Source organism: Poromitra crassiceps (assembly GCF_964638095.1).
Source record: "Poromitra crassiceps genome assembly, contig: HAP1_SCAFFOLD_72, whole genome shotgun sequence".
In the NCBI taxonomy this organism is placed as follows: domain Eukaryota; kingdom Metazoa; phylum Chordata; class Actinopteri; order Beryciformes; family Melamphaidae; genus Poromitra; species Poromitra crassiceps.
The window spans coordinates 1,126,751-1,258,546 of NW_028152252.1; the positions used below are offsets into that span (position 1 = coordinate 1,126,751).

Below are 131,796 nucleotides of genomic sequence, written 5' to 3' on the forward strand. Positions count from 1 at the left end.
TTCAATTCCCCTATGGCACGCAGAATCGCGGCTACGTACACCTTAAATGCATAGTGCATCCCACATTATCAGGCTAGCAACTGGTCCGGTTCAGGAGCCAGACCGCTAGCTTCCACCTGCCTGGGGAGGGGTGGCACACCTCCCCCTCCGCCTGGGATAGGAGATCGGCCCGTACCGGCAATGCCCAGGGCGGATCTTGCGCCAGGGAGACCAGGTCCGCAAACCATGTCTGCCTGTGCCAAACAGACTAAAACGAGCCGGAGGCGCTGTTCCCTCACCCTGTCCCACACCTGACGGATCAGGGGGGGTCGGGGGAAACGCATAGAGCCCCTCCCTCGGCCACGCGTGCGCTTTTAGCGCGTCATGACCTAACGGGGGCTGTCCTCCTGGATCGAGAACCACAGTGGGCAGTGTGTCGCGCGCCGCGATGCGAGAGATCGACGCAGGCGCGACCAACCCTGGCCCAAACCTGTTCCATCACCCGAGGGTGGAGGCACCACTCCGTATAACGGGGATTGCCTCGAGACAGCAGGCCGGTCGACACTGAAAGGAGACGGGGAAACACCCACAGGTGAATCCCCGCTATGGTTCAGCGCCCCCGACCGCACACCGCCCTGTTTGTTCAGGTGGGCGATCGCTGCCCTATTGTCCGAGCGAATCAGCACATGGTGCCCATGTGTGAGCCGCTGGAAGTGTTACCTCCGCAGGCCGGGGGGACTGCGGAGGCAACGTTCTCTTTCGAGTCTGGCCGCACGCGGACTTGTCCGGCAGTGCGGTCCCCAAGAGAGCTCCCAACCAACAATGGGCCCACGGCGCCATTGATGGTGGGCTTGTCCTGAGGCAGAGCCCGGCGAATCGCCTTCAGCTCTAGCACGTTTATGTGGCGAAGCTCCTGAGCCTCCCACCGGCCGTTCGCCGAAAAATGCCCGCAAATCGCACCCCCTCCCCAGAGGGAGGCGTCTGTGCGAATTACCATCCTGAGCGGGACAGGGCCCCACCGAGTACCTCTCGAGAGGTAACGGGGGTCCGCCCATATAGCCAGCGCCTGCCAGGCCTGACCTGTCAGAGGAACCCTGCGATGACGGTCCCCGGCCGAGTCCAGGCGAAGCCTGAGAACCATATTTGGACCACGAGAGCATGTGTAGCCTCCCTAGCGGGAGCACATGCAGTGCTGAGGCCATCAGGCCCAACATTACTGTGCACTGATGCACTGACACCGAGGGCACAGACCTAACGTCCTTGGCTTGCTGTCCGAACCGTGCGCGCCTGTCGCTCTGGCGAAAGGCTCGCAGGAAGTATAGCTCGAGCCCCAGGAAGGTCGCCGCCTGCGCTGGGACGAGGCAACTCTTCTGCCAGTTCACCAAAAACCCTAAGGTTTGCCGGTGATCGGTCACCACCTTGGTATGTTCCGCGGCACAGACCCTCGAGTCGGCCGCTAAGAGAACGTCGTTGAGATATAGGAAGGCGCGGAGGGGAGCCACGGCTGCCTCCACGCACACCGTGAGGGTTCGCGGGCTCAAAGACATGCCGAATGGCAAGCCACAGAACTCGTAAGCCTTCCCCCGGAAGGAGAACCTCAGGTATTTCCTGTGTCTCCTGACCATGTGGACATGGAAGACCGCACCTTCCAGATCCCTGGAAGTAAGAAATCCCCCTGTCTCAACTTGAACAGGTGGGGAAGAGAGCATTCGGGATGGGACTTCCTCAGCGTCTTGTTGAGACGCCGAAGGTCCAATTTTGGACGCATGTATCCGTCCATGGCCTCCTCCTCCACGGCCAGATCGGGGGTCCCGTCGAACGTGGGTGGGCAAACTGTAGCGCGTATCCCCTCTGGAGGGTGCGCCGTAATGGGGACGGGGGAACATAGATGCTCCCAGGCATCGAGCCTGTTGGACAAGATGGTCTCTTGTGGCCAACGGAGCGGAACCCGTTCCACCACTCGGATCATACTCTCTCCCTCAATGTCCCCATAGGAGACAGTGAACGGTCATCAAAAGCAGAGAGCATATGAACTGAATCAAGTCTCTCTGCCCGCTTCGCGCTCAGAAGAGAGTATCACCGTCTCATCATCGTGGATAGCGAGACTGAACATTTTAGAAACACATTTCTCAAGTTAGAAACTATAGAAATGATCCCTGAAATATAGTCATGAGCATATTGCTGGGCACCGGGACCTTTCGATCCGGTGCCCTGATGGGGGGCGGGACGTGAGAGGCTACGCCCCCCCGCCGCATGGACAGTTCCGTAGAAGCTGTGCATGCTGGGGGAGAACTTCTTACGCAAGCTCCGCCTACTGACGCGCTGTTGTATCGAACCCTGACCTTCCCTGCTCAGTAGCAAGAGGACGCAGGAAGCTAACCACTAATAGCAAGCTCCCGCAGGGCGCACCCTAATAGCGGGAGTAATGCTTAAGCAAGCTAGCAAGAAGCACAGGCTAGACAGTAAGCAACCCGGAGGCTAGCGAACGTGCGCGTGCAATGGTAACGTAAGCGGCAATAGCCCATCCCGAAGGGGGGGCCCCATTACCCACAACCTGTTAACCCGAGAGAACAGACGTGGAAGCCACTAGCTAAGCTAGCATAGCACTGAGAGACAAGCGTGCGCTAACACAAACCTGCGCACAGGCCGGTGCAGCGCGTCTCTACCCTGAGTAACACGGGGAAGCAAGCGTGACCGCAAGCAAAGGCCAGCGGCCCGCGAAGCTAGTCAATCTCAGAAGAAACTCCTCAGCGGGAGTTGCTCTAATCTAGTAGATGCTAATTGCACGAGGCAAGCAACACTTAGCAGACAAGCAAGCTGGCTAAGATGGCGTAAGTACTGAGAGAAGCGGCCCACACATAGGTGCGGGGCGAGCTCACCTAGCTAGCGAATCGCCCAGCTAAAATCTCAGACGCCAGTAAAAGCAACACTACATTTATGTAGGTCCCAGCAACGCCTGTGCGGCGTGCTCCTGCCCTTAGGCATGCACACATCAAATTAATTGTGCCGGTCGTAACCGGTAGCCTCACAGCTAATACAGCACCTAGCTGTTCCCCCCTCTCTCTGTCTAACAGGAAAACGGGGTTACACATCGCTAGATACTGGCTGCACGGGAGCAAGCTAGCTAACTAGCTATTTCACTGAAGAGCATGGCTACTAGCTACTACTCTCGCTTAAGGCGCGCCCTACACAGAGGTAGCTGGCGCGAAGAACTTAGCACACAGACACTAACTGCACGTGTGCACGTTAGCTATCTGCCACAATAACCGGGTGCGTTACCCTGTCTGGGGACGCAGCCAGATATGGAGTGCTACAAGGTAGTCCAAGCTAGCTGCACTGAGCAAACTAGCTAACTATCTAACGCGCGCGCTCTAAAGCCGGCGTTCCTAAAGTACCTAGCAACAGAAACAACCGCACGGATGCAGCTAGCTATCTGTGACAACTGTGCTATTTAGCCTGTTGTTCTAGTGCTAACGGTACAAGCTATTCTGCATGTATGCAAACCTAGCTAGAGTTATGAGTGCAGACCTGAGTCATGCGCTCAAGCCTAACAACGTTACCCCGTTTCCGGGGAAACGTTTCACATCGACTGCACGGCGGCAGTCTGACAACAGTTAACTAAGGAAGATACTCTTAGCTTTTTAGATGACTTGTTCCGACGCCGCAGGGTGAAGGGTACAGGGTCGGTCTCCGAAGCCTGCTTTATCCCGTCCACGCGACCCTCTTGAGGTGGGCAAGTCAGCCGGAACGAGCCTAGTATCTAAAGCTATATAATATAACTCCTCGTTAACCGCGGAGCTTTCACAAAACACGTCTTCACAGCGGGTGGAAGAAAGCGGAAGTGATTATTCCCTGGGCTGGCAGGACGTGACGTAGTCACGTGGATCCGTGTCAGTCCCAGGGGGTACCACGCCACCTACGGGTGGGTGGTCAGGTTTTAATGAAAAGTAATTTTGGAGCAAAATAACAGTCTTCCATAGGGCTGCGTTGCAGCGTTTAAGGCACTAGTGAGAGCTTGAGTTCGAAACGAAGTAAAACAGCGGGGAAATGTTTACTACTCTCGTCTTAATCATGACCACGTTCACATAGTTACCTGATGAGGTAGACTGGGTAACACAACCGTGGCATCATTGACAGGAGATGATGGAGGGCCAGCTAGCTTGTCAAAAACTGCATTTCTCCATTTGAATGTGATGCACTTTCGCTAAGTGTTTAGACAAATTGCTCGTGTTTCCACCTTTTACTAGCGAAGGTTTTATTGCACTTGTGACAACGTGAATTGTCACCATCGACTCGAGTGAAGTACAACCACACTTTGCTTCGTTCTTTCAGCCATTCTTAACGTGTGCTGTGCTGCTCAGTTGCATGTCTAGTCTATCTGCCTGCTTGCCGGTTCCCTGTTCCCTGTGCTGTGCATGTGTGTGGTGGGTGCTCTCAGGCACGCCCCCAGCCCCTCCCCTCTCCTCTCTCAGTCCTACTCCTCTCGTCTTGGCTGGCAGTGCAGCAGCTGTGTCTCTCTCGTCTGACGGAGAGCAACGCGGAAAAGATGATCCCTTTTCTTGTTTGGAAATCGCAAAAAACACATCATAGGCCTGTCTTACAGAGTTGGTGAGATAAAATGTGCAAGATAATGTAAGGTTTATTTAGCAATTATATAGCCTAGCCTATAGGACATCTACCGTAAATTCCGGACTATAAGCCGCACCTTTTTTCCCGTTTTTTGGCCTTTTTTGGCCCCTGCGGCTTATATAACGGTGCGGCTTATCTATGGATTTAAAAAAATAATAATAATAATAAATCTCTCTTTTTTAGCACTCTTTCTAACTATAAATCCTATATAACTATAATAAGTTTTAATTTCCTCTCTTGCCCTCTTTTCACCACACTGTATGACACTGTATGACACTGTGTGCACTGTAAAAAACAACACAGGTGGTGTTGTGTTATGTTGTTTTGTTGAAATGTTAATAAATGGGAGCTTCCTCTACAATCCCCTCTGTGCATGAACCCTTACATATGGTAATTAAACATTAAAACACAAAAAAAAAAAAAAATACCATTAAAACACCCGCGGCTTATAGTCCGGTGCGGCTTATATAAGAAAAAAATAGTCAACTTTGAAGGTGCGGCTTATACACCGGTGCGGCTTATAGTCCGGAATTTACGGTATTTTCTTAATTTCTCCACTCCAGACAGTACCGATAAGAGAACCGTTAACGTGAAAGCTTATTGATCCTCCGGTATCCCGAAATCCGGCCCCGGGGCCCGTTTGGTACCGGGTCTCGGTACCCATCCCTACTCAGCGTCATTCCTGCTTGTTCATTCGCGCTCCCCTCCCCCTTTTTTTCTCCCCCCCCCCCCCCCCAGTATACATGACTTCCTGCAGCTATGGGCCAACTACATCCAGCGGGTCCAGGAGCTGGTCCAGCTCAGCTGGAGAGTGAGAGGTCCTCCATGCTCCTGGTGCAGCTGGAGGAGAAAGAGGAGTGGAAGAGCGGGGAGATGGGCAACGTGCGGCGGCTGTAAGGTAAAGGTAAAGTCCAACTGATTGTCACACAATGTGTGAAATTTGTTCTCCGCATTTGACCCATCCCCTCATATGGTGATCTAACCCCCCAATTCCAACCCTTTGATGCTGAGTGCCAAGCAGGGAGGCAAATGGTACGAGGTGAAGCTGACCGACGTCAGGAAGTCTCTGGACAGCATGGCCGGGGAGAGGGCCCGCCTACAGATCCATTATGGGGGTCTCAGCAGGAGCACAGGAAGCTTCAGACCAGGTAGGTCTGACTTTTTATTTAATTTATTTGAATCAATCAACACACAGAACATCCACAAAGAAAATGACAAAACTAAGGGGCACTTTACACGAGGACGGTTTCCTATGGAAACGGGGAATTGTTGTATCGTTAGTGCCTCCCGGTAAGACGGCGACGGCAAATTCGCGCTTAGGAAACGACACATTTTAAAACCACCCTCCAGAGTGAAATTCTTGGTGACGCTCCCCGCTGAGCGCTCCATGTAATCACTTTGGAACGGCACATTTCAGAAACTCTGACGTGCCTGCACAGGCGACACACGCGATGCTGTGCGCGAGTTGGCAACCAAATACAACGTCAGTATGAATGAAGTTTGGCAACACTCAGAATTAAGCTACACTGCGGCCAACTTCAGTTACATGTTCATAGCGTTACTGCTGCGAGGAGCCGATGGCTGTACCCGGTCGGCATTTAACGTTAGTTACAAAAGCAGTCGACAGTGTTTTCTCACTGCCAGTAGCAGTAGGGTGACAGATCACAGTCAGCGCTCCCGGTCCTCGCTGCTCGTTAAAGATTTCCAATAGGCGTTATTCTGATAAACTGGTCACATATATGTTACATTCTCACCCGACAAATATTAAAACTTTAACAGTTTGGGGGTTTTTTTTAGCTTGAAAAAAGCTTTTTGGCAAGTCTAAATGACTGCGGAAAGTGTACTCTACTTCCGCGTTTAAAGCGAAATTACGTCATGCAGTAAGCGTCCTTGTATGGGCAAAGAATAAGGTGATCACACTGCCACCTAGCGACCTGGCATGTACATTACGGCGTTTTAAAAATTCAACAGCGCTCATGTAAACAGGGAGAAGGTGTGAAGGAAAAGGTGTGAAGGAAAAGGTGTGAAGGAAACGCTATTGTGTCGTTTCTTTCAGAAACTGTCCTCGTGTAAAGGGCCCCTAAAATAAAACCCTCTTTCCCATCCCCAAATAACATGTTTAAATCAGCCCCCCAGTGAATGTAAAGCCAGACAGTTCAAACAAATAGTTTGCTACTGCTGACAAGCAATGGCAACATTAGATGACCAGTTTTGTATTCTCTTCATACTGCCGGGATAAGATCAGTTTACTTCAAGACAGCCACTTTACATATTAAGGTATTCCTGACCTGCAACACTTGAGTCCTTTTTTGAACACAAGAGTATCTTGACTTATACCCAAGTGCAAGGGCAAATCTTTGCAGTGACTACAGCACATTTAAAAGCTGTAAAAGATCAATATGTTGAGTGTTGACCCCGTTACTGTCTGTAATTGCATACATGCATATCTACTGTACCTACACTACCTAGTACTACAATCTGAATTGTTGGCATGAAAGTGAGCCACTATGCTGCCTGCTCATCACTTAGTATTTGGGTGGGAAAAGATTTAAAGTCGAGCTGAACCCATTCGTCACGTGTGTCTGAGTCCGTTTCAGACTGAAAACATAATTTGTCTAACAAAACAAACGTGATGACGAAAGAAAAAAAACGTTGCATGGATGCAACTGGGACGTATCCTCAGTGATGTACCCTGGGGTCATAGGATGTTTCGGGTCTCGCAACATCATACACCCTCGCCCAGGTGACCCAGCCGGGGCTGGCCAAGCCCCAACTTACGTCCCAGTAGCTACCCACGGTCAGCCCTCTAGGAAGGGTCGAAGGTGGTCACGTGGTCAGGGCCACTCAATCCGCTGCTCCGGAACTACCCTGCCGGGACCGGGGGAGGGGGAGGGCTCTGGTACGTAGAGGGACCAGGCTCTGTGGGTTGCCACCCGGCCGGGCTCCTCCCTCGTCTCACCAGGTCTAGGACCTGTGCGCTGCACCAGACTCCCCCGCTCCAAACATCTCATTCCGAGGTGATGGTATCTTGGTGGACACCATGCAGTACCAGTACTTGGTGGCACTGCAGTCTCCACTTGCGGCTTGAATGGCCCTCCTAAAAGGCCTCTCGTGGGTTGTTGGGCTTCTTCCTCACGGAAGACGCAGGCTGGGGAGCTAACCCATACTGCTACCCGGGTGCCGTCCCTGTTCCGGCTGTCAACTGTCTCTCCAGTAGTCACTAGTCTTTCCTGGTTGTCACGTAGTCTATTCCTGTGAGTCACTGGCTAAGTCAGGCTAACAAGTTGAGAGGCGGGTCATAGTATCATGTCGATGATTTTATTTGACAATTCTGGGGACTGGATTGGGCTTTGGCCAATCCTGGCGTGTTCCGCCTCCAAATCGAGTGGGATTCAGCGTGTTGTGGCGCTCCCCTCGGGAAGAGCCTGCTGACTGACGCGAGGTTAGTGGCTGAGTGGAGCTCAGCGAGCTGCAGGCAGCCAGCTGCCTTCGTGTTGCCGAGCGGAGAGTGCAGCACGTCCGCCTGGAATCTCCGAGGGACTCTCTGGCTCTCTGTGAGGCGGCGAGGCGCGCGCCAATATCGCCATTGCATTAAATAATATTCCTGGAATGCGACTTTTAACTCATTCAGGGCCAATGACGTCTTTGACGTGTTATCAGGAATAGCCCAGAGGGCCAATGACGTGTTTGACGTGTTTTTGTTTTTATTACTGCAGGGCGTAGTTAAAACACTTCCCCAGCCTGTCACATGGTATCAGGTCCCTATCATCTAAGACAACACGTGAACAAACACATACCGCAGCTGTTGTTTTGAAATTGAGCAGGAGGAAAAGCAAACGGATAAGGAGCTTGCCTTGTGCTGACAGGAGAAACGCCATTGAAACGCCCCTCGCGCGCTGCAGGAGCTGGTCGCTTTCCTGTGTGCCAGCCTTCCTGTGTGCCAGCCGGAGAAAACCGGAGAAAGTAATCCACAGATGCGTTTGATCATCGGAGGAATGAGGAAATGATCGATCAGCAGTGATCAGAGGGCGGTGAGGACGTGTTGAATAGCCGAGGGGAAAACGGGAACGATAGCAGGGAGGATAGGGGAGGGAGATATGGACGAGCAGCACACGAACAGCTAGGCAGGCAGAAGCCCGCTGTCCGTTCAAGAGCTTCATGAAATCGCTGGGCTGCGTGCCCTCCAGTGCACTACTCCAGTGTTGCTCCTGGCCAATCCCGGCGCCACAGGGCGTGGTTATTGCTTATCCTATGTGGGGTTAGAAATCACGCAACGAAGGGGGATCGTGTGTGTGTGTGTGTGTGTGTGTGTGTGTGTGTGTCTGTGTGTCTGTGTGTGTGTGTGTCTGTCTGTCTGTCTGTCTGTCTGTCTGTCTGTCTGTCGGTGTGTCTGTCTGTCTGTCTCTCTGTCTGTCTGTCTGTGTGTCTGTCTGCACACTCACTCACACTGCTGTATTGTTGAATGTAAAAAAAAAGCACTTCATGTGTATATATATATATATATTATTTTTTTTCATTTGTGTCATAACGAATAGTATTTACATGTCTGATGTCAATACAGTTCAAAATAAAAGAATTGAGAGCGAGTTCTGCTTGAGAATGTGTATTTTACAGAAATTGCATTTGCTCCTGTTTGTCATCTCAGAGAGACAATTTGGGTGAAAACAGGGTGTATATAAATGGATATAAGTAGAGTACAGAACATGCTAAAAGCTCACCTTTTTTTTCCTGGTGAACCCAGAGACGTACATCTTCATTTTGAGGTATTGCAAATCACTCTGGTGCTAATAGATAATTTACTGTGGGTCTTGAAAGATGACCAACAATTATGAAAATCTTTGGCCTGTGCTAAATATTGGCAGTCCTAAACTGGCCCTGAATGAGTTAATGAGCCAGTTACATTTCTTTGCATTCTTAGACATTACCGTTTGATTTAGTTTGCATAATTGCTCAAATTAATAGTTAGTTTATGGGCTAGAAATTCTGCCAGATGACAGGCACTAGGCACCATTTTCCCCTTCATTTGGAAGAGAAAATTATCCTGAAATGAAGATTTGATTGACAGCTGCCATGTCATGATATGATTGGTTGAAATGGGGTAGAAATTTGATAGTACTGGGTGACGTCCGCAAACTGTAAATTACTGTTATCAATGAAATCTTGAAAAATTAACTTTTGATGTGAAAAAGTGTGAAAAACTAAAGAAATTAGATTTTTGTGATTATTTTTGCCATACATTATTAAATAGGTGCACTGCATACCCAGGTATTTGAACTAAAAGAAAAAAGTCATTTTTGGGTTCAGCTCAACTTTAAAGTTTAAATGACAATGAAATAAGTGCTAATTAGTGGATTCCATGTGTGCTGAATTGAGGAGTGGTTCCTAACAGATCATAATAAAGGTCTGAAGTGATGTTCTACCATGTATGTTACCTTGTTGCTGAGCAAGTGCAGCTTTAAACTGCCAGATTTTTGAATGGAGTTTGGTGCAATGCAAGAGAGAACAGCTTATATTGGGGCGGTCAAGTTGTAGTGAATCCTATTTGTTGATGGTGGTTTCCCCCCTCACTAGGAGCCAGAAGAAGGAGGCTGACCTGGCTTGTGTGTGTGTGTGTGTGTGTGTGTGTGTGTGTGTGTGTGTGTGTGTGTGTGGTGTGTGTGTGTGTGTGTGTGTGTGTGGTCCCCACATCTCTAAATCATTACAATAAATAGTAGTTTGTTTTAAGTCACAATTTCACTTCAGTTATTTATGTACCATATACAGAGGGGGGGGGCAGTTAATTCAGTGGCATACAGTATTTTAAACCTTAGCATTTTTGTAGACTAGTTTTAATGTAATTGTTGTAATCAAATTTCCATTGGACTATAACTTTCTTTGTTTTAATGTGAAACACTTTGTAAGCTCTGATTTCAGATAAGGGTTCTATAATTAATGATTTATATAGGACTTATCTCAAACAGATTATTATTAACACGTTCACTGCCAATGACGAGTTGAGTCGTCAAAAAAAATCCAACGGTTGACTGCCAATGACGAGTTGAGTCGTCAAAAAAAAAAAAAAAAAAATTTGACGGTGGGACGTGGATCAACGCCCCCCACGTCTCCTATAAAAATATTGGAGCCACCGAACGTGTACAACCCATTCCACCGACCCACTAAGTGGCGACAGTGCTCTCCAGACTAGAAAAAGCCAGCCAAAACTGCAGGGGAACGCGCGAGGAAACCATTCTCTCATACTGTAAAATGGATTGGCGAAAACGCTTTCGCTTTCGCGCATTATCGCGCTGGGAGCTGGCGGTGGGGGATTGCAAATTTGCATAATAGATTATGGGTGAAACACACTTTGAAACACCAGCATAAAGCGCAGAATCGCAAGCAGCTTCATTCCAGCTGAGCTCAACCTCAAACCCAGAAACGAACGAGCCTCATTCTCATACTGTAGGCGAAAACGCTTTCACGCTGGTGCACACGGGCGCACAACGGTGGGGGGTTCCAAAAATAGACTGGGTGGAAAACACACTTTGAAACACGCAGCATAAAGCCTAGAATCGCACAAAGCTTCATCAAAGCTCTCAAACCCAAGAAACGAGTGAGCCCCATCCACACTGCCGCCAGGGAGGGAGGCTGCTCACTGCTCAGACAGGCAGTAGAAACTCGCTTGTGACAAACGCTGTTGAAAGCCACCAGACACGCCCACGGAGGGAGGAGTTTGAAGGAGAGGGCGTTCAGAACTATATTGTTTAGATGTCTGATCTCTCACTGATGCCAAAAATAAATGGTTAAAGTGACTGTTCTGCCTGTTTGATTGAATTTCACAAAACTGCGATTATCTCAGCTTTCAGTCTCAGACGCTGAAACCAGGCTGTACTCAACGGCTAATATCTACATAACTACTAACTCTACAAACTAACTCTTTTAGACAGAGAAAGCACACATTCTATTAGTACTTTTGTGAACTTTGTGTTCACAAAGTCCAAGCAGAAAATAATCCTCGGGTCTTGTAAAATGAGCCAGAATCCTCAAAAAAACCCTCTGGCAGAAGCTACCTACAGTAAAAAAAAAATGGCTGGCAGTGAATGTGTTAACATTAATGATTAATTCTACTCTGCATTATCTTATTGAAACATCTCTGGATGCCTGTTTGACCCATCGACCTATATATGCCTACCACAATGAAGACCTGGGTTCGATTCCCGGCAGCGGTGCTTCCGGCTTGGTCAGACGCTCCTACAGACACAATTGGCTGTGTCTGTGGGGGGGATGCCGGTGGGGTATGAGTCCTGGCCGCTGCACTAGCGCCTCCTCTGGTCAGTCGGGGTGCCTGTCTGAGGGGAGGGGGGGGGGGGGGGGGTAGCGTGATCCTCCCACGCGCTACCCCCTGCTGGTGAAACCCCTCGCTGTCAGGTGACAAGAAGCGGCTGGTGACTGCACATGTATCGGAGGAAGCATGTGCTAGTCTACAACTCTCTCCAGATCAGCAGAGGGGGTGGAGCAACGCCCGGGACAGCAGAGGGAATTGGCCGAGTACAATTGGGGAGACAAAGGGTGAAAAATCGGCGAAAAAATACTTGATCAAAAAAGTAAATTACAACACTTCATCCTAAAATAAATGGGGGAATGTATTGAACACACTAAATTGTAGGAATGTATTGAACACACTAAATTGTAATGATATCTGAATGTATTGAACACACTAAATTGTAATGATATAGTAGTAGTAGTAGTAGTAGTAGTAGTAGTAGTAGTAGTGTAGGTTCTCTCTTTACAACATCCGCAAAATCCGTCCCTTTCTCACAAGAGAAGCGACTCAACTCCTGGTCCAGTCTCTTGTCTCCTCCCGCCTGGACTACTGCAACATGCTTCTGGCCGGCTTACCTGCCACCGACATCCGACCGCTTCAGCTCATTCAGAACGCTGCAGCCCGTCTGATATTCAACCAACCCAAATTCTCTCACGTCACTCCCCTCTTCCAGCAGCTCCACTGGCTTCCCATCTTGGCCCGCATCAAATTCAAGACACTGGTACTGGCCTACAGGGCAGTACACCAGTCAGCTCCCCGGTACCTGCAATCCATGGTCAGGTTCCAAACCTCTCACCGCTCCCTTCGCTCCTCCACCAGTGCAGGTCGCCTCGCCCCTCCTTCGCTACGGGGGCTCAAAAGTCGCTCATCCCGATCTCGACTCTTCTCGTCCCTGGCACCTCAATGGTGGAACGAGCTTCCACCTTCGGTCAGGACTGCTGAATCACTGCCGATCTTTCGGAAAAGACTAAAGACACACCTTTTCAGGCTCCACCTGGGCCCTCCTTGATCTAACTTCGTCTCTCTCTTTCCTTATATTAAAAAAAAAAAAAAAAAAAACCTAACCAACCTTGTACCACTAACCTAAACTTGTACCACTGTTCCTTCAGAAGTTGTAGTTGTCACAGACTGTGCTCCATAGTTGATTGTTCTATTGCTGACAAAAAATGTGTTATTGTAAGTCGCTTTGGATAAAAGCGTCTGCCAAATGACGTAATGTAATGTAATGTAATGTAGTAGTAGTAGTAGTAGTAGTAGTAGTAGTAGTAGTAGTAGTAGTAGTTGATATCTGACAGTTTCAAATGGTTTTCTGTAACGATCATTACATTATTTCACAGGCCTCATAGGACAGACAGTTAGACAAACTCCAGTAGTGCTGCAACACTAATCCCATCCAGACTCCAGACAGGTTTTCATTTGGATTGAGTTCTGCTTGAAAGTCTTTTGGAAATTAACTCCTATGTTCTTTTTTTATGACACAATGCTGGCCAAATGTATTTGTTTAGCAAATGACAAACAAAGAAATCACCTTCGTATCACAAATTCACACAGTTATATCTGTGAATTTGACTGCAGGTTCCTACAGCATTTCACAGAGGACATGAAGTTCAGCGTTGAGAACCGTTTGACCATGCGTATCCAGCACAGAGCAGCAGAGCTGGAAGAGGTGCTGTTCCCTGCTGGAGCCACTCCCTCCAGCCACCAACCACTCAGGTCAGACTCTAGGGCAAGAATCTAGCAGAGCTTCTTCTCCTGTGGAACAATACAAATGTATTGAACATGTGATTAGAGACAGCCATACTACAGTCAGTCCCTCTAGGATTTTGTGAAACTGTTGCGATCAAAGTGCTTGATTTTGCAGCGGTATTTCTCAAAAATTGCAATGCAATTTGCAAAGTTGTATTTGATTATTTTGTTGTAAAATTGTGGAAAATGGCAACAAAGAGATCGTGATCCCCCCCCCCCCCCCCCCCCCCATAGTACCTAATGGCAGCTTTTCTCTGCAGTTTTTGTGGAGAAATTGCAGGCCCCGCCTACATTGCAGTGATTGGTTGAATTTGGATTCATTATTGCAATCGCAAAATGGTGGAGGGACTCGACACCGTAGCTTTCATCCTAACCCTGAAACTGAATCCCTGAAATGTTTGTGTGTACAGTAGCTTGATTAACAGTCAACTGGAGAACAACCCAGAGCAGCGTAAAGGCTTTTGCACACCAAGTCCGTATAGTCCGGGAGCCATGGGGTTGAACCTCGCTTCGTCGGATAAAGTTTTTTTCTCTGCTGATTCTTGTAGTTTGGGGGTACCTATTCAAAATATAGGAGGGTGCCCGGTGAGTACCCTTGAGCATTTTCAGATATTAACCCCTTAACACTGCCATTGACGAGTTATCTCTTTTTTTTTGACGGTGGGACGTGGATCAACGCTCCCCACGTCTCCTATAAAAATATTGGAGTCAGCGAACGTGTACAACCCATTCCACGGACCCACTAAGTGGCGACAGTGCTCTCCACACTAGGAAAAGCAGAGCCAAAACTGTAGGGTAACGCGCGAGGAAACCATTCTCTACTGTAAAATGGATTGGCGAAAACGCTTTCACTTTCGCGCATTATCGCGCTGGGAGCTGGCGGTGGGGGATTCCAAAAATAGACTGGGTGGAAAACACACTTTGAAACACGCAGCATAAAGCCTAGAATCGCACAAAGCTTCATCAAAGCTCTCAAACCCAAGAAACAAGTGAGCCCTATCCACACTCGCTGCCAGGGAGGGAGGCTGCTCAAACTCGCAGCAGCAGCAGAACACTCGCTTGTGACAAACGCAGGCTGAAAGCCACCAGACACGCCCACGGAGGGAGGAGTTTGAAGGAGAGGGCGTTCAGAACTATATTGTTTAGATGTCTGATCTCTCACTGATGCCAAAAATAAATGGTTAAAGTGACTGTTCTGCCTGTTTGATTGAATTTCACAAAACTGCGATTATCTCAGCTTTCACTCTCAGACGCTGAAACCATGCTGTACTCAACGGCTAATATCTACATAACTACTAACTCTACAAACTAACTCTTTTAGACAGAGAAAGCACACATTCTATTAGTACTTTTGTGAACTTTGTGTTCACAAAGTCCAAGCAGAAAATAATCCTCGGCTCTTGTAAAATGAGCCAGAATCCTCAAAAAAAACCTCTGGCAGAACCTACCTACAGTAAAAAAAAAAAGGCTGGCAGTGAATGTGTTAATTGCCAAAATTCCAGAAAAATAGGGATTTATGGGATTTCATGCAAAATACTCAAATCAAATGCATCCAATTTGTTTTCTCCAATGTCTATTCATAAAGGAGGTCATGTACAATGTATTTCATTCCACATTACATAATATTAACCCTTTTAGGCCGTGCCAGCAAAACAAATGTTTTATGACAATAGGGGTTGTGCTGGATGAGAACATCCATTGAGCCTTGGCAGGTGGCAGGTGCAGTGCACAATTGCTCCACTTTGCATCACTGATGACAGCCTACAGTTCGTAGCAAAAGTTAATTGAATTGTGTGTGTGTGTGTGTGTGTGTGTTGCGTCCATGCGAGCGCGGGATGTGTGTTTCTCACAAAATGTTATTGCACTTCAGTTTACATCAGTGCCTATGACTTCATCAGTCATGTCATACGATGATATGCTCTTATGACATCACTGATGACATCGTCAGTCTTATAACATCACTGATGACATCATCAGTGGTCTTATGACATCACTATGACATCATAAGTTGGACAAAAATGTAAACAGAGAACAGAGCAACATGCTCCCTTTTATATGGATTTTATAGGAATAGCCAAGCGAATGTGATTGGAACAACAACGTTTGACGCTAGGCCAATCAGATGCGGAGAAGGGCGGGTCATGCCTTTGCCATCCTGGGAAAAAATAAATAAAGACGATTACTTAACTTCCGGTTGAAAGGTCAGCATGTGTAAACTGTCCGGACATTTTATTTATTGCCCAATTGTTATTTATTGTTAAAAGTTCTTCTTGAAGGGTGCTGGGCATCATGCCTTCACTGTAAAAAAAAAAAAAAAAAAAGGAGGAGGAGAAAAAAATGGCACTTTGGGCATCAGGGGAAAACGGGCAGGTGCTCGGGCACCCCTAGCACCCACCTCTGCACATGCCTGATTAAGAGAGTGTGGACATTGCATTTGATGTAAACCAGAGCAATTTAGAGAGAGACTGGCGTCAGCGGAGGACCAAAATGTGTGACTCATTAGCTAATGAACAGCCAGGAAGGGTCTCGCGCTACTTTTGAATGCTAAAATAAAGCTGATAATGTACAATTTAATTAAAAAAACAAAAACAAAAAAAACGTTCAAAGTACAACACAAACTGTCCATTTTACTGCAACTCGATAGTGTTGCTTAATCCAGGACCTTACTTCCTGGAACTCTTGAGAGTAAAAAACTGGTCCATTGGAGTGAATGGAGATGTCGTGACTCTTCTATATACACGGCTCTGATGTAAACTCATGACTTTGTCCTTGTCTCATACTAGGTAGCAGGGCTGGACTGCAATGTATTCTTACCGGTGCGATGGCCGCTGGGCCGCTGGGTAAGTGGGCCGGTCAGGTTGGTGAAAAAGTATGTATTATGTATTTGATTGGGCCGGTAGCGGCCCATTCAGGCGTCAATAATGAATGATTCTGGTCTCTGGAGTGGCCCTCTAACCAATGCTAATGTATAGCTTTGTAATTTAGGATGTTACCTGAAGGCAACACAGGTGGTGACAGCCAATGACATGCACGGAAAACGTATGTATGTCTGTGTGTGTCTCTGACCACAGAGAGAGAAAGAGAAACTGTTCCTCGTGTTATATTTATTTCCTCCGTCTTGCTGCTGCTCTGGGAGTGCACGCGAGAACTGCTGCATTAACCCACTCTGCTAACAGACGTGTTGTTCAAAGATGTTGTTGGTGCTCCCTCTAACTCCACAATGTGCAAGATAGTAATAGGCTATGTGTCTCTGTATAGGCGGGTGCACAACGCACACACCCTGCTGAGAGCAGCGCACACACATGCTGACATGCTGCGCTGCTGAGACGCACAGTGTGCGACTGAAATGTCTGCACTTTAAAAAAATCAGTGTTATGTTTAGTACTTGTTCAAAAGGCCGTCTATCAACGCCGTTTGCTGAGGATGCAGATCAGGTACGCGCTGGGGATTGGAACGGACTCGTGCTGTAGCGGGCACGCGCTGTAGTGTAGCGGGCACGCGCTGGAGAGGTGAAGTGCGAGCGGACAGAGAGAAGAAAGCGAGTGAGGAGCATGGTTCATGTCCGCGGTTCAGAGACTGATCTCAGTTAGTACTGTGTGCGTGCGTCCCTGAGACCTGTAAGTCATGTCACTGTTTAAGTTATCAGTTAATTGCAGTTAATGTAAAGCATAAGTTTATATTCATGTTGGAGATTTGGTTACCCTAGAAGGATGCGTGATGGATTCCGCTCCTAGTACACGTGGCTGTTAATTGAATAATTGATGGAATGCCATACTCCGTGCCTGTCGGGTGCATTGTGGAGACTATGCTATGACTAAGATTATATTAGAAATAGATGTTTGCCCTGCATTAGTATTGTATAATTCATAGTGGTTTGTGGTTTGGTGCACATTTAAATAGTTTTATTGTATCAAGCTTAGGCAAGTAATAGTAATTATTAGTGATTGTTATTTCCACGATATATGTACATGTATGTTGATATGGAGGCTGATATGCTGGCTATGTATGTAGTGAACATACAATAGTTTATGTCAGTATATAGTGTATATACTGTGTGTATGTATGCATAGATGGATATAACTGATGCTATAGGCTTTGTGGTGGACTAGTTTATTACTGTAATTATAATAATGTATATATATATTTTATTATGCCTCCGCCGGCGAAGCCAGGCCGAAGGCATTATGGATCCGGGTTGTCCGTCCGTACGTACGGATGTCCGTCCGTCCGTCCGTCCGTCCGTCCATACGGATGGTTGTTAACGCCATATCTGAGGAACGCCTTGATGGAATTTCATCAGATTCGCCTTAAACATTCACTTAGGCCCAAGGATGATCTGATTAGATTTTGGTGGTCCAAGGTCAAAGGTCAAGGTCACTGTGACCTCTCGAACGCCATTTTCAAGCTTGTTAACGCGATATCTGAGGAACGCCTTGATGGAATTTCATCAGATTCGCCTTAAACATTCACTTAGGCCCAAGGATGATCTGATTAGATTTTGGTGGTCCAAGGTCAAAGGTCAAGGTCACTGTGACCTCTCGAACGCCATTTTCAAGCTTGTTAACGCGATATCTGAGGAACAACTTGACAAAATTTAATCAGATTCGCCTAAACATTCACTTAGGCCCAAGGATGATCTGATTAGATTTTGGTGGTCCAAGGTCAAAGGTCAAGGTCACTGTGACCTCTCGAACGCCATTTTCAAGCTTGTTAACGCGATATCTGAGGAACGCCTGGACGGAATTTCATCAAATTTGCCTCAAACATCGACTTAGACTCAAGGATGATCTGATTAGATTTTGGCGGTCAAAGGTCAAAGGTCAAGGTCACTGTGACCTCTCGAACGCCATTTTCAAGCTTGTTAACCCGATATCTCAGGAATGCCTTGACGGAATTTAATCAAACTTGTCTCAAACATCGACTTGGACTCAAGGATGAACTGATTAGATTTTGGTGGTCAAAAGTCAAAGGTCAAGGTCACTGTGACCTCTCAAACGCCATTTTCCAGCTTGTTAACGCGATATCTCATGAATACCTTGACGGAATTTCATCAAATTTGCCTCAAACATCTACTTAGACTCAAGGATGAACCGATTAGATTTTGGTGGTCAAAAGTCAAAGGTCAAGGTCACTGACCTCTCAAACGCCATTTTCAAGCTTGTTAACGTGATATCTCAGGAATGCCTTGACGGAATTTTATCAAACTTGTCTCAAACATCGACTTGGACTCAAGGATGAACTGATTAGATTTTGCTGGTCAAAGGTCAAGGTCACTGTGACCTCTCAAACGCCATTTTCCAGCTTGTTAACACGATATCTCACGAATGCCTTGACGGAATTTCATCAAATTTGCCTCAAACATCGCCTTGGACTCAAGGATGATCTGATTAGATTTTGGTGGTCAAAGGTCAAAGGTCAAGGTGAGCTCTCGAACGCCATTTTCAAGCTTGTTAACGTGATATCTCAGGAATGCCTTGACGGAATTTAATCAAACTTGTCTCAAACATCGACTTGGACTCAAGGATGAACTGATTACATTTTGGTGGTCAAAGTTCAAGGTCACTGTGACCTCTCACACACCCAATTTCCAAGCTCTGTAACGCAACATCACAGGAGCGCCTTGACCGAATCTCTTCCAATTTGCCTCAAATGGCGATTTGGACTCCAGAATGAACTAATGGCGGAGGCATAAGTCCGCGTTGCGGTCGTTCTAGTTTCTTTACAGAACCACATACACATGTAAACCACGCCCATGTCTGACCATTGCTCAGTCAAGTAAAAGTCTTGAAAGAAGATAAGTTGTCTGCTTCCGTGTTTTAACAGACACACCTGGAGCGAAGTTTAAATCCAATCAGAACCAGCAAGTTATAGTATCATACAGTCCTTTATTATAGCCTCAACAACAGTACTGTACTTATGTCTATTTAATAAGTAAACGTTGAGTTCTCACTGGGCACGTTTATTCAATGCTGCAACATCATTACACCTAAAACCCCTAGACCGGGTCATAACATGTGGCTTTATAAGTAAATCCCCAACCCATGCGAGCGCGAGCGAGAAAAATTGGGCCGATTCGAAATTGTGGGCCTGTCTGACACATGGCAGGTAGCTTTTTTGGTCCCAGTCCAGCCCTGCTAGGTAGGTAGGTGCTTCATACTAATGATGTGATTCATGACCAGAGACTTTGACAATCCATCAGTTCCTACATGGTCACTGAAATACCAATACCCTTCAAGGTGGCAAGTGGGCGGGGCACATGAGGTTTATCGCTCTATAAACTAGCAAAGAAACACACAAACACACATGCGTGCGCACACTCACACACCCGCACACCCACAGCACAGAATACTACAACAGTTACAGAGAAGTGTAATTACCGTAAATTCCGGACTATAAGGCGCACCGGTATATAAGCCGCAGCACCAAAATTGACTATTTTTTTCTTATATAAGCCGCACCGGTCTATAAGCCGCGGGTGTTTTGATGTTTAATTACCATATGAAAGGGTTCGTGCACAGAGAGGAATGTCGGGAAAGAGATGGCTGTTTGGGGAAGCTCCCATTTATTAACATTTCAACAAAACAAAACAAAAGTCAGGTCACTAATCCCCAGACAAAATCACACAACAATAGGCTATATGTGCAGCAAACGGCTGTAACCAGAGAAGTCAAGTCACTAATCCTCGTCTTCCTCTTCTTCCTGCGTACTGAAACCACCAAAGTCCTCATCTTCAGTGTCGGAAACGAACAGGTTCTGGGTGGCTTCGTCAACCACTCTCCTCTCTCCTTCATTGTCACTCAAAACCAACGAACTCCTCTTCGTCACTGTCGGCATCGAACAGCCTCTGAAGCCTCTGACGGCCCTCAGCGCCAGCTGTGGCGGCGTCATCCTCTTCATCCCGCAGCAGTCCAGCGTTTTGGAACCCGTTGGTGATTGTGGATGTTTTCACACTCCTATAATATTCCGTGATCTTCCTTTGTGTGAATTCGCCGAAGTTTGTGATTTTCTCCTGGTAGTCGGGAGGGAGTTGTTCAGTAGTTCTCGCCCGGACGGACAGTCCCTTTCGTCTCATGAATCGGAAGCACCAAGATGGGCCACCTATGAAATGTTCAATTTTCATTTCGGTGGCGACTGTTTTGGCCTTCAAGTTCGGGCCATCTGCTTTTATGACCTCTGAAGGACTTTTTGGTCTTCTTGCACTGAGACAGTTCCTCCTGCTGCACCGTCCAACGCCTCACCATTGACTCATCGATGCCCAGGTTACGCGCTGCTGCTCTGTTTCCCTCTTTTAATGCGAGATTGACTGCTTTCAACTTGAAAGCTGCGTCGTGTGAATTTCTGCGTACCTTCCCCATGGTAAGTGAGAGTGTTGCTTCTACTGCTCGTCTTGTTGTGAATATTCCTTGATCTTCCTTTGTGTGAATTCGCCGAAGTTTGTGATTTTCTCCTGGTAGTCGGGGGAGGGAGTTGTTGGCCGAGTGGCCGTTTGCTTACCGTAATTACCATATGTAAGTGGTCACGCACAGAGGGGATTGTCGGGAAAGAGATGGCTGTTTGAGGAAGCTCCCATTTACCGTATTACCGTAACATTTCAACAAAACAACATAACACAACACCACCGTTGTTTATTTTTACAGTGCACACAGTGTCCGCGGTGTGGTGAAAAGAGGGCAAGAGAGGAAATTAAAACAGAAGTGGATTTATAGTTAGAAAGAGTGCTAAAAAAGAGAGATTTTATTTGTATTTTTTTTTTTTTTTCTGAAAAAATCCATAGATAAGCCGCACCGTTATATAAGCCGCAGGGGCCAAAAAACGGGAAAAAAGCCGCGGCTTATAGTCCGGAATTTACGGTAGTGAGTTAGAGGCCGAGGCCCAAATCCACTCAAGATTGTTGCTAGCGTAAATCCGAAATCAGTCAACCATTGTTTTCATTTCCACCCATATTATTTGCAGAAACTGTCCAATTTCATTTTCATGATGGTGTTTTGGCGGGGCTCCAGTCTGCAAAACCATTTCATCACATTTTTTGCAATCATTGTTCTTGGCAGTGCTACCCAAAACTATAACTGGTCACACCAGTCAGTGCAAGTGGTATAATGTGTCAGATAATAGGAATCGTTGTAAACTTCCCTTTAGGAGAATCCAAATTCATTTTCATTTGTGAGCATTTGCATACAGTTTGCCAAACACAACAGTCAATGAATGATCAGTGTCAGGCACTTGTGTGCCTTGAGGCAAGTCCAGGTGTGCTTTGGGATGTTGTGACAACCATACATTATTATTGCAAATAGTCTACATGTACAAAAAGTCACGAGTTAATTTTGAATTGGACTACCGTATATCAGTTATTTGTATGCACTCATAGGCAGATTCTATAGCCTAAATAAATTATTTCAAGGATAACAGAGAAATAATGATGGGGAAACACACATAGAGGCTATTTTGCACAGGTATTAGGTGTGCCTTGAGATTTTGTCTTGCACTTTGGTGTGCCTCAGACACACACAAGTTTAAACACCACTGGTCAAGGTAGTTCAGATGTCACCTGCACATACTGTCTGTACACACACTCTTCCCCCATAAGCGACCCAGACATGTTCAGGCCAAAGTGACAAGTTATTAAGACACAAGTTGACCCTGGTGCCTCTCTATCTCAGATCTTCTACATTCGATCGTCAAATAGGTCTAATTATTTATTTTTTATAAATACTTGATTCTAATCGGTCCCATTTCCAATTGATTGTAAATATGTAAAGATCAAAAAGTCTTTGATCAACAAAAACAAACATCTAAAGCCTTTAGAAAAGAAAGAAACAAACACTGATTCAACTTGTTTAATCAAGTAAAAAATTAAAAATACAGACTCTGAAATTTAATCTCATGGCTGTTCCTGTGCAATGCTAACTGAACCTCACGTCATATTAAGATAAACAGAATTTCTGGCGTGAGGACTCTGGAGACGATGAACCAAGCACACACGGATACACTCCAATTATCGCTCTCCAATGATAGAAGTAGAATTGGCTACAGCCCAGGTGGTGTATGATGGTATATAATCTCTGGTCCTGGATTTGTTTGAAACACAGTCACTGAAGAACTAAATGTAGGAAGTGAAATAAATTAACTGACAGTCCTTAAGTCAGTTTTGGTGGAGCACAAAGTCCTTCATCGCTTGTGGTAGTGGTAGGGAGTGGACTTGGTTCAGCCGATGTGTGCCCAGCACTGACCAGACTGTGAGGACATCTCTTGGCCTCCAGAAAGACCCTGAGAGCCTCAGTTTCTTCCCCCAGGCTGTCCGCATGATAAATGCAAGACAGTAGTAACTGTAGGACGTTGCCATGTTTTTTATTATTTTTTCTAACAATTATTTATGGTTCGATTATGGTATTTTATGCAGGCCGTGTTAGGCTACTGCTTTTTAAATTATTTGGTCTTTTTACTTAGGATACTGTACAATACTGTACAGCAGGGGTGCCCACACTTTTTCAGCTTGCGAGCTACTTTTAAATGACCAAGTCAAAGTGAGCTACCAAGCATATTTATTTATATATATATACACTGAGTATACAGTGGAAAACAGTGGAACAGTGGAAAAACAGTGGAAAAACAGTGGAAACAGTGGAAAAACAGTGGAAAAACAGTGAAAAAACAGTGGAAACAGTGGAAAAACAGTAAAAAAAAAAAAAAAAAAAATTTTTCTTCCTCAATGCCATGCGATCGACCACACTACCTTCGCGATCGACCGGTCGATCGCGATCGACGTATTGGGCACCCCTGCTGTACAGCACTAAATGGTTAGCACTTTATGACTCTTATGTCCTGTGTCTTTTATTGTTATTATTGTTGTTTTCTTTCTTCTTTGACATAGTGTAAAGGCAGAGACCTAATCCTATTTCATTTCACTGCATGTTTTACCTTGTATGACATTGTATGTGACAAATAAACTACCCTTGACCCTTGACCCTTGAGGATCCGCCCTCACATCCAGCTCTGCCTGCTCTCTGGTCACCAGGGCCGGGTCAGCACCGTGGTCCAGCAGCAGCTGGACGAAGGCCGTGTTGCACCTGTTATTCAGCACCACCTCCAGCAGGAAAGAAGCCACATCACGGGTCAGAACGCCAGCGGCCTGGAGCAGCAGGCGGAAGCAGTCCAGGTGGTTGTGTACAGCACTGATGTAGAGAGGGGTCAGGGTGTCTGAGCCGTGTATGATTCTGTTCGGGTCGGCCCCGGCTTCCAGGAGGATCCGGACACAGTCCAGGTGACCAAAGCTCACGGCCAAGTAGAGAGGCGTCCAGTAATACTCATCAGCTAGGTCTACCTGTGCTCCCTGTGTGATCAGGTAGTCCACACAGGCAGCATGACCCCACAAGGCTGTGTATGCCAGAGGGGTCCCACACCCATAAAAACACTTCTCATTGATCTGCCTTCTGAAGTGGTCTTCCTGCAGCAGGCTCCTCAGTGTGTCCAGGTCTCCTTCACAGACGGCATCATAGAGCTGCGTGTCATCATGCCCTGCTTGAACAGCCATTCCTTCAGATGTGTCACTGTACCACACTGACTTGTATGCTGTGTCTCAAACAGAAGGTATTATTTGGCCGCAGCTCGGCTGCTGTGTGGCCAATGAGACCAGCATCACTGATGATATCAGATTTATGACATCACTGATGATGTCACAGTGGGATTTATGACATCGCCAATGATGTCACAGTGAGATTCATGACATCACTGGGATTTATGACATCACTGGGATTTATGACATCACTGATTAGGTCACAGTGGGATTTATGACATCACGGATGATGTCACAGTGGGATTTATGACATCCCAGTGGGAAAATCACGGTGCAGAGAAACAGACATCTTACAGACATACTTCCCATCTCTGATTCATTTAAACTTTTTACAACACCAGCAACAGAATTAACTAATGTGAGCCCAGCCTAAAACCCATTAGCCATGATTATGGCGCTACAATCCACAACATTTTGATAGTATTAGTCTCATTATTAATGTTGAATATATTATTGCATATTATTTTAGTAAGCTATCAATTAATAATTATCCAGTCACTGTAATAGCTACTACTGAGACTACTGAATGTGCCACATGATTCAGAGGATGAGGAGCGCAATCTAAGAAAAATCGCAAAAACGTAAACTTTAAAGTTTGATTTATTCAAATGACTCAAATGTACAAAAAGTGTCAAACTCATCATCACCACCAGACACTTGCTATTATGCGTTGATTGTGCACACTATATAAAAAACTAGGGAAAACCATCTCTGTGATGGTAGAAACTATGTGACTGCCAAAAAGTGGCACAAGGCGATTTAACCCTTGAAAAGCTGGTCTGAAAAACGGCATAGGTTGAGGCCACGTCTCATCATAGACAGTCCGCATGTCTGGGAACGCCCACAAAATGTTAAACGGCTGGCGCGCGAGTGGGGTAAAACCGCCGATATATCTCATGGGCTGACTCACCAAAAGACGTGCTGCGGCTCTAAACTACAGGTTCGGGGGTTCTAGAGCAGAACACAAGACGTCTGCTCAGATGTGCGTTTACTGCGGTGGTTAAATCCCCGATCGTGTCTGCCTGGGCTGGGCTATCAGCTAAATTCTAACTTTGCTGAATGGATAGAACAGGGGAATTTACCCCACCCTGACCCTGCCCCCAGGCTAACCCAGCGTCTATTGTGGGCGTTCCTAGAGCCTGTATGGGCGTTCCCAGACATGCAGACTGTCTCTATAGAGCCATTTTGGGGATACTGTAGGTTGTGAATTTGAAGTAACTGGTTTTTAACCCTTGAAAAGCTGGTCTGAAAAAGGCCATATAGAGCCATTTTTTTGTATATATGGGTAGGTGGACAGTATTTGTGAACATTGATATTTGATACCTTTTTCCTCCCCAAAGTGAAGTACAGTAGCTGGTTTTTCATGCATTTCACAGGTCTATTAGACCATGAGAACCAGTTTTGGCCAAACTGTACTCCACATATTCAGACAGTCTATTATGCCCCTGTTAGTAGCATTAATTGATAACTTCAACATCCTGCATGCTCACCTTTTGATATTTAATTATTAAAATGATGGGTGCTTCTTCCGCTTCCGGTGTAATAGACTGTTTTAACTTGACAAAAAGAACGTCTATGAGGATTTTACAGCAGAGCCATTCTGCTCTCCAGCCGTGTCGTTCGGGTGCTGGGATAACGTAATGCATTGTGGGTAGTCGGCTACTGTGGCTAATGCTAGCGGCTAGCGTAATAGTTACTTTACATGGCAGTAAAACGCCACTAAATGACCAAATTGATTCAACTTTTAACCATTTCGAGTAACACTGTTTCCATACGGACCCCCAGCGTTGGTTAGTTGTTTATAACGTGACTAAGGAAATGGCAAGCTGCAACAATAAGTCATGTTAAACCGGACCTTGTACCCACAATTATTTTTTTACAGTGGGGCATTCAACAATAAGGTGGATAGGCTAGTGATCATCTCTGACAATCTCAATGAGACTCATGATGGCTGGGCATATTGTAGCAGCAAAGCCACATCAAACCAAGCATCGCAGAGAAAGCTATCCGGCACCGCCGAGGGAAACAAACCGCTATAGCGCTTTGAGGGATTCATCATTAAAAGCTTTGTTGTTTAATTCAATGCTGAGTCCTGGAATGAAATGAATGAAGTCTGCAATACCAAGCTCTTGAACATAATCATTTATTCAAGTACAGCAAATGGCATTTAACACAGGAGCCTGCAGTTCTCCTGGAGAAGGACCAGTCATGATGTCGTTCTCCCTGTCAGAGCAAAGAGACAGAGGCTTTATACCCCCGCATGATGACCTTGCATTCCACTTCAGATGGGCTCCTTGAAACCTTTCCTTAACTAATATTAACTTTACCAGCTGTCAATAAATGGTCACCCTCCTTTTGTCTGGAGGATGCCTCGGCGCCAGCTCTGACAGCTGGATCTTCATCAATCACCAGTATCTAACTTAGAGATAACAAACCACCATCTGGAAATTGTCCTGACCGTGCAGTGGGCTCCCATCCTGGCTGACCTCTCAGATTACTGAGAGCAGAGGTCACTAACATCAAACCCACTCCATCTAAATGGCATGGCCATGTGGCTCTGCTCAGTTTACTGAGAGCCAATGGCACAGAATAGGACACATTCCTGTATGGTCTGCAGTGGTAAAGAGTGCTTTCTGGCCTTCCAGTCAAATGAGAATAGTAACTATATTTCACATATAGTCATACTTTAAGATATTACAATTAGTATGGAATTTACCGCATTCCCCCCTCTGTGACTTCCTAAAGTCACAGAAAGAATAACCAATCTTCTCGTCCCACAGCAGCGTACCATCTGTTGTCATCAAAAAATCTGTTGTCACCCAACCTATTCTAAATTCCTAATTAGTCTTATTTAGCTCCTTTAATTTGGGCAGCCAATGTATGTCCATCTGCCAATCCAGTCAGTCTATTTTAAATCAGAGTTAAACAAAACAATAACAATCTATGTTAATATTGTCATTAACAAGTAACATCTTTCTCATTGGTATAAGACAAAGTACAATTGAAAGGATGTATCTTACATCAACCTATAATCACAAATGACCAGGTCAGACTCATATTAACTCAACCCATGTGATTCACTATTAAAGCATCACTAGATATAATCCTCTTTAAGACATCCAATCCATGTTTTCATACAGACTACAAAAGAGTAACAGTAGACTACTTAAAGGCAACAAATCTTAGACAACATATCCTTATCATCCTATTAAACACTTTGAGACACTTGGAAATCACAAAGTCTAAACAGAAGTTCCTTCTTATTGTCTCTGTGAAATAAATATTATGATGAGCATAACTGTCAAAATAAAATAAAAACACTGGGCCCATCAAATTTTATTAAATCAGCCGATGAATCCATGTGTCCATTCGCAGGCGTTCGACTGGTTAGCTGGGACACGACTGAAGGCAACGCGCAACAGTCCTCTCTGTTGCTATTCGAGTGTATTCTTGAAAGGGTATCAACCATGGTGGTTCCTGCAGCAGATCAGCACCCTTCATGGCTCATTCTGGTATGGCTCCTCTCTGGTCCTTGTCCCCAAGGATGAATAATGGCCCGTCTAGAGCCTCCATCTCCTCAGTATGCATCTCCTCAGTATGCCAGGTCTGGAACTGGCATCAACTCCTTGTCACGGCCCGTCCGATTTTCTCTGAGGAGACATTAGCAAGAGGATAGAATAGAGGGTAATAGGACAGTAGGAAAATGGAGATGGCAATTAGTATTCTCATAAACTCAACCGTTTACGCCCTAAGATGCACGATACTTAGACAATATATGTTTCCACAATTTGTACTTTTCCTTATTAGGAAAAGACATCACAAGTCTCCAAGCAGACTTTGGCTTAACAGAGGTCTGTGGTTTGATTCCTGCCTCCTTCAATCTGCATGTCAACGTCCTTGGGTAAGACACTGTGCCCCAAAATTGCTCCTGATAATGTCGGCACCCTTCATGGTAGCCTGGCGCCATCAGTGTATGAATGAATGAATGTACTACTGATTGTACAGCGCTTTGGATAAAGGTGCTATATAAATGCAGGCCAGTTATCATGTCATCTGACCTTTCAGATCCAAATTCAGTCAAAAGGTTTTGACAATCTGTCAAACCAAACAGTGTATCGTGCATCCATTATTAAATGAATATCCTAAACTAAGAATTTCTGTTTCTATTTTTGAAGGTATTTAAATACCATACTTACCTTGGTAAGCACTTCAATCAATAATATTATTATGACCCGGTCCTGTGCATCTCACCATATCCAGGACTGTTGTCTCTTTCTTTTCTCCAGTCCAGTCAATGCCCTTCTCTGACCCAATTTGAACCTGGAACGAATTACTTTACAGAAAACAACATTTCTGGACGCCCAGACTGGACTTAGGCGTACAGTATCGATAGAAACTATTGTAGTGGAAGGCTAAAGTTCAAAGATTTAACTGAGATCCAGTGACACTATTTTCCAGATTAAATTATTTCAATTTGCATTTCAATCCTCTTAAATCTGACATCAGTAGGACAGATTAAAAACACATAAAGTCAAACATTCAATATGCAATTATGATTACAAGTTCAGTCTATAATATAACTTTTACAATACCAGTCCAGGATCTCCTCTAATCGCAGAGCTTCCTGTGTATCACAAGCTGCAAATTCAACTTTCACCACGTCAGACTGATGACATCACCTAATCTGGACAAGAATGAAAAACAGACACACAAAGACAACACAAACAACCCAGTACGAACACAACTTGACCTATATATGCATAATTAACTTATGATCACTACTAGAATGATTATATTAACTAATATTGATGATCGACATATTACCAGAATCGTATCAACAGACTCTCATCTTCTCCTCATGGTTGTTGTGGTGGCTCTGACAGCTGTTTCCTATGAATTGAAACAAACGCTTCCCACGACCACAAAACTAACAGCTCAAAGGGAACTGAATCTTTATAACATAAATGATAACTGATTAACTAAATAATAATAATTGAGTATCCCAATTTTAATATAACTACATCAACTAATCGATTGATGTGTCATATCTTCCCATCATAGCAGACTCTTCACATCAAACGCAATCATTGTGTGCACTTCAATGAGAGCTTTTAACGGAATGTACTGCTAATCTTATAATTTGAAGGTTGTCAAAACACTCAAATCTGTGAATCAAATCAACCAACTATATAAACACCCTTGTTACCATGCCTTTAACCCCCTATTTGTGTTCTGTAGTCATATACCCACCTTGATGTCCCTTAGGGCCCAAAAACAAACATAATTTGATACTATACATATTTACCAAACACAACAATAGTATTATTATCTTCTATACCTACCTCCCCCCTTGTCCCTTACTCACAAAGGGACAAATGTCATACTCTGTTTCTATGGGGAGGTTCAAGGGACAGCTGAACACCCTCTTCTCCAGACAGGTGTTTGGACTCCTGCAGATTGAACCGCTGATTTTGTACTCAGAACTCTCAGTCAACCCATACGCTATTATCTTTAGATCCGTTTTGCCAAATTTTATATGTTGTTGGATTTTATTTTTGACTTCAAACCACTATGTAACACTGCATCCATGCTGAAAAAAGGTGCTTACACAAATAAAATAGTACTTATTTACGCTACTCATTACATAGTAGGACGGAAGAACAACCCCATCTCAAATGCTTCCTGTCACCCAAACACACACACACAGGAACCTAGTTGAAAAACTCAACCACACCCACAACTCATCAAAACACCAACTTTCAATTCTCTCCAACACATGATCGTCCAATGTGGTATCATTATAATGTAATTGCTACTATTGCCAGCTAGACGTATAAACACATTTCCTGTGAAACCACCTAAAACACGCTCGTGAACCAGGACTTAACCTGACTCGTCAATATGTCAGTAGGCTATGTCCTACAACTGTGACCTAAACACCAAATAGAAAACAAAGAAAACCTTGATATTAGCCTGTCCTAAACGTACACCATGTTGTGCCCTCAAACTTCAACCCATACTGAGCACTATTTTCCAGGGCTAAATGCGTCTGTATGTATCAGTGACATCATGCTCTTGTTAAACCCTGAAATAACCATGCAGTGTGACGTTCCATAATATTATCCCTAGTAAAGCATTGCACTCAAACCAGCAATCATACTGGAATTATAGGATGCCAAGTTAACAGTTTTACAGCTCTACCGCTATATGATGATAATCAATCAATTTCTTAACATATCATGCTACTGTATCATACTCCAGTTACCAAATTCACCCCCCTTGTTAAAACAAACTCTTACATCCTACACAAAGGACCAGCCTGAGCAACATCTTGGTAACCAAACCACATCACCAGGTGGCAACAGCAATGGGACCCTATGGAGCGTGAACCTCGCGAGGCTTGAGTGTCCGACTCTAGCCGGCTGACTGTCCATTTTCTATTTTTAAACTGTAAAAAGTTCACGCAACGTTAACACGACATGCATATGCTATGCATCAAACTCCTAAGCTACAGTTGTTCTCAACCAGAATGTTAACATGATAAGCTACATAACATAGCCTATAACCTAGTTTTCCGAGATATCAGGTTTGTTTGTTCACCACTCACACAATCTGCTACGGGGTCAGGATCATAAGAGGCAAATGACCCCACGCTGGTTCGTCTGTAATGAGATGTAAAAAATTAACAGAACACATCTCAGAGCCTTATGGCAAACAGACTCATGGGAGGCATCTCTGCCCCCCTCTGTAATTATATAACTGTATTTTACTTCACTAAACAACTTTTGAAAACTATGTCAATACCGCAGCAGTTGTGAGATTACAATGGCACTGATCTTTAAATGGACAATTGAAAAGTTTGCTTACATGCCACAATGCAAAAGAAGAGACACCCCACAATAAGTTAAGTTATCCCTTATTCATCCCCATTGGGAAATTCATACCCACAAACTATTAAAACTGACATGATAACTTACTAAACCATAATGTAGCCTACATGTATCCTGTGTCGTCATTCAAATGTTTTGCTTATAACGCAGTACAGCTCAGTCAGTAAACCATATGTGCATGAGAAGGTGCGGTGGACTTTCAACGTATTATTTCCCCAATTCTGTCCCCATTCACGTTTTCCCTTTTTACTTTTGTTGTTGCAATAAAGCCACACAACAATGCGGATTTCACAAGACCACGTTCACCAGTTTACAACAAGCCTAATCAGCAGCTAACCCTTTGTACATTTCAACCCTTGGTTCATTATGCTGGGTGCCAAAGCCAGTCATTTAGTCACTTAAGTCAGGAAGTGAGTATTGGGGAGGGACCCAATGTCAAACATTCAAATCCAACTGAGAGAGGAGCTGTGTGCAGCCTTAAACCAACATCATTCCAACAGTAGTATTTGGTGGAGCCAGTATTGTAACATTTGTATCATCATAACACGATTTCTGCTGAAGGCAAATACTTTCAAACGTGGCTCGGATGACGCATGTCCTATTGGCTGTTATTGACTTGAACATTTATTATCCACCGCTCCTATGCAATGCTAATGTGATCTAAACATTATGTGTTTGTTTACTGGTGTCAGTCAGAGATCCATACAGAACGTGTAGTGACTCCTACATCCTACTTATGTCCAAAAGTAACCATATAGGTCCACCCCACCTATAAAAATCCATCACCCTGGGCTAGTGCTATAGATTTCCTATAAAAGTACAAAAAAAATGTGTATTTAACTATCAAAGCCCCCATTTTGCAAAGCAGTCTAATGAGCAAACACCTCGTATGTCCGTTATAACCTGAAAACAGAGCCTCGGTTAGTAAGCTAGTGAAACTGCACAATGCCAAATATTGATCTAAAACCCTTAATCAAATCATTATCGCAACCATAACCAATAATAACGATCATAATTAACTTAGCTGTCACACCCACATACTTTATTCCTATGTAATCTAATTCTCTCATCCCTTAACGCACAATTATTATGTCCCATTGTTGTTCCTACCGGCAGCCTTTGTACTGTACGCTGTTTTGATGTTGTCTCTTATTTTGCATGTTTATATTATGTCCTGAAGAATGCAGGTGCAAATTAGCCCTTAGCTAAAAACGACATATTTACTGTTATCATATAAATGATCCATTATATCTCCTCATCTAAATCCATGGCGTAACGTAGGCTATTTGTTCCACCTTTCAGCTCCCTTCTATGAGAGATTAATGGAACAGAGATATTATCTAATTTTTTCTGCACCAATCAGAAGTCCACTACCTAGTCAACTGGACAACTAACGTCAATTCAATTACGTTATCAATAACCACATCGCAATCCGCCATCCACAAAATAACCCATGATCAGTATTCAATCAACAATCACTAGATCAATTGACACAAGCACAAGCAATGATCAATTAAAGCCTATCCCATCAATGCTTTCCCAACCAATCTATACTGAGGCCCTTGTATACTACTTAAAAATGATTGAACTTAAATGAACAGACTAAGAGTTAATCCACTCCTTTAATTTATACAGGCTACTAATTATCAAACTTCAGATAGTGTTACAACCAGCCTAAATAACTTCATCAAATGTCAAATGAATTTCTTTATTTCTCCAATGTTACCTAAACAACCAATTACCTCAACAAACAGCACTCTCTGCCCATTTAGTTCAAGCAATAAATCGACTCATCCAACAATTACTCAACACTGATAGACTTCAATCACACCAATATCCACTTAATCCATAAACCTCACTAATCAATCATGAATCCATTAATAACAACCAACTAATCAACTTGTTAATGCAAAGCAAAACAATAGTCTAAATGAATCAAATCAACAGGTCAACCAAGGTCAGTCACAGCCTCATATTGTGATGTAAACAGTGACTCACTCATCGCACCGAGTGCAGGTAATGAGCGTCAAGTGTGACTGACTATCCAGCCATGGGTCACTCTCCTGACAAAAGGAGAGAGCCAGTATTGTGTGACTCTGGCCTGGGGAGCATACAGACATTCGCAGTGGCTTGCAGTGATCAATCATCTCCTCACCTAGCAACCCCAAGCACATTCTAAACTGTTACTTAAAATAGAATAAAGATTGTCATTTTATACATGTTCTCCTGGTGATTGCGTGTGTGTTCTCTGGTTCGACACTTTATCCCACAAAATAAACTTGATTCTACTAGTAGCCCTTTGTTGGCTCAAAGCTAAACCAAACAAATATGACAATATGATAAGCTTATTTATGATTACAGCAACCTGTACTCAACAGAACTTCCTTAATTCAACGCTATCACAAGCCAACATCATCCAACCTACATCATATTACACTCGCAGCTGATTTGCAGTCAGAATGAATAGTCTAGTTCCTGCAGCCAAGCCTGCTGCATCGCAAGGTCTTCTGGGAACTGTAGTTACTTCTAGCCATACGTCAATGGCTATACGCCAGATCGACACTACGTCACTCTGTAGGCGCCTCATAGAGGCACATGTCCGGGAACACCCACAAAATATCAAATGACTTGACTGACTCACCGCAGACGATGCTGCGGCTCCATGTTTGGTGTTCCAGAGCAGAACACAAAGACGTCTGCTCAGATGCGCGTTCACTGCAATGGTTATTCAACAAATCATAAAAAATAGCCGAATCAATCTCGTCTGTCTATGACACAAACTCAACCGTGACACGACAATATTCCCCAATTCGGCTAAGAACAGAATGCGCAAATCACACCGGAAACGATTACTCTAACCTGTTTTGCGAATGTAAAAATATAGGCCTATATAATTTGCAAACAAAAAATGTAATATCCGCTCAAATCTCCCTGTTTTCATGTCGTCCAATCGTGGCCATTGAAGGATCAGATCACCATAATATATCAATTAGCCATCACTTTAATTATTATTAATATTATTTTGATAGAGACCTAGCCTACCCCAATTTAATGGTATCACAGCTTCGTGGGGGAAAACAATACATCGTAATATATTATTGAATGCAACCTTAATAATAATTATAAACGTAAATTATGCATTCTAAATGAGCAGAAAAACTCAGGACTGACCCCATGCATTCTTCTTGCAGTCCATTCTGCCATGTCCTTTATGCATAATGCATATTTTAACCCCAGCTGTAAAGCACAGCAAACAACTGTTGTATTCTAATGTCTTCATAAAGAACCATGAAATAGGAGAAAAGTCAAACCAAGCTTGCGTCACCCAACGCATGCAAACATCACAACCACTTCCGTTTCCAGCTCCAAAAAATAAAAACACACAACACAGAACAAACCCAAATAACCTCAACCATAATATAAAAAACTCTCGTAATGGGACATGCCCCGTTGTAGAACCTCCACGAAACAGCCCATGCATCCACAACACTGTAATGTAGCACGGTCACATGCAGAGCGAATCTCTAGGCCGTAGCCTCGCTCAAAATTCATACCATTGTTAAGTAAAAGCCTGCGGCGGAAGACATGTCTTTTCTTTTTCTTTTTTCTTTTCCATTTCGGCTAACTTGACGATGTCACAACTTTGTATAGAGCTCCCGCCTATCGAGTGGACTACAACGTACACACACACTTCTTGATTAGACAACTAATTCAACACCAATCAGACACCCAATCGTCTTTATAAATGAATATTCACGGATCATTACACACATACAAATCATCATATAGGCTACCACTTCAGCCTAACGTTCCCATATAGGCTACTCCAAACAATACACAAACCAGCCATTATCTCTCACACGCACGCTATAGTCTACCTGTAAAAACCATCTTTGACCAATATTTATTCAGCTTGATGACTGTTCGCAGACATCCTCATTCACACACTAAAGTCATTCTTTTTCACTACAACAAAATACGAATGAAACTAATCGGAGTAGCCTAATGCATCTCACACCCGCTCAACTCAGACTCCGCACAGTCCCATATCCTGCCCCAGCCTTTCCTGACAATGAATCAAACAAACAAACACACACACAAAGTCCTATAAGTCCCCCGCGTAACTCATCATTTAATAGATTACTCCCATATGCCTATTTTATTCCAATCCACTCTTATTCTTACTTAGATTTCCCCACAAACACAGAGCTCCTTCGATCACACAATCGCGCACACCAGCACAGCTGTTCCATCCAGAAATCACAGACGTTCATTGCCCCACGTCTCCACGCTCCACACTTCAATCACACACCAGTCAGTCCACGTCTACATATGCGTAAATATATATATATAGCCTCTATTCTCCCATAGGCCTATAAGAATGACAAATATAGCGCTATTCTATGCGCTGATCAATTATATAGGCTATTCATTATCTAGCCGTTTCATAATCAGTTTCCTATCAATCCGGTCACCACATTATAAAACCTATTTATTCATATATTCTAGCAAGATCCCACGCTAAACTTATAGGCTACTCTGCTTATTTTGAAATTCTCAAAGGAAATACACGCTCTTACTCTCGCCAACTTGCAACCAGCTACAACCAACCAATATTCCCTAATCCCTTTAGCGCTATTCCATCGCTGATCAAATAGCAACATTATACCCTCTGATCTGATCGCGCTGACATTATAATATTAAACCCATTTTAAACACACATTGCTCTCACTCATTCCACCCTCTTTTCCTCCGACTTGCATTCACAGTGAAGCCGTCTCCATTTCCGCGTCGCAGATTATCTCTTAACAAATCAATCGTTTACTATCATTACTACAATATTGCCGTGATGATATTCAGACTCGCTTTTATGCATAGCGTGACATAGGCTATCTCATGCAATAATAATCCCGGATTCACGGTCGGCGTTTTACTGTAAGTGTGAGCTGATTTTACAACCTATTGACGCCCGTCTCGCAGGACGGCACAGCCGCAAATTTAGGGTGCGGGCGTAGGCCAGACCGAGGGAAAAGATCCCACGTTTTGGCCAAAAAAAAAAAAAAAAAAAACATGTTATTCACGCAGTTTGATCAAATATCGATTCCTCAGAATTTGCTTGCCAAAGCCTCTCATTTTAAAATAACATTACCTCAGTAATCACGCGCACGCAGCCAATTGCACCCAGCCAGATATAATGTGATAGGCTATAATAGGCTACAGTAACAGCAAGCTGAGTGAAATAGCCACACCATCGCTATAACATATTTCATTTCAGTCAATATTGACAAATATCACATCACTCCTAATACAGAGATGCACTAATGATCATTTAGGCGTTTTAGGTAACAATTGCCTTTTGATCCCCAGCGTGAATTATGCTGCACGCTCTGCCTCAGCTGAGCAGCTGAGCTGTTTTATCATTCGGCTATATATATTCATTCCACTATTACTATCTTGTCAAACTAGTCGTCATATTTATATACAAAGTTTATTTATTTATATATTTATATATATATTTGTAAAATCTTACCATAATACATTTTATTTAAACATATCACTCTTGTTTTAGAAAAATCTCCGGGGATCCCCATTTTCCTCTAACTTGGCCATCTAATAAGCAAAACTCATTTTAACACTTTAACTTCTAATTTCCTGCCTGGCCCCGGCTACTTTACTCGAGTATTCACTATTCAACCAAAAATGCTTCAATTTAACGTGGGCTTATTACCTTCCTTTAAACAAACTTCTCATACATCAAAGCAGTATTGATCAGTGCAAATCCATTTCATCTGCCTAGACTTGAGAAACACTCAAAAGCCCTCGCATTGTGTATAATGAAAAAACAACGTAATCATCAGACTACTTCGTGCATTAAACCACTAATTAACTATATCTATTACTTTGCTATGGTAGTGATTAGTGCGTCTCTACACAATCTGTCTTACGGGACACGAGAATAATTCTCAAAGAGCCAACGCATTGTTGATAATAAAGACACAGACCTATCACACTAGCCTATTAAACCACTAACCAATTATATCTATAAATTTGCATCCCACTCTGTTCTCAACTTAAACCTTTAACTACTTTTTACACACATGACAATTATGTCATTCCCTCTCTTTTTCATCTGGGCCAATTAAGCCTCTAAACCACTTCCCCTGGGGGGCTCCCCCCTCTTTAAAAAAATCATTTTTTAACATCGCCATGGCACAATTCGACAGTGTCAGATTTGTCATCATCCCCAGACTGACGCTACCCGCAGTATCGTTCAGAATGTTGTTGTTATTACGCAATGTCAATAATCCGTCTTTACAACCACAGACTGGACTCTCCACTTGAGAGACCGCAGTGGCTATTAATAATCAGTCAGTCCTGTGCCAGCCATTTCCTAAAAAAAAATACCCCCATCTATCCCAAATTTAAAGCAGAGCCCATCACACCATCCCCAAACTCAGCTCGCCCCGCAAAAGGCACTTTTCAGGTGCGGACCAGCACAGCGGGAGAAACTCAGACACACAGCGCTCCGTTCAAAATGAGGATAACTCACCCCTGGGCCCTTTGAAGTGGGCGCAGTGCCAGTAGATCCTTCCGCTGCCGTATCGCGCATTTTCTGTCCAAATCGTGATGCCAAATGTTGTTTAATTCAATGCTGAGTCCTGGAATGAAATGAATGAAGTCTGCAATACCAAGCTCTTGAACATAATCATTTATTCAAGTACAGCAAATGGCATTTAACACAGGAGCCTGCAGTTCTCCTGGAGAAGGACCAGTCATGATGTCGTTCTCCCTGTCAGAGCAAAGAGACAGAGGCTTTATACCCCCGCATGATGACCTTGCATTCCACTTCAGATGGGCTCCTTGAAACCTTTCCTTAACTAATATTAACTTTACCAGCTGTCAATAAATGGTCACCCTCCTTTTGTCTGGAGGATGCCTCGGCGCCAGCTCTGACAGCTGGATCTTCATCAATCACCAGTATCTAACTTAGAGATAACAAACCACCATCTGGAAATTGTCCTGACCGTGCAGTGGGCTCCCATCCTGGCTGACCTCTCAGATTACTGAGAGCAGAGGTCACTAACATCAAACCCACTCCATCTAAATGGCATGGCCATGTGGCTCTGCTCAGTTTACTGAGAGCCAATGGCACAGAATAGGACACATTCCTGTATGGTCTGCAGTGGTAAAGAGTGCTTTCTGGCCTTCCAGTCAAATGAGAATAGTAACTATATTTCACATATAGTCATACTTTAAGATATTACAATTAGTATGGAATTTACCGCAGCTTCCTTTGCAATGCTGACGTTAAAGTTGAAATGATCTTACAAAGTAATTATTTCGTTTGTGATTCAACTCCGAAATTGTTTTAGTGCTTCAGTACAGAGATTTGACTAATCTTGTCAAGGTATTGAGGGAGTCCATATAGCTCTCTTGTTTTGATGAAAGAGTTTTAGCTGATTCCTATTAGGGATGGGCATCGAATTTCGAATTTTCGAATAATCGTTGTTATTATCAAGGTCGACTTTTATTATTGAAATTCGAAATTAAAAAAAAAAAAAAAAAAAAATTGAGTGAAATGTTGCATTGTCTCCCCTGATTCTAAGTATAGTCAAATTGCTTGGTTTGAGCAAGTAAAACAATTTTTATAAGCATTTTAAGCAAGGTTTATGGAAAAAGGAATGGCGGATGAAATCCCATGAAGAGGGAGAGGGGGTGACTTTGGCACCCCTTTGGCACTCAGACCTGAGCCTACTAAATATTTAATGAACCACTCATGATTGTCAAAACTGTTTTTTATTTTCGAAAATGTCAATGTCATGTAACATGTTCTTTACTTCAGTGGTGCAATGCTTGTTTGAGCTAAAAATCCACAGCAGAAGCTTTTTATATTAATTAATAAAGCCGTAGACTTAGAATCAGGGGAGACAATGCAACATTTCACTCACAATTTTTTTTTTTTTTTTTTTTTTTTTTCTTACATTTTTTTTTTTTTTTTCGAATTAAATTCGAATTTGGCCAGCGAATTTCGAATAGTGTTTTTGCTAGAAATGCCCATCCCTAATTCCTATCAAGGCGAGAAAAAGATTTCTGTGTTTTTATCTGTGTGTGTGTGTGTGTGTGTGTGTGTCCGTGTGTGCGTGTGTGTGTGTGTGTGTGTGCGTGTGTGTGTGCGTGTGCATGTGCAGGCTGCTATGTGTTCCCGCTGTGGGTGTATGACTGGAATGAATGTGATGAAAGGGTGTTGCGAGTTATCTCTAGACCTGTTACACTCTCTGGCACACTTTGTAGAGGAGAGAGCCTCTGCAGCCTGGTCACATGACGCTGGTCACATGACGCTCATACTGGGGCCTTAGAGGAGGGGATGGATGGTGGACATTGCCGCTGTAGGATTGGCCCGTGTCAGAAGCAGACATTGATTTGTCAGGAGGGGGAGGGGCATAGAAGAAGAAGGCAGAGTCAACTTCAACTTTTTTCTTCTTTTTGTCTGTCGACTGTTGCGACAATAAATTAGGTTTTTTATCAGAACTAGGCATCTCGCGCGCTCGATTCGCCCTGCAACCGCCCTGCAACTTGCATACGTAGCTCAGCCGCAGCGCGGCCTCGCCCACGGCTCGGCTGCTGCATGGCCTCGCCTGCCCTATTGGCAGGTAGGGATGCAACGGTGTGAGTTTTTGACGGTATGATAACCTTGGACAAAAATAGACAAAATATTACCATACAGCCGACGTCGTCTTTTTAGATGGGGGAAAGTTCAGGGGGGTCCTTGCGGCTCCTCTCTACTGTGATCTAGTCTAGGTAGGCATGCAGCAAGGGGGAGAGGCCACGTAAGCTGCACTCTGCAAGAGACCTGGGCACTTTGTTTTGGGGAAACAGCTGATACCGTGGGGAAGGTATGACGGCAAATCTTAGTGGTTTTGATACCGTGACGTTTTCAAACCGCGGTATACCTTCAAACGGTATACCGCTGCATCCCTAATTGGCATGTAGAGATTCAGAGTAGATGATACACACTGGGAGGTGTGAAGGGCAGATTTGGCTGCTGATGGTCTGATGGTGTAGTTAAGCCTATTTGGGTATTGTGCATCCTACCCTGAAACATGCACAGAACATTGTGCATGGCAAACCAGGCACTTCACAGTTGCACTTATTTTTTTTTGTTATCAATTTTTTTATTCATGATTTTGTTACATAAAACAGTACAATGTCAAGTACATTTTGAGATGTCCCCGGAGGGATCAGGGAGAATAGGAATAAAGACAAAAATACAAAAACACAAAAACAACCCCCCCCCCCCCCCCTCCCTTTCCCACCCCTGTGGCGATCCGGACCCACCCCACCCACCCCACATTGGTTTTAGAAGAAACAGAGAACACTGTTAACATTCAACAAAGAAAGTAAAGAAAATGAGTATTTAAACAAAAATGATCAGGTCAACAGCTGTCTGTTTGACTTTAGTTGCTGTAGAGGTCCATGTTAATAAAGTTTTTTCACAAGCTCCGTGCATTCGAGCTATTGATAGTTCCATATGCACAATGTTCAGGAAGGACATAATCCATGATTTATGGTTGAGAATGTGTGGAGGACTCCATCTTAGAGCGAGCATTTTCTTGGCAGCTGTTAGACCTGTAAATAATACCTGAGATTTATAAAACGGTAAAGCAAAAGGTGATGTGTCATTCAAAATGAATAGTTTAGGACAGCAGGGGACAGGCATGTCCAACAGATCCGATAATGTGGAGGAAATCTTTTGCCAGAATATTACAACTCCAGGACACTCCCAGAACATATGGATGAATGATCCGACAAGGTTGAGATTACACATTTGGCAGACAGGGGTGGAGATGATTTTCATGAGGTTGCGTTTTCTTGGTGTGAGATAAAGTCTATGTACGAAATTAAAGTGAATTAGTTTATGGTTTGGATTTTTGGACGTGCTGTCTATATTGTCCCATACGGTGGACCAGTTCACCTCTCCTTCATTGAGACCCAGGTCTCTCTCCCACACTTTTTGGACAGCAAGATGACCAGAAGAGGAAGTCAGTAACAAGTTATACAGTCTGGATACCAAACCAGTAGTGTGTACACCTATATTAAATATAGTATGAAGATTATGTGATCGTAAGGGACTGGTCCAGGGGACGCCATATGCACGCATGGAAGATCTGAGTTGCAGATATAAAAAGAACGAAAAGCCGGGTAAATCATAAGTTACTCGAAGATCGTTAAATGATCTGAGACCCTCATCACTACAGACATCAGCCAATACATGGATGCCTACTACTCCACTGAGGAAAAGTAAACGAGACACCTCCAGAAAGTAAAGCAGAGTTATGAAAAATAGGACTATTTTCATGCCATTTTACATGAGAATGGGTGGCTTTCTCTACCTTATGCCAAGTGGATAAAAGAAAAGACATTATGGGGCCCATTGATTTGTAGCGTTTAACACATTCACTGCCAGCCGTTTTTTCAATACTGTAGGTAGGTTCTGCCAAGGTTTTTTTTTGAGGATTCTGGCTCATCTTTCAAGAGCTGAGGATTATTTTCTGCTAAGATTTTGTGAACACAAATGATCTCAAAAGAACTAATAGAATGTGTGCTTTCTCTGTCTAAAAGAGTTAGTTTGTAGAGTTAGTAGTTATGTAGGCATTAGCAGTAGAATACAGCATGGTTTCAGCGTCTGAAAATTTATTCTGAGATAAATGGCTTTTTGTGAAATTCGATAGAACAGTCACTTTAACCATTTATTTTTGGCGTAAGACGTCAGACATCTAAACAATAGTTTTGAACAGTAATTTCCTCCATAGCAGCAGGAAACCCCCCTCTCCTTCAAACTCCTCCCTCCATGGGTGTGTCTCTGGTGGCTTTGCAGCGTTTGTCACAAGCGAGGCTCTGCCTGTCTGTGCTGCCTGGCTGCTGGCGGCTGCTCTTTGGGCGAGTCTGCATGAGTCGTTTCGGTTGTGAGCTCAGCTGCAATGAAGCTGCGTGCGATTGTGGGCTTTCTGCCGTGTTTCAAAGTGTGTTGCACGCATAATCTATTATGCAAATTTGCAATCCTCCACCGCCAGCTCCCAGCGCGATAATGCGCGAAAGCGAAAGCGTTTTCGCCAATCCATTTTACAGTATGAGAATGGTTTCCTCGCGCGTTCCCCTGCAGTTTTGGCTCGGCTTTTTCTAGTCTGGAGAGCACTGTCGCCACTTAGTGGGTCGGTGGAATGGGTTGTACACGTTCGGTGGCTCCAATATTTTTATAGGAGACGTGGGGGGCGTTGATCCACGTCCCACCGTCAATTTTTTTTTTTTTTTTTTTTTGACGACTCAACTCGTCATTGGCAGTCAACCGTTGGATTTTTTTTGACGAGTCAACTCGTCATTGGCAGTGAACGTGTTAAGAGGTAAATTAGAGTAGATTAGGTCTTGTAAACGGTGTGGAGAAGCTATTTTTTCCTCTATTGTTCGCCATGAGATTGAAATGTTGGGGTCTAACCAGACTGATAATGGGCGTAATACATATGACCAAAAATACATCTTTAGGTTGGGCACGCAAGTCCTCCATCCTGTCTGTCACGTTGTAAAGTAGTCAATTTAATTCGTGGGCGCTTCCCTCGCCAGATAAATCTTGTAATGAGAGCATGAATCTTATCCCAGTAGTTTTTAGGAGGTGAGAGGGGTATCATATTGGAGAAGAAATGAATTAAAATGTCCATTTATTAACTGAAATGTGGGCTTGCGGAGAAAGTGGGAGAAGAGTTCGTTTTTCTAAGTCGGCTTCCACTCTATTTAAAATACCTTGGTCATTTTTAGTTGTGGTTATGTAGAGAGAGGGGAAAATTTCTATCCCAAGGTATTTAAAGGATTTTACTACTGGGATGTGAGGAGGTAAAGTGGAAGGGCAAAGAGATGAGTTAAGTGGGAGTAGGGAGGACTTAGACCAGTTAATTTCAAAACCTGAGAGGGCACTAAATTCTTTGAAGATATTTAGAACATATGGTATGGAGGTAGTGGCATGGTCTATGTATAATAAAATATCATCGGCAAATAAAGAAATGTGATGTGTAGTCTTACAGAATGTGATGGGTGAGATCATAGGGTGTTTTATTGCTAGAGCTAAAGGTTCGAGTGAAAGCGCAAATAATGATGAGGAAAGTACGCAGCCTTGACGGGACCCTTTGAAGATAGAGAAAGGAGAAGAGAAAATATTGCCTGTGATAATCATAGCTGAAGGATTAGCATAGAGAACTTTAATCATGCTAATGAAGTTAGTGCCCAAGCCAAATTTATCTAGAGTCATCCATAAGTACTCCCATTCTAAATGATCAAATGCCTGCTTGGCGTCCAGTGAGAGGACTGCACAAGGGGAAGGAGTGTCTTGTGTGAAATGTATCACATGTAAAAGTCTACGTATATTATCTGCAGCTTGTCTAGTTTTAATGAAGCCGGTTTGATCGTGATGTATAAGTTTGGTCATATGTTTTTGAAGTCTCATGGCTAACACCTTTGCATATATCTTGATTTCTGCATTCAAGATTGAAAGAGGTCTGTAGCTGCTGCAAAGGGAGGGGTCTTTCTTAGGTTTTAAATGCACAGTCAAAATGGCAGAGTTGGCATCCCTATTAAAAGAGCCCTGTTCTATAGAAGTGGTGATCATCTGTAACATGGGGTGACCCAGGCAATCCCAAAAGGCAAGATAGAATTCTGGCGGAATGCCATCCCAGCCAGGTGATTTGCCCTTTTTCATGGCCTGCGTAGCTAACTTAAGTTCCTCAAGAGAAATAGGAACTTGTAGCTGTTCAGATGTCTCCTGAGTTAGGGATGGTAAGTTCACATTATTGAGAAAGGTTTCACATTTATCGTGATCTAGAGTCACTTCTGAAGAATACAGACTAGAGTAAAAATTACGAAATTCATTATTTATAGGATTGGTGATAGGGTTATTTGAATGGCTAGAGACAATAGTAGAAATAATAGTGTGTCTGTTGTCATGTCTCAGTCTCTGAGCAAGGAGATGACTCACTCGGCCTGGGCCCATTAAAGTAATAATTTCTTCTAGTTTTGTGAATAAGAAATTCAGCTCTCCTTCTGAGGAGGGAGTCGAGTTCTATACGTGTTACTTGAATATTTAGATTTCTGGTTTCACAAAATGATATTTGCTGCTGCCGCTCCTGCTCGACTAATGTTGATTCCAATTCTTGAATTTTATTAAGTTTAATCCTGCTGAGATGAGAGGCAAAAGATATTGTGGTGTTTCTAATACATCCCTTCAAAGCATACCAGAGGATGCGCGGGTCGTCTACAGAACCGACATTTTCTGATAGGAATTTATCTATTTCAAGTCTGGCAAATTTACAGTAGTCTGCATTCTTCAAAAGTTCGGTGTTCAACCGCCAACGTGTTGCCGGCTTAGGAGGTGTATTTAATAAGGTAAGTTTGACCAATATGACCTTCCTTTCCTTCATGAAGTCTCCAGCTCCCCTGCCTCGTTCTTCTCTCCTCTCTCAGCCTCTCTCCTCTCCTTCCCTCCTCCGCTCCCCTGTCTCGTTCTTCTCTCCTCTCTCAGCCTCTCTCCTCTCCTTCCCTCCTCCGCTCCCCTGTCTCGTTCTTCTCTCCTCTCTCAGCCTCTCTCCTCTCCTTCCCTCCTCCGCTCCCCTGTCTCGTTCTTCTCTCCTCTCTCAGCCTCTCTCCTCTCCTTCCCTCCTCCGCTCCCCTGTCTCGTTCTTCTCTCCTCTCTCAGCCTCTCTCCTCTCCTTCCCTCCTCCGCTCATCCACCTTGCTTTGTTTTCCTCGTCCTCCAGAGCAGGCCGGCCAGCCGCAGCAGCCTCCCTCGTCTCTGTCTCCATCCTCGTCGCTGTCGCCTTGCTCCGAGGCTCGGGTCACGCAGTTCATCCGCCAGTTCGTAGCGTCCTGCCTGCTGGTGTCCGACTCCAACACCGAGCTGTCCTATGTGCTGCCCTCCGAGGCCGTGAAGAAGGGCTGCTTCGAGAGGCTCTTCCAGGTCCGTAGTACACAACGATATTAAGATGATCGGCAAAGACGCTAGTAGAGATATCATTTAACATGACATGCAGAACAACATAGCGAGAGTCTGTGGGCCACTCTCAATATCCTGTATCTTCATGGAAAACTGACTGATTGATTTGTCCAGAATCTGGGATGGTGCACATTATGAGAAGATTTGCCTATACAGTATGTTGGATAAACATACATATTTATGTAGTCCTGCTGTTCAAACTGGTTAATAGCCCTTAAGTATGGATTTAGACTATTTATATATGGTATATTATAACAAAAAATTTGCAATGAAAAAGAAAAAGAAAATCAGGAACAAATCACTACTTAACTAATGTTACTGCTAGCATACACTTAGCAAGGCCTGCTATGCTGACATGCTATGCTAACATCTTCCACAAAGGATTATGATTGACCTTATCAGGAAATTGGGGAACTTGTGATGAATCTTCCCCCAAGCAATTTGAATGGTAGAGAAATGAGAAAGGGGGGAAAAACCAATGTTACAATACCACTAATGACAGCAGAAGCAGTAACTTGCAGTTCATCAGCTATAGTCTATAAAGGTTACTACCACAGACGTTTCAAACATGGTAGCTCAACTAGGACCTCATGGACATCCTCTTGGACACATCACGTGAAGATGCCGAGCCCCCTGACCCATACAACCTGAAGAAAGACAGAGGAGCAACAGGCAACGGAGAATGCACAGTGAACATATTTCACCCATACAGCCAAGAAATACATTGGTTCAATATCTGAAAAAGCGGTTTGGAGAGTGTAGCTTGAGGCCTTTGTGAAATGATTGATATATAGTGGTGGTCACTTCTGTTGTATCTGCCCCCGCAGGCTTTAGAGCAGAGCTTGGACAGCCTGGCGCTGACCAGCTTCGGGGTGATGGACACCACCCTGGAGGAGGTCTTCCTCAAAGTCTCTGAGGAGGACCAGTCGCTGGAGAACAGCGATGCCGGTGAGACCCCCCCTTCCCCACACACACACACACACACACACACACGCTGTCTCTCACAGCTCAACACCTCCACAAAGTTTTCGGCGGGCTTCATCAATTAGTTATGACTTTCTCAACGAGAACAGATTTCTGCAAGATGTGCATCATCTCGAGTTAAAGTGCTGACTTGAGACTTTTGCCAGTTTGTTATTTTGCGCCGCGTTAAAATGCTAATGTCCTCTCCTTCCTTCCTGCTCCCTTTGGCAGACATGAAGGACTCCCCGGGGGGCAGCTCGGTGGGGAAGCCGAGCGCGGGGGGCCTGGGGGCGCCTCAGGGGGGCACCGGACCCTCGGCCCAGAGCGAGAGGCCGGAGGTGGTGCTGAGCAACCTGATGATGTGCTCCAGGCTGAGCCACAGCCAGGCGTCGCTGAAGTCGTCCTCGTCCATCGGCTCGGTGAGGGGAGACGAGGGGGGGCTCTACGCCGACTTCTACGGAGAGTACTGTCCACTCTTCGACAACGGCCAAGAATCCGACTCGGCCAGCCTGAGGGGTGAGAGAAGGAGATGTGCTGCGTCAGACGCTCTGTGAGCGTTATGACAGCTGCCACCCAGAGATTTGAGGGTGGCACAGTGGAGATTGTCTCAGATAATACGGTTACAGTAAGACGTGATGCAATGACACGATCGTAAAAGTATTCTGAAATTTAAGATCGATGAGATTAGACCAAATGTTAATTATCCCTGTGGGGAAATTTGGAGTAGAGTAATGTACAGACCAAATAAAATAAGAATGGAGCAAATGAGGAAACAGAAACCATCTGGAATTTTGACAACACCAGAATAGACAGCAGAATAATTAAGTATGACTAGAATCTAGTCATCTAGTCCCTAGATCACACATGTGGCCCGCGATGGAATTGCAAAAAAAAGATACATTTGTATTTTTACAGTGCACCTGAATACCCGCTGAATAAATGTCCAAAATGTTCATGTCATTCTGGCCAATACTCCACTTCTGTTATAGCATTTCAGTCTGGAATATGGAATATCTTTCAATACTCTTTATGACTAAAAGGCTAAAAGTAATCTCATGTGTAAGAAATGACCGTTCTACATTGAAGTAGAAATTTAAATAATGAACTTGTTGGTTTTGGATTTGTTTAGCTTCAAGAGTGCATTTTTGTTCGTGTGACCCTCAACACAGGCTTTGAGAATCCCGGGCCACTTACTGATACTTATGCTTAAATTTAGAGCCCGACCGATATGGGATTTTTGAAACCGATACCGATACCGATTTTAGGGAATAAAAAATTACCGATACCGATAATATCGGCCGATATTTTTATTTTATTTTATTTTTGTTTTTATCATCAAATGTTTATCCCCAATTAGTGCTAATCCCCCATTAGTGCTAATTTTTTATTTATTTATCCTGGTTGCTGCTCCACCCTCTGCCGATCTGGGGAGAGCCGAAAACTGGCTCCATGCTTCCACATGGGCAGTTAGCCAGCCGCTTCTTTTCACCTGACAGGGGAAGCTTCACCAGTAGGACATAGCACGTGGGAGGATCACGATATTCCAACGAGTTCCCCTCCCTCCGAACAGGCGCCCTTAACGACCAGAGGAGGCACCACATCAGCAACCCTCAAATATCAAACACTTGACAAAGATATGATTGAGTTGACATGAATTGAAATATGTGATGTAGGCAGGATATTTTACAGCTTATTAATAATCTCAATGCAATGAAACAGTAAACTTAACTGGGAATTTAATAATTATAAATAACTAGAAATACAAAAACACAATAGAACAAATAGTTAAGAAAAAATATCAAATATACACAACATGCTGTCCATGCTGTCTATAACTTATATATATATATATATATATATATATATATATATATATATATATATATATATATACGGCCGATAATTTTTTTTTTTTTACCGATACCGATATATCGATAATCGCCAATATCGGCCGATAATATCGGTCGGGCTCTACTTAAATTAACCCACTCATATTCTGGTTTATTTCAAGAAAAACATTTCGGCTAGTGGAAATTCTAATTGGCTGGTAACTTTAAAATCTAGCAGCCATATTGGTGGTCAAAAAAGTTAATTTCAAGCACTGCAGGGAGAGCAGGTGGTGACATAGGAGTGAGTGAGAAAAGGATCAAATATTGGTGGTTAAGACTGAATAATAACATCACAACTGTTCATTTAAAATTAGTTATTTCTCTAAACCTGGCTTCAAATGCCCCAAATTTTTCGCGCCGGCGCCGTTCGGCCCTCAGCAAAATCTGGTAGCGAGGAAATCTTTTTTGTGGCCCTCTCATCAAAGTTGCCCATCCATGGGTTACTGTATGACAATATTTGTTTGGCCCCCAGCGACAATCTGGGTTTCTCATGTGGCCCCCAATGAAAAATAGTTGCTTACCCCTGCCCTAGATGAATGAAATGTAATGTATGAATTAACAGCGTGTATGCAAGGTGTGAAAAACATCATATAGCATATAGCAATAAATCAATGGAGAATATGTGCAATATGAAAAAAAATATATATATGAAATATCATACAGCATTAAAATAAATGTAAAAATGAAGATATATGTGCTATATATACAGATTAGCAATGAGCGAAATGTGCAGAACGCCATACATACAGTACTGTATGTACTGTACAGACTTGACGTCTAGATGTTGTGCAGACATGCATTGTAACAACTTATTAGATACATCCAATCTGCTATTTTCCTGTTCCCCCCACATCTGACATCTCCTTCACCTCCAGGCGACGCAGAGAACCCCTCCTCCCCACAGCCGGAGGTCCTGGAGGGGCAGGGCAGCTTCAAGCTGGACGGCTGGTGGTTAAAGCTTCGCCAGTTTCACGGCCTCATCGTCAAGCGCTTCCACTGTGCCAAGAGGAATACCAAGGGCCTCTTCTCTCAGATCCTGCTACCTGCCTTCTTTGTCTGCGTGGCCATGACCGTGACTCTGTCTGTCCCTTCCATCGGTGAGACCATAGATGACTTCTAGTTATTACACACTTTATAGCCTGGTAAACAAGCCGCTCACGTGAACTCACATTTCATTTCGTTCTTCGTTCCCGTCTGGCCTGAAGCCTACACCCAGTGTTTTGCAGTGGGTGGAGGTTGGGGCGGGTGTACTTGCCTTGACAGACAACTCCTTCAGCCAATCAGCGTTGGATCCAGTCAAACCCAAATCCACTCGGGAGAACGGCAAAAGCATATTTTATATAGTTGCGGCGATACTCCTGTACTTGTTATTGAGTCTATTTCTGCAATAACTGCACTTTATGGCTGTTTAAACTAGACGAACATTGACATTACTCCTCGAGGCGATCAGGCAAGGAGGCGGCCATTATTGATTTGTTAGTGCAGTGCTAGTGGCGTTCTTGATTGGCCAACTTGCGCTGTCAATCACAGGGCACTGAGCGCAGTCGCTGATTGGCTCTCCCACTTTGCAGTTTCTGCTTAAAGCCCTCCCAGGGCTTGAGGCCAGACGGTCCCGCAGAACCAAATGAAATGTGAGTTATGGTTGGTTTACCAGGCTACTTTATAGTAATCATCCACCACATGTTCCTATTTTTGAATGTCTGTTTTACTACTCTCTCTATTGCCACTTGTTGAACCGCACTAAAACCATGCTAAGCTCTCTGCATTGTTAGGCAGATACTGATACATAATGGTACTTTGCATTTGAAAATAACATGCAAAAAAGGCAGCACTGGTACTGTAGATGAACGAGCTATTTCTTCTGTCTTGCAGGAGACTTACCGCCCCTGATCTTGTCCCCGTCTCAGTACCACAACTACACCCAACCAAGAGGCAACTTCATCCCCTACGCCAACGAAGACAGACCCCAGTACAGGTCAGACACATTCCAGGAAGAGCATTTGTTTTGTTTTTGACCATTTTCACAATAATTACTCGTACAAACTGAGGGATCATAGTGCAGCACGAGGGAGATGAGGATATATGTAAGTCATGGGGGGTTGGGGGGTGACCCCGTGGGAAAAAAGATAATTGTTTTTTTGTTTGTTTTTTCCCCCCGCCCCCGATTTTTTATCCCATTTTTATCCCCCATTAGTGCTAATTTAATTTATTTATCCTGGTTGCTACTCCACCCTCTGCCGATCTGGGGAGAGCCGAAACTGGCTCCATGCTTCCTCCGAGACATGGGCAGTTAGCCAGCCGCTTCTTTTCACCTGACAGAGGAAGCTTCACCGGTAGGACATGGGAGCACGTGGGAGGTTCACGCTATTCCAACCAGTTCCCCTCTGAACAGGCGCCCTTAACGACCAGAGGAGGAACCACATTAGCAACCAGGATATTGCATGTTTTTGGTGAAGGGGGTTCCTATATGAAGGAAACCCCCGGGAGGCACGGGGAGAACATGCAAACTCCACACAGAAAGGCCCTTTTGACGACCCCACCCGGGCGGTGGGCACTCGAGGACATGCGGACGGGCACGCATTCCTTCAGCGTTCACAGCGTCCCAGGTGGGAATCGAACCCAGGACTTTCGAGCTGTGAGGCGACAGCGCTTACCACTGCACCACCATACCCCCCAGAAAAAAGATATGGTTACGGTTGCGTTTGCATGTGTCTACTACTATTATACAAGCACTTTGTAAGCTCTGTTGTGGAAAAGTGCTACACAAATCAAGTGTGTTATTATTCATTTGGCAACGTCGTCTCGGGGCACACATCTCACACACCACCGCGACGTTCAGCTGAGCAAGCAAAGTGACCCGGCTTCGTAATGAAGGCGATGGAGGCCCACTACGTTGCCGGCTTTCTTGACTATTGGTCCCTCTCTGTCAGGCCTGCTCGGCCCCGCGTCCAGGGCCAGGCTGTTCGCTTATAAGACATGTTAGTATGTTATCTTGTGTGTTATTTTGATATGATAAAAAAAATATTTAATAATTTATGTGAAGAACACCTACTCTTATAGAATTAATTCTCAAAATACTATGTTTTTTTTTCTAGGTGTAGTAGGCAATGCTTTTGTTCAGTATGATGACACTTTGACAGACTAAATCCTCTATTTTCAGAAAAAATAAACCTTTTTTTTCTTCTTAAAAAATATGATATATAACATTTTGAAATAGAACTCCTCATCAAGTGGAGCGTATCTACCCCCCCCCCCCCCCCTCCCTCTCAGGTGTAAGCTGTCCCCAGACGCCAGCCCTCAGAAGATCATCAACACCCTGCGTCTACCCTCGGGCGTCGGCGCCACCTGCGTGCTCAAAACGCCCTTCAACAGCACCCTGGACCAGCTGGCCCAGACCCTCAACCCCAGCGCCAACAACTCCAAGACCCTGGCTGCCCGCTACTTTGACTCCATGTGTCTGGACTCCTTCACCCAGGGGGTTCCACTCTCCAACTTCGTACCCCCTCCTCCCTCGCCCGCCCCCTCGGACGACCCGGACCCCCGCTTCGAGGACGGACTGTGGAACTACACCGCTGCCCCTCCTACCACCATCCATCGTAAGTGCATCTAATAGCAAATGACACCAAAATATGATACATAACCAGGCCTGGGACAAATCATTTCTTTACGGGAACCGGGGCATGACCACTTAGATTTGGGTTTGTGATTTGAGTTTTTGGTGTCTGCAGCAATATTATCTCGATTTTTTCCGAGTCCGTTTTACGTTATGGCATCACCAGCTGGTTTGGAAACCTCACAGTCAAGTCCAAAGCTCAAATCTTTAGCCTGGTCAAAACTGCAGGGAAGATCATCATGGGACTGCCCGCACCCCTCACCCTGCAAGACATATTTGAGCAGTCCACCACTCAACAGGCTAACAAGATTTTGTCTGACTCCTCCCATCATGTGTTGAACCCCTGAGTATGTGCTGATGAACTCTGGTAGGAGATACAGGGTCCCTTTATGCAAGGGCGTCGTTTTGGTGTCAAAGTTGGTAGGGTCGAGGACGGCATGAGGGGAGGGTGTTTCGGTGGCGCCCCGCCGAAAAAAATTTGAGGTTTTTGTTTTACCTTTTTTAGGGGGTGTTGGAGAAAAATATAAGTTAACATGACATCTGACACATTAATCAATAAGCTATAGGCCTAATTATGCTATAAGTTCCATGCCATTTGACACACATTTGACACCCATATAGAATAGCAGGGACTGCTCCAGTTGCTGAAACCTTGGACAGTGCATCAAGTCCCATAACAAACTGATACAGACAGGCAGCCCTGTAGGCTCCAAGTCAAGTCATCACCCCCTCCTCTCGGCCTTTTCCTCCTCCTCTTCCTTTACAGTATAAAGCATAATGACTGTCGGCCATTTGCTGAATATTTGACTCTGTACATCGATCAGACATGTGTACATTGAGATTCATGCCCTCTGTCAATATACATATTGCAGAGAATGTATGGTATTAAATATACTTTTATGATAAATCTTCCTAGACTCATGGCTTCAATTCATTTGGTAGATAAGCTGTTATAAATAATCACATTTAGCGGATGTATAGAATTTTATTCTCTATCAGGGGGTCATCCCTATGTTCCCCGGGTCCTATGTTCCCCGCTTTTCCCAAATAGGGTCCTATGTTCCCCGCTATGTTCCCTGGGAGAGGTTAGGTTTTGGGTTAGGGTCTGGGGGAGGTTAGGTTTAGGCGTGGGGGGTGGGAGAGGTTAGGTTTTGGGTTAGGGTCTGGGGGAGGTTAGGTTTAGGGTTAGTGAAAAACGGGGAATATAGAACCCGGGGAACATAGAACCCGGGGAACATAGACATGATCCCTTTTTTAGCCATATTTAGACGAATATCTCATTTTAAATCAACATTAGGATTATACTGTTGTGATGTCATTATTCAGTATCTTCTCCTTTTCTCAATAACTTTCATGTCACCACCTGCTCAGCTCTCCTGTCAGCATAATTGTAACTAACAAACACAAACTGGAGGTTTAGCCATCTAATCATGTTCTTTCACAAACAGCCGGTTTGGAAAGAAAAAATTGCCACTGAATCCCACACATCATACATCCTACATTTCTTCCTCCTAAGAGTTGCACGATCTTCAGTCAGATGTCAATTGTCACCATTTGACATCGCCAATACACTGTTGTCATCGCGCAAGCACATGGCTACTTAATATGGACGTTAACGTCCATATTATAGCCATGTGCTTCAGCTGCGCGCTGTACTTTGCTAAATTAGCATCGATGCTAGCGGGACTTACCTGGTTGCTGCTGCTTGCACTGCTGCACTGCTGCGTCACTGCTGCTTGCTGGTAATGTTAATCCCATGTCAGAAAAAGTCTCCAGATTTGTCGCTAACAGGAGGGTCTGTCTGCTGCGCGTGATTTCTATAACCCGGAAAACTGTGTGTGGGTGGGCGTTTGTTTGGTCATCAGCCAAATGAGCCAATCAAACAGGAGTTTTGGGAAAAAAAGTGGACTGGCCCATTCCGTTGTGAAAAACAGGGGTAAATGTAACTTTGAACATATTGCAAACTAATTTCACTCAATAATGGTCGGGTCAATTCTATCCTTGCAAAATATGGGAAGACAATCTAAATGACCTATATAACTGCACTCCAAAGATAATGCAAATAAGGTTGCTTAAAAGTTGGTAGGGACAATTGGACACCCTGAAATGTTGGTAGGGTCCGGACCCCACCGACCCTACACAAAATGACGCGCTTGCCTTTATGTAACCACAATAGATACAAGCATTAATTTGTCCCTCTATCAGTTAAACTGATCAATGGGCTCCCCCTAGAGGTCAGACAGAAAGACAGGAGGCTCTGAGATAGCTTCACATGCTCTAATATCTGCCTGCTTACTTGCATGTATAGTTTAACATGCTTGTTTGCTTGCAGGTAATGTAATGTGAGACACACTTTGTAATCTATTACACTATAACCATGTATTTTGCACTGCACTATTGTATGATGCGAAAGGTGAGGAGTGTAAATGACTGTGACTATCTCAACTTGCTAAGTTTTTTCACGTGTCACCATATACAGTGTTTTTTAATGTACTTAATGTACTGCATTTTAATATTTTACTCCAAGACTAATTGCTCCCACGGGAGACAAATAAAGTGAACCTTGACGATCAGTTGGATTTGGGGAACACACACTTGATGATCAGTTGGATTTGGGGGACACACACTTAACGATCAGTTGGATTTGGGGAACACACACTTAACGATCAGTTGGATTTGGGGAACACACACTTAACGATCAGTTGGATTTGGGGAACACACTTAACGATCAGTTGCATTTGGGGAACACACACTTAACGATCAGTTGGATTTGGGGAACACACTTAACGATCAGTTGGATTTGGGGAACACACACTTAACGATCAGTTGGATTTGGACTTGACGACTCCTTGGATTTGGGGAACACACACTACCCCAGGGTCTAGTGCCGCCCAATTGCCGAATTCTCGCACTACTACAACACACAGCCACATCGAACATGGAGGCGGAATGTTTTTTCTATCCACACTTCTTGTTTTGTTTTGTTTAATTTAACCTTTATTTATACAGGGGGAGTCTCACTGAGAGCATTGCTCTCTTTTTCAGGAGCGCCCTGTTCACATTCACACACACATTCATACCTGGAAGCTGACCAGTACAACCACAGTCTGATCTGCTGGCCACTGATCAGCTCCACTGGAGCGGTTGGGGTTAAGGGCCTTGCTCAAGGGCAGCTCAGTGGTGGTAATGAGGGAGGGGCAAGCGCTGCCTTTTCACTTTCCTCACCCAAATTTATCCTGCCGGTCCCGGGTTTTGAACCGACGACCTTCCCGTCACAAGCTCGCTTCTCTTAACCGTTGCGCCACCACTGTCCAACGGTATTTGTAGTTGTTCCTCATCTCAAAAGCGGTTGCCGGTCTCTGTTCAGATTTGAATGGTCGACCAGCTCAATATAGAGGAAGATGTCAAGACTTTGAGCTTGATTCGAGTTGTAAAACTAGTGCCAACTCCTTGCTGCCACATAAGACACATATGATATTGAGTGAAATGAGTACACAATTACAGGAAAGTATTTGAAGCTCTATTTAGTTGTTTTCTTTGATTAGTAAACTTCCCAGACAATGCATGGATTGTTAGAATTGACCAGCTCAGTGGCCTTGTGGTCTGAGTGTCCGCCCTGTGACTGGGAGGTCGTGAGTTTGATCCCTGGCCGAGTCATACCAAAGACTATAAAAATGGGACCCATTTGCCTCCCTGCTTGGCACTCAGCATCTAAGGGTTGGAATTGGAGGGTTAGATCACCATATGATTCCCGAGCGCGGTGCACGCCAGGGGATGGGTCAAATGCGGAGAACAAATTTCACACATTGTGGGACTTTACCTTTACTTTACTTAGAATTATTGGCAGCTACTATTTGTGCCAGGCATGCATAAACCCCCATACAATCACACAACCTCATATTTTGTAAAAATCTACAAATAATGTTGTTCATTTTGAGTCAGAGGCAACTATAACTCCTCGTACCTGCTCTGTTTCTGGTCAGAGCCGGTGACGTCTCCTCCGACACTCCCCCTGTCCATCCACGAGCCAGTGCGCTGTACCTGCTCCATGCAGGGGACGGGCTTCTCCTGCCCCAGCGGGGTGGGCGGCCGGCCCCCCCTCATGAAGGTGGTGACGGGGGACATCCTGGTGGACATCACGGGCCGTAATGTCTCCGAGTATCTTCTCTTCACGTCGGACAGAGTGCGCCTGCACAGGTAGGACCGTGTCACTTTAATCACTACGCACCACTTGTCTCCCGTGACATTGGTGCAGAGACACTTTTGTAATTTTGTTTTTAGTTTTATTTATTTCCACACAATAAAAAGTGAAACGGAAAAAAAAAAGGCAAACAGGAAAATAATGTGCAGGGTCTCTACCCTCAGAAAACCAAAATAATAACAATACAATACAATCCAGGTGTGCAAAGCATACAATACAACAGAAACAAGAAGGAAACAAGAAAACAAATAAGACAAAGAAAAGAAAATCAACAGTAAAAAAAGAACAGAAAAGGAAAAACACAAAAAGCAATCAAAATAAGTGACAGGATAATGTGAGGTGTATGTGTCATGTATGAGGGGGGCCATGCGTGACTCATCAGAGAGGTCGTAAGTTTGGATTTAAATGAGTTGAGAGATGATTGGCAATATTGATATACAGTATGTGTTCCGTAATATGGCGGCTCTGTAGCGTATTGAAAATTGGTTATTGGTAGTGAGACAATATGGGGGGTGATCTGAATGTCTTGTATTATGTATGTTAGAATTATGTGAATATTAATTATTATGTTAGAAAGTATAACCCACTGTACATGGTGCAGGGAGAGACAGGTGAGTACCGTAAATTCCGGACTATAAGCCGCGGCTTTTTCCCCGTTTTTTGGCCTTTTTTGGCCCCTGCGGCTTATAGTCCGGTGCGGCTTATCTATCAATTTTTTCCAAAAAAAAAAAAAAAAAAAAAAAAATCTCTCTTTTTTAGCACTCTTTCTAACTATAAATCCACTTCTGTTTTAATTTCCTCTCTTGCCCTCTTTTCACCACACCGCGGACACTGTGTGCACTGTAAAAAAAACACAGGTGGTGTTGTGTTATGTTGTTTTGTTGAAATGTTAATAAATGGGAGCTTCCTCAAACAGCCATCTCTTTCCCGACAATCCCCTCTGTGCATGAACCCTTACATATGGTAATTAAACATTAAAACACAATAAAAAAAAAAAAAAAAAAAAACATTAAAACACCCGCGGCTTATAGTCCGGTGTGGCTTATATATGTAACAAACAGGCAATTTTGCAGGTGCGGCTTATACTCCGGTGCGGCTTATAGTGCGGAATTTACGGTATATATATATATTTATAGACAAAAGTGCATACCTGGAATGTGTTGATTTAGATTTTTTTTTTAAGTGCAGCTGATGGTTCAAATCTGTTCGAAGATGTAGCCAACCTAACATTTTTTTTGTATGATGTGAATTCTGTGAAGACTGGAGATAATTATACTGTATGTACTTGCCCATATGATATTTCCATACAATAGATATGGGTAATTAAACTGTAATAAAGGGTTAATCAACATGAATGATTTACCAAACTAGATATTTTTCCGATGATACCAAACCATTTGGCATTTTTTCCCATTCCCTTGTTTGCTTCTGAAATTAGAGAATCAAAGTTAGAATTAAAATGGTATCATCAGCAAAAAGTAAAGGCAGTATACATTTAGCAGATGCAGCAGCAAGGTCATTAATGTAAATAAAAAAAAGCAAAGCCCCAAGTATTGATCCTTCCTTGGGGAACCCCACACATTATTGTAGATCTTCCTGAAGACTCAGACACAGACATATTGCTCTCTGTTTTCAATATAGTTTAAAGTCGAACTGAACCCGTTCGTCACGTGCATATGAGTCCGTTTCAGACTGAAAACATAGTTTGTCTAAGATGACAGATTGAGAGGCGGGTCATAGTATCATGTCGATTATTTTATTTGACAATTCTGGGGACTTGATTGGGCTTTGGCCAATCCTGGCGTGTTCCGCCTCCAAATCGAGTGGGATTTAGTGTGTTGTGGCGCTCCCCTCGGGAAGACCCTGGTGACGCGAGGTTGGTGGCTGAGTGGAGCTCAGCGAGCCGCAGGCAGCCAGCTGCCTTCGTGTTGCCGAGCGGAGAGTGCAGCCCGTCGGCCTGGAATCTCCGAAGTGCGACCCCTGACAACCAAGCTCTCCGATGCGCGCGCCATTATCGCTGCTGTAAATACGATATCCCTGGAATGCGCGTTTTAACGAGCCAGTTACATTTCTTTGCATTCTTAGAGATTATAGTTTTTGTTTTTTGTTCATGTTTCTTGGCCAAGTTAGTAGTTAGTTTATGGGATAGGAATTCTGCCAGATGACAGGCACTAGGCGCCATTTTCTACTTCATTTGGAAGAGAAAATTATCCTGAAATGAAGATTTGATTGACAGCTGCATGTCGTGATATGATTGGTTGAAATGGGGTAGAAATTTGATAGTACTAGGTGACGTCAGCAAACTGTACATTACTGTTATCAATGAAATCTTGAAAAATGAACTTTTGATGTGAAAAAGTGTGAAAAACTAAAGAAATTAGATTGTTGTGATTTTCTTTGCATACATTATTAAATAGGTGCACTGCATACCCAGGTATTTCAACTAAAAGAAAATAAAAGTCATTTTTGGGTTCAGCTCGACTTTAATAACCATCTGTATGCGCATTCATGAAAACCATACTATGACAACTTGGAGAGTTTCACGTTCATGTTCTTCCCACATTGGCATCGACTTAGTTCTTATTTCATTCATTCATTATTTTCTCATTTTAGAGGTAGAGATGATTGTCATTCTTGTCAATAGGTATGGCGGTATAACAGTGGGGAACATCCAGAAATCAATCCCAGCATCCTTTGGGAGGAAGACACCTCCCATGGTTCGCAAGATAGCAGTTCGCAGATCAGCTCAGGTAAGACAATCAGTCTGCAATGGACTAGGAGGATTACTACACAAAGAAGAGCGACTGCTGACAGAACTCCCCCTTGTGTCCAGGTGTTGTATAACAATAAAGGCTACCACAGCATGCCGACCTATCTCAATGTCCTCAACAATGCTATCCTTCGTGCCAACCTGCCCGCATCCAAGGGCAACCCTGCTGCATACGGTAATTTTGTATTTAATTTAACCTTTATTTGATATTAATAACAATCATAATCATAATCATAATAATGGATTCTATTTAAATATTGATTTTCACAGTGCTTAAAGACGCTTTACATTCACAGGATAAGAAACAACTTTCATGAAAATGAATAATAGGAATAAAATAGATGGGAGAGATAAAAAGAAGAAAAAGATTGCAAGTCTTTTTTGAAGGATGGTAGGGTGTTAGCCTGTTGACCAGGTCAGTAGGGGAAAGCTGCTGGATGAGGGCGGAGTCGGGGAGGGTCTCAGCCAAAACAGGTCGATCTCATTGAGACACAGGGTCTCATTCTCAAGAGAGGCCTGCTACTAATATAAGATACAGCCTGGCTGCTGAGTACTGGGAATAACTTTCCCATTGGAATAACAAGTTGGAAACAATCGTCGCTTGGTTTTTTGGGAGCGTTTTTGGTTTGTTGATTACATGGACATAAACAAAGGTGTGTGTGTCTGTGTGTGTGTGTGTGTGTGTGTGTGTGTGTGTGTGTGTGTGTGTGCGCGCGTGCATGCGTGTGCACATTTGTGTTTTGCAGGGACAAACCACCCAATGAATCGGACCAGCGCCAGCCTTTCTTTGGACTACCTGTAAGTTGCTCAGCACCATTTACTTTATTCTCTTTTTCTTCTTTGGTGGTTTTTACCTCGGCACTATTGCTACGGCGTCATGGTCATCAAGGCAAAATTCAGCTCAGGTACTCAGGGTGGAAACACTTCACTCCTCTATGGTTTTACATTATCAAACTACTTCACTCCTCTATGGTTGTACACTATCAAACTACATCACTCCTTTATGCCTAAACACTATCAAACTACACTACTCCTCTATAGCTGAACACTATCAAACTACATCACTCCTCTCTAGCTGAACACTATCAAACTACATCACTCCTCTCTAGCTGAACACTATCAAACTACATCACTCCTTTATACCTAAACACTATCAAACTACATCACTCCTCTATAGCTGAACACTATCAAACTACATCACTCCTCTCTAGCTGAACACTATCAAACTACATCACTCCTCTCTAGCTGAACACTATCAAACTACATCACTCCTCTCTAGGTGAACACTATCAAACTACATCACTCCTCTCTAGCTGAACACTATCAAACTACATCACTCCTTTATACCTAAACACTATCAAACTACATCACTCCTCTATAGCTGAACACTATCAAACTACATCACTCCTCTATAGCTGAACACTATCAAACTACATCACTCCTTTATGCCTAAACACTATCAAACTACATCACTCCTCTATAGCTGAACACTATCAAACTACATCACTCCTCTATAGCTGAACACTATCAAACTACATCACTCCTCTATAGCTGAACACTATCAAACTACATCACTCCTCTCTAGGTGAACACTATCAAACTACATCACTCCTCTCTAGCTGAACACTATCAAACTACATCACTCCTCTATAGCTGAACACTATCAAACTACATCACTCCTCTCTAGGTGAACACTATCAAACTACATCACTCCTCTATAGCTGAACACTATCAAACTACATCACTCCTCTATAGCTGAACACTATCAAACTACATCACTCCTCTATAGCTGAACACTATCAAACTACATCACTCCTATATAGCTGAACACTATCAAACTACATCACTCCTCTATAGCTGAACACTATCAAACTACATCAGGGTTTAAATCATTTAAGAAGTGTGAGAATCAAGTCTCTTTTTTAATTAGCACAATCTCCTCTGCTCCTCTACATCCAGGCTCCAGGGGACAGATGTGGTCATTGCTATCTTCATCATTGTGGCCATGTCCTTTGTGCCAGCCAGCTTTGTGGTGTTCCTGGTTGCAGAGAAATCCACCAAGGCCAAACACCTGCAGTTTGTCAGCGGCTGTGACCCCGTGATCTACTGGCTGGCTAACTACATGTGGGACATGGTGAGGGAGGACGTTCATGTGGACGTGTGTGTGTGTGTGTGTGTGTGTGTGTGTGTGTGTGTGTGTGTGTTGTGAGAAGATGGCAGGTTTCTTGTCATCCCCTCTAAATATCAGATTGTATTTGAATTATCCTAAACCAATTTCCCAAAGCCATCCACTGATTCATTTTTGATTCACATCGAGGTAGCTGAGATGATATCCCACACAACTACTAATCGCTTAAAATAACCTTACATTTACATTAATCCACCTCTTAATTTATGCAAAATCCCCTTAAAAATACTTCCCGGAGTTATTAATGGAGGAGACATGTTACCAGATGTTAACACATCTTTTTACCAGGAGACATCAAAACCACCTTAAACACGACTTAACACAACTTCATTTTTGACTCATCATTACTTTATCATTTAATGTAAAACCTACTTTATAATTTAATTTAAGGAGACAACAACATCGATAACTCATTAATAACCTTGTAAAACCTTACAAACCCATAATGCTAACCTTACTTTACAGTATTAAAGCTGATATTTTTTAGTCGATAATTTATGTTTATGTAATTAAGGAAATTTCAGGGAGAAAATGAAGGGCTTTGGCTTCTTGGCATTGATTGATTGATTGGTTGACTTTATTCATGGATATAGAGACAATAAAAGATAAAAGGGATAGCATGTAAAAGTGTAAAGTACCGGTAAACACTTATTTCCAACATGGTCCCTGATGTTTTAAAAACAGGACAAACAGTAACACAAAACATAGCCATCTAAAAACTGTAGCAAAAAAACCCATGACAATCATAGTATACATTAAACACCAATACACATGGTATTTCAAAATCCTGTCCTAAAGTCTTCCATCATAGTCACAATCAAATTACATCCGAAAATACAAACATTTACACAAAATAGAAACAGTCATCACAGTGAACACAATATGCTCACAGGCCACATTAGGCCTACGAAACTATTCCTTCACCTTACTCCAGAAGATGAGCGTGGACTAAACTAGAGCTGTGCATCTTCACTGATCTCACGATTCGATACGATTCGATTATACAAGTCTACGATTCGATTCGATTCGATTATTCGATGCATCTCCGATGCATCGCGATGCATCTTAAATCGATGCATCACTTTTTCCGCAATACATGATTTATTTTTTCTCACTTTCTTTTTTCTCAGTGTGGCTACTTTTCCAATAAAAGTGCATTTGGAATTGCATTGTATTATGATCCATAATTAAAATAAACAACTGCATGTACTTACATTCTATTTTATTTGATTATTAAAAAAAAAGAAAAAGAAAAAAAAAATTAAATAATCGATTTTTGATATTTGTTAATCGATTCAGAATCGTCCTATTAAGCACCGCGATGCATCTCTGAATCGATTATTTTCGGCAGCTCTAGACTAAACACTACATGACATAGAAACGCACAGGCGAGGCAATTGACTTATCCCGATTTTTGAATGGGAAAGAGATATAATGAGTAAAATTGAGTGTTTCTCCAAGTCTGAGTGCTCGCTCTCGTCTGGTCTCTCCCCAGCTGAACTACCTGGTACCCGCCACGTGTTGTGTCCTCATTCTATTCGTGTTCGACCTGCCGGCCTGCACCTCCCCCACAAACTTCCCCGCAGTCCTCTCCCTCTTCCTCCTCTACGGGTGAGTCATCTTATGTTTGTACATTTTACATTTGAGCCATTTAGTGGATGCTAACTCGCAATGGCTATGTTGTCATGGACAGAGTAACCTGGTTATTGCCCATCTCATTAAGCCTTAATCAAGTTAAGCAGTTTACACAGTCAGACCTTTGATCCAAAAGCCCTGTTTGATACCATTCCCTATTACAGAAATAGTGGCCCTGTTTGCCATTTTTTACAAGTGTCCGAATTCTCAACTGTTAATTTCATTCACTATATAGTCCACTATAAAATGCCCACAATGCATTGCAATTTCTAGTGAACAGCAATTATAAAGCGGCTCTCTCAAATCAAACAATCTGATTGGTTCACAGCTGTGGTATATTTATCGTATACCACAGCTAGAGCCGCATCCCCGAAAAACACTCCGCCTCTGAGAAAACAAATGGTAGCTAGCTAGCCTGCTATCCTCGCAAACGGGAGCTCCTAAGCCAACCTGTGTCACCATAATACCCAGAGTGCCTTGCGCTAGTGTTTACTGTCATCTCCTGCTAGTGACGTCATCAGTATGCAACAGCTGAACTAGCTAGCCGCAAGCTAGCTAATGGCGATAACAACATTCGCTAGCTGCCTATCGAAATAGAAACATTTAAGGTTAGCTTCGACCTCCGGGGTGGCTTATCTATGGACGAGTGGATTGAGCAGTGCTTAACGGACACGTTATCTCCAGAAAAAAGCCACCTAGCCTCGTACCTAACATTAGCACAAGCATTAGCCAAAGTTAGCTAGCTAAGGTTAGCTGTTTGTCAACAAGCCTGTCTAGCTGACATTACGTCCAGCAACTGGGTCGGTTGTGCAGGAAGCCAGGAGGGACTATTTTATTACGCGGAAGAGTATGATTTATTAATTTTTGATCGTTCCCCATAGTTCACTAAACACTACATGTGGAATAGTGAGTGAGTGAATGAGTGAACCATTCTGAACATGTCTAATGTGATTGAGTCTTCCAGTTCCCATGAATAAAACAATCAACAGAATATTCCTCCTTCCTCTTTGGCTGAGCAACAGTACGTTACTTCTAATACAGTGGAAAGAAATTATGATACCGATAGTATTTCTCGCCGCCATGTTTTTTGACTGTTGGAGTTTGAATTTGCGCAGAAGGTGAAAACCAAAAGTGAAGCGAGTTTAGAGGTTTTCATGCCACAGTAAAATGTTTCATATGGTTAAGCTAAAGAGAGAGTAGAAAGCGTTGTTTTTTACTTCCCCCTTGAAGTTTCTCAAGAGGAAAATGCTCAAAAGTCATCCGATTTGTGTGAATTTGACGCCACCGCAGGCCACGCTCCCCCTTGTCCTCATTTATATGGTAATTAACGATGAATAAGATGAAAAATATCTCTCCCCGCTCGCGTGACCTAGAAAAAAAGGCTGAGGCGCTGGCTGTCCCCTTGATTACAGTTATGATCACTAATGCATAATTCATAATCGCCTGTCTCCAATCCCGAATTCACATAGGTCGAATTAATATTTGAATGTAAATTGAAATGGCCTATCATGGTATCTTCACCTGCTGTAAACTGATAAGCAATACCAACTGCTCAGCATCAGCATTTTTTGTGATCCATATCAATAATGCACATAATCATGAATTAAAAATACGAAATCATTATCACTGGAAATGTCAGTAAAATATATACTGTATATACATAATTCAAGTACTGTGTGTATGCAATCATATCAAATCATATCATGAGGTCCTTGACAATATTAAGTCCTATATTTTCTTGATTTGACATGGGTATATTTTCATCATATGACAGAGTTGCATGGCGGATGTGTTTGTGTGTGGTTTGCTGTTTTGATGTAAAGTGCAATGAGTTTCCCTGCACAGTATATGAAATGTGCTATACCAGTCAAGTTTGACTCTCTGATTGTTCCAGGTGGTCCATCACTCCCATCATGTACCCTGCCTCCTTCTGGTTCGAGGTTCCCAGCACTGCCTATGTCTTCCTCATTGTCATCAACCTCTTCATAGGCATCACTGCCACGGTGGCGACCTTCCTTCTCAAGCTCTTTGAGCATGACAAGGTCAGTTTGACCCTCGTTACTGCAGCTTTTTATTTTGCCTGAGACAAATCTGCTTCCCAACCATCTCCAAAGCGCTGGCGTACTCTTCAGAGGTTGCTTATGTTCAACAGCGACTGTGAACAGCTGATTGTGTTTCTAAATGTACAACTTGGCCCGTTTCAATAGAACTAAATAGATATTCATACATAATATCTGTGTGGTTTTTGACTAGGAACTGATCATTCTACCATTGATATGTCTAATTGATTTTGTGTTTAGATAATCAGCGTGTTAGCTAGCTAACCGTAGTATCAGGTCAGCTAATGGGGAAGTCCCACCAGGAACGTCAGGTACGCGTTCCGGCTCCGACGCGCTCGTCGGAGCTGCTCGCGGGCATTTTAGTCAACGTGTGTGATCCCACCAGGCACGCAACAACGCGCATCAGAAGCGGCTCGACGCCCCGCTCCGCTAAAGATACGCGGCAGTTCTATTTTTCACGGATGACGCCTGGAAGCTGCGTCAAGCTGCACAGAGCAGATCGTTCAGCCCGGAAGTCAGACACAGCAACTGCACGAGAATCCGGTAGATTTTCATAATAAAAACGTGTGCAGACCCAATACCGACTCCTTCTCCCCCTCTCCCCCTGTAGTCGTTCAAGTAGACGAAGAAATGCAAGAGTTCTCCTGCTGCTAACAGGCACTGTATGACAAATTAAGAAATAATTTCAGCCTACTTACTTACCCATGGTAGAAGCACAACAATCAAGGGAAAATGACCAAATCAAAAGCAAGTCAACGACAGACTGTGTTGTTTGTGTGTTGTGCTCTTTACATCCACCCCATTGTACACACAGTATCGCGCGATCTCGTAAATCCCGCGCGATCTTGTATCCAGCTGGCAGGCAGCGCTCGGAAGCGCTCCGCTTCTGAAGCGCGTGCGGTGGGACATGCCGACGTGCAGAAGACGGAGCAAAACCGCGGCGCAGACGGAACGCTGCGCAGACGGGCCTGGTGCGACCAAGGTGTAACCGTCTTGTTGTAAACAAGTATGGTAATTTACACTCTAGTTAACGTGTCTATAAGAAGCTTGTGTTAGTAGTAACATGTAGTTGCATTGGATTGCATTCGAATTGTATGCTAAATGACATATGGCACAATTGCAAATTAAAAAACAGCAGCAGCGTGCACACTCCAAAATAAAGTAAATCAAGGTGCAGGGCCAAGGTAGAAACTTAAAAAAGGAGAAAAGGCCAGCAGCACTCCACAATGTCCTTCGTGCGTTTAATAAGGTCTTGTGCAGCACAGCATCAACGCTGATGAAGGCTACCTGCTGTGCATCACTACACAGTCTTCATCAGCTAAGACCTAACTAACTCACTAACGTGATTTAAAGTCACACCATCACTAACGTTGGGTGTATTTCACCCGATGCAATATACCCCATAAAACATACTTCTCATCAAAATATCTTAAAGTACAACAATACATGGCAAATTGAGGTACTCTTCTTTTGTTTTTAAATGTGAAATATCACAAAAAACACAAAAAAGTATATTATGGGGGACACTATAAAAAATATGTCAAATTCGGGAAAAATGAGGTAATCGTTATAAAAATTTAAAAAACAAAACAAAACAGGAGCTCCCAACTTCTCCTTCGGTCCACCCATTCATGGGACTTGTGTGGTGAAAAAAAAAAAAAAAGTCACCACAATACCATTAACCCTAACCCGAAGATATTTTACCCTCTATCACTAACGTCGGGTGAAAATCACCCGAACACGTAGCCGGTAGAAAAAACCATGAATGGGAGCAGGGAAACAAACTTACATTCAATGACGTCAGTGAGCATCCTGAAGGTACCTAAGGACCCGCCCACCTCAGACAGCAGCAAGACAATGAAAATCACGCAAATTCAATTGTCCGGGTGAAAATCACCCGACGTTAGTGTTCTAGGGTCAAGAAAGAACACACATTAGGACTAAATGGGAACAATTTCACAGATCCTCCCCCTCCCTCCAAAATAGAGCATTGTGGAATAGAACGAGGTGGTTTTGTGTTGCAGCACTATCAGAGTTAGCCTGTGGGTGCTTCTGTACGTATTCCTTCACTCCCTCGGTTTCTCCTCCAGGATCTGAAAAGAGTCAACAGCTACCTGAAGTCCTGCTTCCTCATCTTCCCCAACTACAACCTCGGCCACGGCCTGATGGAGATGGCCTACAATGAGTACATCAACGAATACTACGCCAAAATAGGTAAGGTAATAAGATGATTTTGCTCTTATGACATCACTATGACTGACAGTAGAATGACATCATCAGTGCCTATGACATCATCAGTGATGTCATAAGATGATATTACCTGTTCATTGGCACCTCAGGTGTTCATTGGCAAACTTCAGACGGGCCTGTAGGTACATAAACCGAAAACCTAACTATGTAATTTAGGGTCTTATGTGACTAATTGTAAGCCTCAAAAGGTTTGAGACATTAGTTTCAAGCCAAATCCTAAATATCGCCATTTCAATGTTTACAATTTTTCTTGAGGCAGCATCAAAAATACATCTATGACAATGTAATGTACGAATGCATTTAGTGTAAACACAATTATAGAATGCTTCATCATTTTGGAAATGAATGTGTGCGTGTCTGTGGGATGTCACCCAGGGCTGGTTTTCAGTGCAGTCCTTTTTCAGGTCCAGGCCCGGTTTTACAGGGGTGCAAAAGCACGCATTGCACCCTTATTTTAATTGTCTGCATGCTCAGTTGAAAAGAGTGGGGGGGGGGGGGGGGGGAAATTATGTCATAATAATAAAAGATAATGTAGCCTAGTAGAGTGTTGTATGTTCTGAAATACTTATGTTGCAATATTCTTTGCTTAAACACTTTACAGCATTTAAAGAGATTATTTGGTCTTAACCAAAGGTACAATGAAATCTCCATGCTGCAGCTGCACACTTACTGTTTAAACTTGAATTATAATTGTTGTTTTTCTTTGTTCTTTGATGTGAATGTATGGCTTTTTAGAACCTATATGTAACATTTTAAGGTTGAGATAATTGTATTATCATTATATGGTCCAAATATTTCAGTAAAGCACTTGAAACACTTGAAATATTCTTGCTTGGCTGGTATCATTCTATTTGAAATGATGGTAAAATGCATTATTTTTAGTAAAATAACATGTCAAATTTTTCGGGCGGCCAGCCACCCGGGTTGGCCGGTGCATGTGCACCCCTTCCTATCTAGGATGCATCCCTAGTCATCTTGTTCTGGAACCGGCCCTGTTCAGGTCCTCCCTGTCTGCTTTTCAGTTGATGGTGTCTTGTTAAACAGACACTGAATCTGTGTTTTCAGGCCAGTTTGACAAGATGAAGTCTCCATTTGAGTGGGACATCGTGACTCGAGGACTCGTTGCCATGACAATCGAGGGCTTTGTCGGCTTCCTCATCACCATCCTGTGCCAGTATAACTTCCTCAGGAAACCTCCGTGAGTCTGTTAGCATGTTGGTGTATATAAATAAACCTCTGTGAGTCTGTTAGCATGTTGGTGTATATAAATAAACCTCCGTGAGTCTGTTAGCATGTTGGTGTATATAAATAAACCTCTGTGAGTGTGTTAGCATGTTGGTTTATTATAAATAACATGACATATAACATACTGCTTTGTGTGTACACGTGTACAATGGAATCTGATTAAATCTATTTACTTATTTATTTAATTTGGCGGGGGACAGTACAAGTCAATCAACATTTTAGTTCACACTTAAATGTAAATGTGTTAGCCAAGAGGCTAATTTCTGTATTCCCCAGGCAGGTCAAGAGCATAATCATTACAATAAACAAGAATACATGTTAGAAAAAATAAAACAGTATAAAAGTTAGTAAATATAAACAGTGCAGTACTATTAAAAATAATTAATAAAAACAATAATAACTCAACTAACTTAACTTAACTTATTTCCTACCAATATGGCGCTTTACAATACACACAGCTCATTGGCTGTGTTTGCTATGTGATTGATTGTGATCATTTGTGAATTTATTACAATCACCTGTTATTTTCCCATCAAGATGGCCATGTGATGATGCAACTGAATGCTATGAATTGCTCTCTCTACTTGCATGTAAAACCCACAGCTGGATGCAACAAGTCCAAGTGAGTTTGCTAGGGGGTTGTTGAAATGCATTCTGGGAAATGCAGTGCACTACTAGCCAAATGCGGCGCAAAATGCACTAACTGAAATTGAAGTAGACAAGGCAAGTTCAGGGGAAATGTGTACACCAAAAAACGAAACTACAGCAGCTCATCAGAAAATATCGATGACATAACAGTGAAACAGTATGTCCAGTAGGGTGGATTTATCCTTCAAGAATAAGCTGTCATTGCCAAGTGCTCCCTGTTTACATAAAGTGCTGTGTAAGTTTAACAAGTGAGTATACAATGTACGGTTACAGGAATAAGTTAGTGCCCGAGTAGAAATGTGTGTGTGTGTGTGTGTTGATCCAGGAGAGTGCCAGTCAGCTGCCAGCCGATAGAGGATGTTGATGTAGACGTTGCTTGTGAGAGGCGAAGAGTGCTGCGAGGAGACGCCGACAACGACATGCTGAAGATCGACAACCTCACAAAGGTCGCCACAGTTAATACAAAAACAATATCCAAATCGCAATATTGACTGCTGCAGTTTTCAAATCACTGGAAGTTAAAATTGTATCTCATGGCAATTAGTGTGAAATGCACACTTTACTTAAACATCAATAATTCTTGAATGGGTTGTCCGATTGGCTCACGGTAAATAAACACTAGAAGAAATCACACTTAAACAGCCTGTTGAAATCGAGTATTGATTGGGCAATTACCACGAGATCAAGCTGAAACAGACCTATCAACTTTGTTATTGTGGATAAACTCCCCTGATTAGATTGAGTTTGACTGTCATATCAACAATTATTACTGTACGACACTTTACATTTTTCGCATGTTAAAATAGTGTTAACTTATCACAACAAAATCTGAAAAAGATGTGAACTGTTCATGTGACGTTCATCTGCGTGCACTCTTTGCCTTCTCGCTCAGGTCTACAAGTCCAGGAAGATGGGTCATATCCTGGCCGTGGACAGGTTGTGTCTGGGCGTTCGTCCCGGCGAATGCTTTGGCTTGCTGGGGGTGAACGGAGCCGGGAAGACCACCACCTTTAAAATGCTTACCGGCGACGAGAGCACCACAGGAGGGGAGGCCTTCATCAGTGGAAACAGGTACAATACCGGGAGGACAGGCCCTTTCACTGTACAGGAATACACCCGGTTTTGGGGAGTTGTCCAGGTCAACCTCCGGCCTTCCATGTCAACACTTTAGCATGCACTATACTGAGCGATACTGTAGATCGCCTGATACTGACATTTTTCCAGAAATACCGTATGCACCAACTTATATACAGAGACTACGCTGAATGTCCAAGCAGAATGCAAGAAAGCAGCATCATACATGTATGTATTATTATGGATTATTATGTGTGGTGTGCAGCAGAGGCCTGCTACACGACCCGAACCTGACGGGACCCGAGACCCGATTCTGGGTATTGGACAGGTAGGGTTAAATAAACAGTTAGGGCTGGGGTCAGGTAGGGTTAAATAAACAGTTAGGGCTGGGGTCAGGTAGGGTTAAATAAACAGTTAGGGCTGGGGTCAGGTAGGGTTAAATAAACAGTTAGGGCTGGGGTCAGGTAGGGTTAAATAAACAGTTAGGGCTGGGGTCGGGTAGGGTTAAATAAACAATTAGGGCTGGGGTCAGGTAGGGTTAAATAAACAGTTAGGGCTGGGGTCAGGTAGGGTTAAATAAACAATTAGGGCTGGGGTCAGGTAGGGTTAAATAAACAGTTAGGGCTGGGGTCAGGTAGGGTTAAATAAACAATTAGGGCTGGGGTTGGGTAGGGTTAAATAAACAGTTAGGGCTGGGGTCAGGTAGGGTTAAATAAACAATTAGGGCTGGGGTCGGGTAGGGTTAAATAAACAGTTAGGGCTGGGGTCAGGTAGGGTTAAATAAACAGTTAAGGCTGGGGTCGGGTAGGGTTAAATAAACAATTAGGGCTGGGGTCAGGTAGGGTTAAATAAACAATTAGGGCTGGGGTCAGGTAGGGTTAAATAAACAGTTAAGGCTGGGGTCGGGTAGGGTTAAATAAACAGTTAAGGCTGGGGTCAGGTAGGGTTAAATAAACAATAGACCCTTCTCATGGGGGCCATTTTGTGTCGAGAAGCCAGGGTAAACACAGGTGCAAGCAAAACACTAATGAGGGTTTCCAAATCCCAATCATGGAAGTTGGAAACCCTCATTAGTGTTTTGCTTGCACCTGTGTTTACCCTGGCTTCTCGACACAAAATGGCCCCCGTGAGAAGGGTCTATTAGGGCTGGGGTCGGGTAGGGTTAAATAAACAATTAGGGCTGGGGTCGGGTAGGGCTCGTTATGGTCACAGAGAATGTGGGCTCTGGGTTCATTTCCAGGCCCGGGCAGACCTCTAGTGTGCAGTAGTGTGTCTGGTCATTTTGGACAAATTAAATATGTAAGGGATAATGTATTGTGAGCCGGTGATTACTGGCGAAATAATGACCGACAGGTGAATGATTGAGCCTGACGCGCAGCGGACGGCTTAATCATTCACCTGAAGGTCATTATTTCCAGTAATCACCGGCTCACTATACATTATCCCCCTTAGAACACGGCCTACAACTAAATCATTCAATAATCTGACAAAAATAATTATTCAAATAGATTTTTTATTAGCGTTTTCAACGACAAAGCGGTTTCATTCGTAATTGGCACACAAGACACCACAGCTGCAACTGGTTGGCCTAATTAGTAGTGTCTGCTGACAAAAGGCTCTTATCAACTGATTAATCCAGGTGTGGCAGAGCAGCGGTCGGTTGTCGAGAAATAATGACCGGTGAATCTTGTTGATTGACCAATCAGAATCGAGTATTCAAGAGAGCCGTGTTCTAAATATATATATATACTGTGAAGCACTCTATAATGTCAAACTAGATAACTACCAAGGCCAGGTACGAAATCAATAATGTTGTGTGTGTGTGTGCGTGCGTGCGTGCGTGCGTGCGTGCGTGCGTGCGTGCGTGTGTGTGTGTGTGTGTAGCATCCTGAAGGAGCTGTTGCGTGTCCAGCAGAGTATCGGCTACTGCCCACAGTTTGACGCACTGTTTGAAGATCTGACGGCCAGGGAGCACCTGGAGCTTTACACTCGCCTCCGTGGCATTCCCTGGAAGGACCAGGAGAGGGTAGAAAACACACACACACACACCACTCACACACACACACACACACACACACACACACACACACACACACACACACACACACACACACACACCACACGCACACGCACACACACACACACATACACCCACCACACACACACCATACACACACACACACACCACACACACACACACACACACACACACACACACACACACCACTCACACACACACACACACACACACACACCACTCACACACATACACACACATACACACACACCATACACACACACCACTCACACACACACGCACACACGCACACACACACACACACACCACACACACACACACACACACACACACACACACACACACACACCCCGCTGAACCTCTTTTAAAGCTGCTCTAGTTAATAGTTGATGTCAAACTACACCTGCAAAGTGGGGCAGTAACACTTTATAAGGGTACATTAATTCACATTTAGTTCATCCTTAACACATTAAGTGCCAGAGACGGACTAATTCGTCTTACATAATCCAGCGCTTAAGTGCCAAGGACGGACTAATTCGTCTTACATCGTTTTCAGTGGTTTCCACTAGCTGGCGCCCTTGGGCAATATGTGAATGTGGATCCGACCTCTCCCGCTGCCCCGGAAGTACTCTAACAAAGATTTCTATATAGGGAAGGCGGGCTCTTTGATCAGCGGGTTGTGTAGGTAAGATTGAGCGAGTAAGACAGAGACAGAATTACATAGCGATTTATATATAGAGAATTTCAGCAATTTAGCAATTTAGAGTCAGATTTAGAGCGAGTTGGTTAGCGTAGTTGATTTAGTTGTTAGTACAGTCGTAGTGTTTAGTATAGTCTTTATAAAGACTTTGTTTAGATAGATAGTTAGCGGTAGTTACAGTTAGTGTTCATTGTAGTTAGCTTAGCACATTTAGCGTTAGCGTCAGTTCATTTTAGTATTTAGCCTTTATTCTAGTTCAGTTTATTCTAGTTCAGTTTGATCGAGTTGGTAGCCGGTAGATTAGCCTTATTTCAGTTCAGTTTGAGCTAGTGGTAGCAGTAGTTTTATTTCAGTTCAGTTTGAGTTAGTCGTAGCAGTAGTTTTATTTCAGTTTAGTTGGGAGCGGGTGGCGTGTTTGTGCCATGCCGGCCAAACGCAAGCGGTCTTCGGCGGCTGCACGCAAGCGATCGGCCGATCAGAGATCACTGCTTGATTTCTTTTCCGTCCGAAACGAGCTTGTGCCGGAGACCGATTCCGAGGTCTCGGATGATGAACGGGGTGAGCCTCTGCATGTCGCGGCTGCGGCTGCAGGGCTCACGACTGAGTCCGAGTCGAGTGACCTCCAGTCTTCTCCAGACGCGGAGGATTCTGAGGAGGAGTGGGCCCCGTCGAGGAGCGAAGCTCCAGAGAGCAGTGGTAAGACGATGTTTGAGATGACTTGTGTAACTTGTGGAAATGTAATTACTATGACTATACAAAAGCCAGCAGTCAGTCAATTAATTTTACTTTTATTTCAGACTCTGAACAGTCTGAAGATGAGCCTGAGGCAGCCAGCTGTAGCGGCTCTGGTGCTGCAGCCTCTGGTGCCAGGAAAATGGGTAAGAGCACACCTCAGAATCAGGTTTATTTTCACATCACAGGTTCCAGCCAGCATTCAGTACCACACATATAAAAAACACTATTTTATGGTAATTATGTATTTCTATAATTTGCAGATTGTGGCAGTGGAGCTGGAAGAGGGAAACGGCCTGCAGGTCCAGGCTGGAGTGGAGTTGACTGGGAGCCAACCCACATCCCCTTCACAGCTGAACCGGGTCATCATAGTGGTGGTGCTGCTGAACCAGTTGACTTTTTCCAGCTCTTCCTGGACGATGAGCTGCTGCAGGCTATTGTTGTCCAAACTAACCTGTATGCACACCAGTGCATCAGTCAGGTGAGCGAGGCTCTGCCACATTCGAGGCTTGGGAGGTGGAAGGACACTGATGTGGCAGAACTCAAGAGCTTCTTGGGACTATACTTCCTCACTGGGATCGTCCAGAAGCCTAAACTGGCCATGTACTGGACCACAAATGAACTGACTGCTACCCCCCACTTCAACAAAACCATGTCTCGCAACCGCTTTCAACTGCTCACAAGATTCCTCCATTTCAGTAACAATTTTGATGTTGATGGTGCAGACAAGTTGTTCAAGGTCCGGCCAGTTCTGAACGACCTGTTAGCAAAGTTCAGAGACATGTTCACACCGAGTCAAAACATTAGCATTGATGAGGGGATGCTCCTGTGGCGTGGGCGGTTGGCCTTCAAAGTCTACAACCCACAAAAACCCATAAAGTATGGGATCAAGTCCTACATCCTCTGTGACTCCCAGACAGGTTACTGCCACAACATGAAGCCGTACTGTGGTGAGCGGGCCACCCTAGGCGAGACGGTGGAGTTCCTCCTCGGGGACTTGGCAGGGCAGGGGTACCATTTGTACATGGACAATTACTACAACTCTGTTGGAATGTGTGCACAGCTGCTGGAGTGTCAGACACATGTCTGTGGCACTCTGAGGAAGAACAGGGGTGAGCCACCTGCTACCATAGTCACCAACCACACCGTGAAGCTGGGGGAAACGGTCATGCGCCACAACGGTGGCACCATGGTTCTCGCCTGGCGAGATAAAAGAATCGTGAAGATGGTCTCCACGCTGCACGACGACACGATGGAGACGGTGCAGGTCAGGCAGAAAGGCAGCACAGAGAGGGTCGCACACACAAAACCCAAGTGTGTGGCAGACTACAACAAGTACATGAATGGGGTCGACAGATTGGATCAGAACATTGCATACTATCCGTTTGCCAGGAAGACATCCAGGTGGCCCTTCAAATTTGTCATGTACATGTTTCAGATCTCTTTTTATAACGCCTTTGTTCTGTACAAAGCTAAACACCCAGCTAAACGCCAGAGAAAGTGTGAAACATTGCTGGATTTCATCCTGAGTGTTATCGGTGTATGGACCAGACCTGTGGTGGGGGGTGGCGGGGAGGAGGTGGGGGCTGGCGGGGAGGAGGTGGGGGCTGGCGAGGAGGAGGTGGGGGGTGGCGGGGAGGAGGTGGGGGCTGGCGAGGAGGAGGTGGGGGGTGGCGGGGAGGAGGTGGGGGCGGGGGCGGGGGGCAGTGACCAACCTGCAACCATGCCCCGGCGACCATACCTGGACCCTCAATGCAGGCTGGAGGTCAAGCTAGCGGGCCATGTAATGGTCCTCATACCAGCCACACCCAAAAAAGATACCCCAACGAGGAGGTGTAGCATGTGTGCAAAGAAAAAGGTTAGAAAAGAGACACGCTACATGTGTGTCAAATGTGGGGTCTCATTACACAGGGGTAGATGCTATGAGGAGTACCACTCAGACAAGAACCTTCCTCAGCGGCGCTGGCGCTGAGTAGGTATGGGTCATAAAAATAAAAATAAAACCAGCCAGGGATTGTTTTTGCTCTTTGTTTGATTGTTTGCTAGCTAGCAGGAATACATAAAAAAGTACCTGCCGATTTTCATGTAACTTTGTGGATGGGTGTAACATGGGCCAAGGAAGTACCCATTACATTTTGGAGCAGTTCTGGATTCGGTGTACGAGCCCAAACCGGTTTGATCACTAACCGAAAAAAACTATTAAAAAAAAAAACTATATAAAAAAAAAAAAAAAGCTGAGTCTGCTCTTGTTTTGTATTTATTTTGACATTTATTTATTTTATTATTTGTATTATTCCTCCATTATTGAAAACAACTATTGTTCAGATGTCTGATGTCTCACTGATGCCAAAAATAAATGGTGAAAAGTGACTGTTCTGCCTGTTTGATTGAATTTCACAAAACTACATTTTTCTCAGCTTTCCTTCTCAGAGGCCAAAACCATGCTGTACTCAACGGCTAATATCTACATAACTACTAACTCTACAAACTAACTCTTTTAGACAGAGAAAGCACACATTCTATTAGTTCTTTTTAGATGATTGATGTTCACGAAGTCATAACAGAAAAGAATCCTCGGCTGTTTTAAAATGAGCCAGAATCGTCAAAAACACCCCTGGCACAACTTACCTACAGGAATGAAAACATGGCTGGCACCCAATGTGTTAATAAGCTACCTGCTTAATGAGCAGTAACTACTAGAGGGCACACTATCTCATGCCTTCTGGTTCTGCCCTTCTTTAACGGGATTCTGGGCCAAAATATTTGACTGGTACTCTAAAGGCCTATAAAATAACCCTGCAGCCGGAGGCAGAACTCGCCATCTTCGGCTGCTCGGAGTCCTCTCTGGACTTCCCTACAGCTGTGCAACAATCTCTGACACTGGGGACAACTGTTGCCAAAAAACAAATTCTGAAGGAATGGAAGTCCTCCTCACCTTCTTTTCACGTGTGGCTGATGGACATGATCTCTGTTGTACACATGGAGAGACTCAGGTCCCTGAGAACCGACTCGCTTAAAAGGTTCTCGGCTATCAGGGACCCGTTTTGGGCCGACTTTGACGAGGTTAACAATGACTAGTGACTGAGGTTGGGGGTAGCGGATGGCTTGTTCGGTGGGTATCTCATGGACCCCCTGTATGGGATCGCATGCATGTTGTCTCTTGCAAATACATAAGCACCTTATGCGACTGGTAGCACCATGTTGAATGTTGATGTCTGTATTTTTTTTTCTTTTTCTTTTCCTGTGTCTGATCCCGTTTGTCTTGTTCGTTTACTGTTCTATAAAAACTGAAAATAAAATATTGGGGGGGAAAAGCATTAAGTACTGTAACCTTTAATTAACAGCCTTGAATGTAAGCTTTCTCTACCTTTAACTTCAGTGTCTTCATGCCTCAACCCAACCGTCCAGAACACCATTAGATTACGAGACACTAGGGGTTGCATTGACTCGTCGAGACTAGGGATGTAACGATAACCGGTTTTAATGATAACCGTGATAAAATTCCTTATGATAACCATACCCTTTCAAATTTTCATTATCATTAAAACCGTGGTACCGTGATTACAGTGCTTTGAAAAACATGGTAAATACTGTCCATCAACTAAAGTTGGCAACAGTCTCCCAGATGCAAACGTGCAGCCTTGGAGAAATGATTTCAGTGAGTGTATCAATCCTTTTTGGGTCTGAGTTTTCAATATAAAACGTAAAATGATTTCAGTGAGTCTCTCAGTACTTTTTGAACATTTTCAGCAACTTTATTTACGAATACCGTGATAATACGATAACCGTGATAATTTTGATCACGGTAATCGTGATGTGAAATTTTCATACCGTTACATCTCTAACAAGGACGCCTAAATGAAACTTGTGGGTTCAGCGTAGGTGGAGCTTAGGTTGAGCGTTGCTTCGGCGTCCTGTGTGAACGGGCTGTTAACAGTGTGCTGCCTGCAACATTTGCCTCCAGCCATGTGGCATTAGGACATACTGAAATGAGAGCTTACTAATCTTTGGCCATATGGCTCCTGAAGGGGAGGAGGGTAGAGGGGGAGGGGTGGGATGGGACATGTAGGTCAGCTTGAAACACAGAACAAAGGCTGTTGAACAAATCATTCTTGCCTGAACTGCAATGTAATCAAAAAAAATTACCTCAGAATTATGGCAATATGTGTTCTTCAAATGCAGGTAAATAGGCCAAAGAATAGGCCACGCCTCCCAACCTGTTAGAGCTGCTCCCCGCTAGGGCCCATATATATATATATATATATATATATGGATATTGTATCAGGGTGGGCATGGCCATCCCTTGGTGGTGCCCCACCTGTTAGTGATATCTAAGTCCTGTGTTGCAAACAGAATGGGCATTCTTATCTTGTGGCCATAGAGGTCTGCTACATGCCACGTTAAGCCCGACTGTGATGCAACTTTTGAAGCCAAACCCGAAATCCAAACGTTCTTATTAACTCATTGGCTGCCAGCCATTAAATTATTCTGGAAAACGGACGCTCCCAGTGCCAGCCCTTTCAGAGCGTTTTCAGTGATTTCTCAAGACCCACAGAATATTGTGTGATATTACTATGTAAACACAGAACACGCCCAAAAACGATGAGACTCTCTTGTATCATCAGAAAAAAAAAGTTTATTTGTATCATTTTCTGGTTTCACCAGAAACAGATGTTTCAAACTAGAACTGGAGATAATTACCCTTTTGTGAAATGAAGCATTTCAAGCACATCACTGACTCTGAAGCTAATATTTTCTGATGTAGTGACACCTCAAATATCTGAACAGTAATTTCCTTCAATAAAACAGCAAAAACAAAGGAATTTTGATGGCAAAATAATATTTTTTAGCTGCAACCAGCAGCGCTGGCCCCTGCGTGCGCAGACCCTACACCTTCTTGCTGGTCTTGATTTACTGCTGGTGGGCATCAGGTATTCCAGCTTGTGTTTGCCAATCTGTCCATCGAGCCTGCTGTCTGGGTCTGTGTTGTATGGTGCCCTGCGTGCCCCACCCCCCTCAACTGCAAACTCCTCCTCCGTGGGAGTGTCTCTGGTGGCTCTCTGCTGCACGTTTGCTCTGAACTTTCTGCTGCACGTTTCAAAGTGCGCTGCACCCAGCGTCTATTTTCAGAGCGCTCCGCCGTTTTTGTGCGCCGGCTCCCAGCGCTCCCAGCTGAGAATAATTTAACTTTTCAGAAAGACGCTGGTGTCGGGTGCTCCTCTTCTGGCAACTAATCATATGGAGAAACTATCGCAACAGAGACAGAAAGGCTCAATTGTGGGAGCAGATTGGCTGCTGTTCACAGCTAAGGTTACAGCATGCATCGGTTAAAGTTTCCCCATGGCTTCTTCTACTCTTTTTTTCTCATCTTTCTCTAATCCGGAGAGCACTGTCGCCACCTAATGGGTCCGTAAAATAGCTTATACACCTTCAAAACCCCCATATTTTTTACAGGAGATGCATCAGGCTTTGATCCACGTCCCACCGTCAAAAAACGCAATTGACGTCTTTAGACGTCAATGGCAGCCTACGTTACTATTTGAATTGACGTCTTTAGATGTCAATGGCAGCCAATGAGTTAAAAGTCATAGCCTTAGTGCTGGCCTGGCCGGCTTATAACCCACACTTCCTACCGGCGGTAAATGATCATGGATACAGACAGTGGACTAAAGGTGGCATTACAGCCCTTTGTAGAATCATGTCAAATGGGGAAATTGATAGTTTTGAGAACCTAAGCCGATCTTTCGAACTTAACAAGCAGGACTTTTATAGATACTTACAGATTCGTCATTATTTTTTTAATTTTTTAATTTTTTAATTTTTTTTCCCCCCCCGATTTTTTATCCCATTTTATCCCCCATTAGTGCTCATTTGATTTCTCTGTCCTGGTTGCTACTCCATCCTCTGCCGATCTGGGGAGAGCCGAGACTGGCTCCATGCTTCCTCCGAGACATGGGCAGTCAGCCAGCTGCTTCTTTTCACCTGACAGAGGAAGCTTCACCGGTAGGACATAGCATGTGGGAGGTTCACGCTATTCCAACCAGTTCCCCTCCCTCTGAACAGGCGCCCTTAACGACCAGAGGAGGAACCACATTAGCAACCAGGATATTGCATGTTTTTGTGAAGGGGGTTCCTATATGAAGGAAACCCCCGGGAGGCACGGGGAGAACATGCAAACTCCACACAGAAAGGCCCTTTTGACGACCCCACCCGGGCGGTGGGCACTCGAGGACATGCGGACGGGCACGCATTCCTTAAGCGTTCACATCGTCCCAGGTGGGAATCGAACCCACGACCTTCGAGCTGTGAGGCGATAGTGCTTACCACTGCACTACCGTACCTCCCTCGTCATTATTTTCTGAAGGAGGTTAGAGGGCCCGAACCTGTAATTCTCTCAAGATTGATCCACACTTTTATAGAAGCTTATAACGGGGAAGATACAAGAAGAATTATCGGTAAACTGTATAGCGCCATTACATCAATGAATAAAAACTCAACAGATTATGTGAGACAGCGCTGGGAAAAGGATTTGAGTGTGGAAGTACCGGAGGAGGTGTGGCTTCAGGCTTGGGAGGCTCATTGCTCTGTCACGAACTCACTGACCTGGAGAGACTTTGGCTGGAAGAGCCTGATTCACTTTTTTATAACACCAAAACAATTCTTTAGGGATCAGACTATGACGATATGGGTCGAAAACGGGAATAAAACTGTCTATTTACATGGATGAAAAGCATGCTGCCACGTGGCCCCCACGGAGCTCCATTCTAGGACTGGCTTGCACACTATTGATCTCAAAACAACGCCTAAGACGGAAAAAAACGCTGCGGAGAAGAACACTGGGTGAGTCGTCAGATAATAATTACGGTAATGTGAGGAGAGGGCTCCAGGTTAAAAAAAATGAAATTCTCCTTTAACACATTGGGTGCCAGCCATGTTTTCATTCCTGTAGGTAAGTTGTGCCAGGGGTGTTTTTGACGATTCTGGCTCATTTTAAAACAGCCGAGGATTCTTTTCTGTTATGATTTCGTGAACACCAATCATCTAAAAACAACTAATAGAATGTGTGCTTTCTCTGTCTAAAAGAGTTAGTTTGTAGAGTTAGTAGTTATGTAGATATTAGCCGTTGAGTACAGCATGGTTTTGGCCTCTGAGAAGGAAAGCTGAGAAAAATGTAGTTTTGTGAAATTCAATCAAACAGGCAGAACAGTCACTTTTCACCATTTATTTTTGGCATCAGTGAGACATCAGACATCTGAACAATAGTTGTTTTCAATAATGGAGGAATAATACAAATAATAAAATAAATAAATGTCAAAATAAATACAAAACAAGAGCAGACTCAGCTTTTTTTTTTTTTTTATATAGTTTTTTTTTTTTATAGTTTTTTTCGGTTAGTGATCAAACCGGTTTGGGCTCGTACACCGAATCCAGAACTGCTCCAAAATGTAATGGGTACTTCCTTGGCCCATGTTACACCCATCCACAAAGTTACATGAAAATCGGCAGGTACTTTTTTATGTATTCCTGCTAGCTAGCAAACAATCAAACAAAGAGCAAAAACAATCCCTGGCTGGTTTTATTTTTATTTTTATGACCCATACCTACTCAGCGCCAGCGCCGCTGAGGAAGGTTCTTGTCTGAGTGGTACTCCTCATAGCATCTACCCCTGTGTAATGAGACCCCACATTTGACACACATGTAGCGTGTCTCTGCTCTAACCTTTCTCTTTGCACACATGCTACACCTCCTCGTTGGGCCATCTTTTTTGGGTGTGGCTGGTATGAGGACCATTACATGGCCCGCTAGCTTGACCTCCAGCCTGCATTGAGGGTCCAGGTATGGTCGCCGGGGCATGGTTGCAGGTTGGTCACTGCCCCCCGCCCCCGCCCCCACCTCCTCCCCGCCACCCCCCACCTCCTCCTCGCCAGCCCCCACCTCCTCCCCGCCACCCCCCACCTCCTCCTCGCCAGCCCCCACCTCCTCCCCGCCAGCCCCCACCTCCTCCCCGCCACCCCCCACCACAGGTCTGGTCCATACACCGATAACACTCAGGATGAAATCCAGCAATGTTTCACACTTTCTCTGGCGTTTAGCTGGGTGTTTAGCTTTGTACAGAACAAAGGCGTTATAAAAAGAGATCTGAAACATGTACATTACAAATTTGAAGGGCCACCTGGATGTCTTCCTGGCAAACGGATAGTATGCAATGTTCTGATCCAATCTGTCGACCCCATTCATGTACTTGTTGTAGTCTGCCACACACTTGGGTTTTGTGTGTGCGACCCTCTCTGTGCTGCCTTTCTGCCTGACCTGCACCGTCTCCATCGTGTCGTCGTGCAGCGTGGAGACCATCTTCACGATTCTTTTATCTCGCCAGGCGAGAACCATGGTGCCACCGTTGTGGCGCATGACCGTTTCCCCCAGCTTCACGGTGTGGTTGGTGACTATGGTAGCAGGTGGCTCACCCCTGTTCTTCCTCAGAGTGCCACAGACATGTGTCTGACACTCCAGCAGCTGTGCACACATTCCAACAGAGTTGTAGTAATTGTCCATGTACAAATGGTACCCCTGCCCTGCCAAGTCCCCGAGGAGGAACTCCACCGTCTCGCCTAGGGTGGCCCGCTCACCACAGTACGGCTTCATGTTGTGGCAGTAACCTGTCTGGGAGTCACACAGGATATAGGACTTGATCCCATACTTTATGGGTTTTTGGGGGTTGTAGACTTTGAAGGCCAACCGCCCACGCCACAGGAGCATCCCCTCATCAATGCTAATGTTTTGACTCGGTGTGAACATGTCTCTGAACTTTGCTAACAGGTCGTTCAGAACTGGCCGGACCTTGAACAACTTGTCTGCACCATCAACATCAAAATTGTTACTGAAATGGAGGAATCTTGTGAGCAGTTGAAAGCGGTTGCGAGACATGGTTTTGTTGAAGTGGGGGGTAGCAGTCAGTTCATTTGTGGTCCAGTACATGGCCAGTTTAGGCTTCTGGACGATCCCAGTGAGGAAGTATAGTCCCAAGAAGCGCTTGAGTTCTGCCACATCAGTGTCCTTCCACCTCCCAAGCCTCGAATGTGGCAGAGCCTCGCTCACCTGACTGATGCACTGGTGTGCATACAGGTTAGTTTGGACAACAATAGCCTGCAGCAGCTCATCGTCCAGGAAGAGCTGGAAAAAGTCAACTGGTTCAGCAGCACCACCACTATGATGACCCGGTTCAGCTGTGAAGGGGATGTGGGTTGGCTCCCAGTCAACTCCACTCCAGCCTGGACCTGCAGGCCGTTTCCCTCTTCCAGCTCCACTGCCACAATCTGCAAATTATAGAAATACATAATTACCATAAAATAGTGTTTTTTATATGTGTGGTACTGAATGCTGGCTGGAACCTGTGATGTGAAAATAAACCTGATTCTGAGGTGTGCTCTTACCCATTTTCCTGGCACCAGAGGCTGCAGCACCAGAGCCGCTACAGCTGGCTGCCTCAGGCTCATCTTCAGACTGTTCAGAGTCTGAAATAAAAGTAAAATGAATTGACTGACTGCTGGCTTTTGTATAGTCATAGTAATTACATTTCCACAAGTTACACAAGTCATCTCAAACATCGTCTTACCACTGCTCTCTGGAGCTTCGCTCCTCGACGGGGCCCACTCCTCCTCAGAATCCTCCGCGTCTGGAGAAGACTGGAGGTCACTCGACTCGGACTCAGTCGTGAGCCCTGCAGCCGCAGCCGCGACATGCAGAGGCTCACCCCGTTCATCATCCGAGACCTCGGAATCGGTCTCCGGCACAAGCTCGTTTCGGACGGAAAAGAAATCAAGCAGTGATCTCTGATCGGCCGATCGCTTGCGTGCAGCCGCCGAAGACCGCTTGCGTTTGGCCGGCATGGCACAAACACGCCACCCGCTCCCAACTAAACTGAAATAAAACTACTGCTACGACTAACTCAAACTGAACTGAAATAAAACTACTGCTACCACTAGCTCAAACTGAACTGAAATAAGGCTAATCTACCGGCTACCAACTCGATCAAACTGAACTAGAATAAACTGAACTAGAATAAAGGCTAAATACTAAAATGAACTGACGCTAACGCTAAATGTGCTAAGCTAACTACAATGAACACTAACTGTAACTACCGCTAACTATCTATCTAAACAAAGTCTTTATAAAGACTATACTAAACACTACTACTGTACTAACAACTAAATCAACTACGCTAACCAACTCGCTCTAAATCTGACTCTAAATTGCTAAATTGCTGAAATTCTCTATATATAAATCGCTATGTCTCTGTCTACTCGCTCAATCTTACCTACACAACCCGCTGATCAAAGAGCCCGCCTTCCCTATATAGAAATCTTTGTTAGAGTACTTCCGGGGCAGCGGGAGAGGTCGGATCCACATTCACATATTGCCCAAGGGCGCCAGCTAGTGGAAACCACTGAAAACGATGTAAGACGAGTTGGGTCGTCCTTGGCACTTAAGCGCTGGATTATGTAAGACGAGTTAGGTCGTCTCTGGCACTTAATGTGTTAAGACAAGCAAACCTGAATTTGATCAGTTTTTTTAATTTTTGCACGTATAGCCTATTCCTAGATTATCATTCAAGAATTTTATTTGGGCATTGCAAAACAGAGGTTTCTCATTCTTAATAGGCTAAAACAGCTGTATTTTAAGAAAGAACAATAAACAGTAGTGCAAACGGTATTTTGATATGGCCTACCGGTAATGCAACTTCGCATCTACTCATTACATTTTCTTTTAACAGTGCAAACAGCACGTTACATATTCTTTTGAATAGAACAAACCTGGCAGTTTAAATCATTAGTGCAAAAACATTTTAGATTTCAGATTAAATCTTCTGAACACAACAAAATGGCATGTTACTACTATAGATTAGATACAATGTAAATAGCTTACTCAATGTGCTGTCGTCAGAGTTTAGTTGAATCTAGTAATGCTGACATCGCTTCTCATTAGTCGTGACTCACAACAATCAATGAGAAGCGCATTCTAGGGTAGTTGGACGTAACATGACACCACACAGGCTGAGGGGCAGAGCAGCTCCAGCAGCTACGGAGTTTCTCACTCAATACAAATAGCCCGTCACTCTTTGCACTGCATTGTTTCTCCAATACGGGACAAAGCGCGTCCCGTATCAGTTCAATACGGAACACGTCTTTTTGTTTACAAATTCCACTATTTGTTCCGTATTTTAAGGGACGGTTGGCAACCCTAGCTGCAGCTGAATAGTGATCACCATGAAGCGATTGTCTCCCAAAAAGTGATTCTTTCTCCACATTTCTTGTGACTAACGTTATGGGAAACGACAGTGTAGTCAGTAAACTAGTGCAACGTTTTGAATGAGTTTTACCGGGCGTGCGCTATGAAGAAGCGTGCTTCTCATTCGGGAGAATATCTCCAGCCACCATTTTCGGGAAGAGCTGGAAAACTTCCGGTTAAAACTTTCAAAATAATGTTACTTAAACAAAAGTAAATAGCTTATTGATGCACGTTGGAAGAGAAAAGGTATTTCGAATGAAGCAGCATCCTTGTATCAAAATACTCGTTGTGATGTTATATGGTGTGAAACTGTGGCTGTAACGCATTACTCAAAATAAATAAGGTTACAATAAGCATTTTATTTTGAAAGCAACAAAGCGGATGATGTACTTGTACATTCTGGCTGACTTGACGCCCGGCCGTGCAGTTGCTGCTGGTTGCTGCCAGATCCACATGACGATGCGTGCGTACTGTAGATCTTCTAGACAATTTTTAAAGGGGTGGGGAGTAGGGCTGGGTATCGAGTTTCGATACTTACTTGGCACCGAAATGGAAACATCGATACTAAGGGGTATCGAAGCCTCCCTTGTCAATCGATACCAATTTTCGATACCAAAACAAAACAGCGTCATTGAGCCTATAAGCATGCGACATGCTTGCACGCCGCGCTCTAATACGGCTGGTGATTGGCTGTCATGTAGAGGCATGCAGGAAACGTTACGCCCACTTTAGCCGGTGTGTTTGTTGTGCCAGGCGTGCGGTGCGGATATATTATACAAGAAGTTAGCCACTCAAGCTACTCCTATTGTCCATACTATCAACAGGAAAGACAGATCCTCAACAACAGATTGGAGAGCAATAGTATCAAGCTGGATTTAAAAGCAATATTGCAGTTGAATTCAGGGAATGTGGGATATAGGGATATATTTTCATTTCTAGAAGAAACTGGACTAAGTAAAAGAATATAGTCAGGATAGTGTAGTGTTTTAGGAAACCATTCTGATCCACACTCCATTTCAGAAGGTGGCGGTAATGCACCATAAGTTGTTTGCCAACCGCCATAAAACACTAGAAGAAGAAGAAGAAGCTACTCCTATCCTGGAGTACCATATGGCGAAGATGATGAAAAGCAGGAAAAGAAACAGAAACAACACGGACTGGTTTCCACAGATAAGAGAAATAATTGAGAGGTGGGTCAGCTTACCGCAAGTTAGCGGTTATCAGATCCCTCATTCTGACAAACCATGCATCTGGCTGTGAGTTGTAGCTAGCAGATCGTTTAATTAATTGCCGCCGTAACGTTATGCGCAAGCGGGCATTGTGTATTTTTAGCAACTCGTTAACAAACGCTGACGTCATGATAGTTTGTTGAATGTAAATGCGATTCATTTATATTGATTGGCTAGTCAGTGAATGCATGAAGTGGAGCTGTCTCGTCAGATTTGACAAGAATGACGTTCTGTTGCAGCAGTGAGCATTAAACACTGATCTGCAACACTAGCGTTAATGTTTAATTAATTAGCGTTAACGTTATGTGCAAACGTTATCGCCCATTATGTATTTTTAGCAACTCGTTAACAAACGCTGATGTCATGATAGTTTGTTGAATATAAATGGGATTCACTTTGTGCCATTGGCTATATTGATAGGCTAGTCAATGCTCAACTAGTCTTCCATGCATGAAGTGGAGCCATCTCATCAGTTTGGACAAGAATAGAGTTCTGTTGCATCAGTGAGCATTAAACCCTGATTTGCAACTCTCTGTTTTGCACTGAAAACTATTCCACTGATTTATTTGTTTTACATTTCTTTCCTTTGTAGTACTTCCAATATTTTTTGTAGGGACGGCAATACGTTTAGAGAACTTAAAGTTATGTTAAATACAGTAGGTTTTATTTTTTTCTGCTGTAAAACTTAAGATGGGGGGGAAACTAAAGATTTGTAAAATAATTTCAATGTGTAATGCAGTTTTATTTTTGTTAAAATGGATTTTTCTAAAAATTGGTATCGAAAAAAGTATCGTTCAGGAACCGGTATCGAAATCCAAGTATCGAAATGGTATCGATATCGAAAAATTTTGAACGATACCCAGCCCGGGGGCGAGTACCCGAACAGCAGAAACGTTACTCGAGCTTCAGCACGTGTCACGCTTGGAATAGGCGCATTACTGCTGTGGCTGTAACGCATTACTCAAAATAAATAAGCTTACGTTACAATAAGCGTTTTATTTTGAAAGCAACAAAGCGGATGACGTACTTGTACATTCTGGCTGACTTGACGCCCGTGCAGTTCATGCTTCCAGATCCACATGATGATGCGTGCGTAGATCTTCTAGACCATTTTTAAAGGGGTGGGGAGTGGGGCGAGTATCCGAAGAGCAGAAACGTTACTCGAGTACTGACGTTATGAACGAGTGCTCGAGTACCCGAGTACTCGCGCCCATCCCTAATGTATGTATGTATGTATGTATGTATGTATGTATGTATGTACAGTATGTATGTATGTATGTATGTATCTATCTATCTATCTATCTATCTATCTATCTATCTATCTATCTAAGGCCCTGTTTACACGGCAACGCTCCCTGCATAAAATTGCAAACTTTTTTAGTGCATTCCTTTTACACGGTGATGGCGTTCTTGGGGCATGAAAACGCAAAAAAATTAAAACAGGTCCCAGAGTGGAATTCTTGATAACGCTGCCCCTTACTGTTGCTGTGTAAAGTGGAGAAATGCAATTCAAGTGATGACACAGCCGCCCTTCAACATGGAAGACAATGGTAGGCAATATGAGCATTGAACTAGCCCAATACTATACAGGCTTATGGCACAGGCACAATGAGTCGCATTGACATTCAACAAACGTGATAACGATTTGCTAAAAACACATAATCTGAGTTAAGTGCCCGCTACTAACGTTGCACATAGCCTATTAACTCATTGAGTGCCAGCCACTTTTGGAGAACGGACGCTCCCAGTGCGAGTTTCAGAGCGTTTTCAGTGATTTCTCGAGGCCCACAGAATATTGTGTGATATTACTATGTAAACACTGAACACGCACAAAGAACGATGAGACTCTATTCTATCATCTGCAAAAAAAAGTATATTGATCCCATTTTCCGTTCTTTAGTTATGAGCCGGAGAAAATAGCTTGATTCATCCAAAAACAGCAATTTTTTTCTAGAAGCTGAGATAATTGGCCTTTTGTGAAATTAAACATTTCAAGCACATCACTGACTCTGAAGCTTGCTGCTGGTGGGCATCGGATATTCTGGCTTGCGTTTGTCAATCCTGTCCTGCTGCCTGGGTCTGTCTGGGTGTTGCGTGCTGCTCTGCGTGCCCCCCCCCCCCCCGCCCCGCCCCGCCCCGCCCCGCCCCGCCCCGCCCCGCCCCGCCTCGCCTCAACTGCACACTCCTCCTCCTGTCTGTGGTGGCTCTCTGCTGAGTTTGCTGTGCGCGACATCCAGCTTTTTTACAGCGTTCCGCGTGTGTTTGTCACCGGCAACGATGCTTCCAGTTGAGAATAATAACAACTCCACGGTGTGGATGTGCGGATGTGCTGTCGCAACCGACACGGAGCGGCTCAATTGTGGGAGCAGATTGGCTGCTGCAGGCACAGCTGCAGTAACGTGCTTCAGCATATCGATGCATACGGATGCGATGCGATTTCCGTTTCCATAACGACTTCTTCTTTGTTTTTTCCTTGCCTTTCTGTTATGTGGAGAGCACTGTCGCCACCTAAGGGTTCTGTAAAATAGGTTATAGACCTCCAATAGCTATAATATTTGTACAGGAGAGGCAGAAGGCTTTGATCGACGCCCCACCGTCAAAAAACGCAATTGACGAACATGTCCGTCCTTGGCACTCTACGTTACTATTTGAAATGACGAACATGTCCGTCCATGGCACTCAATGAGTTAATCACTGTCTCCCGCATTGAATAATTGAAACTCAATTGTGCCCCAATGAAAACTGGTCTTTTTTATGTTGCTTCACTGGGGTTTTATTCTGTAATCCAATCTGGAGCAGTTTATTACCATTGGTGACTTCTGTGTCACTCTATCATTAAATTAATTAAAAGTTTAATCCTACAAAGTTAAATCAAGCCCGTTAGAAATAGACAGAATAGAAGAAGCTAAGCATTTTTATCTTCAAATTAAAATTATATAACCATAATTATAACTGGGTCAATAAAAATCAGGGCTACGTCTTAAAATTGACTTTTAGTAGTTGCCTGTGTTGTCTTCTGTATATTTCGGATCACACACACAAAACGTTGCAACATGCATCAATAAGGCTATTAGTTTATTTAATGACCATTATTTTGTTTTAACCAGAAGCTTCAATGTTATTCTGACTCACTTGATGCTGCTCTGAGATTTCTGCGGCTTCAGTCTGCACGCAAATCGTTATCACAAACGCTGTGTATAAACGTGAAATAAAAGGTGAGAACGCAACGCGAGTTTGCTGTTTTATGCAGACTGTTGTCGTCTAAACATGGCCTAAATTTTGCAGTGTAGGCTCTGTTCTCTGTTTACATTTTTGTCCCACTGATGATGTCATAGTGACATCATTGATGATGTCATCATTGATGTCATAAATCACTGATGATGTCATCAGTGATGTCATAAGATGGAAGTTGTGACATCATCAGTGATGTCATTCATCAGTGATGTCATAAGAGCATGTGAGCCCATGTGGCCGAGCTGCGTATGTCAGCTGCATGGCTAGCTCGACGAGCTGCAGGGTGGGCGAGGCTGATAGCGACTAGGAATCGAGCACTTGTGGCGCGTGAGATGGCTAGTTATATAAAAGGGAGCAAGTGGACTGTGTTTTTGTCCCGCTGATGATGTCACAATGTCTATGACATCATCGGTGATGTCATCAGTGACATCATTGTTGACCAAAATGTCATAAGTTGACATCACTGATGATGTCATACACACTGATGATGTCATAGGCATGGTGAAATCAACAGTGATGTAATAGGGATTGTGACATCATCAGTGACAGCGATGTCATCAGTGATGTGAAGTTGAGCAAATGTGTGTTGCACATGTCAATAGAGCAGGTGAGGCCAGGCAGCAGCCAAGCTGCGGGCGGGGCTGCGCAGCGGCTGAGCTGCGTGCATGCGAGCCCGCACAGCGGGCGAGCCTAGGGTTTTGGCCCTAGGCGATCTGTCAGTTCTGTTAAATTTAATGAAACAGAAGTGAAAACAATCCATCAAAATCCACAAATGAAAAATGGAAATAGAAGGCATTTATTTGTCTTTGAGCAGCACCTGTGACTGAGGAGGATTGGGATGTTTTCTGTATGTTTGCCTCAGTCTTCCACAAAGCTTCCCTGGCAGCATTTGCTTTGAGTTAAAGCCCATAGAAATAGCAGAGCCAGATGGCACCACAAAGCCAAACAGTTTATTTGAAGCCCGAGCTGAGAGCTCTGGATAGTAATTTAACTGTGGTCCCATGGTAGCCTGGTTCTGTGTCTATATCTGCCACAGTGAGCGCTCCATAGTTCAGCACAAAAATAAAGGCTCAACCAGATTCCTCCCTTCAGATAGGAGCCTTTATTTGTCAATGGGGCCCATAAACCTTTTCCTCCATTTCCCACTGATTAGCCATAATCTGAAACCTTGTCTTGACAAGCTAACTCAGCAAGCTTAGCTTCAGCAGTAGGGATGGGCATTTTAAGCTATTTAAATACTCGAGTACTCTCCTTATGAATGAGTAATCGGGTACTCGCTCGGGTCTGTGTGGAAACATAAACGGAACCAAAGTTTTCCTATGTTAACACGTTCACTGCCAATGACGTGTTTTTACGTCAAACAAAATCCAACGGTTCACTGCCAATGACGTGTTTTTACGTAAAAAAAAATCATTTTTTTTTTTTTTACGGTGGGACGTCTCCTATACCAGAATTGGAGGTATTGAATGTGTATAATCTATTTTACCGACCCACTGAGTGGCGACATGTCTCTCCACAGTAGAAAGAGGCGAGCCAAAACTGGAGGGAAAAGCGCGAGGAAGCCGTTCTCATACAGTAAAATGGATGGCGAAAACGCTTTCACTTTCGCGCTGATTGCTGGCGGTGCGGGATTGCAAATTTGCATAATAGATTACGGGTGGAACACACTTTGAAACACGCAGCATAAATATGACCAGAATCGCAAAAGCTTCATCAAAGCTCTCAACCAAAACTCCAAGAAACGAGCGAGTCCATCCAGACTTCCTCAAAGAGCGGCCGCGCAGACAGGCACAGCAGCAGCAAAACAGAAACGAGCTTGTGACATGGCCGCTGCAGCCAAGAAGAACACACAAGGAGGGAGGAGTTGGAAGCAGAGGGGGGTTTCCTGCTGTTATGGAGGAAATTACTGTTCAAAACTATTGTTTAGATGTCTGACGTCTTACTGATGCCAAAAATGAATGGTTAAAGTGACTGTTCTATCGAATTTCACAAAAAGCCGTTTATCTCAGAATAATTTTTCTGACGCTGAAACCATGCTGTATTCAACTGCTAATGCTTACATAACTACTAACTCTACAAACTAACTCTTTTAGACAGAGAAAGCACACATTCTATTAGTTCTTTTGAGATATTGTGTGTTCACAAAATCTTAGCAGAAAAGAATCCTCGGGTCTTGAAAGATGAGCCAGAATCCTCAAAAAAACCCTCTGGCAGAACCTACCTACAGTAAAAAAAAAACGGCTGGCAGTGAATGTGTTAAGCAGTTAATTTCACATTAGCCTGTAAGAATATCTAGTATGAGAGCAGTGGTAGGGTTAGGGTATCCTATCTGCTGTGTATGGGGATGTTCACAACGTTAGCATTTTTGCATAGAAAAAACGCTGCTGCCCTGGAGCACTTTTTGTGAGGAGAAATACATGGAGGGGCCGTGGTAAGGATCAAGGATACTTTATTGTCATTCATCATGCCAAACATAATGAGCGAAATGTAGTACTCAGGTCTCAGTACTAAGTAACCTAAAAACTATAGCATAAAAAATATAACTATTAGGGATTAAGAATAAATACCTAAAACCAAAACAGCTCTATTAAGTTACATTAAAATAAATAAAATCTAAAGTACAACCAGCTAAAACAACAATGGACAGCAATAATGGACAGCAATAAAAACATACTAAAAAAGACTAAAAACAACAACAACTAAAAGACTAAAGGGAAGTAAAAGACAGCAGCAATGGGGTAGCAGCATGATAAATCTCTCAAAAAGTGCATTATTTTAGAGTTCATCTGTTTAAAGTGCAGTAATCACAGGCAGAGTCGAACAGTTCAACAGTCTGACAGCATCCAGGAGAAAGCTGTTCCTCAGCCTGGTGGTTTTTGCCCGGATGCTGCGCAGCCTCCTGGCCGAGGGGAGAGGGACAAACAGTTAATGTGCAGGGTGGGTGGAGTCTTGCATGATGCAGAGGGCTCTGTCTCTGCATCTGCTGCTATCCACCTTATTTTTGGCAGCCATTTTGCCTTACATTAAGTATGGGTTCTATTTCCGGTGTAACCAATTTAGATAACCCCCCAGCCCCGACAAAAAAAGCATCTATGAGGATTTTACCCTTTTACAGCAGAGCCATTCTGCTCTACAGCCGTGTCGTTCGGGTGCTGGGATAACGTAATGCATTGTGGGTAGTCGGCTACTACTGTGGCTAATGTTAGCGCCTAGCTAGCTATGTTACATGACAGTAAAACGCCACCAAATTGATTTAACTTTTAACCATTTCGAGTAACACACATTTCGAGTTTCCATACGGACCTCCAGCGTTGGTTAGTTGTTTATAACGTGACTATATTTATAACTTTTATAACGGACTCCAGCTTCCGGTTTATAATTCGGGTCTGCAGCCAGAGTATAACAAAGGAAATGGCAAGCGGCAACAATGAGTCACGTTAAACCGGACCTTGTACCCATGGTTCTTTTTTTACAGTGGGGCATTCAAAAATAAGGTGGATAGATGTCTGACAGGGGTGATAAGCTGCAGCCGATGGTCCTCTGAGAGGAGTTGACCACCCGCTGCAGCGCCTGCTTCTCTGCCACCGTGCAGCTGCTATACCACACGGTGATGCATGGTGTCAGTGTGCTCTCCACCACACACCTGTAGAAGGAGCTGAGGATGTTGGAGTTCAGCCCCGCCCTTTTCAGCTTCCTTAACACATTGAGTGCCACAGCGCTTCAGTAAAATTGTCTGGAGCCTGTGCCAGGTTCACTTCCATTCAGTTGAAAACAGCTATATAATTTTTTCTATTAGGGGTATATTGACAGGACTGGACTCAAATGAAACATTGGACACTCCTGCTTCTCTCAAAGAAGAAATTTTGTTTCTAGACAGTTCCATTATGAAATGACAGCCTCTGCAGGAAGAGCACTTTCAAGGGTTTTCTGCTGTTTTTTTTTACTTTCCGAGATAAACACACTTTTATGTAAACAAAGGTCACAGAATGAATTCTGCTTCAAGTGTGATAAAATGCTATACCTAAATGAAAGGTTGGAATGTCTACTTTACCTTGGGGGAAAAAGTATGTAAAAAGAATGTTTCATTGATTTTTTACAAATATTTGAACACCGCTTAGTCCAACTTCAAGACGCTGCTTTTTATGGCATCAAGGTGTATGTTGCAGGCCATCTCTCCATAAAGAAACATGATATCAACTTTTTTTTTTGTGATGATGAAAGTAGACTTCCTAAGCTTTCATTTGGTGTGTAACAATCAAATATTCCACCACAACATTTCATGCAGTGTATTCTTTTCTTCAAAAAAACCTTCAAAGTAGTTTCAAAATAAAACACATTTTTATGCATAGTATTTTCATAATAGCCCACAGAATGAATTCTGCTTGATAAAATGCTATTCCTAAATGAAAGGTTGGAATGTCTACTTTACCTTGGGGGAAAAAGTATGTAAAAAGAATGTTTCATTTATTTTTTACAAATATTTGAACACCGCTTAGTCCAACTTCAAGACGCTGCTTTTTATGGCATCAAGGTGTATGTTGCAGGCCATCTCTCCATAAAGAAACATGATATCAACTTTTTTTTTTTTGATGATGAAAGTACACTTCCTAAGCTTTCATTTGGTGTGTAACAATCAAATATTCCACCACAACATTTCATGCAGTGTATTCTTTTCTTCAAAAAAACCTTCAAAGTAGTTTCCAACTAAAACACATTTTTATGCATAGTATTTTCATAATAGCCCACATAATAAATTCTGCTTAGAGTTGAACAAAATGCAATACCTCAAACGAAAGGTTGGAAACTCAACTCAAGTCAATAACAACAAGTATGTGAAAAGAATCTTCCATTTATTTTCTACAAATATTTGATTCCAGCTTTTTTTTTTTTTTTTTTTTCAAAAGAACCAACACATTTTATGAAAAAAAGGCATACACATGACTGATGCTATTACTGTGTTACAACTGCTACTATTCTTGTTACAGTAATGACACTGCTATTGGACGGCTTGACAACAGTCAGACAGCAGGCAGTTTGTGTTTGGAGGTAACGTTACTGTAGTCTTGAAGGACTGAATCCCGCTACAGCTTTCTCTCCAGTGTCTCTACTTTTCAACTGTCAAAGCAAATAAACATACTAAAGCTTGATGGACTGCCCACACACTCGTTGACACTAACTAAACTAAACTAAACACTGCATCACTGGCTGAAGCGGGGGTGGGGGGGTGGGGGGTCGGGGAAAGTATCACTGTGAGTGATACTCAAAGTAGCACGGGTAGAGGCAGAGAGGTACGTGGTCACAGCCAGGGCAAACGTACTTGGTCTCTTTTCTGAGTCCCTTGGCTGCGCAGTGCGCACATTTTCGATAGATTGTTTTTGTTTTGGTGGCTGGGTCTGCCACTGGCAGTGGCACATGGCCCGCGAAGTCCACATCCAGCCTCGCTGAAGCGGACCTTTTGCGTGGGTGGACTGGTGTTCTTCCTGGAAGAGGAGGTTGGGGAGGGGCCGGAGGAGGAGGGGGATCTGCGGTCCAGGATTTGAGCACAGACAGGATGAAGTCTTTCAGGGTTCTGCAGCTGGTCGTTGGGTTGCGTGCCCTGTACACAATGAACGCATTGCTCATTGCGATCTGCATCAGGTACATGACAAACTTAGAGCTCCATTTTGAAGTCTTCCTGATGAAGGGGTAATAGGAGATCTTCTGGTCCAGGCGATCCACACCACTCATGTACTGGTTGTACTCCACCACGCATGCTGGCTTCCTCTGGGGGACTCTCTCACTGTTTCCTTTTTGTCTCACCGCCACAGTTGTCATCTCATCCTGGTGGAACGTCAAAATCATCCGGACGATGCGTTTGTCTCGCCATGCCAGGACCATCACTGTGTCATTGTGACGAGCGCGGTGTTCACCTACTGCCAGGTCAGACGTGGTTACCTCGCGGATGGACGGCGGTTCTCCCCTGTTGACACGGAGTGTGCCAGCTGAGTGGATCTGGAGGCCGAGGAGAAGACGACACATTGACTCGCTGTTGTAGAAGTTGTCCATCCACAAGCGATATCCAAACCCCTCGAGGCCGGCAATCAGGAAGCGCACGGTGTCCTGCAGGGTACTGTGAGTTCCACAGTATGGCTTCATGGCGTAGCAGTAACCATTGGCTGAATCACACACAATGTAACTCTTGATTCCGTACTTGGTGGGTTTGGCAGGATTGTATACACGGAAACGTAAACGTCCTCGAAAGTGCAGCATCCCTTCATCCACCGAGATGTTTTGTGACGGCTGGTACAGCTCCTTGAATTTGGAGAGGAGCAGATCAAGGACAAGACGAACCTTGTGGAGCCGGTCGCTGCCATCGACCTCCCGATTGTCGCTGAAGTGGAGAAACCGCCAAATGAGCTGGAACCTGTTGCGTGGCATTGTGCTCCCGAAGTATGGTGTTTCAAGCGCCAGATCAACAGACCAATACTCGGCCCAACTCGGCTTCTTGACGATGCCAGTAAGGAAAAGCAATCCCAGAAACCGCTTCAGCTCCACCAGGGTCAGCGGTTGCCAGGCGTTTACCCTGGAGTATGGCAGACGCAGCTCCTCTATGACAGCAATACACTGTTCCGCGTACTTGTTGGTCTGATCAACAATCAGCAACATGAGCTCGTCACAGAGGAACAGTTCCACAAAGTCGACAGGCTTGTCGGACTGCAGTGATGCTGCCGCACTGGGACCTGGCACTGCGGTGAATGGCAGCGTTTTGGGGCTCCAGTCAGCCATATCCCGCCAGCTCGGAGGATCCAGGGAGGGACGAGACTTGCCCGCTGAAAACAATGAAATAAAAGGTTTTTCTTCAGACAATTGTGATATGTAAACAAGCTGTCTTTTTGACAAAATCCAATAATCTTCTCACCTCTTTTGCTTGAAGATGCCGGCAGATGCTGTTCTTCCTCTTCCTCCTCCTCCTCCTCCTCCTCCTCCTCCTCCTCCTCCTCCTCCTCCGACTCTTCTGTATAGTAAAAGTGAGTTTATAAAAATATATTGACATTTCTTGAAGGAAAAAAAGTTTGTTTTCAATATCAGATGAATAATTGTAATTCTAAAATGGCCTTCATCTCACCATCACTGGAGCTCAAGCGCGCACGACGTGTGACGCTGGGGGGACGTGTGACGTCGTCGTCTTCTTCCTCCGAGCTGTGCTCCAACTCTGAAATTGAATATTTTACATGGTATTATTAGTATGCTAACTAATTGCAGGATCGTTATTCTTACCAAGCTTTGTGTTGACGAAAATAAATTGATGAATAATAAAAGGTGTGTGGGTGTGTTTATTTTATTTTTTACATTTCTACCTCCTATTTTTCTCCTGCTTCTTTTTATTATTAGACATTACATTACGGCATTTGGCAGACGCTTTTATTCAAATCGACTTACAATATCAGAACTTACAATATCACATTTTTGTCAACAATCGAGAAGTCATCTATGCATACAATCGTCTGGCATTTACAGCTTTAGTAGTAATAGTTTCCTGTAAAGGATCAATAAAGTAGGCTATCTATAGCCTATATGTAGGTTCTAACCTCTGGAAGCCGCCTCGTCCAAGAATGTTCGCCTCTTAGGTCCAGGGCCAGGGGGCTGCCATTCCTCATCTCTGGCGTCATCAGGAGATGATGAAGCCGTCTCCTCGGGCTCATCCGTGTCTGTTTCAGGGAGATCTCTCTCCCGAACAGCACGGCTGAGAGCCTGTTGCAGTGTGAGCTGCCCAGGCCCTGGGAGCGGCCCACCACGCTTACGCCTGGCCTTGGGCATGACAGCTAATCTAACTAACGCTAGTCTAACTGTACACTAACGCTAATCTAAGACTAACGCTAGTCTAACGCTAGTCTAACACTAACGCTAGTCTAACGCTAGTCTAACACTAACGCTAGTCTAACAAAACAGACACACAAGACAGACAGACAGACAGAGACACACAGACAATTTTTTTTTGTTTTTTTGTTTTTTTTTACACAGATGCTATCTACCCTGACCTAACTAACGCTAAATGCTAACTGCTAAATCTAACACAGGCACACTCGCTAGCACACTCAGACACACCCGACACAACCCACCCACGCACGCACTCACCTCACACCAAGCACTCGAATCCACTCACTACACAATCTCACAAACTAATCTAAAATCGCTATGCTACTAAATTCTACTAAATGCTACTAAATGCTATAAATCTATTCTCTTCTTCTGCTACGGATACTGCTAATGCTACTGCTACTGACCAACCTACTCTACAAAGAGCCTCTGAGCGTCGCAAGGTTTTAACGTGGCTGCACTGCGCAGCTGCGATGTGATTTTTAAGGTGGCGCCGTGTGATCCCTTGAAGGGATTCATGCTCACTGGCTGGGTACGACCTTAAACAGAAGAATTATGGAATAATATGAATTATGATTTTAGGACGTCCACAGACGTCCTTGGCACTGAACGTTACTTTTTTTTAGGACGTCCACAGACGTCCTTGGCACTGAATGTGTTAAGAAGTACAGCCACTGGTGAGCTTTTTTGATGATGCTTGTGGTGTTGTCCTGCCAGGTGAGTGTGCTGGAGATGTATATCCCTCATTTGTGTGTGTATCCCTTCAAGACCGCGAACCGCGTGACGTGGTTCGCAGTCTTATTTTCTTAATTTCCACCCCCCCCCCGATTTTTTTATCCCATTTTTATCCCCCGTTTTAGTGCTCATTTGAATTACTCAATCCTGGTTGCTACTCCATCCTCTGCCGATCTGGGGAGAGCCGAGACTGATTCCATGCATCCTCCGAGACATGGGCAGTCAAGTCAGCCGCTTCTTTTCACCTGCCCGAGGAAGCTTCACCGGTAGGACATAGCACGTGGGAGGTTCACGCTATTCCAACCAGTTCCCCTCCCTCTGAACAGGCACCCTTAACTATCAGAGGAGGAACCATATAAGCAACAAGGATGTTGCATGTTTTTGTGAAGGGGGTTCCTATATGAAGGAGACCCCCGGGAGGCACGGGGAGAACATGCAAACTCCACACAGAAAGGCCATTTTGCCGACCCCACCCGGGTGGTGGGCACTCAAGGACATGCGGACGGGCACGCATTCCTTCAGTGTTCACATCGGCCCAGGTGGGAATCGAACCCACGACCTTCGAGCTGTGAGGCGATAGTGCTTACCACTGCAACACCGTACCTCCTGTGGTTCACAGTCTTAAAGGGATGCATCAGGTATCAATGGGTTAAAAAAATACCTTTACAACCATGATGATGATTGCATCAGAGCACACCTTGGTGATTGGCGTACCCACCCACGGGCCGGCCAAGGAAGACTAGGCAACATCTGACATTCGTCTTTGTTTTTACTGTTTTTATCCGGCAATCAACACCTTGCCCAGGGGACTGCAGTTGAAAATTAGGTATCCAGCTAAAACTGGCACATTTGCAGCAATGTTGATTGATGTGCACTGTCCCTGTACAACTAAACTAATAAATAAAAAATAAATAAATAAATACTCCATAACCTTTGATTTAGATTTTGACATCTTTATTGATAATGAAAAACATGTATACATTAGATATACAGTCAGAAACACCATCATCAAAAGGATAAACACAATAAAGCTAGAAGCTTATTTCCTTTGCGGTCCTTGAGGTGTCAGTGTGGAATATGAACTGGTGAATGAATGTATGGGTGCGTGTGAGTGTGTAAGAATATAAGTGCATGTTTTAAAGTGCAGGTGTCAAAGACTATGGGGGTGTGTGTGTGTGTGTGTGTGTGTGTGTGTGTGTGTGTGTGTGTGTGTCCACCACGCTGGAGGAAGGAGAAACAAGGGAGACTAAAAATATGATACACAATAATAAAAGCCTAATGAAAACAGTCAGTAAAAAAACCTAAAAAACAGGATCTGCTGCTCCTGATCCAGCTCTTTACAGAAGATTTAAAAGAGGAAAAAGATAAACTAGTCTTAATGTTTGTGGGCAGGCTGTTCCACAGCACAGCTGCTGTGTAGAGGAATGAGCTCTGCCCTATACACCGTTTACACCTGACTGGGACAAAGTCGGTGGCGTGACTGTGTACATCCCTGGCTTTGCACAGAAACAGCCGACAGACATTTGAGAGCCTGTACTTTTTTTTTACTTTTGTTTGCGTAGACATAATAATAATAATACATTTTATTTGTCATGTACTTTTCATTTAAGATAAATCTCAAAGTGCTGTTGAATCAGTAATTCTACTTTTACCAGTATTTTTTTACACAAGTAAGTGTAACTGTACTTCTACAATGAGTGTACCTTTCCCATCTGTGTTGTGTATAGATGGCCTGACACGCAGACACCAGGGGTTGTTGAAGTGCTTGCAGGTCCTGGCAGGATGCCAGGATGCCCATCACTCAGGACAATGCCCACAACCTCCTCCCACTGCTGCAGGACTGGCTCAGGGCTCAGACCACAAGACCTGACCAAGACTCCCACCACCGTCATGACAACAACCACTACAAGGTAACTGCTTCCCCCCTTTCTAAAATAGCAGACTCCCACCACCATCATGACAACTCATGCTCGTTAACGTGATCTCTCAGGAATGCCTTGAGGGAATTTCTTAAAATTTGCCTCTACTAACATTATTAAAAGATCATAAAGATAACTGTGTTTCTGGTAGTTTACTATCAATCTATGTTGCTAGGCTAGGGCTAGCCTGCCCTGGCTCTGCTGTTGTTGTGATCAGTTTTGGAGGAGCAGTCTGTTTACAACGGAGGCTGGCTGTGAATGAAACCACACATGCGCGAGCAGGAACTGCACAGAGGTCTGCCATTGGCTCTGAAATTTGCCCACCCCACAAAAGTTCATCCTATCCAAATGTGGAGTGGGCGGATTCGAAAGTCTCAAACCTGCCCGCCCCTTTTTGAAAAACTGACATGACCAATGGCTGAGCTGATACCTCTGATTTGGGTTGTTGAGTATCTCTTTATGCTAAAGTACTAAAGTATCTTTTTTTTTATACATGTCTTTATTATTATTATTATCATTTTCTTTTTTATTATTAGTATTTTTTATTATTATGATGATGATGATGATGATTATTATTATTATTATGTAATGTTTTAAAGCTTAAAACCTTAAATCTAAGTATTCCAAAGTATTCCTAATAGGTACCGGTACTTGAGTATTCTAATGGAATACATTACAAAATACATTTTAGGGCATGTATTCAGTGTTCTGTAGTGGAATATATATTTGAAAAGTAGCCTAACCCTCCCAACAATGAATGACACATAGGCTTGTATATGTTTTTTGTAAAGCCCAGTAAGTGCCATTATGTTTGAAATGTGCTACGTTAGATAAAGAAATAGCATTAGTTTCCCTGCCTCGCTACTCTTTTACATGAACAACCAGTAGCAATGATTGACTAACCCTAACCCTAACCAGTAGCAATGACTGACTAACCCTAACCAGTAGCAATGACTGGCCCTGGGTCTAAAGGCGTCCCACTTTTTGCCTTTATGTTGACAGACATGTTAGTGTTGAATTTAGCATTGGGGCCAGTTCTATTGAAGTGAATGGGCCAGGCATGTTAAGTCCCACTATAAACCATGACCGAATAGGGCATCAGTCAATATCACATACATGTTTTCTTTAATCTGGTGTAAGAAAAATCAATCAAAGGTGAAACGATACGGATATTATGGTTTATAGTCGGACTTAGCTCCCGGTTAGCAGTTAGAGGGTTGTTTTTGGAGTTAAAGACAGAATCCCTGGACGTTTCATTTGCTGCTGCCTGTGTAGGCCACGTCAGCAGAGCTAACGTTCGCTAGCCACAGCTAACGTGAATGCTAAACAAATCCACTGCATCCTTGCCAGGTTTGGTTTGAAGTAACACCAGCTCAGACTTTTCCCCAACTCTCAGAACCCTTGCCCCATCCATCCATCCATCCATCCATCTCCAATGTTTCTGTTAACTTTCTGTTAGCAACCGAAGAAAAACAAAAATAGGGTTGGCTAACTTCTTCTTTCACTTCCTGCGGGCGATATTTTTTTTCCCATGATGGCGAAGGCTAGGCGAAGCCATGACCCGCCCCCTCTCTGCCTCTGATTGGCTGACTGTAATCGGCTGCTCCCACCTTCTTTCCAGGCGAGCCAGAAGTATCTCAAACGAGCCTAAACATAGTTTCATTCAATGTCACGATGCAGCAGGGGGAAAAGTAGGCTACTTCCAAGCATGATTCCTATAGATATTAGTGTTTGCTGGACAGCTAACATTCATACATGACTGCAGTTAGTTGTTGCTGAGGCTATGGTCATCTAAGCATTTGTTCATAACGTGAGCAGCAGGTGCAAAACAATCATTAAATGAACAAGCATGAGATACTTCATTATATGGAACGTTACAATTGCAAACCCTATATCTGAGTTATTTAGGCCTACTTAGCCTATTGCACAGACGTGTATTTGTTTCTTGTCATTCCAAATTCAATCACATTGTTGCTCTGATTAATATTTCAATTCAAATACATGTCACTCTTGTGTTAGAATGAGTAAATGGGCATTGACACTGTTTTTATATAACCCTTGATCAATTCTCATTAATATTTTATCTTTTCTTTTCTTTTTGTCTGTAGGCTACATACGTGCACTGCCAAGAGTAGCGGCAGCATTATAAACCAGAGATCAAAAACATAAACACACAGTGGCGTCTTTCATGTATGCTACTAGGGCTGGGTCGGTTTGAAAATTTTAAAACCGGTTCGATATTGCCGTCTAAACCGGATCGAACCGGTATACCGATTTTTTTTGTAATAAAAAAAAAAAAAAAAAAAATTTAAGCAGGGCTCCCGTGTGGCCCATAACTGTCTGTAGTGCAACTTCAGTCCACCTGATAGCGATAATACACCTCTAAGCTGGTATTGTCAACCAGCAATGATACTGAATAAAAAGAAGCAGGACACCTGTGTAACAAACACACCCTGTATTTATTTCTCATAACTATTCAGCTCAACTTTTCTTCTAAACATCAAAATAATAAATGAAATAAGACTTCTGCCTATAGTGCAACTTGAGAAAAGGCTAATAAAAACACAAGCAGTGCAATCAGAATGGATTGGCTTACAGCTGAGCTGCCTTATAAACTTCAAAACTCACAAATTCACACAATATAGGGCCTAGGCATGGGTCGGTTTGAACATTTTGAAACCGGTTCGATATTCCCCAAAAAAACGTATCAAAGCGACTGCAGTTGGTGGCGATAATGCACCTCTAAGCTGGTATGCTGCCAACCAGCACGAACACTGAATACAAATAAGCAGAACATTTTAACTGTAACAACACACTGTTTTTATTTCTCATAACTATTCAGCTTAACTTTTCTTCAAACATCAACATAATAAACAAAATAAGACTTTTGCCTACTAGTGCAACTTGAGAAGAGGCTAATACGAACAATAGTGCAATCAGAATGGACTGGCAAATAAAAACTAAAAAAATCTTTTTTTTTTTTTCTTTTTTTTTTTTTAAGTCCCTGGAAACCAGAAATATTTATTTATTATTTAGCATTTTGAGGTCATCACATCACAGGACCATATGTTAATAAGCCACCAGCCAAATTTGAACGATGATGAACATCGCAAAGTATATAAATTTAGGTTTGGCAGTCGTGGCAAAACTAATGAGAATCAATTATTTTTTAGAGTGTATTTTCTCCCGCGGACTGTGTGGGCGTGTCCCGTCTGCAGCAGGTTTTCCGAGAGAGAGAGAGCGCGAGACAGAGGGGGGGAGGGAAACGGAGAAAGAGATTGAGTGGAGACAGAGGGGGGGAGGGAAACGGAGAAAGAGATCGAGTGCTGTGTGTCGAACACAGCACTCGTGCTGTGTGTCCACAGCACGAGTGTGTGTGTGTGTATGTGTGTGTTCGTTGCTCGGAGAGGGAGAGAGAGAGACTTGCTGCTACTGTGTCTGTTTGTGTGTGTGTGTGAGAGAGAGTAACCTCGCGTCACCAGCCTGTGTGTCTCTCTCTGTGCTCTCTCTCTCACTAGTCCCGAGAGAGAGAGAGAGAGAGAGAGAGAGAGAGAGAGAGAGAGAGAGAGAGAGAGAGAGAGAGAGAGAGAGAGAGAGAGAGAGAGAGAGGCATAGCGCTTGGCACGACGGCACACAGAGTGGGAGGGAGACGGACAGCGAGGGAACGCTGTCACTGGGGGCAAAGAACGGACAAAAGGAGGGTGGGTGTATGTCTTATTCATTTGTTTGTTTATAGCTCTTAACACATTGAGTGCCAAGGACGTCTGTGCACGTCCTAAAAAAAAGTAACGAGGAGTGCCAAGGACGTCTGTGGACGTCCTAAAATCATAATTCATATTATTCCATAATTTTGCTGTTTAAGGTCGTACCCAGCCAGTGAGCATGAATCCCTTCAAGGGATCACACGGCGCCACCTTAAACATCTACACGGGAGCTGCGCCACCCACCTCAGATCCTTTACTTTGTGCAGGAGAAAGCGAAAAAAAAGCCGTGATCAAAGGGGAAACCGATGCATGCTGCAGCCAGAGCCTTATAGATTGCTCTGTCTGCAGCTGACAGTTGGCTGCATCCGCGCCCACAACTGAGCTCTTCTGCTTCTGTCCATCCGTCTGCATATAGTTCCTCCACACGATTCCCTGCCAGAAAGGCAGCACCCGAAGCCGAACGGCCAAACCTTTTCCTTCAGTCCCGTAACTCCCGTTTGCCATTTCCTTGTTGCGCTGGGATCCACCCGGGGCAAAAACGGAGGAAGCGAAAACAGACTGTGTGCGTGTGGGGAGGAGCCCGCAGCTCAGAGGGGGGGGGGGGGGGGGGGGGGGGCACGCAGGCTGCACACAGAACCACACCACGCCACCACATCAGAAAACACCAGCCAGAGTCAGTGAATGTGCTTGAAATTAGAGTGCAAAAAGTATTCATAAAAGTGACTTTATCTTGAAAAGTAAAAAAAAAAAGCAGAAAACCCTTGAAAGTGCTCTTCTTTCAGAGGCTGTCATTTCATAATGGAACTGTCTAGAAACAAAATTTCTTCTTTGGAAGAAGCAGGAGTGTCCAATGTTTCATTAGAGTCCAGCCCTGTCAATATAGCCCTAATAGAAAAAATTCTATAGCTGTTTTCAACTGAATGGAAGTGAATCTGGCACAGGCTCCAGACAATTTTACTGAAGCGCTGTGGCACTCAATGTGTTAAGTATGGTGATGTGTGATTGTCTGTCTGACATATTTTGTACATCTATATTGTTAATAAAAAAAATAAAAAAATAAAAAAAGGAGGGTGGGTGCGGATTGCGCGCGTGTACAAAGGTTATATAGAGCTTATGACGTCATAAGCTCCTGCGTTTTAGCACCTCGCGCACTGCTGTCTTCAATGAGGAAGTACTTTGTAGAATCTTGTAGAAAAGTGTCGATTTTAAGGCTTTGGGTTGAAAGTAATTTATAATAATTTCGGAGGCACAAAATTACTAACATAAGACCCTAAATAACATAGTTAGAACGTTTTTGTGGATTTTGGTTTCCAGGGACTTTAAGGTTTTTCCGGTTTGCACGTGATCAAACCGGTTTGGGCTCGTATACCGAACCGAACCGGTAAAACCGGAAATCGACCCATGCCTATATGCTACCAAGCAAAACTGCTGTCTGTCTGACCACAGACAGTAGAAAGAGACGCAGGATAGCCAAGCGAATGTGATTGGATGACCGTTTGACGCTAGGCCAATCACAGGCAGAGAGGGTGCTTCCAGCCTTCGCCATCATCCGAAAAAAAATATTGCTTCCTGTGGAGTCAATGAACCGAAAAATGGACAGCGCCACTTTGCCATTGTGCTCACAGAGTGTATCGTCCTAAAAGGATTCAAGTACTCTGCTGCCACCTATCCTCTCCATGTATTACTGCAGCCTAGATTTTTTATACCGTCGTGGTGCACCGCGGCAAATTACATTACGTTACATTACATTACGTCATTTGGCAGACACTTTTATCCACAGCAACTTACAGTAACACATTTTGTCAACAATAGAGAAATCAACTATGCAACATAATCTATGACAGCTACAACCTTTATCTTTATCTTTATTGTTTATTTAAGCAGGGACAGTACACAATAAATATATGGCACCAGAGATAGCTAAAAGCTAATTTGCATCTGTAGTCCCTGGGCACACAGAGTCCTGTGCGCACACAGTACATATCAAATACAGCAATTAAAAAAAAATCCTAATGTCTAAACAATCAAGATACATGACAAAAAATGATACTTACTATTAGCAAGATAATACATATACAATGCGCATAACAGTAAAATATAACACATAGAGGTAGATAGCAATCCACTAAAATCACACATTGGCAAATGAGGTAGTGGTAAAAAATAAATAATGTCATAGCACAGAAAGAAATAGTATATGAGACCACACCAATGACTATAGGTAGAGCCATATGAAATCCGTGTTAACAGAATCGCGGACGGAATCACGGAATTGACCAATAAAAATGGAATCCACTGTAAAACGTGGAATACTGCAGAATTTGCCATAATTGGGCTGAAATTCAATATATAATGTTAATAAGGTGACGTCTCACACACTCTCTCCCTCACACGCAGCTATACAGTGGACTCTGTCACTCTGCAGTAACGTAACTATAGTTAACGAGTGCATTAACAAGTGCATTCCAAGCATTCCAGCAATAGCGGTGAAGTAGCCTATAACGTTAACGTTAGATGTCAGCTGTGAATGATTCTGCATCGTTAGACCTTCTCACTATTCTATTCAATTCTGTTATGTTGTTCGTTTAAAACGTTAGCATAACGTTAACTACTTGCAGACTGTCTTGATCACGTTAGCTCAATACTTTGTAGACACAGTTTTCAGTGTTGATGTTACTTGCCTTCCTAGTCAAAGCCTTCCGACTGTAGTGATGTCAACAGGGAATGAAAGATGAAAAATATCCACTTTTGCACATGATGGACAAGCTGGAAAAGTTTCAATTGTGGCTGTGTATTCTTATTCAGTTGACACTTGCCGTTTTCAACTCACGTTGACTCATTCAAGTTAGCAAAGATAAACACCACCACTTCCTGTTATAACTTTCAAAATAAAATAGTATTTGAACCATCTTCTTATGTTTGAAGTGAATGTTTTGTTTACAGTTGTTGAGACACAATGAGAAGCTTAAAAGCACTTTACAAACATAAAAATGATATAGAATGTTTTGTACAGTCATCTACTGTATTTCTGACTTGAATCACTTGTTAAAAATTGTGCACTATTACACTGTGTGTAAATTGATTGTTATATCTTATTAAATTGTGGACATTTATTCATCCCCACATATTAGACACTATTTCTGATGGTAAAATGAGCGTAAAAAGCAAAACACAGAATTCATATGGCTCTACTATAGGTGGCCGCAAGACTGACCCTCTCTCAGCCACTTCTTAATAGAGGATTTAAAACCTCTGAGAGTACTGCAGCCTTTAATTACTGCTGGCAGGGTGTTCCACAGCCGCCCGCTTTGACTGTGAAAGCAGATTGACTGAATTTAGTCAATCTAAAAGGCACGCAACAGTCCCCTCTAGTGGAGGCTCTTGTAGTTCTCACACTGGTGTTGCGATTTGTCAATAATTTGTTGAAAGGCGGGGGGGGGGGGGGGGGGGGGGGGGGGCAAGACCATGGAACAGACATTTGCCATCAACAGAAAATTCTCAAGTGTTAGAAAGTTATATTTCTTGATAATGTCACAATGATGATAACTGTTAGGTTTTTTATCCAGGACCTTCAGCGCTTGCTTGAATAGAGTAAAGAGTGGCTGCGTTGTTGTTTTATTGGCCTGGGACCAAGTAGTGGCACAGTAAGACAGATGTGATAAAATGAAAGAATGAAGATACAGTTTCGCCACATCTGTGTTCAGCTGACATCGAATTAATCTAAATTGCCGAAGATTACGTTTGACAGTCCCTGCAGTTTTCTTTATCTGCTTTTTGAACGAGAGGTTGCTATCTAAAATAATACCCAGGTATTTAAACTCCTGGACAACCTCCACTCTCTGACCCTTTGAAGGAATAGAGTGGTAAAGTTTTTTTGTGTGTGGAAAGGAATGAGAGAAGAGAGACAGGTCTGTAGTTCTGAATAGCAGTAGGGTCAAGGGAGGGTTTCTTAAGCAGAGGCTTGACTCTAGCAGTCTTTAGAGTAGCCAAAACAAGACCTGAGGACAGAAAGGAGTTGAGAGTAGTGAGGAAGGGAGATAGGTCAGGTGAGATGGTTTGGAGGAGAGAGGAGGAGGTGGGAAGGGAGAATGTTATAAAGTGGTGGTCGGATGAGTCACAGTGAGGAAGAGGAGTCACAGACAGTGAAGTTGGAGAGAGGTAGAGGTCGAAGGATGAGAAGAAGTTAAGGAAAGGCAGAGATTGCAAGGTTACCTTGGTCTGGATGTTGAAATCGCCCAGATTTGGGCTGAGGTTACAGGGATGAGCAAAAGCCACATAGTTAGGTAGATGAGCAAGTAGTTAGACAAAGAGAAGTAACAAAAACTCTATTCTCTGGCCTACCCTCGATGGACTCCCACAGATAGACTCCCTTTGTGCCCAGAGTCTTCATGCCCAGAGGCTGCTGCTAGAGCTGCCGCTCTAGACTGACTATGCTGAGAAATACTGGTTCAACAGGGAGTCAGGCCACACCTTCCAGCAATCAGCGTCTAACCACAGTGGCTGGCCACCTCAGGCCAGGCTGTGAGCAATGAACAGGTTTTAAACAGGTCAAGTATCACTGGTTAGGAATATCTACACACTTCAAACTAACAGAGAGAAAAAACAAGACATATAAAACTTACAAACAAAGTTTCAGCAAGAAAGTGCAGCACAGAAGAAAGCTCTTTGCAACACAAAATGTTGCAAATGGCGATGTTGGTTACTCCTGAAACACCAAACATCTGTACATCTGATGCGGTATTTTTATTTTATTTTATTTTAATACCGCTTCCAGCACCTTTAACATTTTGAACTTCAGCAGAAGATTAAGTTGTTTGTCAAATAATATTGTAGAGGGCTGGTTTGTGTGGGGTTTATTTATCCATACATTAAGACTGATTAAGACATTAAGATTTAAGACTGTATAGTCTTGAACGTCTCTCTGCGTAGTGCTAGTCACGTGTTGTATTCCTCCGGGGATTGAATGGGAGAGGGCAGAGGAACTGAAGGGAGTTGTTGTGGAGCAGGAGAAGAGGTCGGTGGTGTGAAGCTAAGGAGAGAGAGCTAGCGGGGTTTTGCGGGATTGGCGTAGGATTTGGCGTGACTGCGGCCAAGCCATCAGCAGCTGTACGTCTTGGAAATTAAGTGCAGAAATGGAATCCGCCTTGAGTTGATTATTGATTATTGATAACGTTACAATATGTTACAATACGTTTACAATATGACTCAGAAACGCATGGAGGGGATGTAAAGGAGCACGCCAACATTTTGGGAGATTCACCTATTTGCCATATTCCCGATAGTAAGACAAGAAGAATCAGAATCAGCTTTATTGGCCAAGTATGTTTACATACAAACCGCTCCTCGGCTGGCGCCTCGGACCGGTTCACGCCTCTCGCGTCGTCCCTTAAAAAGTGATAATGGACACCTCGTCGTGCATTAACCCTTACTTATTATTTCATAATGTGGTGAGTACACCAGTGTGCTAAGCAAACTAGCAGGAATCCAGTCCTACTAATGCATGAAACAATGTCATCACATTTCATCTAGCATGTGGCTGCTCTTCTTCTCCCTCCTCCAGGAGTCCTCTCAGCATGGGGAGCCTGATAGTGTCTGCAGCAGCAGCATTTCCAGCAGTGTTACTGGGGGGGACATGGTCCTCTGCCTGGCTGCCATCCACAAGCTGGTGGAGTACATCCAGCTCAACTTCACCCAGGCTGACAAACCCCCCTCCTCCAGGGAGGCTGACAGAGCCCCCTCATCCGGGGAGGCTGTAGAGGTGGAAGTCTGTGCTGTTTGCCTTCATAAGTCTGGAGGGGACGTGGCTGAGTTTGGCCTGAGCTTTGGGAACATCCCGATCTTTGGGGACCCAGAGGGAAGGCCAAAGGGCAGCCGGAGGAGGAGGAGACCTACGGGGCCCGTCCTGGAGGTGGGCTGCCTCTGGGTGACGGAGGTGAGGAAGAGGAGCCCGGCCGCCTGCTGTGGAGCCATCAAACTCCGAGACGAACTCCTGTCCCTCAATGGACAGCTGATGGTTGGAGTGGACGTCAGCGGAGCCAGGTAGGATCACTTCTGGTGTAACTGAAAAATATTGCAATATTTCCCGAATAGCCTACCCCCCCTTTTTTTTGGTAAACAGTTAGATAAACAGACAGTTTTGCCAGTCTGCCCTGCTGCCGACCCTCATTCCACCACTCACTGTATATTATCGCTACAGGTAAGAGTGTCTTATTTGTTGCTGCAAAGGGAGAGAGAACAAGGAAGTGTAGAGCACATCAACCTCTCAGTCCTTTATTCATAATATTCACCCCCCCCCCCCCCCAGTATTTTGAAAATAAGTGTTACAGAAGTTTGACAAATGAACACAGTATACACCTTATGTTCAGACCTTACAGCTGGGTCAAATGGGTGCGGCTACATAAGGTGAATACATACTGTAATAACTCAATGCTAGACACAAACAAAGATAATAGCACACTCTCAAGCTAAGGTTTTAAGCAAACTCAAATTTGAGACTTCTGTGCTCAAACTCTGAGTGGATTTACTCTTAAAGTCGAGCTGAACCCAAAAATGACTTTTATTTTATTTTAGTTCAAATACCTGGGTATGCAGTGCACCTACGGTATTTAATAATGTATGCAAACAAAATCACAACAATCTACCGGTAATTTCTTTAGTTTTTCACACTTTTTCACATCAAAAGTTCATTTTTCAAGATTTCATTGATAACAGTAATGTACAGTTTGCTGACGTCACCTAGTACTATCAAATTTCTACCCCATTTCAACCAATCATATCACGACATGCAGCTGTCAATCAAATCTTCATTTCTGGATAATTTTCTCTTCCAAATGAAGTAGAAAATGGCGCCTAGTGCCTGTCATCTGGCAGAATTCCTATCCCATAAACTAACTACTAACTTGGCCAATTGTTAGAAACATGAACAAAAAACAAAAACTATAATCTCTGAGAATGCAAAGAAATGTAACTGGCTCGTTAAAACGCGCATTCCAGGGATATCGTAGCGATAATGGCGTGCGCATCCGAGAGCTTGGTTGTTAGGGGTCGCACTTCGGAGATTCTAGGCCGACGTGCTGCACTCTCCGCTCAGCAACACGAAGGCAGCTGGCTGCCTGCGGGTCGCTGAGCTCCACTCAGCCACTAACCTCCCGTCAAAAGGGTCTTCCCGAGGGGAGCGCCACAACACACTGAATCCCACTCGATTTGGAGGCGGAACACGCCAGGATTGGCCAAAGCCCAATCCAGTCCCCAGAATTGTCAAATAAAATCATCGACATGATACTATGACCCGCCTCTCAACCTGTCATCTTAGACAAACTATGTTTTCAGTCTGAAACGGACGCATTATGCACGTGACGAACAGGTTCAGTTCGACTTTAAGTATGTAAATCACTCTCAGGAAAGTGAAGAATTTACTGTGGTTGTGTCAGCATACTTGCCTCCATGCACCGAAGGGTCTTGCAATGCTGCGGTGTAGCACTGACTCTATTGCAGTGGATTGGGCGTGATCGACCCTTCCGCGGGCAACGTTGCAGACAGAGTAGGAAGGCTGATCCGTGAGCGGCTGCTTCTGGGATGCGGGTCGGGGGCTTAATCGGCCTCGGCTGGGTCTACTGGGCGAGGGTGTATGATGTTGAACAGACCCGAAACACCTTACGACCCCAGTTAACATCACTGCTGACGCCTCCCAGCGCATGCTGAAGTATGTATATTTGTAACGTGCAAGCAAAAATTAACATAAAAAAAGATTCCCATTTCAGACGGTCACAGACAGTCAAATAGCGCATTTTAATGTTCTTGGTTAACCGATTAATGATCGGTTAATGCGGGTTGGTTGTGGTCAATTTAGTTTTTTCATTTTCGCCATCCCTACTAGCAACCAAAGAATATAGCCAACCCCCGACACGGGAGAAACCGTGAGGGCCGATGCAACACTCCAGCGGAAGTCGGACTCGGTCCATTGATGCAGCGCATCTGGCCAGTCGTCTGCATTGGCGGTGTTCTACAGCGGTGCAAACATTGGTTGGATTTTAAGCACTAGATTTATGGGAATTGATGAAATGATGCACAATACCCTGCAGCAAATCTCAGACCTCTCAATGGTTTAAAAAATATCACACAGGAGAATGGATGTTGAATTAGATCCTAATGTGTTCTTCAACTTCCGCCCAGCAGATGCCACTAAAAGACTATGGTCCACTGTCTCTGTCTCTCAGTCCAACATGCTGCCTGGTGTAAGGGGCTGTCTCACTGATCAGTACAGTAAGGAGACAACATGCCAACAAGCCTTTGCTCATAATGCTGCTACTTCTTAGCGAAAGGACGAACGCCATTGTATAGTATAAATGCAATAAGAAAAATGACCTGGGAAACCTCCAGTCATCTCAACAGTGTGATGATACACATTGCATATACATTACATATCAGTAATAGTACAATTAGTAAAAGAGAGAAAAGGAAAAATAAATGATTAATGTAAAAGTTAGTACATGTGTGAGCATCCTGCACAATCACACATGGTCACAAGACTGGTTAATTCTCAGCCACGCCTTCAGATGGCCCTTGAAGGTGGCCAAGCTGGAGCTACCCCTTATAGAGGGAGGTAGGCTGTTCCATACAGCGCTTCCTTTAAAGCCTAGCTCCTCATTGCGTGGCTCTCGAAGCTTTAGTTGGCGGCTCTAAATTTTTTTTTTTTTTTTTTAAGATTTCATCCCCCCTGCTCTCCCCAAAATGTCAATAAACCTTTATGGCATATTATTACAATACAACAATACTGGTGTTGACAGTAATAGAAGGTGCCAAATCATTCAAAACAATAAGCATTTTGCTTTTAGGAGTATTGTGCCAGCGTGCAGCGCTGTTCCAAAACGTGTCAACGTGTGTCGTTGCCTGGGAAACGCACATCCCATAATACAACTGTTCACATCGCATCCCATAATAGTATGATGATACTAGGGATGCCATTGCGAACATAGATGTGAACAGGTTAGATAAAACTTCAGCGTCGCCAGCGATGGCCCCCACCGTTGCGGTCGGGGTACGTTTCGAAATCCCTCCAGGCCTGAAAGATTTTCTGTGTGTGTGTGTGTGTGTGTGTGTGTGTGTGTGTGTGTGTGTGTGTGTGTGTGTGTGTGTGTGTGTGTGTGTGTGTGTGTGTGGAAAACAATCAAACAAAAAAATGGTAGGCAGATGTGCTTGGTTGGGGTGGCTTTTGGTGTTTTGCGGTAAAAGTGGCTCTCCTATTGACTTTGTCCTGCCAGTGCTGCTCTCATCGAAGAAATAGTGAGGATCACTGCTTTAAAGGATAGCACGTTTTGACCAAACAGGGTTCTTCTGAGCGGAACTTCACAATCCCTGTTGGTGATGGCTCTAGTTAGCCGGGTCGGATTGGCAGTAGATCTATATTTAATCAAGGTTAAAAGAGGTGGAGACGCTAGGCCATGCAGGACTTTGTATATCAAGCAGGCAGAGGTGAATTTCCTGAAGTTGTCAAAGCTTAGCATGTTGAATTTGGTTAGAATATTGCAGTGATGATAGGTGAAGGGTTTTTTATCTAGGATTTTTAATGCTTTTTTGTAAAGTGATTCGATTGGTTTAAGAATTGTTGAGCCTGTCATAGACCAACTGGTTAAGCAGTAGCTCATATGTGAGAGTATCATGGAATGCAGGAACATCAGAGCAGCACTATTAGATAAGGAACACCTTATTTGTCTAAAATTACATGAATTAAATTTAATCGTTTTCGAGATCATTTTGACATGACTCCTGAACAAGAGTGTGGAGTCTAACATAACACCTAAGTATTTGAATTAATTTACAACATTCAATTCCTCACCTCCCTGATGATCATTGGTTTCATTTTGTGCAAAATGTGCTCTCATGTGCGGCATTTCCCCCACTTGACTCTTTTGGATGGGAGTTATGAACGCTTCTCCTCCAACCCCCACTACCTGTTCTCCTCCAACCCCCACTACCTGTTCTCCTCCAACCCCCACTACCTCCTCCAACCCCCACTACCTCCTCCAACCCCCACTACCTGTTCTCCTCCAACCCCCACTACCTCCTCTAACCCCCACTACCTCCTCCAACCCCCACTACCTCCTCCAACCTCCCACTACCTCCTCCAACCCCCACTACCTCCTCCAACCCCAACTACCTCCTCCAACCCCCACTACCTCCTCTAACCCCCCTACCTCCTCCAACCCCCACTACCTCCTCCAACCCCCACTACCTCCTCTAACCCCCACTACCTCCTCCAACCCCCACTACCTCCTCCAACCCCCACTACCTCCTCCAACCCCCACTATCTGGCCTTGGAATGTGTGGAATGCCAAGTAAGTGCTGCCTGGCTAAAGTAGGGAATAACTGAATGAAAGTCATGTTTCTTCTGTGTGGTAAAAGAGTCACTCAGCTGGCGTGCTCTGTACATATTGTACCCTAACCCTACCACTGTGTGTGTGTGTGTGTGTGTGTGTGTGTGTGTGTGTGTGTGTGTGTGTGTGTGTGTGTGTGTGCGTGCGTGCTCTGTACATACTGTACGTACATTTACCTTTGTATGCAAGGTGCTCTTGGAGGGGGGACAATTGACAAAAAAGGGGCTTGTAATAGCATGGTCTCTTTACCAATGCACACAAGTTTAGGAAGGGAGATAGTTTAAGGAAGGAAGGAAAGAAAACTGTTGATTCAAGATTCAAGATTTTTATTGTCACTCGGTAGTACAAGTATGCATGTGTGAAATTCTTATGCTGTGGGCTCCGTTACAGACAAAAGTCTGTATTTCTGCTGTAAGTCTGCATTTCAGCCAAATGGCCTTTGTCATAACCTGACGCTGCCAGATGGACGGTATACCTCCACATAGGTTTCACTAAACCAGTCGATCTGGGAATGAAGTCACCAGACCCGCTGACGGAGGCGGGCACTTTTTCCAAGCTACTTGGCAGGTGATTGGATGACCCATCTGGCTATCACCGCTGGTGGGTGTTAACTTCAACCAATCAGATCGCCGAAGGTGCCTGTGGATGATCTCCGTGGTATTCATTGATTGAGTCCTCACGGTCGTAAAGTCACCTTCGAAGCATTTAGTTAGATTATAACAAACTAGTTGTGTGGCTTAGCCTTCCCAAATGTTGAGGGTCGTTTTTTAGAATTTAATACATAGAATTGGGAACGTTACATTCAATTTCATTCAGACTGCCTGTCACTTCCGCGGCGGCAGCCATGTTGACGAGTGAAAAGAACTACAAAGACCATGTACCCACTACTTGCCCAGACGAGCCTAAGCCCGCCTACGGCCGCCGCTGATTCGTCGGGCCGGCATGGCTCGACCAATCATCTTAACTGCCTGTGCGGGTCCAGACCGTCACGGAGAACCAAATGAAATGTGAGTTCACGTGACGGGCGGTTTACCAGGCTACCTTTGTCAGGCCAGAGTCTGATTGAACAGGTGTGCTGTGAAGAAATAGGGCTATGTGCTTCCAGTTGTAAAACAAACAAACAAAATGAATTTAAATTAAAGTAAGCCAGGGGCGGCTGTAGCTCAGGAGGTAGAGCGGGTCGTCCACTAATCGCCTTGGATAAAAGAGGTCGGTGGTTCGATTCCCGCCTCCTCCAGTCCGCATGTCGAAGTGTCCTTGGGCAAGATACTGAACCCCAAATTGCTCCTGATGGTGTGCCAGCACCCTGCGTGGTAACCTGCCGCCATCGGTGTGTGAATGGGTGAATGTACCAACTGACTGTAAAGCGCTTTGGATAAAAGCGCTATATAAATGCAGGCCATTTACCATTTACCATAAGCCCAAAAATACAAGGTGGTCGTGCAGTACAACCCATGGTCAATTTGTTGAGATATAACAACTTGACTGCCTCACAGGTGGTCTTTCATTTCATTTTAGCGATAGCCGTGGCTGAACGAACAAGATATTTTAACCATTTTTTGTGGGGGAAATCATCAGACAAATTATTATTCAAAGTAGAGTATTTATATATGTTAAAATATGGCTTTAGGGGGTCTTTAAGGAAACTGGTCTGTTTAACTCTCCTATTCTTGCATAAAATGTAATCATCAACCAAACTATTAGCCTATTCATTATATTTATTGGATTGGTGCGGCTTCCTTCACTGCTCAAAACAATATTACTCTCCTCACTCGCTAAATGTATAATAGTGGTTTTCTGGCATCTAGTAGAGCTGAATATTGCATTTAGTGCAAGCAGCAACTGCGCGAGCACCGGCTATCTTCTTTTCCTCCTCTGATTGGTTGCGCTCATGAAAGGTCAGTGACACGTAGGTCAGCGTTGAGATATTTTGAACTCTGGGCAAAAGTGTCAAAATCGAGCTGTGCGTCACCAAGGTTAGTGCTGCCACCTAGTGGAGCAGAAACGCTGTCCCCCACAGCCGGGCACAGATCATGTGTAGGGGCCTTAACCCTAACCCTATATTTTTTTATATGATATATTTTTTATTTCATTAACAGAGCATGTGAACATGTGAACTTGCTAAACTTGGACATAAAGGAAATTGATAATCCATCCACAAAAACATTTCAGCAAATTACTCAAAAGCAGATTGCCAACATTTTCTCCCCCCTTACTCATCAGAAGTATTTGCATGCATAACACATTTGTTGAGACAAAATGTGATGAGCAACAACAGAAGAAATCAATCCACAAGCTATTACCGTAATGCTAAGCTGTGAAAAATGCTAACTTATCTGTAAAGGGGAGACTTGTGGTACCCATTGAACCACTTTTCATTCAAATAAATTGAGCTGAGAGGTCAAGGGGCCCCTTTGAAATAGTTTTCCCTCGCCCAAATTCAACCTAGGTTTGGAGCGTTATTTAGTCCCCTTGCCGACAAGCTAGCATAATATGCTATGCTTGCCAATGGGTCCCTTAGGTCTTCTAGTTTCTTCTGATAACAGGATCTCCACTGTAGCTTTAAAACTGGCCCTGCTACAGCCATTTGATTGACCGCTCACTGCCCACCTGCAGTACCTCCACGGCCCACTAGTGGGCCAAAGCCCACAGTTTGGGAATCACTGGTATAGAGCAAACAACTAATAGATTAGTCGAGAAAATAATCGACAGTGGAAATAAAGGTTAGTTGCAGCCCTAGACTGTCCACAGAGTCCATACGGGCTCTCCTCTCCGCTGCTGCTCTGAGGGATTAAAGAAGGATGGACTCAGGGGATTCTAACAGCGGATTACAGCAGATTAACTCTGAGCTCCAGGCAGAACAATGACAGCACTGTCACCATCACAGCTTCAGGTAGGCTGACTAATGCATACTGCAGTTTTTATTTATATAGCATGTTTTCATATATGTAATGCAATTCAAAGTGAAAAAGAGATGGCATACAATGAAAAGTCATAACATAATTTGTTAATTCATTGTATACTGTATATTTTGTATATTGTATTTGTATATACTTATTTTACTTATTTTCTATTGACTTATTTTATATTTTTACCTATTTTCTGTGATATTGTTGTTATGGTTAATTTATCTCCCTGTCTCTTAACTGCACTGATGAGGAGTAGCACTCATAATGGCTGAGTTTCCCAACAAAGAAGCTTCTTAAGAGTTAAGAAGCTTCTTAAGGAGTTAAGAAGCTTCTTAAGGAGTTAAGAAGGCTCCAAAGAAGTGTTTCCCAAACGCCTTCTTAACAGTCGAGAAAAATAAAAAAAATAGAAGGCTCTTAAGAAGCATCTTAACTGGAGCGGCTCACTTGATGGCACTCTGAGCCCAGCAGTGGGCCACGACTCAATGGTTGAGAAACACTGTTAACACCTAATCATGGTCATGTTAAACTTTATTAAACATTATTTATTTCAGACATGGACTGCAGTTCAAATTGCTTTATATACACAGCATACAACAAAACAGAGAAACACTACAGAATTTAAGCGACCTTGGGTTCTGTGAAAGGTGCTATATAAATCCACAACATTATAAAAGGAATCCATTCTGATTAGAGGAATATAGCCTACGGTAAAACATTTAAAACACAAGCAACCATACATACAGAGGAGATTTTCAAGTGTTCCCTAATTTTAAACACTAAAGGGTACATGAAAGAAAGGAAAAAGGGAAAAACACAAGAGGAACAGTGGACACAAGTATCTCCTTTTGCCTGACGCGGCTGGATCTGCCAGTGTTTTGTCATTAAGAAGGTGTTAAGAAGGCTCCAGACCCTTCTTACAAAACCTTCTTAACGAAAGATCATCTTAGCACTAAGAAGCTTTTGGGAAACGCAGCCTTCTTAACGGAGGATAATTGGAAGATAATTTTAGGCTAAGAAGCAATCGGGAAACGCGTTGGCTTCGTTGGCTTCTTACGGGAGCCTTAAGAAGGGTCAAAGAAGCTTCTTGGCGCTAAGAAGCTTTTGGGAAACGCATGCCTTCGTAAAGAAGCAATTGGGAAACGCGTTTGCTTCTTAAGGGGGCCTTAAGAAGGGTTGAATTAGCTTCTTAGCGCAAAGAAGCTTTTGGGAAACCCAGCCAATGTCATTGTATCATGTCTTGTCTCTCTCTCTCTCTCTCTCACTCTCACACACACACACACACACACACACACACACACACACACAGTTTCACACACACACACACACACACACACACACACACACAAGGGTCTTTCACACCGGCCATGAAAGCCGAAAAATGCGCGGAAATTAGGATTCGCGGCTCCGATGTGAAAGGCATGAACGCGCGTTGGTGGGTAATTCTTGTACGCCTTTTGTCCCGGCACCAAAGGTTGTCACATCGCCGTATTGGCGGACAACCCGCCTCCACTTGAAAGGTCGTCGCAGCGAGCCGGAAAAGGTGCGAATGGTCAGCTCATTCATAAAAAAATTACAGGGGAAATCACCTCATGTATCAAGAAAGTGACGAGTGAAAGTAAAAAAAGTAGACTGATAGACAGACCTATCTCCACACACCACACTGTGCGAGGCAGCGCTTCATACGAATCGCTCATAAGATCGTGGTGTTTTTGCAATGTCAGCGTAGGTAATTATTATGTATATTAACTTTATTACAACTTTGGCATGACAATATCTGCTGCTTTACCTTAACACAGTGTGAGTGTTACAGTTACAACAGCCAACTAGTCCGCTGCTCTCGCTTCAGGCAGCCTCGCACTGTCCCCCTGTCTAGTGCAGGCTGCGGCTGAACAGAAAGCACTGAGGTGAGGTGTCAAGATTTCATCTCTGAGCTCTCTGATAGGCTATTGCTTGATGTGTAACCAATCAGATAGCGCTGTGGGCGGGACATTGCTCCAGACACAGAACTACTGTAGGAGGGGATTCTTCCAGGTGCAGCAGCCGCAAATTAGCGCATTTTTTTATTAAGTTATGATATCGGCAAACAGCCAATGAAAATGCCGATACAGATCTCCTCAGCGGACTAGGAGAAGGAGGAAAGTCTGTTGTTGAATTGAATTCGTTCATCATACAGTAGCCTAGGCTACACTAACCTATGAAAATATTAATTTGGGCTAGGAGGAGCTGGAAATCCCTCTGCTCGCCTTTCAATGCGGGAGCGGGGGATTTCACCTGAAAGTACAGAGCAGCACGGTAATGTGGCCGTGCTGCTTGGCTCGTGTGAAAGCAATTTCTGTGGCGAGGCGGCTGGCTTTACGGGACTCCTAAACGGCTATTTTTCCGCGATCTGTGTATGAAAGAGCCTACAGTTTCTCCCAAATCCTGGTGAGTCTTCCCAAAACCTCGCCTACAAACACACAGAGTCACTTATAGAAGTGGCTGGCACCGCTTAAAAATGCTATTTTAGAGCCACAATACCATTATAAATATCAACAACTAGCCAACAGATATCAAAGCTGGTGGGCTTTATGGAAGAGCGTGACTCAAACTGGCTGACCGTTACATCAAACTGGTCATTCAGTGGTACATAAGTAATGTAGCGCACAGCATCTTCTCTTGGTTTATAGGCAGGTCGCTGACATCTCCAAGGTGCTTACCGCCACCTGCTGTACAAGTAGTTTACTTGTACATGCAATGAACATCATCCATCCGTTTTATAATTCTGTCCATTTTCTGATGGATCAGTGTGGCCATGGCCTTATAGGCTATATATTTGAGAGATAACTTTTGTGGGGAGAAATACATTGAAAACAAGTCAGATATGACTTGAATGCCATTTATAAAATTGCTTTTTCCCGCGTTTAACGTGACCACGATCACTATTTGGCAGCCGACTTTTGGGCGTTGTGCAAACAGGTGCTCACTTTTTGGCACATCGCAAGCCCACGCTTTCTAACCCTATCGCCAGAATAATGCATAGAAAGTTTTTTTCATGGAGTGGAGAATTGCTTTCTGAAATATATCTCTGATGTAGGGTTAGGGTTATGTAGGTGATGGGTTAGGGACTGATGTAGTCTACATTGAAAAAAACTATGAAAACTCTGTCTCGCATAAACACTGCGATTCCTGCAACACACTACATCAGGGATACTCAACTTGCTTTGCCCGGAGGCCACTTATGCAAAATGACAGGAGGCCAGGGGCTAGTTAATAAACAAACATTAATAATATACAATTTTCTGTAGCGGATTGTAGGTATTTAGGGTGTCAGCCGGAGTTTAGTCTAACAATTTTGTGCACACAGGATAGGTTAAGTTAAGTTTGTTAGTACATATAAGTACCTGGGTGGTGAGCAGGTGGCAATATTTGAGAATTTAGCTGGAGCTCAGTCCAACTTTATAGTTTTCATTGTGAATTAGAAAATGGCCAGGGAGCCACTTGGCACCCTATCATGGGCCGCAAGTTAAGTATCACTGCACTACATCATATCACTACTCTACACTGGAGGATGTCCTCATGTGTGAACACACAACAATGGCTCTTGTCTGAAAGGGTAACAGGGAATGTCCAGACCTGATTCAACGGACAGAGTCCAGAGTTCATGTCTGAAAGTGGCTTATGTCTTGGTGAAAGCAGCCAAGCTTATTTAGTCCATCTCAGAGGGTGTGAAGTCTCAGATGGTGTGAAGTCTATCTTATTTAGTCCATCTCAGATGGTGTGAAGTCTATCTTATTTAGTCCATCTCAGATGGTGTGAAGTCTAGCTTATTTAGTCCATCTCAGATGGTGTGAAGTCTAACCTTGAAGAAGGCTTGCACCTCATGCTTGTTTTCTTGTTATTTGGCTTTGTCAGAGGTGTTGAGTGCTCCTTCAGAAACAGGTTGAGACCTGAACCTGTTTTAACATGCAGCCCTCCCTCCCTCCAACAGGGAGACAGAAAGAGAGAGCGGGATCGTTGCTCTGACTCGCCCCACTCTTTTCAACATCAAAAGTCATGTGGTGGTGTGCAGTACTCAATCAAATCTAACAACCAAATCATGCTGGACTTAATGTTTAGCTTTGAAAGAACCTTTGTCCTTTAAAAGCTCTTTAAAAAAAGAACATTGTTTTATAGCTGTAATGTGAGATGGTGTCAGCAGAGGGACTTAGGACCTCCCTTAATGACGACTACCCAAAACGCATGCTTTTTCTCCTGCTCAGGTTTTTACACTGTCAAACAGAGGTCCTGTGTCTGAGGCGTGCTGTTGGATAAATGAGCTGGAGTTTGAGGACTGGCTTTCATTGTAACGGGGGTAGAAATGATCCTGAATAGAGAGCTTAATTGAATCAGTGGATGGAGTTCAGAAGCTCATCAGCCTTGGTTTTGGCGTAACACTGTTGACACTGCACTCACACCTCCTTTGGAGATGTAATATACTTCGCAAAGTAAGTAAAGCTGATTCCTATTCAATACAGGTCAGTTAAATGTTGCCTTGATAAATATACTCGTCATTTTTGTTCTATCCTCAAATTGTAATGTCTACTTTTGGAGGCTGTTGCTCCTTTTCTGTATTGGGAACAACTTCTGCCCCCACTGTCTAAAAATGGGGGCATTTACAAAAAAGTGGGGGGGGGGGCACTTTAAAAAAATATAAATGAGTGCATAAGGTTGCTAAAGCGTAGTGTGAACAACAGTGCTGCTTGTGTGAGTGTGTGCTTCTGGCAACCAGCTTGTGTGTGTGTGTGTGTGTGTGTGTGTGTGTGTGTGTGTGTGTTCTTCTGGCAACCAGCTTGCAGGTGCTGAGTGTGTGTTAGAGATGGAAAATTAATTGAATGAAAAATCTTGGGGGCAATTTTGGCCCTTAAGTTCTGCAGTTGCTTTGAATTGTGTCTTTTGCTCCTTGGTCTCTGGAACAAAAGCCAAAGCCTTTCCTCCCCTGTGTGTCTGGCAGGAAGACATTAGCACAGTTATCTGGGGTGGGACATGTGGAGCTCTTGCTTAATCTCCAAATACCTCAGGGAGAAGACCCACCTCATCGAGCACAACAACTCAAAGGAGCTGGGCCAACAACTCAAACAACAACTCAACAACTCAAAGGAGCTGGGCCAACAACTCAAACAACAACTCAACAACTCAAAGGAGCTGGGCCAAAGGGATAGGGAGCATTCCTGGGCCAGATGAAGTTCTTAATGTGATGTTGCCATATGTTCACGCTGCTATCTGGTGCCAGTGCAGACTGCTGTTTTGGCATGTCTGAGAGCAGGATGTTATTTAAGAAGGAATTAGTCACAAATGATTTGACACATTGTAGGTTGATGTTGGACATTTTGGATGAGTGCTTGAGACTTTGTTTTCCACCACCATTGTCAAAACATCAAATGACTGAATGAATGAATTCTTGTTGTATATGCTTATTGTGAATTCAATTGTTTACCCTTGTTTGGCATGTTATTGCCTATATTTCTTTTCTTACTTATATTTCTTTTATTGTTTATCTTTTTCCTTTTCTTTTTTTAACATGTTTGAAATCAAATCTAAAATGTAAATGAATTTCAGGCCGCATCCCGTCAGGAAACATTTGAAGTATGCTGAGGTGTACTGAAGCTTGTGGCTTTTGGTTCATATAGTCCACATTGGTGTTTCATATATTTTGGCAATAATTTGATTAAAGACAATATTTATGTATTGGTTAAAGACAAATTATGTATATAAAATACTAATAGTATGAATAATAATTTGTTTCTGATAGTTTTTTACCCACACAAAAAGTTTAAATTATCTTGTTAAAATCCTTAAAATGACTTCCCCTCCTTCTGCCTCATTAAAAATTCCAAAGCAACCAATCAGGGTTATCATTCTAGAACATAACTAGCCAATCACAGCATACAAACAATGGCTTTAACTGCTGAATACTGGACAGGGATTGGCTCCAGTATTCGTGATGTCACAAATCATGCTGGTTGAAAATGGCCTATTCAGTGAGCCCGGAGAAACCTTCCACTTTCAGCAGATGATTATGGATACAGCTTTCTATTGATAGTATTCTGTTACATCACCACATGGGCATCTAGGTAGGAAAATAACAGGTGATTACAATCAAATGACACAAACAGCCATGTTTTTTTTAACAGGTAAGCCGCAGCATGGGGTAATTGCCATTGACACATTCACATCGCCTCACCAACCAATGTTCAGCCGCCCCCCCGCAGCGGGTGTTTCAATGCATGAACTCACTGTGGCTGCAGCCTGCAAGACACTAAACCAGTAGATTGACCTGACATTGTCTCCAATACATCAACTGTGGCAGCGCCACAAAATGTTCATGGACGGACAAACAGTTCCTCAATATAATCAATGTAACATCGAAATTTAAACTAACGTTACCTTTCTGAAACACGGCAGTAATATTTGGGCTGTGTTAAAAGAGTGACAGTTATGCCAGACTAGCAACGGAAATACCTCAATTTACTTTCAGAATAAAAGGCATTTAAATTCTCACCTTTGGAGAGAAAGAAATTATATTCCAAGGAATAAAACATAAACCTTGTATCAAAATACCAGCCCAAAAATAACAATGTTTTGGATCAACGTTGCTCTGTTACAATTCCGGCTCCAAAATTATAAAATGGTAAAAAAAAACATGGCCAGGTTGAACCCCGGTATACACGGTGCATGGTATCGTCACCCATGTATACCCATGAGGTCCTTGCCAATCCCCAGCTTTAGCCTGTCCGTGTTGGAAATTAACTTTTGCATAGAGGCAACATGATTTCCTAACCAGTTTAAAAGCTACATGTATGGATTTAAAGTGGAGATGAAGCATTGATTTGAACAATACAAGTGTGGTTTGTTTGCTTTGTACCTTGGGTAAGACAGAACCCTGCAATCAAATGTGAATTACAGCTTCATTGGCTGCAAAACTAAAATGTATTTCCCTGTTTTTGCCCTGTTTCGCCACTGAGCGCCGCCATGTTGTTGAAAGCTAGATGGTGACGTCACACGCATTATAGCTCTTGTGTATGCAGCCAGGCTGCAGCGCTGCTTGTTGTTTACTCACCGGTAAAAATGGAGCACAGACATACTAACGTTAACTAAAAGCACAGATGGAGGACCATCAAAATTGCACTTGTGAAATGAATGAATATGCCTACAACACAGCACAGCGAATCCCACACTAGCTGTTGTAAACAGTAGCATCCATGGTGGTACGCTAGCTACATAGCAATCCTAGGCTAATAATAGAAAACTATATACGATATATTTGCCACACAAAACTATATGCTCAACCACTGTTGTCAAATTGTTGAACCACAATTGTGCTTATCTTAGCTTGTTAAAATGCCTGCCTTGTAGGGCTGTGAATCTTCACTAGCCTCACAATTCGATTACGATTCAGAGGGCTACGATTCGACTATAAAACGATTATCGATGCATCTCGATGCATCTTAAATCGATGCATCACTTCTTTTTTCCCCAATACATGATTTATTTTTTCTCACTTTATTTTTTTCTCACTGTGTGGCTACTTTTAAAATAAAGTTCATTTGGAATTCACTTAGTTTTTTCTCACTGTGTGGCTACTTTCAAAATAAAGTTAATTTGGAATTGCATTGTATTATGATCCATAATTAAAATAAACAAATGCATTTATTTCCATTATATTTTTTTAATACAAATGCTGCCCTCTGTTACAAGAGTTAGCCAACAGGTGGCAGTCAGGGTTCCAAGAATGCAGGAAAGCCACAGTAAAAGTGGAAAGTGCAGAAGAAGAAGAAGAAGCACAAGCTTCACTGACGTTAAGTTGCAATAAAGAACGAGTCAAAACATATCACCTGACTGAGCATCCATCATATAAACATGCATGGTGCCAGAAGCAGAACCTTGATGATGCGACAGGACACAAAATAACAGGCTGGACACCATTCCACCGGAGCGTTCAACATTTGTTAAGCAGAAGTGCTAAAGCTAGCTGCTAGCCGACGAATGGCTTGTATCTCTGTAACCGTAACTCGGAGAGACTCGGGGGTGGCAGCGTTAGATTCGGGGCGAAAAAATACATATAGTCCTTTATAGCCATCGCGATTTGACCATCCGTTTCCCAGAAAATGTAGATAATGTAATAATAGACTTTTGACATTTGTGAATCAATGCAGAATCGCTAAAGCTAGCTGCTAGCCGACGAACGGCTTGTATCTCCGTAACCCTAACCCATAGAGACTCGTGGGTGGCAGCATTAGATTCGGGGTGAAAAAATACATATAGTCCTTTAAAGGCATCGCGATTTGACCTTCCGTGTTGAGCATATAATTTTGTTATATTAGCGTAGGATTGCTATGTGTAGCTAGCGTACCACCATGGATGCTACTGTTTACAACAGCTAGTGTGGGATTCGCTGTGCTGTGTTGTAGCATATTCATTAATTTCACAAGTGCAATTTTGATGGTCAAGACAATTATAAACGGGGGAGGATAAACGTTTTTGAAATGTGGCAGAGAGTTTACTCACCTATTTTCAGATCAACTGCAGAGGGGCTGAGACGAGAGCAGTTGCGGGGCACCTTCTTCATGAAGAACAACAAATGACTTTACCACTGTCTTTTAGACAATAGTGCTCATTTGAGCATCCAGGGGCAATACAAAATGATCCTCCTCGGGTCCGTCTTTCATTGGGTCTGCCATCTGTGCTTTTACTAACGTTAGTATGTCCGTGCACGTTCGTGCATGCAAATATCGAGTCTGTCAAGAATGCATTGCCGTCGCTCTACCTGACCCCACCTCCACCTGGTCACTAGGTACGAGCGAGCGCCCACAGCCCTCCCAAATCCCTTTGTTTTGAGAGTGAACAGCGCATGTGCACAGATCCTGGCTGCAGCACTGGTGGAAGCCCCCTCCCTCATGTGGGTAGGTGGGACGGCGCCCTCTAGTGGCCGGCCGCCACTGAGACGTGACCATGTGTGGAGCATTGAGCATTGTCGTGCATAGAGTTGTGCATAATGTGAGTCATTATTAGGGCCCCTGGTGCATCACCGCACCGGGGCCAAAAATTGGTGGTCTCCGACCCCTCTAACCTCTCCCAGACCCTAACCCTAAACCTAAAGCTAACCTCTCCCCAGACCCTAACCCTAAACCTAACCTCTCCCCAGACCCTAACCCTAAACCTAAAACGTTACCATTTTACAATTTTGGAGCCGAAATTGTAACATAGCAACGTTGGTCCAAACCGTTGCTATTTTACAATTTTCTGTGAGACTGTGTTGCAAAATACTTGTGATGTTAAGATTACATATGGAGTGAAACTGTGGCTGTAAATCATTACTCAAAGATGTATATTAAGGTTAAGGTTTTTATTTTGAATGCCCTAAAGCGGAAAACCTACTTTGGTTCAGTAAATTGGTTCAGTAAATGCTGGAAAGTCGTCTCATCCGAGAGACGCCTTTTTTCGTTTCTTTTTTTCTGTTGGCATATTCCGTCATTTGGGTTCCATTGGACACAATATAAAGGCAATTTTAAGATAGAAGTGGGGGGAGGGGGTATGGGGTGTTGAAGAGAGACAGGGAAGAGAGGGATGGGGTTGTTGTGTTCTTGAAGCATAGACTACAGGTTACAACATGTACTTTATAGCTGCAGACTCATTGCAACATGCGTGGGCCAAGGGAGTGGCGTTACCTAACCCTAACCCTAAGGGAGTGGCGTTACCTTCGAAAATACATGTTTCATCACATTTGCTTTTCAAGGCCATTTCCAAAGAAAGAGAGAGATAATTAAATCATTTGTTAAACTGAGTGACACACATTGGACAGCAAAATCTCCTTCCTGCTTTGGAATTTTCCCAGTTATTTCCTTGTTTTCCAGTCTGTAGATGTAGTGTTTTAACCCATTTATACCTGATGCAGCATTTGCGTGTATATCCCTCATTTGTGTGCGTATCCCTTAAAGGGATACACACACAAATGCTGCATCAGGTATCAATGGGTTAATGTAGAAGAAGGAATCAGAATCTGGTAGGATGGTTAAGGATTTTAATAAGAGAAGCAAGGCATTGGCTCTATCATGGCCTGACAGGTAGTGGCAACAACAACACACTTCTTCTACTCTACTTCCTGACTCTTCCTTATTGGGCCTTAGCCCACAGCACCGCCTTGTGGTATAATGTAGTATAACAATTACTACTGAACACAACAGTAGAACCAGAATGAAAAATGTGGCTCGACATTGATAACCCGCATGATATTCACTTGTGTAGCACTAAATTAGAGGTAAGTCTTCATGGTTCTCGTATGGGTCTATTGGGCAAACTGGCAACTTACATCCATCTTCAATGCTATTAGCTTATTTCACATGCCACCCAAATCAACCATTCTGGTTAATGGTTACAAATATATATATCTTCTGTAACCTGGGGACAGGCTCATTTGAATGCCTGAATAACCGGAACTAAAGGGGCTCCCCCAGAGTCGGCAGCAGAAGAAAATCCCTTTCCGCTCCCTGCAAGCTCTGTCATTGCCTCCGACCCACCGGTTCTGACCATTTATGGATTTTCTTTCCGCTTGATCTCAAATAATGCCTCCGCCGCTGTGCAACAACAACACTAGCTCGTTGCTACATGCTGAAAATGATGAGTTTTACTTTGACTTGGTCACTTCTACTCCATTTTGATTGGGTAAAGTGCAGCATGTGAGACTGCCCACTTGAGCTCTGTTATGCAGCTTTTCATGGAGCTTGCAGACAGATTTTCGATGCAAGTCGAAAGTCTGTCTCGATTCTCTCGAAAGATGATTTTGTGTCTAAAGGCAGGAAGTAAAACAGTCTCGAGAGATGATTTTGTGTCTAAAGGCAGGAAGTAAAACAGTCTCGAGAGATGATTTAGTGTCTAAAGGCAGGAAGTAAAACAGTCTCGAGAGATGATTTTGTGTCTAAAGGCAGGAAGTAAAACAGTCTTGAGAGATGATTTAGTGTCTAAAGGCAGGAAGTAAAACAGTCTCGAGAGATGATTTTGTGTCTAAAGGCAGGAAGTAAAACAGTCTCGAGAGATGATTTAGTGTCTAAAGGCAGGAAGTAAAACAGTCTCGAGAGATGATTTTGTGTCTAAAGGCAGGAAGTAAAAGTCTCGAGAGATGATTTTGTGTCTAAAGGCAGGAAGTAAAACAGTCTCGAGAGATGATTTAGTGTCTAAAGGCAGGAAGTAAAACAGTCTCGAGAGATGATTTTGTGTCTAAAGGCAGGAAGTAAAACAGTCTCGAGAGATGATTTAGTGTCTAAAGGCAGGAAGTAAAACAGTCTCGAGAGATGATTTAGTGTCTAAAGGCAGGAAGTAAAACAGTCTCGAGAGATGATTTTGTGTCTAAAGGCAGGAAGTAAAAGTCTCGAGAGATGATTTTGTGTCTAAAGGCAGGAAGTAAAACAGTCTCGAGAGATGATTTTGTGTCTAAAGGCAGGAAGTAAAACAGTCTCGAGAGATGATTTTGTGTCTAAAGGCAGGAAGTAAAACAGTCTCGAGAGATGATTTCGTGTCTAAAGGCAGGAAGTAAAACAGTCTCGAGAGATGATTTAGTGTCTAAAGGCAGGAAGTAAAACAGTCTCAAGAGATGATTTTGTGTCTAAAGGCAGGAAGTAAAACAGGTGCAAGCAAGACATTGATTAGAGCCCTGCGACTGGACCCATTTAGGTGTTCGTGTTCCAGTGCCGGGGCTCCAATCAATGTCTTCCTTGCACCTGTTTTTCAATCAGGGAACAGAGTGAATATTGATCAGACTTAAACTTTACCCACTAGGGGGCAGTATAGATTATCACATGCTGGTAACCTGTTATAGTTCAGGGAACACAGTGAATATTGATCACACCTGTTATAGTGCTTCACAGTGAATATTGATCACACCTGTTATAGTGCTTCACAGTGGATATTGATCACACCTGTTATAGTTCTTCACAGTGAATATTGATCACACGCTGGTAACCTGTTAACTCATTCCTGGCCATATACGTCTTTAACGTCTTATCAGGAATGTGCCTCCCAGCCAAATACGTGTTTGACGTGTTTTTGTTTTTATTAGAGCTTAGCGTAGTTCAAAGACTTCCCCAGCCTGTGACATGGTATCAGGTCCCTGGCCTCAAAGTTGTTCGCGGTAGTCAAACCCGTGACCAACATGATCGATCCGGTTCCAGCGCCTGGTCCCAAACCCAAACCGGACCCCGTTCCTGTGTCCCAGCCCGAACGAGAGGAGGAGGAGTAGAACGAGGAAAACACAGCAACAGACAGGAGCCATTTTTCAGAGCGCATTTGCGCCGTGCGAAGACCCGCCAGGATTACATTGAAAGTGACTATAGGCTCTTTCAAACACAGATCACGCAAAATTGTAGTTCGGGAAGCCCGTAAAGCTTGGCAGCCTCGCCACACATTTTGTTGTTGATATATATGCATTGCCAACGATGCAGAGGCAGAGGAGGCTAGACGCTGATCTCAGACCAGTTTGGTGTTCTCCTCCTATGCTAATTTGTGGGGAGATCAATAGTGTTCCCTGGGAAGGAGGTGCGATCCAGCAGCAGCTGTGGACAGAACTCTCTCTCTGTAGCCCTTTTCCCACATGCGTACCGGAAAATTACCTGTAAGTCAATATCGGACATTTCCCTGAATTTCCCTTCACACCTCAGCGTTCGCATGTGAGAATCTAAGTCGTCAAATAGCCGGTATGTTGGGGGGTGGGGTGGGGTGCGGCGGAGCGGGCGGGGGGCGGAGGAGAGTGGCCTGGGGTCTGTGCTGCAGGCCACTGAGGCCAGTCAAAAAAAACAAACAAACATGGAGCCGGCGTCCACTCTTTTGATAATATTGCTGACGCGCTTTTTCCTCAAACGTAGACAGCGCCAATTAAGGCGAAAATGGAAAGGGATATACGTGCGAACAGAAACAGATTCATGTTCGCACGCAGTCTTCTCCGCTCAACATCGTGCAGAATATGAAGATAGACTAAACCGGGGACAGATCATGACAGTGTTATGTACCTTTGCGCTGCTGCGTGAGACTAGAGCCGTCTGGAAGCGAGAGAGACCAGGAGGGAATTTATTTTGGGAAGATGCTCTGAACAATTTTGACGACGTGGAATGGAAGCGTCATTTTCGCATGTCCTGGTGTACTTTCGACTACGTGCTGAGTCTGGTCCGACCCGCACGCAAGATCACCCGGTGGCGAAAACCACTGGAAGCGCGTTTGCGACTGGCAATAGTCCTTTGGTGGTACGCAACACCAGGGGAATATCGAACAATCAGCTGTGTATTTCGTGTTGGACTGTCTACTGTGTGCAACCTGGTCCCCGAAGTCACAGCCCACTGATAGCGGAAAAGGACTGGACCCCTTTCTCACCTGTCTGTCTATCATACCGCTCTTCTGACTTGCTCAAAACTGGTGAAATGGCCGCGACGACGGGGTCGCGCTTATACCGGCACGGCGCTTTTCCCACATGCAGGCATTTGACCACGTTCCGGTCATTTTGCGGTACAAAGCGCATGTGGGAAAAGGGCTTTAGTTAGTGTGTGTGTGTGTGTGTGTGTGTGTGTGTGTGTGTGTGTGTGTTGTTACTCTACTGCTGCAAGGGTGTATCTGTGTAGATGATGTTCCACAGTTGATTCCACTAATGTAATGTAAAGAGACACACATTCACACTCACTCACACTGAGTAAACTGTATTGTTGAATGTAAAACAAGGCCAGGTCGAAACCTGGCATACGGCCGGTGCATGGGATCACCCATGTATACCCATACACATTTTAACAATCAACAGAGCACATATAAGCCGTCATCTGATTTTCCACCTTTTTTCCCTGTTTGTGTTTAGGGATGCAGGATAAAGATTTTTTTTTTAAATAAATGCTGCAGCTGCACACTTACTGTTTAAACTTGAATTATAATTGTTGTTTTTCTTTGTTGTTTGATGTGAATTTATGGCTTTTTGGCACCTATATGTAACCTTTTAAGGTTGAGATAATTGTATTATCATTATATGGTCCAAATATTTCAGTAAAGCACTTGAAACACTTGACATATTCTTACTTGGGTGGTATCATTCTACTTGAAATGATGGTAAAATGTATTATTTTTAGTAAAATAACATGTCACGTGTGCAATGCAATATTTACTTTACTTTATTTTACTTTATTTCATTTGGCAGACGCCTTTCTCCAAAGCGACGTACATACAGAAAATAACAACCATAAAATCATGTAACATACATAGTGGAAACAGAGATAAGGGAAAAAGATAAATACAATAAAAGCCAACAAACAAATAAACAGACAGTTGAAGGTACGTGGGCAGCATGTTAAGGGTGATGGAAAGGGAAGGTTAGGGGGAGGTGAAATGGAGGGAAAAGAGATGGGTTTTTAACCGATTGCGGAAGATGGGGAGAGATTCGGATGTCCTGACTAGGGGGGGGAGCTCGTTCCACCATTTGGGGGCGAGACAGGAAAAGAGGCGAGATTGAGAGCGGCCCCTAAGCCCGCGAAGCAAGGGGGGGGCGAGACGGCTTGCGCTAGTGGAGGGGCGGAGGGAGCGGTGGGAGGGTTGGAACGTGACCAAGGTTTGAAGGTATTGGGGGGCAGTTGAGTGGACAGCTCTGTATGTGAGGACAAGGGTTTTGAATTTGATGCGTGACAGGATGGGGAGCCAGTGGAGGTCACGGAGGAGGGGGGTGACGTGAGAGAATTTGGGTTGGTTGAAAACAAGGCGGGCAGCAGAATTCTGGATGAGTTGAAGGGGTTGGATTGCAGAGGAGGGGAGACCGGCTAGAAGAACATTGCAATAATCAAGTCTAGATAAAACCATGGCCTGGACTAAAATTTGGGTTGCTTCTGAGGTTAAAAAAGGGCGGATCTTTCTAATGTTAAAGAGGGAGAATCTACAGGAACGTGCCAGTGCTGTAATGTGGGCAGAGAAAGATAGTTGATTGTCGATGGTGATTCCGAGATTTTTGGCAGATTGGGAGGGGAGGACGGTGGTGTTGTCGATGGATAGGGACAGATCGGATAGGGGGGAGTCGTTGCAGGGGAAGAAGAGAAGTTCGGTTTTGTCGGGGTTGAGTTTGAGATGGTGAGACGACATCCAGTTGCTAATATCTTTGAGGCAGGCAGAGATACGGGAAGAGATATTAGAGTCCGAGGGGGGGAAGGAGAGATAGAGTTGTGTGTCGTCTGCGTAGGAGTGATAGGAGAACCCGTGAGAGGAAATGACGTGACCCAGAGATCTCATGTAGAGAAGGAAGAGGAAAGGACCTAAGACAGAACCCTGGGGAACACCCGTGGTGAGAGTGCAGGGGTCCGAAAGAGTTCCTCTCCAGAGGACCTGAAAAGAGCGAGTAGATAGGTAGGAGGAAAACCAAGAAAGTGCAGAGCCGG

At 43.8% G+C, this 131,796-nt stretch overlaps 1 protein-coding gene across 1 annotated transcript; it reads left to right on the forward strand.

Moving 5' to 3' along the window:
* Positions 1-5,367: 5,367 nt before the first annotated feature.
* LOC310800787 (ATP-binding cassette sub-family A member 2-like) lies at positions 5,368-121,597 on the forward strand (the record flags this gene model as incomplete). Its single annotated transcript, XM_083664710.1, has 25 exons — positions 5,368-5,501; positions 5,620-5,756; positions 44,911-45,110; positions 45,974-46,094; positions 46,341-46,625; positions 48,874-49,095; positions 49,871-49,973; positions 51,269-51,594; positions 55,595-55,808; positions 58,457-58,562; positions 58,646-58,757; positions 59,329-59,380; positions 60,542-60,716; positions 62,266-62,381; positions 64,300-64,447; positions 66,556-66,684; positions 67,786-67,913; positions 68,934-69,054; positions 69,501-69,679; positions 71,567-71,708; positions 73,229-73,298; positions 73,416-74,163; positions 99,265-99,403; positions 108,677-109,155; positions 121,435-121,597. 25 exons carry the CDS (start codon positions 5,368-5,370, stop codon positions 121,595-121,597), a joined length of 4,749 nt encoding a protein of 1,582 aa, XP_083520836.1.
* Between the last annotated feature and the right edge of the window lie 10,199 nt (positions 121,598-131,796).